The 138,359-nt window shown below is 36.3% G+C and overlaps 13 protein-coding genes, 1 long non-coding RNA gene and 2 pseudogenes across 26 annotated transcripts; 6 read left to right on the forward strand and 10 right to left on the reverse strand.

Moving 5' to 3' along the window:
• Positions 1-311: 311 nt before the first annotated feature.
• Positions 312-25,718, reverse strand: LOC130968220 (receptor-like protein EIX1; annotated as a pseudogene).
• LOC130968219 (protein FAR1-RELATED SEQUENCE 7-like) lies at positions 18,532-20,902 on the reverse strand. Its single transcript, XM_057893387.1, has 3 exons — positions 19,589-20,902; positions 18,849-19,136; positions 18,532-18,751 (listed from the first exon to the last, which is right to left on the reverse strand). The coding sequence occupies exons 1-3, from the start codon at positions 20,861-20,863 to the stop codon at positions 18,689-18,691; spliced, it is 1,626 nt and encodes a 541-aa protein (XP_057749370.1). The 5' UTR covers positions 20,864-20,902; the 3' UTR covers positions 18,532-18,688.
• Positions 20,910-21,684, reverse strand: LOC130965593 (protein FAR1-RELATED SEQUENCE 5-like). Its single transcript, XM_057890362.1, has 2 exons — positions 21,025-21,684; positions 20,910-20,915 (listed from the first exon to the last, which is right to left on the reverse strand). The coding sequence occupies exons 1-2, from the start codon at positions 21,682-21,684 to the stop codon at positions 20,910-20,912; spliced, it is 666 nt and encodes a 221-aa protein (XP_057746345.1).
• Positions 25,719-26,179: 461 nt separating the features above from the next.
• Positions 26,180-30,072, reverse strand: LOC130969755 (uncharacterized GPI-anchored protein At1g61900). 8 transcript variants are annotated; one of them, XR_009081914.1, is made up of 8 exons: positions 29,616-30,072; positions 28,460-29,341; positions 28,028-28,273; positions 27,889-27,915; positions 27,492-27,632; positions 27,344-27,388; positions 26,714-26,839; positions 26,181-26,610 (listed from the first exon to the last, which is right to left on the reverse strand). XR_009081914.1 is itself a non-coding variant. In XM_057895633.1 (7 exons), the coding sequence occupies exons 1-7, from the start codon at positions 29,644-29,646 to the stop codon at positions 26,820-26,822; spliced, it is 1,392 nt and encodes a 463-aa protein (XP_057751616.1). In that variant the 5' UTR covers positions 29,647-30,072; the 3' UTR covers positions 26,180-26,819. The 8 variants fall into 8 exon arrangements, 5 of the variants coding, with proteins under 5 accessions (XP_057751616.1, XP_057751615.1, XP_057751613.1 ...); XR_009081913.1 differs by having other exon boundaries at positions 26,182-26,605; positions 26,714-27,089; XR_009081912.1 differs by having other exon boundaries at positions 26,182-26,610; positions 26,714-27,089.
• Positions 30,073-32,682: 2,610 nt separating this feature from the next.
• Positions 32,683-36,421, reverse strand: LOC130969608 (50S ribosomal protein L1, chloroplastic). The gene is made up of 7 exons (XM_057895412.1): positions 35,984-36,421; positions 35,057-35,236; positions 34,875-34,933; positions 33,932-34,055; positions 33,628-33,711; positions 33,208-33,333; positions 32,683-33,113 (listed from the first exon to the last, which is right to left on the reverse strand). The coding sequence occupies exons 1-7, from the start codon at positions 36,347-36,349 to the stop codon at positions 32,982-32,984; spliced, it is 1,071 nt and encodes a 356-aa protein (XP_057751395.1). The 5' UTR covers positions 36,350-36,421; the 3' UTR covers positions 32,683-32,981.
• A 19,558-nt stretch (positions 36,422-55,979) lies between these two features.
• LOC130967630 (protein RETICULATA-RELATED 4, chloroplastic-like) lies at positions 55,980-59,345 on the forward strand. The gene is made up of 8 exons (XM_057892575.1): positions 55,980-56,629; positions 56,771-56,839; positions 57,354-57,485; positions 57,593-57,646; positions 57,733-57,777; positions 58,281-58,420; positions 58,659-58,784; positions 58,881-59,345. The coding sequence occupies exons 1-8, from the start codon at positions 56,093-56,095 to the stop codon at positions 58,927-58,929; spliced, it is 1,152 nt and encodes a 383-aa protein (XP_057748558.1). The 5' UTR covers positions 55,980-56,092; the 3' UTR covers positions 58,930-59,345.
• Positions 59,346-64,013: 4,668 nt separating this feature from the next.
• LOC130965595 (pentatricopeptide repeat-containing protein At1g34160) lies at positions 64,014-65,815 on the forward strand. The gene has a single exon (XM_057890364.1). The coding sequence runs from the start codon at positions 64,014-64,016 to the stop codon at positions 65,748-65,750; it is 1,737 nt and encodes a 578-aa protein (XP_057746347.1). The 3' UTR covers positions 65,751-65,815.
• Positions 65,816-72,266: 6,451 nt separating this feature from the next.
• LOC130965596 (uncharacterized) lies at positions 72,267-72,749 on the forward strand. The gene has a single exon (XM_057890365.1). The coding sequence runs from the start codon at positions 72,267-72,269 to the stop codon at positions 72,747-72,749; it is 483 nt and encodes a 160-aa protein (XP_057746348.1).
• An 8,769-nt stretch (positions 72,750-81,518) lies between these two features.
• Positions 81,519-83,596, reverse strand: LOC130965597 (CBL-interacting serine/threonine-protein kinase 6-like; annotated as a pseudogene).
• Positions 83,597-84,846: 1,250 nt separating this feature from the next.
• Positions 84,847-87,299, forward strand: LOC130970104 (protein PNS1-like). The gene is made up of 4 exons (XM_057896093.1): positions 84,847-85,204; positions 85,518-86,429; positions 86,604-86,837; positions 87,003-87,299. The coding sequence occupies exons 1-4, from the start codon at positions 84,995-84,997 to the stop codon at positions 87,180-87,182; spliced, it is 1,536 nt and encodes a 511-aa protein (XP_057752076.1). The 5' UTR covers positions 84,847-84,994; the 3' UTR covers positions 87,183-87,299.
• A 2,696-nt stretch (positions 87,300-89,995) lies between these two features.
• Positions 89,996-91,310, reverse strand: LOC130965598 (protein OSB2, chloroplastic-like). Its single transcript, XM_057890367.1, has 6 exons — positions 91,213-91,310; positions 90,896-90,972; positions 90,685-90,788; positions 90,452-90,599; positions 90,239-90,303; positions 89,996-90,151 (listed from the first exon to the last, which is right to left on the reverse strand). Exons 1-6 carry the CDS (start codon positions 91,308-91,310, stop codon positions 90,005-90,007), a joined length of 639 nt encoding a protein of 212 aa, XP_057746350.1. The 3' UTR covers positions 89,996-90,004.
• Positions 91,311-91,625: 315 nt separating this feature from the next.
• LOC130965599 (protein PNS1-like) lies at positions 91,626-93,717 on the forward strand. The gene is given in 6 exon segments (XM_057890368.1): positions 91,626-91,838; positions 92,392-92,886; positions 93,061-93,149; positions 93,151-93,194; positions 93,197-93,267; positions 93,425-93,717. Coding segments are annotated over 6 exon segments (1,092 nt in total). The 3' UTR covers positions 93,605-93,717.
• A 10,673-nt stretch (positions 93,718-104,390) lies between these two features.
• On the forward strand, positions 104,391-110,807 carry LOC130970343 (probable amidase At4g34880). The gene is made up of 5 exons (XM_057896402.1): positions 104,391-104,930; positions 106,562-106,776; positions 108,656-108,904; positions 109,126-109,312; positions 110,199-110,807. The coding sequence occupies exons 1-5, from the start codon at positions 104,400-104,402 to the stop codon at positions 110,592-110,594; spliced, it is 1,578 nt and encodes a 525-aa protein (XP_057752385.1). The 5' UTR covers positions 104,391-104,399; the 3' UTR covers positions 110,595-110,807.
• Positions 110,808-124,973: 14,166 nt separating this feature from the next.
• Positions 124,974-126,119, reverse strand: LOC130970293 (uncharacterized). The gene is made up of 2 exons (XR_009082036.1): positions 125,788-126,119; positions 124,974-125,522 (listed from the first exon to the last, which is right to left on the reverse strand). It is a non-coding gene; the product is annotated as an uncharacterized LOC130970293 (long non-coding RNA).
• Positions 126,120-126,666: 547 nt separating this feature from the next.
• On the reverse strand, positions 126,667-129,467 carry LOC130968108 (70 kDa peptidyl-prolyl isomerase-like). 2 transcript variants are annotated; one of them, XM_057893192.1, is made up of 3 exons: positions 127,788-129,467; positions 127,664-127,692; positions 126,667-126,945 (listed from the first exon to the last, which is right to left on the reverse strand). In XM_057893192.1, the coding sequence occupies exons 1-3, from the start codon at positions 128,008-128,010 to the stop codon at positions 126,925-126,927; spliced, it is 273 nt and encodes a 90-aa protein (XP_057749175.1). In that variant the 5' UTR covers positions 128,011-129,467; the 3' UTR covers positions 126,667-126,924. The 2 variants fall into 2 exon arrangements, 1 of the variants encoding a protein (XP_057749175.1); XR_009081515.1 differs by lacking the exon at positions 127,664-127,692 and having other exon boundaries at positions 126,667-126,955.
• Positions 129,468-130,740: 1,273 nt separating this feature from the next.
• On the reverse strand, positions 130,741-134,099 carry LOC130970277 (E3 ubiquitin-protein ligase UPL3-like). 5 transcript variants are annotated; one of them, XR_009082035.1, is made up of 6 exons: positions 133,565-134,099; positions 132,916-133,168; positions 132,330-132,630; positions 131,584-131,692; positions 131,144-131,266; positions 130,741-131,050 (listed from the first exon to the last, which is right to left on the reverse strand). XR_009082035.1 is itself a non-coding variant. In XM_057896309.1 (6 exons), exons 3-6 carry the CDS (start codon positions 132,357-132,359, stop codon positions 131,006-131,008), a joined length of 468 nt encoding a protein of 155 aa, XP_057752292.1. In that variant the 5' UTR covers positions 132,360-132,566; positions 132,916-133,168; positions 133,565-134,099; the 3' UTR covers positions 130,741-131,005. The 5 variants fall into 5 exon arrangements, 4 of the variants coding, with proteins under 4 accessions (XP_057752292.1, XP_057752291.1, XP_057752289.1 ...); XM_057896309.1 differs by having other exon boundaries at positions 131,584-131,853; positions 132,330-132,566; XM_057896308.1 differs by having other exon boundaries at positions 131,584-131,853; positions 132,330-132,599.
• Positions 134,100-138,359: the final 4,260 nt, after the last annotated feature.

Below are 138,359 nucleotides of genomic sequence, written 5' to 3' on the forward strand. Positions count from 1 at the left end.
CTATATTTTAATTTATATTATATTTTAGTTGAATAATTATATAGAATTATATACAAATTATTAAATAAATATTCTGCAAAATATTTTTAATATAACAATTCAAATTTAATATTAATTTACATATTATCTAATCAATCTCTAAATAATATAACACTAATTAGAATACATTATACAGTATAATTAATTTATCTCTTGGCACATCACCTGGGTCTCACTCTAGTTTAAAATAAAATGAAAAGCACCTGAGGTTCTTTAGGGGCTAAACTGTATATAGCATAAAATTTAAGGATGTTAAAAACAATTATCCCCATTTCGCTTTGCTATTGTATTTTGAGTAAAACCTCACCTACACATAAACAATTTTTTACTATGATTATGCACACAACGCAGTAGCCTAAACCAAATGCCAACTTTACCTTTTACACTATAACTACTACAACACCACCATGCACCATCACTATTACCACCATTGATTTCCACCATTAAGTTACTTTTGGCAACAAAAGAAAAAGTAAAAAAAAAAAAAAAGAGCAAAACAGCAGCCGTTCACAGATTATGATAAAACATAAATTTCAAGCTCCTAAGGTTACATTTGGCTTGCTGTAACTACAAACCAATCAGAGACCTTATACAAAATGAAACTAAAATATATGAGTATACAACGAGAACACAATAAACCATTTAATGGTGTATGAAACAAAAAAGTAAAAACACTGACAGTCTGACACCTGCTACAATGAGGCTACATCTTTTGGACAGAATTTTCACCACCATAGTCTCAATATCTTGTAAACAACTTGATCCACAATTGCAAAATATACACCACCCCATGATCTCTTTATTGAAAAGATTAAATAAGGAATCAGAATTCCTGCTGCAAACCCCAAACCAAGACTCAAGTAAAACCATTTATCAATTAACCTATCATCATTTTCATCCTCATTATTTTGTCCCTTGTTGTAGTCAATTAGTCATGACTAGGATAAACATCGTTTGGACATTTTACAAGAAGGGGAGGACCACACAGACCAGGATTCCCAACATAACAAGATTCATCAAAGGTTGTCATGTGACCTGTATAAGGAATGACACCTGAGAAGTTGTTGTTGGACAAATCTAGGTACCCCAAAAATGATAAAGAAGCCAAGCTAGAGGGAATCATTCCCGAGAGTTGATTATGTGAGAGATGAAGAGATGAAAGTTGATGCAAATTTGACATGCCTTCAGGAATTTGGCCAGTTATATGATTTCTTGACAAGTTGAGAACTACCAAACCAGATAGCTTTGTAATTTCCTTGGGAAGATTTCCAGTGAAATTATTATCTGAGTCTTGGTATACACTAGAGGTTGGCCCTTTGTAGTCACAACCAAGCTTTCTTCATAGTACACTTTGTACACATCCTCAAATCCTCCGTACCTTAAATATTTGTTTTTCTTTCGCTCATCAACTATAGCTTTCAGATGACCTAGGCTAAGTGGAATGTTGCCATCCAAATTATTTCTGGCAAGATCTAGGACTTGTAATGCATTGAGTTTTGAAAGCACAAGTGGCAATCCTCCAGAAAATGCATTAGACCTTAACCTAAGAATTCTAAGGTGTGCAAAACCATCCGTTAGCCAAGGTGGAATACTGCCTGAAAATCCATTGTTTCCAATATCAATGGTTTCCAAATTGGACAAATTTCTAAAAGACAATGGCAAAGTCCCCCAAAAATTGTTATTACTTAGATGCAATGATCTGAGTCTTTGCAGCTGACCCAATGAAACAGGAATTATCCCAAAAAAATTATTGCTCCCAAGGTAGAAAAAATCGAGATTTTACGTGAAATCGGAAAAGTAAATAAAAAACGTAAAACGTAAAATCTTAACAAGATTTAAATCGTAAAATCGTCAGACTCAGTACAAATTTCGTAAAATCGATAAACTCATTTAAAATCGTAATATCGAAAGATTTTAAGAGTTAAATCGAGATTCTAGCTACTATGATTGCTCCCAAGGTCTAATACCTCCAGAGATGAACAATCTCCAAGGCTTGGAGGGACCTTTCCTGTTAAATTGTTGTTTGAAAGATCCAGGACCACAAGTGACTGCACTTTTCCTAAAGACATTGGTATTTGAAGCTGATTATGTGAAAAAGATAAAAATTCTATGCCAAACATGATGTTCCTTGGAATAGTACCATAAAAACGATTGTGTGAAAAATCTAAAAATGAAACTAGCACTGTTGGAAGGTGAATTGGTCCCTCAACTTATTAAAGCTTAGATCAACAGCAGTGAATTGTGCAATAGGTATTGGAGTTGGAAGCTTTCCCTGTAATTCATTATGGGAAATGTTTAAATATGACATATCCCAAAACCAATTTGGCACAAAACCAGAAACGCCAGCATTTGAGAAGTCTAAGTAAATCAACCTTATTTTGTGATTTCAACCAAGCAGGAAAAGAAGGCCCTAGAACACATGAACCCATTTCAAGATCGGTGAGTTGGAATGGTGGGATCCAATGGGAGCTAACAGTCACAAAGAATGAATTGGAAGACAGCAATAAAGTATCAAGCTGACTTAGCTTTGAGAAATGGGCTTCAGAGATCACACCTGTTAACTGATTGTCAATGACACTTAAAATTTGCAACTGAGAAAGTTGTCCTATGCTTTCTGGGAGAGTCCCATTGAGTCTGTTGACTCCAAGGTCCAAAGAGGTAAGCTTTTGCAATGACCCTCTGGAAACTGGAATGGGACCTTCAAGTAGGTTAAAAGAAAAGTAGAGTTCAACAAGATTTTCTAGTTGATTTAACCAGATTGGGATTGTACCAGTGAGTTGATTGAAGGATAGGTCAAAGGTCTTCAAATAAGGAAAAGGTTTTCTTGAATGACAGTTGTCTATTCCTTCAAGATATTCAGGTAGTCTTCCTGTGATTTTGTTATGAGAAAGCCGGAAAAAATTCAAGTTGCAGAGTTTACCGATGGAACCTGGAAGTTCACCCTCAATAGGATTGTCAGAAAGATCAAGGTGAACCAGAGAAGTCAAGTTTCCAAGAGAAGATGGAAGCTTCCCATATATTTGATTAGCTGCCAAATTGAGAACTTGTGTCTTTTCCCATCTTCCCCTGAAGAGTTGAGAGCAGTTTGCTGTCAGATTCTCATTGTCCAATAATTTCAAGGACAATAAATTTGGCATCTCTCCAAAACCAAGTGGTATGCTTCCATACATGTGATTATGGCTTATATCAATATGATGTAGGCTGGTTATATTTACAAGCCAATCAGGTATTTTTGACACAATGTCGTTAGATCTAAGATCCATCACAGCAAGTGAAGTGAAATTCAGAGATGGAAGAATCGGAATATGACCTTGCAGGCTGCAATCAGATAGATGCAACTCAACTAAAGAGGGCAGTGTATTTATTGCACTAACCCAATCAGTTCCTACCATTGAAAGGTCAACTCCACGCAAGGCAAGATGTTCCAAAGAGACAAGACCAGTCACCCATTTCAGGGTTTCAGCATGTAAGCTTAAAACCTCACTGCTTATACCAAGAGACTTCAAATGAGAGAGGTTTCCGAAATTTCGAGGAATTTTTCCACGAAAACCAGCATATGAGAGGTTAAGATATTGCAAATTCTCTAGTGATCCAAGGAATGCAGGTATTGGTATACCATTGAAGGAGTTGAGACTCAAGTCTAAATGCCTTAATGACTTGAGTTTCATCAAGGACGGTCTTACCACACCACTTAGATTAAGCAATCATACCTGTTATAAGAACCTGGGAGATCAATTGCAACAACGGCTCCGTGCGGTTGTCACAGCGTATTCCATGCCATTGACAGCATTTTCTGCCCATCCATGATGAAAGCTGGTTTGCAGGATCATCAAGCCCATCTTTGAAGTCTATTAGAGCTTCTCTATCGGAAGCTAGGCAATCAACCGGTTGAGCATAGCTGTTGGGAGCATAATATGTGTTTGTGAAGCAAAATACTAGTAACAAAAGTGCAACTAAGGTGATATTTCCATGGTTGTTGCTCTCAGGTCTGGCTGCAAACCAATATATTCTTGTCAATTCTTAACCTGTCCTCATTATTAATTTCTGTGTTACATGATAAACTTACTTTAATTCCATGGAAGCCTTCCAAGCTGAGCCATCACGGACGAGACAAGATGGATATATACAAAGTTGATATAAAAATAAATATATGCAAGACAGAATGATTGACCAGAAAAATGCATCAGAAAGAGAAGCAAATGTTTCTGAAAATAACACATTCAAGTCAAGACAATTGCTAATGTTCCATTGTGTCCTGAATCCTATTAAAAAACTCTCCAACACTCCACTGTTCTGATCTCTAGTGACTACTCTGCTACTATTTTACTTCTATTGGTCTCTCTCGATGATTTTAATCTTAGCCTCAATAATTTGTAAAGTAGATCCACAACTTGCTAATCCTTGCATATAGGTGAAATAACTAACTTCAGGTCATAATCAGGGTCAATTTTTCTCTAAACTATAATAATATACAAAATTAGAAAGAAAGCAACCTGCCAATCTTGCGTAGTGCTTGATTTACAAAGGAATGTTGAGAGTAATTTACTCTTTCATTTTGTTCGTCCCTTTGGTGTTTGGTTTGTAGTGGCTATGCCTACTCAGCAGAATATCAATCTTCTACATGATATAAATAGGGGAATTTATAGGGTACAGAGGTGAGCGTACAGATATTCCTCCTGCAATTATCTCGTGCTGACATGTGTCCAAGGGGAGCCGCATGTGAATGTTTGGGGAACGGTGTAACATGACGCCTCCATGTAGCCGAGTAGCTCCTGCTGGGGAAGGGAATTGGCTCCGTTTGGAAAGAATTAGCTGCGGCTGGATGTACAGGAATGGGCCGTGGTTGGATGGACTCCATGTGAGGCCTTGGATATGGGTGGGCTGCGGGGCCATCATGTTTGAAAGGGTGGAATGCGTCAAATGTGTACTGCAAGATTAAGCAAGGCTGTGTATTATGACCGTTGACCCAAAAAAAAAAGGGTGTATGACCCAAATGCACGGGAACAAAATTAATGAAGAGGAAAAAAAATGCGCCTAGGACTAAATTAGCGTGTTTGGTAAATTTCTAATAGTAAAAATAAAAGTATAAAAAAAATTAAAAAAATCTCTTTTGAGAAGCTGTAAATAACATATTTTTTTAAAAGATCTTTTTTCTTCAGAAAAAAATGTTTTTCATGTAATAAATAAACAGAAAAGTACTTTTATATTGTTATACCCAAACATAATTGATAGATAAGAAGATTTTTTTACATGAGACATCGAAACATAAAATTACTTTAACTTTTCTATAAGATCTTTTAAAAAAAGATAAATTGGAAAAAATCATTTATTGAAAGCTCACTCAAACAAGCTCTTAGTGTGTGCTTGAGGTGTAGTTAGTCAAACTGAAATTTGAATAAAAGTGATTTTATAGAATTAAGTTATGGTAGAAGTAAGTTTCGGTTAATATGATTTATGTTTGGCAATTTTTTACTAAAATTGATTTTGACGAAATAAATATTATTTGGATAATATTAGTTAAATCAGTTTTGCTAGATAATTACGTAAAAAGACATGGCGTTAAGTTATGATGTTATTTTTTTATACATGTTTAATTTTCTTTTTTATAGTTTTCGCTTTTATGTTTTTTATGAAATATATTTTTAAGACTTCTAGTACTCTTTTTAAGTACATTATAATACGTAACTATAATTATTATTTATGATTAATTATTTCTGTTTAATTTGTTTTACCAAATAGGATCAATAAATTTTATTATAAAAAGATAATAATAAATATAATACACAAAGATTATAAGTATAGAAATGTATAATGTCAAATAAAAAAATTAATAAAAAATATAAATATTAAATAATAAATAAAGAGTGCATTTAGAGAGAATTAGTGCAATCGAAGCAGAAATTAAAGTAGGGGAAAAAATAAATGCTGGTGTTACGAACAAAATTTGCAATCGAAGAAAATTAGCCGAACAAAAAACATAACAAGAGAATTGGAACAAAAATTGAACAACAATTTCAGAACTTCAAATGAGGAAGAAGATGGAGCATTCAGAAAGTAAAAGGAAAGAAGCGGAGGCGAAGAATTGAAAGCAGGGCCACTAACCAGGGTTCCGTGCTGAGAAGGCAGCGAAAAAGAGAACGACGTGGCGAGATACCTGGGGAAGAGGAAGATGAAAAACATGCCATTGAAGATGAAAACGACATGGGGAAAAGGAAGAAGCGGCAGCGGTGAAGGGCTAGAGGGGAAGAGGGGGGTTGGTTCAGGAGTGGATACCTTTCCCTTTTTTCCCTACAAACTAAAAAACGACGTCGTTTTATCCTAACTGGCAGGCTACGGATTATGCCAAACCGGTCTTTTATCGGCCAGATCGCTGTTTTGTAGCAGTTTTCCGTCAACCGAATATGGGAGGAGAACCTGATCGCTTGCATCGTCGGTATCCGGTTGAATCGATTTGACCGAACGGTCCGATCCGATTTTCGGAACCATGGCTCTTACTCTTTACCTTCAACCCCCCCTTAGCCATTCACCTTTAATGTAGAAGAGTGAAGCTTTCAAGGTTGAATGATGTTCAACCCTAGCACTATCGTGTTCTCCAACATCAAATTAGCGGCAGCTTCATCGGATGAGAGAGTGAGATACCCCGATTCTGTTGCGTGCATCTCTCTCATAATTGTTTCATCCATCTTCTTCAAAGCCTGAGACGCAGAGGCTATCTTCTTGTTGGGCGAACAAAATTGAGCAAGAATTCTGTACCAAGGAAGATATCCTTCCTGGCCGATGCCCGATCCCGTCTTTTCTCGGTAACAACATGTCACTTCCTAATTGCAATTGAAGTCAAATTTTTTCCTCCGAAATGAATAAATTCTGTCCTCTAATCTTCCCTTCTCTATCATTCTCATTCCTTCTACAGGAACACGAGCCTTGAATTGGGTAGCCAGTCACCAAGACATGGGAAGTTAGCGTCTGACCTGGCCGGGCATCTACAGGTTAAAGGATGCGTGCACTGTACAGCCATGTGGAGCCGACCGTAGCGGCCGAAAGCGGTTGTGACTGAGTGCTTCCGGCCCCCCGCCTCTTCTAGGTCACAGTTTTAATATTGGCACCGTTAGTATTGTTCACACCCTCCTGCGCAACTATATCGGACCGGCCTATGATTCGGTTCACCGGTTTTTCAGTCGAACCGGCAGGTCCGGTCCGATTATTACAACACTGCTAATGATAACCGTCAGGTCACCGACATCAATTCTTCGAAGGCGTCTTAGGCTCGCACCTTAATAACAAGGCACGAAATTACCCTCAACGTCCATCCAGTTAATGTCAAGCTATAGCGTTTGTTGCCCTATAAACCTACTTTGACAGTTAAACATGGCACACACCCTAATTATCAAATTTTTTTCTAAAATACTTTATATGGAATGCTTTGTCTTAGTGTTCTAAAAATTGAACCGTACCGACTGGTTAGATGAAAAAATCGGTGAATCAGATTCTAGACCAGTTAAGTTAACTTTTTAGACCGTTTAAAGAAGAGACTTAGTTAAAATCGGTGATGGTCACAAAAAACCGATTACAACCAATGAAACCTGATATCATAGTTGTCAGAACCGGACCGGACCGGCCGGTTCGACCGGAAAACCGGTAAACCGGTCCGGTCCGATATTTAGACCGTGTAAGGTTGAGAACCGGCACAGACCGGTCAAACCCGGTGTGAACCGGTGAAAACCGGTCAAATTCGGTGAAAACCGGACCGGTTCGAGTGATTTAGTCAACGTTGAAGGTGAATCTACAATGGACTAGCGATATGCAATTCCTGCTCTACACCCTCCAGCGCTGCCAAGTGTCGCTTGTGATGATTTTTGGAAAATTTTCCAAAATGCTTCCAATGGGGCTCGAACCCATTCCTCCAGCATAAGGCCAACAAGCTTCTTCCAGCAGGCTAGAGTGATTCTCGTTAAATAATAGACAATTTATAGTACATATAGCATTCTTTCTTTCTACTTCTAGTCAATTTATTTTAATTTCAAAGTCACTCATTCTTAAATCAATTACATTTTATTTAACTATAAATTTTATTAAATATATACAAATTAAAATAAACAAAAAATTTAATAACCACAATTTATTTTTAATATATTTTTATGTTTTATCTTCATGAGGTTGATAGTTGAAAATCGCTAGATGATATTTAGTAAACTAGTCAAACCCACTAACGGTCCTTCAATATCAACTTCACCAAAAAATAATTGCATGTGACTTTTTCACCAATAATATAACAATAGAATAAATAAAAATAATTATAAGTATTAAATTAAAATGGTAATTATTTTTATAAAGAAAAATAACAATACTAATAATAAAGAAATTAAATTTTATAGAATTTTAATTATACCGAGTTAACCGGTTCGACAGTGACCCAACGGTTGAACCAGTGACCCAGTGACTCAGTAACCTCACCGGTTCGATCACCGGTTCGGTTCTGACAACTATGCCTGATATAGACTGGTCTAATCGAACCATTGAATTTTAAGTTCTTAATTATTTTATATATGTTATTTACGTGAGACCGATTTTATCGGTTTAACCAATGGTTTAATATGTTGAACCAATAAACCAATAAACCAACCGCTTGGCGGATTCGATCACGGATTCGGTTCTGAAGCGACTATGCTTTGACTTTAATCCAAATAAACACCGATATCTTGTTTTTTCATATGCTCATTCCTAAGAAATTTATATTAACAGGAAAAAACTTTTTAAAATAGGTATCTGTGACTCATATTAGGGTTTTAAGTGTTAGTGAAAAAAATAACGTCAAAAAAATTTAAATTGTCACATCAAATAGTCGCTAGAATGTATATGTAGCAGTCTTTAGTCCATCTCAGTATCAGGAAAAAACTTTTAAAATAGGTATCTGTGACTCATATTAGGGTTTTAAGTGTTTAGTTGAAAAAAATAACGTCAAAAAAATTTAAATTGTCACATCAAATAGTCGCTAGAATGTATAATGTAGCAGTCTTTAGTCCATCTCAGTATGTCGTTAACGATTATGTGAGACAGTGACAAAAATAATATTAGAAACCAATGTGAGTCATAACTATTAAGTTGGGAGACTCAATTGAGTAAATGGAAATTTATGAAATTAGATTGAAACATAGTTGTTAGAACCGAACCAGTGATCGATCCGGTCAAAGCTATTGGTTCACTGGTTTATTGGTTCAACCGATATCACTGGTTGAACCGATAAATCAGTCTCACGTAAATATAAAATATAAAATAGTTAAAAACTTAAATAAAAATTAGAAACACATATCTTCACTAACATTTTACGAAGAATCAAGACTCAACTTCTAAAATAACTAATATAAAATTAAAAATTTTAATACTACAATAGTATCTTATTTGACACAATAACAAAATGATTAATTCACAAAGCCTATCATCTAACTATAATATCAATAGATTTTAACACTAACATCAAAACAAATAACCTTAATCACATACTAGCAATAACATAGATCAAGTAAATGAATAAATTTTTAGTGAAATTTATATCTATATTAATAACAGTATATAATTAAAATGTAATCAATTTTAAAATAGAAAAACAAAATTAAATTAAATTACATATTGATGTATACTATATAATTAGTATTTGTCAAATATAATATTTAGAAGTGCAATGGCTAAGTAGAAAGTAGGTTGCTTTTGCTCCAAGGTTCTTGGTTCGAGACCTTGTGGAGACATTTTAAAGATTTTTTCAAGCAGACCAGTTCGGTTAGACCAGTTTGCACCGGTTCACATCGGTTTTTTTCTTAAACGGTCTAAGGAGTAAACCGAACCAAACTAGGGTTCAGTTCTAGTCTGGTTCTCTAGATTTCTGTGCGAACCAGCGAATGCAGTTCCGTGTTTACAACTATCGATTGAAGTACGAACATAATTTCAGAGACCAATTATTATCTCTTTGTTGACAGTTTACGTTCTTTTAACGGAAATTAAGATCTAATAATGGTTTATAATAAAAGAAGCATTCCTTTGCAACAATGAACCTATAGTAGTAGTTAGGGGTGTTTATAGAGTAGATCATATCCATATGAATCCACAATGTTTATCCGTATCTGACCTGTAATTTGAGGATATGATCTGATCCTAAGATGATCGGATTGGATCGAATCGGATCGACACTCTAATCAGATAGAATTAAATATGTTTAAAAAAGTAAACAAAAAATTCATTGACCTTTTAGTACGATTTTAATATTTTTATTCATCATAAAATACTTTTATAATTACTCATAGATAAATTTTGATAATAAAATCATTCATTTTAATTTTACTTTTACGTAACCTATATTTTTTAATTTTAAAATAAATTTTAATTGTATTTTTTAGTAATATTAATTTTTACTGTATATTTATTCAATTATTTTTTAATCATATATAAATAAATTACTCTTAATAAGACTTTTTTGTATTATTCAATTATCTTTTTAAAAATTAATTAATTATTAAAATAATTAAACTTGTCACAACAAAAAAATAAAAAATTATAAAAAAAAAATTAACCATCGTGATCATTTTTGTATTTTTATTCATATTTTAACTATAAACTAAATATAATTTAATTATTATTTATGAATTGTGACTATAGATGTAGATAAAATTTAGTTATATTACTTATATAGTTTTATTGTATTGTATTGCTTATAAAGTTAGATTATAAATACAATAGAATTGTTCTTGTATTTTTATATGTGTGACTAATTGATTGTGTTAAAATATTACTCTTAATTATAAACGAGGTATATAATTTAATAATCAAAGACTCAGTTAAAAAGATAAGAAAAAATAAAAAATATTCGAAATTCAATTAAAAATTATTAAAACTTAAACTCAATAAAATTTAATTCATGATTTTCCTATTAAATATTTAATAAACTCTTACAGCATATTGGTTGACATTAGTTTTTATAATGTTATTTTTTAATGACACTTTATTAAAAAAAACCATTTTTTTAGAAGTTTTATAAACTAATTAATATATATATATTTTGTCATATATCACATGTTGTAATTAAAAACTTATTTATTTATAATGCTTATATAAAAATTTATTATTTCTAATTTAGCTTTCTCTTTTTAATAGCGTGATGATTGTAACGCGAAAATTGGAACGTAAAGCCTACCAAATTTGTTATATATTTTATACCTAACCTCTTAAAAGAAGGTGGCTATTGTTCTTAACTCAAATTAAATTTTCAAAACTGATTTCCTGTAATTATGTGTTATATTTCTCCACGAGAATTATTGTTTTCTATTTTACAGCTCGAAAGCCTAGTCCCAATATGGAATCGTGTGGCCGTTCGCTTACGTTTCTTCCATGAAAATAAAGCTCTTATACTTGGGTGAACAAAATTCTCCACACATATTAACGCCAGTACGTCCACAGTCAACAACAACGTCCTGGTATGTGGCTTCGGATGACGTCGTTGCATGCATAACCAGGTCTTTCAAATTAGGCTTCGACCGGGGTTGGCTCGCGGACGGTTGGATCGCGCCATGCATATGCCAATTCTGATGCCTCTCGGTTGCCCGCGGCATATGCTTCCGCTACACTTGCAGGTGCCTCGCATTGGGAAGGCATGCAGCAAGAGATGGAAGTTAGATTTTGACCTGGCCCGGCATGCACACGTTTAAAGGATGTATGCACTGGAGCCCCATGATGAGCCTCCCTTAGCTGTGCCGGTTGTGATGGAAAGCTTCGGGCCCCCCGACCCTTCTAGAACACATTTAATAATGGCACCGTCAGACACGTTATCACCCTCGTGCGTGGGGTAAGTGTTCCTCATCAGCCTTAACGTCCGTGCAACAGTGAGCACGTCCACGGCAAGTTTCATTCTCAGCGATCTCTTGCTCGTTCCATGTAAAGCCGTATAATACGTGTCTATTGTCACGAGCAACACCTTGAACGTAGCGAAAAAATACGTATGAAGCATGTGCGATAGACGAAGAATGACCGGCGAATATCGAGCAGAGGCAACATCCTCACAGTTCAAAAAAGGTCCGACCACGAAAAAATGTTGAGTTCAAACACTACGAAACAAAGGGTCAATGCATCATGGGACACGTACATGCAACCAGTAAGGATTAATAATTTGCACATACATACGGCCACAGCCATGATTCAGCATACAGGAAATAAATTATAAAATTTTTTACCAGCTTAATAGTGAATAATATACTACTAATCACCTATAAAAATAATCGGTGTCAACTCGAGGTATACCAAGATTAAGATAGGCAGCAGTTGCCCTTCTCCAAGATTGCTCCTCGAGATGCCAACTTATAACGGGAGTCGTCAAAGTTGCATTAACTGTCGCTAAACACACTGGTAGAGCGGCAGTCTTGCAACTCACCCCAGCCTTTTTAAATGTGAAATTGGCCGAGGAGCGCACCCGTTAAAAGAACCGAGGTAACTAGGAAGGTAACTGAGTCATGCCTTTGCTCCCAATGCCACCCAATCCGAAGAGAACATGGAAGGTGTTCATGTTGCTTCCAACGGGTTTTTGTAACGTGTTCGGTGTTTGTTTAGTGGGCTGATGCTCTCCCAAGATGGAGTGCCATGGTTTTGGAGGTCGCTAAGATTATTTTCTAGTATAACCTGAAGGGATTGGTGTACTACATTATGGGGTGGTAGTGGTAGGGGATACTTATACTACGAAGTGGTATGGAATGGACATATTTGTCCCCATCATACCAATATGTAGCGGGGCCCAGTAGGTCCTAATAGTCCTTGTTTTGTCCGTTGTGAGTTGCTATAGCAGCTATGATGCGATATCTTGATGGACAACTCAATGTAGCCCGCATGGGGTTGTGATCCCTTTAGAAGGACTACTTTGCCCCCCGCAATTGTGATTTCCCGCCAAGAATGAAGACCTCATGGTCATACTGATTTATCGGGAACGAATGTCTCCAAAATGAAAGGGTATTCTGTCAAAGCGATCCTCATGTAATGACTATGAGGACGGGTAAAGCTCGAGTGGTGCAGGAAGATCACAACACTAAACAAAGGCATTGCACAAACGAAGAAGACGTTGCGCCTGTTAACCTCCTCCACGAAACTCGCCTCCATGCTGGCGCATTCTCTGACTATAATATTCCCTCGGCACTGTTTCTCGGCACGCAAGATTCTTTCCTTGAAGAGGACAAAACAGAGCAGTGTCGCCTCGTTGGGGTCCGTGAATGGAGTCCTGAGTGGTGGACGTTCGTTATCCGTTTGCAGAGACCACATCAAAGATTCGTTCGTAGCTCGAACCCATGTGAGTTGATGCCATCCACACTTAGCTATGTTCTGTTTAAACCGTACCGTTACTATTTCAACACTGTCAGGGTACTCGTGGTCCATTCCCACGTCCTCCATTCACAAGCTACCCGTAGTCACTATCTCCCGGTGTCGGAAAACCTGTTCTTTTGAAAATATCTTTCTGTCACCCTTGTAGCATTAGGGTTCCGTGTAGATATCTTGAATCTAGTTGGCCCCGTATGGTTGGTCGTTTTTGCAGGCCCACGAGTGGGTGGCCGAAACAAAAAGTCATATTCAGACAACAACCTATCTGGGCTGTGGCAAGAAAATGTGTGGCCTTGCGGGTTGTTGTGCACACAACCATGTCCCCTTTATCTAACTGGGCCTGTCAAGGCGATTCCTGGCCCTGAAAAGCTGAAAAGAGAAGGGGGTGCACTGGGGAGCCTTCGACGGAGGTTTTTTTGTATTGCTGCGGCGTTTATGCCCTTGTTGAATGCTAACTGGTGAAATTCGTGGGTTTGGCAGGCGCTCACGTCGATTGTCCTTCGGTGAGAAGTCGATCGGAAATGCTCAGGTCAAATCGCTTCCCGTACCGGAACCGGTGCCTGGTTCGAGTTCGAAATGTTCCTCGTCGTGTGCCAGGAAGAGGTCGTCTCCTGCCAATGGCTGGTAAGAAAGGATATTCTTTTATTTATTTTTGCTACCACATATACAATGCATGGAATATACATGGATAATTTGCTAAAGTGTTATTCTCGCTTGACGTTTACAGGGGCTTTGTAGGAGCAGATGCGGATGAAGTCGCGTCATGTGGAAGTTGCCAATCCTCCCATGCTCCCAAACCCAGGTATGTCTTAGTTGGGTAGTTTTCCTTAGCAGTAAAAATGTCACGTATTTCGAAGTGCATGATTTTGTGATGTGGTACGTGTTGATGCAGGACTGCGAAGCCCTCGCGATGAGCATGGTGACAAGTGTATCCGGGATGCAAACGGAGATGAGAAAACTTTCGGCAACGCTGTCCCGGCATGATGCCCTTGTACAAAAGTGAGGGATGCCATCAAACTACTGCAAAGAGCCAATTCTGCTATTTCCCTGAATCCGGTTTCATTTGGGCACTGCGCCACTTGCCGGTGCTGCACGGGGAGGCCACGCCGACTTCAAAGAAGAGGACCATCGACAGCCACGTTCGAACTCCTGGAGAGGGCAAGGGTCCGTCATCCCGTCCTACTATCGACACAAAGTTCACGGTTGACCATATGCCTTTCAGATCTTCGCGGAAGGAGAAACCCGCAAGAAAGAATGTCCGGCCCCGGAAAAAATCCCAACCAAGCCCCTCGCCGGAAGTGGTTCGGTCTTATAGGATAAAGGGGTTTATTCATATCATGCATATGCTTATTCCATGAAATGTCCGTTCTAGATAGCATAATAAGGCACTTGATTCTTGCAGGTCGATTTGACTACCGAGGATGTCTGGGATAGCCCAAAATGCATGAATACACCTAAAGAAGGCAATAGATGCATTCCTTGGTCCACTAGGAATCATAGCGATTACAATCCCGCTGCGAACGAGGACCTGCTCGATGGTTGGCAGGGGATGGCGATGAAACGCCCGCAAATTCCCCGAGTGAGTTGTTCAATCTGTTTACAAAATACCTATTACAACCTCCACTCTAGCATGCAAAATCAGGTTTGCTGGTAGTTATTCAATCGTGACACTTTGCTTGGATTTCGCAGGCCATGAACCTTGCATTTCAGCCGCAGAACGAGATGAATCTTTCTCCAGTTGAGCTGGCCGTGGCGTCTTATGTCTTCTGCAGGGATCTTTCCCAGAGGTTAGTAACATGCGGTCGTTGTTGCAATAGGTGCTTGGCGGTTGGAATCTTGTACGATAATCCCTGTCTGACATGATCGCATGGTTTCTTGACAGCGAAATACTGGTAGATGTCGGCGACTGCATAGCTAACAGGGCAGCCCTGATGACCCTTGTTCCGAGAGCGGAAGTTGTGGACGATGTACGTCCCTGTAGCGATTATCATTGTTTTTGATGAGCTAAATGGCATGCCTTTATACGAGAACTGAGTATGACACAGAGACCCTGTTCTTCATTAATATCTTTTTTTTCACATTAGGTTCTAAATGTGGTCGTACGGATGCTCACACGGACTTCGAAACAAACTCAATGGTTCCTCCCCACAAGCATCATGGTATGTTAGCTATTTCGTTTTCGAATTTGTTGAAAAGTAATTGACTTGTTCGGAAGACAATGTTGATTTGTTTCCCTTCTTGACGTATCTCAGCAGGCCGCACTCGAAGGCCGAACGCTTACCTCAGGAACTGCCACCTCGGTTCGTAACAACTACATGCGGTGCAAGGTGGACAGGGTCACGAGGGTATGTTAGCTACCTTACCCAATTAATTTCGACATTATGATTTCATTCTACGCCTCAAGTCTGATATCTTGTTCAATTTTTGTGTAGATACATCAACCCATGTGGTGTGATGGTCACTGGTATCTCATGATAATTGATGTACCCCGCATGAAACTCATTTACCTGGACTCCCTTCGAGATCCTGCCCAAGCAGAAGCAAGGAAGATCGGCATGACGCGCGTGGTGAGTATCCGGGTTTAATGCCATACTATTGGATCGTATCACTTTTATTTAAACTGTTGAGGCTGGGTTCGTAATCGTCGTCATATATTCTTCCTCCTTATGTAGGCGTTGTACCTTGAAGGGCTGACGTTGGGACAATCTTGGCTCGCTGGCAACTGTTCCGTTCGACCCAGGTTTTCCACATTTGAATTCGAAGAACCTGAACTGCCCCAGCAGGATCCCAAATCGTGAGCTACTAAGATCCCGTCAACAAGGCTCGCACATGCATGCATGACTCAGCAAACTTAATAGTGTGGCAACTCATGCTAAAAGTGGCATCTCCTTTAGAATGTAAACTCACTTGTTTTTTTTTGGCTGTCCAACAGAATGGACTGCGGCGTGTGGGTGGCACAGTGGATGATTAGGGACCATCTGTGGCAGAATTATAGTGTGCAGGTATTTTATTCCGTCACTTGTTCATGTCATGATAGATATGTGTCTTCTTGACTGGCTATGTTTGTCGGGTTTGGTTTTTCCTGTGTTATAGAACGTCAGCAGCGCAACGCGTATGCGGTTGGCGGTAGATCTGGTGATGAAGTCGCACAACGAAATGGCTAGGGACATCGTTGCCAAAGCCGTTGCTCACTGGCAGGTGGAGGCCGAGTAGCCATCGCCCTTGAAGAAATTCCGGTCCTATACTTTTTGCGAACCCTTTTTTGGTGCATATCCAAGAACCGTGTGGCCATTTTGGAACTACCCGCAGCCCCACGTTAGATTAAACCCTGGGTTGCATACAACACTTTTGGAGTAACACAACCAATTTGTTGTTCACAGCTGTTGAGCTTGCATAGGTAACGTTCTTCCACTTCGGAATTCTATAATGTGTCTTGGCCAATAGCTCATGTGCCTTTGAAAACGTGCAGGACCTACAGCACCATTTGTAGGAAGACGTTCTGCAACTCTAACCATTTTGTATAAGTACCTTATGTAACTGCGACAGTCTTCTTAAGATCATATTGCCCAGGACCAAAGAATGGTCAAGTAATGTTCATATCTATTCTATTAGTAAATACCATACGCATTTTATCGGAACTTTATATGAATAGATGATATACGCTTACACGATGTTTGGTTTGATAGAAAATAAGAAGGGGACAATGGATTACAAGAGAATAGAAGGAAAATGTGTGGAAAAGATTTTCTTTCAATCACAAGCAAGAAATTTTAAACAAAATTGCTATATAGTTCTATGTCCAATACTTTCCTTAGTCATATTATGGATCACAATTATCAAGAAAAGTATTTTGTTTTGGTTCGACCTGTAATTCTATATGAAATTACAAACGGTTTCAATTTAGGGGGATTCTCTTATATAACACAACACATTATGTTTCTTTTGATACAAAATTTCTAAGAAATTAAGTGATGTTTACTAGATCGAGAATTGACCATTTTTGGTGTTAAAAAAAAATTATAGATCCAAATCCAATTAACAGACATTAATATAAATTTAGTGTTAACATGTTATTGGATTAAAAATTTAAATTTAAATATGATACGTATTAGATAATTAAATTTAGTCAAATATATAAATTATAATGTTTATACTATTTATAAAAGCCTATAAAACAGGAATAAATAAAAACATTTGTTTTTTATTTTATGATAAAGGTGTCTTTGTAAAATTATACTAATGTGATTTTATCTCATCTCACTTTTCTTTTCTTCTAAACAAAAGAAAAACTTCCTCTATTATCTTTCCTTTTAGTTTCTATTCATCAAAACAACACACAAAGAACTCAAATTTTGCTTCCATTTACTGTTATCTTATTTTATTTCCTTCCATTTTCTTGCAAAAATCCAAACATACCCTTACGGAAAGAAAAATTATGTAACTCTATAGTTGTTTTTTAAAGAAATGTATACTGAAGTGGACCATGGCTGGATTCACACCAAAAAAAAAATAAATTAAATACGAGTTACTTAATGGGTGCAAGGTTTTTACAGATATTTATTTTGCACAAACAATGCTAACAACGAAGTTAGCCCAGGGGTTGTGACGAGCATTCCTTATTCTGAGATCGCATCCTCGGACCCTTGCTTTGACATTATGGGACCCGCCAAAAAAGCCCCAAAATAAAATGAACCTTATACGTGGCCCATCCGACCTAGCGTTTGCTCATGGCCCGTTTGCAACAGTACATGCTAAATGGATTTGTTCCATGGAAGCCCAAACATTAATACCCAATAATGTCAGCACAAAAAGGACATCGATGCATTTTACCAAAAAAAAAACATCTATGCAACCTACAGCTAAGATATTCCAAATAGCAACACCAAGAAATTCATTCAAGTTCAGAGCCTAAATTTACTCAAACAAGTTCAACTTCAAAGCCTACAGGAACTCAGACAAAGCCTTCAGCAGCCAGTCCTTCTACTAAGCAGATTCTCCATCTTCATCAACGAAGCAAATAACATCATCTGGCCATAATTATGCAGACAATGGGAGCTACGAACATAGTGAGAAACTGAGTATAGGCCAAGCTATTCCGGAGACAAAATTAAACAAACCCAACTAAAACCTCAAATAATGCTTCAATTGTCACCAGCAAGACACTAGAAATGTAGTTACAATAAATCAGAAAAACAGAGCACACACTAGTGAAATCTGCAGCTTCCACTTAGCAAGACAGACCTTACCGAAAATAATAACTTTTTGCAAGACACAAAGTATTCGGTATGTGTTATCCCCCAGCTTAACATCAAGTTCCACGCGTGGGAAATCCCCCCTGCATATTGCTCGACGAGCGACGACCCATCACATTCTGTTCAACATGAAAAGGCACATGGTTTAGTGGACAGGTCCGAGCTGCTAATACATCCAAAGACAAAATTGGAGTACATCTCAGGAGAACCCCGTACCTGGAGCAGCCACCGTTCAAACAAGTCCTCATTCATAGCCCTCATCGGAGTTGACATACTCCCGTGCCCGGCGTGCGGCGGCGGATCGCTTTGGTGCCCGGAGCAAGGTTGGGATGCATAGAATTGGTGGATGTGTTGGCCCCCAAGGAAGAAGTTCCCCCCACTTCCCCCGCCAGAAAACGGAGGACGCCAACATGGACTACCTCTCCGACTCACCATGGAGGATGTATTTGCCGCTGAGGTAGACACGTTATTCAGACCAGCTTCGCCGTGACCCGAGGTTTGATCCTGCAAGCATGTATGCTATTTTAGATTCTGTGAAAAATATAATCCGCTAGGCCCAAAAATAATACATGTAATTAAGTTCAACAAGTAGGATACAGCAAAATCTCCCATTTTCATGTTCACTTAGAACGAGTTAACATTTCTACCTTAATTTCTTTACTTATCTCAAGATATACCACCGTTCCAATCAGGATACATATTACTCAAATGACATGCAATATACTAAAAAATAAGGCAATTCCTACCCACAAATAACATCACAGATGGTCCTTTAACTCAGGGAATAACATGCAATATACTCAAAAATAAGGCATCTACCTAAATATTTCAGTGTAAAACAACACTAAGGTTTGCGGTGTGATCTGATCCAGGAAACTAATTCCACAATTTCACACAGAGGTGAAACCTGAGAAGCAACACATTCATTTGGGCCTAATGATGTTTCCTTATATTACCTCATACGCATGACCGAGCTCGGTCGGAAGAGACGCTGAAGCGGCTGCAGGGCCGTCATGCGAACCGTTGCCATCCGTGGGGGAGACCCCATTACCAATCCCGGACACCCCTCGTGCACAGTACCCGCTGCATGTCCTCTTGGTATGCCCGGGTGTGCCACATTTGGTGCAGCAACGCCTCTTCCCTCGCACGTCGGGTTGACTACATTGGTCGAACTCCTTCTTCCTCTTAGGGGCACCTTTTGTTCTTGCCACAACCGGGTCCTTCATCGCTTTCCACCCCGACATACCTGGCTGACCACCTGCCCTTTCATAAACTCTGTGACGTAGCTTATCTATTAGACTCGCGATGCTCTCCTTAGCGAATTCGAAGTCTTCACGCTCATCCGAACCAAGTGTTGCGACCAAGCTTGTGGCCGAAGAAAGTGCGGCATACCTAAGCATGCGACCTTCATCTCCAGGTCTCATTGTCACCGGCATCCGTCTGGAATCCTTTGCATCCTTGCACCATCTTCTCACAATAAGGCTGTCCGGTATTTGTTCCAAACCCTCGTACTTCATCAGGCAGAATATGTGACTACATGGAATACCCTCACTATTCCACATCGAACAGTCGCACTGAATTTTCTTGTCATCTGGGTCGAATAAAACCTTGTGAATCCTACCAGGCGCGCCCATCCTTGAAAACTTGTAGACAACCGTGGTGCTGATGCTGTCTCTCCCACGAAACAGCAAGGTTGCAACACCCCTGATTTGTTTCTTGACCTCTCTAAAAACTGCTCGAGTGTACAGCTTCGATGCAAAAAGCTCGATAGAGTCAAGCCCGGTTGTTAACACGGGGCTGTAGTACGTAGAATAGAACTGCGCCGTGACTTCGTTGTTTCGATAAACCTTTACAACGCGATCTAAGCTGTGCACCAGCTCCAAAATGCTATCAGTGGATTTCAGGAACCCCTTTATGTATGCATTAATCCCCTCACACCTTGAGGTTGTTCGGTATCCCGCACAGAAAGTGCCCCGGAGATATGCTGTTGCCCAACTTTCTTTAACCTCGTATGTTTGTTGAACCCAACTATTATTTTGTAGGCCAAGTGACTCCACCGCCGTCTTCCAATATTCCTCGAAGTCCTCCACCTCGAAGTTCGCATACATAGCCTTCTTAAAAACCTTTCGGAACTCCGTATCCTTAACCCGTTGAACACAGTTTTTCTCCAAGTGCCACCCACACAGCCGGTGCCTTGCTGCCGGGAACACCTCCGCGATGGCTGCGCGCATCGCTTTGTCCCCATCCGTGACAACAACACACGGAGTCTTCTCTCCATTACATCTACAAGATTTAACAGCAGCCACCGGTAAGTACGAACTTCCTCATCCTCCAGGAGCGCAAATCCAAAAATGGTTGTCTGTTTATGGTGATTTGACCCAGAGAACACTACAAGCGGTTTCTTGTACTTATTAGACCGATACGTCGAATCAAAGGCCATAACATCACCAAATAACTGATAGTCGGTCATCATTTCACCGTCGACCCAGAAAAGGCTCCCCAGCCGATCATCGGCAGTTCGCGTGTAATGTGCTACAGTCGTCATGTCGGCATTCGCCTTGCCCTCCAAGTAACTGATCGTTGCTGCAGCATCGCCATCACTGATTCGGGCCAGCCTTTGACCATGTATATAATTATACAAATCACGCTTTGTAAATCGCAGCATTCCATACCCTCCAGATTGACCAGCCATGTAAGCCATTATCTTCGCAGTTGGTATACCAAATTGCTTCATGCTATCAACTTGTGCTTTGTCACCATCACTCATCGAGCGATGGCTAGGTACGAGGTGTGAAAACATGGCCGGAGCAAGCTCGTGGTTGTGCTCATCGAAGATGCTCCTGACCTTCCACACACTGCGTTGCACATCATAGAAAATCTTCAACTTCGCCTTGCAGTCGGTTCGACTCTCCAACCTCTCCTCCCTAACTCGCTCAGGACGATCATAGTGCTTAGCATGTCTTGTGCCCTGTCGATGGCAGAAAAAGTCTCTCCTGACCAAAACCCCGTCGACACGCCCCACATCGCCCTTGCGGACCCCGAAACCCCTCATTCTAGCAAACTCCTTGTAAGCAAGATAGGCATCCTCCTCCCCGACAAACTCTCTGCCCATAAATCCTCTGCGACAACTGGACGACTTTTCCCATCATCCCCGGCATGACTGGCACCACCTGAGAGGTTACCATTTTCATCTTCTCTGCATCCTGTTGGGTCACCTTCATCCTCGTCCCCTTCTTCGTCACTCGCATAATAACAGCCACGGTCTCCATCGGAGCTGTTGTCATCCGACTCTTCCAATTCAGCTCCAAAAATCCCATTGAAATCCATCGGACTTATCGGTTCACAGTTCTAGCCTGAAAACATGAAAGTGTGCAACAGGTTACAGTCAACCACTCCGCCCATGAAACTTCTTCACAAATTATACTGCAGATTCTAAAAAGCCAAACAACCATGAACACACACCACTGTAACGGACAACACCCTAACGTCTTATGCAAAATCAACTACATCATAAGCCCGGGACATCCGTTTCCCTCACGAATAGATATTCCCTTCAAGAAATGTCCTCAAAGATCTTCCTCTATCATGAGTAACAAATGCGAAAAAAGGAGCTTCAGATTCAAGTTCTCACATATGAATGAAAATTATTTCGATCACGACAAGGAAATCTCATGTTGAGTTCTAATCCTATTATATTTTCCATGAAATATTACAAACACAACACCTCAACCTGAAATACGTTCATAACCCTATCATAACAGCCCTGTTACAGATGAACTTTGCAATTGCACTCCTAATCACTACAGCAGCCAATGATTACTAACACCAATCCGCAAGGGTTACATAGTTTCTCGACTGCTAAATTTTAAGAACATTGCCAATGGCATAACTCGTCTCAAAGTTACAACACAGGATATTCTGTTTCAACATACACACAAGTTTGGGTTTTTAGATGACTTCATATTCTGAAAGTATTTAGGAAAATTCAATAATTTATTGCTGAGTTATGAATCAGTGTGACAGAAAAATCCATTAGCTGCAGAGAATTTCAGAACCTCTTCCGTATAACAATACCACTATCTAACTATAAACAGCCAAGGACATCTTAATGAAAATGTTGATGCATTTAACAGCTTGCACCTACAACAGCTACGGGTTCCCTTAGGGGCTACGAACAATAAAGGGATGGTGGCAGCAATAGAAATAAAAGGGACACCTCCAAAATCCCATCAGTGAAGACGTATGATAGACATAAATTGAAGGGTTTCTTACTTAAATAAATTTTGTAGAACCCAAATTTAATGGGTTCCCCTGAAATGAGATATGCAACGTCATTACCCTCTTCCTATGATTATATAATTCGTCCTAGACTGTGTGGGATTAAATAAAACGTACACCATTTCAGCCTGGAACGATTAATGCATGATCTGGTAAGGGAAAGAAAGGGTAAATCGTGCCAGGGTCCCTAGAGTTAAAAGGAAAACGTAAATCGTCCGGACTGATAGGTTTAACATGTTGTCGGGCTAAACCTCATTGGGCTGCCACGATTTACACACAAATGGACCCTTCTCACCCTGGCACAATTTATGTATAATAGGCTACTTTTACTTTTAATATTTAATTTAAATTAAATCCGGTTAAATATTAACTTAAAAAAAAACTTATAATTTCATTATTAAGATTAAATTATATTAAAAAAAAAGGCATACTAGCAACCTATAATAAAAAGAGTACTAAGTTTTAATGTATACATTTAAGGTTATTTTTTTAAAAATTATGTCAAAAGGTGTTAAAAAATATAATTTAAAATAAAATAAATTCATAATGCTTTGAATAACATAAATTTAAGTTTCTATGAAATTTCTAGTATTCATTGTTGATATGATTTTTTTAATCAATTTTGTTCATACATATTTTTTATAAAATTTTGTTTGTCATTCTGTAAAAACTTTAATTTATGTTACTCAAGTCCACATAAATTTAACTTATGCAAAATTACATTTTTTAACACCCTCTGACATTTTTTTAAAAGAAAAAACTTAAATTTATCTATTAAACTTTAGTGCTCTTTTATTATAATTTATCAGTATTTCTTTTAATTTAATTTAATCTTCTCAGTAAAATCAATCATTGAAATTATAAAAAGTATATTTTTATATCTTAAGTTAAAATTTGAATAAATATAATTAAAATTAAAATATTATAAGTTAAAATACCCTATTATACAACCATCACTCTATAGTAAGAGTGTTAACGAAGCTGCTAAGATGCCTAATTTCTTACGTCTTACCCTAAACTACATATACCCTAACTCATTAAACCCACCGTGGAACAAGGTCTTCTTTCAAAATTATTCTATATTGCATATTAAGCATATACTATATGATCCAACACACTATATGATCTAACATACTAAGGTAGTTAAGTTTGCCATGCAATCAACTCAACAACATTACAAGCATAAATCTTCCCAACCCAGTAAGTCAGTAACACGTGAATCGCGCCAGGGTATGTAGGGTCTCCTTTGTGTGTAAATCGTGGCAGAGCAATGAGGTTTAAGCCAACAACATGTTAGCCTCGAACGATTTACGTTCTCCTTTTAACTCTAGGGACCCTGGCACCATTTACCCTTTGTTTCCCTTCCCAGTTCCAGCCTGAAATGGTTTACGTTTTATTTAATCCTACACAGACTAGGACGATTTATATAATAATAGGAAAAGGGTTATCATGTTGTAGATCTCATTGGATATCAGTGAATTTGGGTTCTATAAAATTTATTTAAGTTAAAAATCCTAAATTGAAAGAATTGCATTGGCGTGGGAGCTTTCTGCAGGTCCCCTGCCAGAGTAGTCATAATCGTGTAGCAAGTAGGATGTTCGGCTTACTCCGGAAAGGAGCAAAGCTTCATTTGATTCCATAGGATGTTTCCCAATCCCCAATCACATGCCTGGAACAATATCCATGTCTAACCCCTATTGGACTATTGGTCCAGTAGACGAAAATCAGACACCTTCAACTATTTTCCGATCCTGATTGGTGAGCCGGATTCATCTAACATCAACACATCACAACGATAGACATTCTACTTATGTATGAACCTATACTATCATTTGTTTTCAATAAAAAATTGATAATCCACGGCGCAGATATCTGTCCCTAGCCTAATACATTTCGAATCTAAATCACAAAATTTAAACTCCTAATTCCCTTTTCGGTGTTCTCTCCATGCGAACATGGCCCCATCTATATCCTTAGGCTACAATTAAAGTACAAAACCCACAGCAGTAAAACCTATCACATTATGCACAAATTTACAAATAAATTCAAATAAAGGAATGAAAATACAACACACCTGACTTTGAACTGTATCAGTGTCCACCAACCGCGAGAACCCAAATCGGGGGAGAAGTGACAATCTTCAGATAAAAACTGAGATCTGACAGGAAATGCGTTGTTTCAGCGGCAGAGTTTTGTTTCCTTGGACCTTCCACAGCCTTCTTTTCCGTGGAACGGCGGCCGGATCTCCGCATCAGACGGCACGTACGGCTCACTGCATCCTTCAGCGTCGGGACCTCGCGCAAGGAAGTCGTCCTACCCCTCGGCCTCAGATCACACGCACCCACGTCCCCCGCTGGACACCACGGCTGCAACACCACCTCAGACCTCCGCTGCGTCCGTGCTACGGCGCCCAGACCTACGCAACTGACGCCGGCAACGAGATTCACGGAAGGAGACGCGAGAGCCCCGTTTGCTACGGCCAAAGTGGGTAGGGCTTTCGTTGCGATCCTAGTGCTGCCAACTTTTTCCTTTTCCCCCCGTAACTCAGAAATATTTTTTTTGGAAATTGACCCGCAAGTGTTTTTTTCAAAGCCCACAGCCACAATGACCCACCATCAAATCCAGTCCTCATTCCATACCTCTTCGACTCGGCTCACCACTAGTAAGCCTTCTGAGCTTACATCAAATCTCACACCCTCAAAGCCTTCTCCGTTATAAATTAAACGTCACACGTGTCCACTTCCAGCCACAAAAAACAAATTCTCTGTACGCTTTTCTCAATTTACATCTGTACACTAGTCTAGTCCTATAACTTTACCAAATTTTCAGTCAAATTCCTATATTTTTTTTTCCTTTTCAATTGAATCCCAACACTGTTTTTAATTTTGTAATGAGATCCTTTCTAGTATAAAAAATATTATTTTACCGAATATTTCGCCACAAATTGAAAATACCTATAATTAAGAACCTAATTAAATCTTTGATCACATATTTTTTGAGAAAAATATTCTGTTAATTTTAACATTTTTGACATAAAAAAAATTTAATTACAAAATTAAAAACAGTATAGAAACCCAGTTAAAAAAGAAAAAAAAAGTATAAAAACCTAATTACAAATTTAATGAAACTATAAGGACCAACAGAATAATTAAATCGGATATATATACTTTTCCTTAGTATTTATTTAATTTATTTTGTGGGGAACAAATAAAATTATTTTGGGAACATAACAGTCAGTTAAACACAATAATGTAACATTTAACGATATAAATATTTAACTGTTAAGAGGAATTATAATGTATTGAAGCTCAGTTTTCTTAATCTCGCTACAGCACGAAATACTTGAATACCAACTTAGTACAGAAACAGAGATATATCCAGTGGCTGATTCTTTTTGTGTATATAACATTTTTCAAATAGAACTCTGGCAGAACTCATTAATATAGTAGTTTGGTTTCTTTCTACAGCTTCCTCGGTTGAGATTTTATAACAACCAACAATAATCCATCCTCCGAATATCCCAATGCATTTAATTATACCACTGTGTACTCTTTTAAATTTGAATCACGTGTTAGTTTCTCAAGTTCACAACTTTTAACTGTCTTTCCTGAAAACAGAACAGGGTGGAGTGACGAAACTCACCATTTAAACTCGATTACTCTGCACGTATTCCGATGTCACCTCATCTTTACAATCTGCCCTGATAATTTAGATGAGTTTCTCATAAGCGCACCAAATTATGTCTTCCATTATGTTATATTTTTTTTCAAGTCACATCCTTCTAATTCTCAAATAAGGCTTACCAGTCGTCGAATTAAGAGCTTCATCTGAAGTGTTATTAAGTTTCAGTTAGTGGCTAATCTGGCATCCGCTTGTCAGCATTTTTCAGCAGAAAAAAAATCGAACCCTTCACAGCACAATTATGGATCCTAAATAAAATGAGCACTATTTCACTAAGGAGCTGCTCAGCACATACAACCAGAAGATGACACGTGGAGAAAAAGAGATGCTATACAATGAGACTATCCAAAAATATACATGCAAAATCAACACCAAGACACATGGAAACGCCCTTCCTGACACTCATCTAAACCCTAAAATCTATTCAGTACAACAGTGTACTGAAGATGAAAAATGAAAAAATAGGCACAAGAAATCCCACTCCACCAGAATTACAACCTGCAAGATGCGCAACTCTCAGAAAGTCAAACTTTTACTCGGGACCAATTGACAAACACCAATAGATAATTTGACAAAAACATAATCCATGCAACCTAATTGTTAAAATTGAGCATGCACAAATCAGAATGCTAAGGAACACAAATGTTTAAAGAAACTATTGTATTAACTATTAAATTTGTTGACAGCATACATAATTTATTCATTGAAAAATTCAAAATGGAACCTGAACTGCAATGAGTGATGATACTAACCAATATTTTTCAGTGCCGAAGTTGGTAATGCAGGTAAGGACATCTCTGCAAAACTCCAAGTAGACATGAGTTAAACAAATGCAAAAAATAATTTTGGAATATCAATATCCAATGGCAAAAGTAAAGTGAAAATCGTTAAGAAAAATACCAGGTGCACAGAGAGACACAGATGTAATGGAAGATGATGAAGGCCAAGGTGCAGCAACATTGTCACTCAAATCACATGTAAAGCTAAATCCTGATGAATTGTCAAATATCACATCTTGAGGCAAGCTTCCAAGCAGACATCCTGCACATAAACCTACATTATTAATCTTAACAGTTCAATCTTTTGCTTTACCAGGAATAGAAAATGGTTCACTTTGATTTAAATGGTTTTCTCCCCCCTAAAACAGTATAACCCAGGATTGTATTATAATTGATCACCCTTCTTAAAAAACTGGGGGATAATAGCATGACTTTGCGCTCAACTGCCCAACTCCACGTTTCAGTTGAACCAGTGTGCAAACATATTATTGAATTAAAAATAATAGCAGCCAACACACCTTGTTGAAGTCCAAAGGCTGCTGCTTCTCAACACCATGCATAGCCACAACAGAGAGAAAAGTTAGGCCAGACAAATTAAGAGAATCACCGTGGACAAAAAATAAGAACATCAATTGACAAAATAGAGTAGGATAATACTTTGTAAGCTGAAATCTTTTAAGTCAACGTCACAGAGCTGATAAACATTTGTCATTATGCCGCCTCTACGTAACATAGATCCAAAAAGTGTTGCACATATTATAGCTTGCTTATTTGTAATTAACATTTGTTGCTGTATTCCGGCGATGTATGTGTTTAATGAACTACAGCACGAAGGGCTAGGGGCAGCAACATTCCGACATGCATTCATTACTTCCGAGGGTTCCTTAAAATTCAAAGGGCATGCTGCACACACATTATGCACCTCATTAGGAGAATTAAACTAAAGCAGAACACAAATTATCATTTGATTTGTGGAAAATAGATAACAATTTCTAGCAGCACAATGATACATTCAACAGCAGATGCATAACCAAATTATCAAACTCAAAAGATATACTACATTAAAGTTAAAAAAATTTAAAAATGTACCTTTGTTAACTTTGCAGGCAGACAGTATTCGGAATGTAGTATTAGCAGCTTCCAATGATAATTTTTTGGAAAGGTATGAATAAACAACGCCTTTGCAGTCATTAAGATAATCAGTGTGATTCATTTCACCAGCCACATTCCCATTGTCATTAAGCATCATCTGCCTTCCAGAAATCTGAAGTGCAGCATCCATTATTGCAGGCTGGCAAACAGGTCTACAACACTCTTTTAGCGGATCAACTGTGCTGCAGGCCTCAAGTAATTTACTTGTGTTAACCGTTTTTTCAAAAGTAGAAACATCCTTCACAGGGCATGACCCACCTGTAAGATTCGATGGTTTTATGGAGCAAAGTGTGGGAAGCATTGTGCCATTTGACCCTTTACTGGATAGAATATTGATGATATCAGTAAAACAATGATCAGAAGCTGCAGTTGGCAAAACCAACTTATCAGATTTGATGTTGAAGAAACCCTGGAAGATGTGGATTAAGCTACTAAATTGTGGACAACATATTACATTCCCTACGAGCGCTGCCAGTGCTCCGGTGCAATCAGATGCTGTTTTATCTATGATATTTGATATATCCGAAACTGAAAAGTTTACAGGGCATTTTCCGGTTAAAACTGGTAGATATCTGTTTGGGGAACTAGGGAAACTAGTGTACATTGGTGACAAAGGCTCAGTGGGATATGGGTATTTTGGCAATACAGCAGGAGAAATTTCTATGGGCTCAAAGAGCCCAGATTCTCCAGAAATAGGTTCCTTAGCTAACTCTACCAGGGTAGAAATTTGTCTAGGGCCAGCATGTGTTTCTCGTGCTGTCACATCTTGGAAAGTAGGAAGCCAGATGAAAAATAGAATTAACTGACAGCACCAAGAACCTGCAAGAATATAAGCACTTAGAACTACAGAACGGTGTTCTCAGCCCTACACAACAATCAACCCTTCTACTATATTAAGAGGTCAACAAAAACCATAACACAAACCAAAAAAGAAAAATCATATTAATGAGGCTTGAAAACAGTAATAACACCGCTGCAGTAATTGATTAAGGGTTCATATACAAAAGATTGCAAATCAGCAACAAATAACAAATAACATAAAAGTAAGAATAGAATGACAAAAGAAGCCTCCAAAAATTACACTAGTGCTTACCCCTATAATTAGCATCCTGAAAGCTAACCATAATTCCCTAGCCTTCAAGTACCATTGATTTTCACACAGCAGAACAAAATGGCCGCTGGTGATAAGTCAAATAACGGCACATTGTAGAAAACTTGGTAAAACCTCAGTACCTTCTGGCTTGAGATCTGGAACTAAGAACTGAGATAGTAGTTTAGTTTGCGTGAGCTTCCACAAAAGGAAACCAGCTCGGAGAAGCGTGGAACGGATATTCTGAGGACTCGCCGGGTTAACTCAGATAGGGATCGGAGAGAGAAAGAATCTTGAGATTGAAATGCATGGACTAAAGTTAGCAGCAGAAGAAGGGGGGAAAAGAGGGGAAAATCGAAACCCTAACTGAGGAAGGAAGACGGTGGAGGAAGGAGGAAGAGGAAGGAGAAGACGACGACGAGCGACAGAGAGAGAAAGAGTGATATCATATGCTCACTCTCTTACATACAGCTGTCAACCGCATTACCAATTTCTATAAAGTCGAAACGCAGCGTTTTGGCCAGTACTAGACATTACAGTATTACACAACAAACAAACATTAGTCTTCACCAGTCAGTGCCGGAGTGTGCATTATCTACGTTGAAATGGGCCCAGTCCTTGCATTCCGGCCCATTTACCCGACAAAACAAATAAATTTTCTTTAACCAATTTAAGTTAGTCGAATCAGCTCACTCATCCATCTAAACAAGTGTTCGAAATTTGAATCTCTAATAATCCATTAGCTAATAAAACTCTAATTCATCGTTGTCCTATCAGATTAAAAAGTACTATAGAGTATAGACAACTAAAAAAAATAATCGCTCTTTTTTTCTTAGAAGCTAACTAATCACCTAAAAGTATTTTTATGTGAAATTTTAAATTTGTAATTAAAAATAGTTAAATAATTTAATATATTTAATATACTGGACTAAACTTCTTGACATAACACTTGTTTACAAATCAAGTATTATATGAAAGTATCTTTATGTGAGTAATCACTTTTTTCTTAATCTGATTCATCATAATAATATTTTTTTATATATTTTTTCATTTAAAAAGTTTCGGCTTAATTAGTTTTTTATTAATCTATTGTTTCGGTGAGTCTAATAAATCTAAACATGATAAATTAAATGTTGACTTTGAGTGATAAAGGTCAATTAAACATTTTGTACAAAAATATATACATTTGTTGTGTGTTAATTCTACTTAAAAACGAAAATGCATTGCATGATCAGATAATATGAAGTTTATATGCGATAAAATCTATTATCATACAAGCCTTTCATATAGTCCTAAAAAATTTTGATCATGAATGATCATAGTAAAATACTAAAATCTGAAATTAACCGAGAGTGGGAATGAGAATTTAATTGACTTTGATTGTGTATATTGTCTAGCACTAGATACATATATTCATAACATAAGTCACCGCTGTAGCACCTGTATTCTCTACAATAAAAAAAAAAAAAGACATAAATCAACTAACTATAAGCAAATTATAATAAAAGAAAATAATATTTTCTTACAGTATACAAGGCAGAATCAATAAAGAAAACGCTTAGTTACCATTAACTACCATCAATTACTATTAAGGCACAAAGCTCTAATAGCCAACAAGTGAGGTTGTATTGTGCCTTTCAAGGAATACAACCTCGTCAATATTGTGCAACACAAGTTACCATAGTTTTTTACTTTAACATATTACAAAAAAGAAGTCTCCACAATTTGGCTAATTTTTTTTGTTATGGAAGTAAAAGTGGTGATATACTTTAACATGGTAATTTTTTGTGTTTTTTAAAATTGTGGAAGTACACAAATCCCTGGTATCGATTTCTGTACTTAAAAATTTTTAATTTTTTTTAACACAAATCCTTGGGACCGATTTGTGTACCTACACAAATCCCTGGCACCGATTTGTGTACCTCTTATAAATCCCTGGCACCGATTTCTACTTCTCTAGTTAAACGATCCCACATTTAAGTATAACACCCCAACAATCCACATTTAAGAAAAACACCACTACTACTCCAATATTAAAAATAAAAAATCCCACAATTTTAGTATTTGCTTTTCCTAACTAATCAATAGACTAAATTGCCTAAAGTGTGTTGATTTTTGGAAGTGTTAGTTGAGGTGAGGGAACTGGTTTGGAGGTTGGTGTCTCGGATCCCTCTAAAACAAGGTACACTCTACACGGATCAAAGTATGCGCAATTATTGTGTCCAAAATGAAACATTAACATGCGCAAATTCTTGTGTACACATGTTGTGACAAGTGCCAACACTACACCAAACTAACAAGGGTTCTTTTGGTCCCCACAATTGAGGGCTCCACTTCCTCCATCATTGAAATCTTTTTCCTGCAAATGCACGCCACAAAAACTAGCATCTAATGCCCTGAATCAACCACGTATACAACCAACTTCTTTACGACTCCTATAAACAATCAATCTAACAAACCTTTCATCCTTGGATGCTGGAGCCATGCCCTCTGAATATTCATTTATGAGGCTTTTTTGTTTGTGCTCATTAGAGGTCATTCATGAGATATTTTTGTTCCAAGTTTAGGTAATCTAACATTAGCACAAGATTGGAATAGATCCTCTCACGTTAAAATTTCATAAAACAATAACATGTATTGAGTTTTACCTATAATAAGATGCTGATATAGACCTGTATTTAATCTGAGAATCTAACCTTCTTGATCAACTTGATCAATAGTCAGAATCACCTTACATTTTACATTGTTTGGAAAATTTCACACAAAAACATGGGACACCCTTTTGCCATCTTTTTTGGTTACTTTTATATTTGGGGAAAAAAACCCTAAAAAACTCGCCTAGAAACATTATCAAGAATAATAATTAATAAACTTATGAAGCAAACATTGATCAAATAGAATAGGATACTCCAAGCCAAACAACAAAAGCATGTCTTGATGCATGAATGATGAATATTTGGAGTGTCAGTGATTATGTACTTGGATTTAACTGGTTTTTAAAAAACATTCAGAAATATTTGTGACTGATATTAGAATATAAAGCTTATATAGCCTGAAACCATATCACCAATTGTAAAAATTGAAAATTTATTGCCAGGAAAAGAAAAATATAATTAAAATATTGGGTGTTAGCTACAAAGTAATACAAGGTAAAAATCCTCAAGAGGTGGTCAAAGACTATGTAGTGTTTCATATACTTTTGGTGCAACGTATTTTTTTTAAAAGCTATAACCACCAAAGTATATCCCCTTGTATGCAACTTCGGTAACATCATTTTTTGGCTAAACCAGTTGGCAAAGATCTGACAAGGGCACCCAGAAAAGCTGACCAAATCAAAACAAGCATTTACACAGGTTGCTCACTATTTCTTCATGCATCTGGTCTGTAATCAAGCATCTCCCTGATGTTTAACCTGATTGAAGGTCCCATTGCTGAACATATGTGGGCACTCTTCCAGTACACACCTTTAGCGCCCGATGGTTTGTTTGTGTCAACTGATTTCTGTGAAATGAATGAGAATGAGTTAAGCGGGGTACTTATCACTTGCGCGAAATGTTATTATGAAAAGAAGCTTGGGAATGACGGAAGAACATACTACTGCAGCAAGCAAGTTTACAAGTAGATCCTCCTCCGAAAAGTCGGCTTTTCCAAAGGGTAAGTGCACAATTCCAGTTTTATCTGCTCTGTATTCAACTTTCCCCTGCTTGAATTCTGCTATGGCCTGAAAAAATGAATTTTGAAGGCTCTCTGGTTAACCAATAGCAGAAGTTTTGCGGAAGAAAAAAAGACTTACAGCCTTGTCAGATGTTGTAGGCAGAAATGTATTCAATTTTTCATGCACTATTCCCACACAATTTTTAGGATAGATAAGGAAAACAGAAAGGAGAAAAATCTTAGAAATACAATACTAGTATATGTATATACATTTTGCACTAAAAGAATGTGTATAACATTTTTCCCCATTGCAAATGAAGGAATGTTTCGAAGGAATAAACAATAAAAGTGGATAGCACACCTGAGGTATATTAGCTGTTACAGTGCCAGCTTTTGGATTTGGCATCAGTCCTCTTGGACCCAGAATCTTCCCTAGGCTAGCCACCTGACAGAATCCGCAATGATAATTAAGGGAGATTCTATCATAAGTAGCAACGCAGAAACTGTCCCTATTAAATTACTGAACTGCAAAGGATAAACATGAACATAGTAATATCTGGACTAATCAGAATGAAAAAGGTGGATTTAAACCTAATCACTTGAATAACATAAAGTTTGGATTAGAGAAAGCCAACTAATCAGAACATAGATCATCAGATCAACACCTTAGGCATCATATCTGGAGAAGCAATCAACTTGTCAAATTCCATGAACCCTCCTTTTATCTGTTCTATCAGATCCTCTCCACCCACCAAATCAGCTCCAGCATTTTTTGCTTCATCAAATTTTCACCTATCAATACAAATTTGATTGCCATTAGGGAACTATTTGAAAAGAAACAAACAGCATGTGCATGTCCATTAACAATTCATAAGGAACAAATGCAGGGACTGAAAATTCCATTGGAAGCAGATATGAGCAAAGCAACAGAGACAGGACATAAAAACATTCATTCTAACAATGGATTTCAGACACCATCAAAGATGTTGCCCACAATGGTTTGACCACCTCATTCTTACTAGAAGATGAGAAATAAACTGTAAATAATACTCAAAGGTTAAGGTTCAAATTCAATATCACTATCAATATCTTTTCTTAAAGTGATAATCCTTTGTCCTCAGACTTACAGCTATTTGCACAAATGGATAACAATAGTACAAGACACAACCAAATCACATACTACATTCCGGCACAACGTAGTTCCATAATTAATCAGATACTAAGAGTAAGCACACAGGTGGAAAAGAACAAGAGATGGGATTTTGCCATTGGGGGAAACAGGTGACACGAGTTTTTTGAGCTAAATTTCGTAAGCATTACCAATTATTAGTCACTTACTGTACAGATTTAGAATTATACGACCTCCCTATGAGTGCAGTGGCATAGAAATTCCTGTATGTCAATATCTTGATGGCAAGACATCAATCAACTAGTGCAATAAAAGGGTTCACTTTATGCTCATCCAGGGAGGCATCCAGATAGAAAAATAATAATGGATAAATTTCCTTTCATCCACATAGTTCTAATAAGAAAATGTATTCTGCATGATCTGAAATCTTTTTAATCAACTAGAAGTCTAAAAGTGAGAGTTAGAATTGAAAAAAACAAGCACCTTGAGTTAGAACAGCCACTTTAACCGGCTTCCCAGTTCCCTTTGGCAGATTTACCTATTAAGAAGAAGTGGATGAAGGACTTAGAATTTATTATTGTAAAACTTAGGGCTCATATGACTCAGGTTTTCAATGTACAGGTATGTAATAAACTAAAATAGGAGATAGTAGGAGACTCACCGTTGCTCTTAACTGCTGATCATTATATTTGGGGTCAATGTTGAGGCGGAAATGGGCTTCTACTGTTTCTACAAACTTGGTTTTAGCCGTTGCTTTGACCAAAGATATTGCTGTCTTCAAGTCGTAGTCTTTCTTACGCTCTCTCAATTGTTGAATTTCCAAGAACCTCTTAGACCTCGTCTGGTGATAAATCATAATAACATTAACCTTATAATAAAAGGAAGGAAACACAATATCAAATACAAAAAATTCAATGAACCGAGCATGGAAAAAGTAAACTATTGCTTGAACATAACGACCGATCAACGAACCAAAAAGATTGAATACAATTTCCTACACTCCAAAACACCTCTGACCATGTACTCAAACAACCTATCATTGAAAATTCAGATAAAATTATTCTATTATGACAGAATATTGAGCCATATAATCATGTTTTCTGTGTAAATGAATATTTATGTTCCAAAACCCTAAACTATTGAATTTATTCATCCCCTTGGTCTCTCCTGGTGATCTCAACTTCATGAAATGCCAAGGTTTTTTTTCTTTTTGTTGATAAATCATTTCCCTACAATGTATTAAAATATGAGAAGCACAAGAAACTTGGATACACCTTCTTCCTGATTGCATATGCTTAAGAGAAAGAGAACTATAAGCTCAAAATGGACAAAAGAAAAAAAGGAAACACTTCTCTAATTGACGGGCAATTTCAACTGAAAAGCAAATAAATTTCCCAAAAATATTGACAAATTCTACACAGAAGCAGCTAAGAATCATCCATAATCTATAACTTGCATCCCACAAGCAAGAATGAAACTATAAGGCACACATTTTCTCTCTATAACACGAAATTGAAAGCCTAACCGAATCGATGAAAAATGAGACGAATGGGAAAAAAATAAAAAATAAAAAGGCGGAGCACATTACCCTGTCCCTCTTGAGAGGCAATGCAGCCTTTCCCTTCTTAGGCTTGATAGTGGTGACCGGTGTGGCGGTGGCAGAGCCATCAGAGGCTTGAGCTCCGTCGACCTCGTCGGTGTCGTCGACGGTCTCCGCTACCTCGACCTCGGCAGCCAAAGCGGCGAGAACAGCGGAGAAAGGCTCCCTGTGGAAGGTAACATGGAGCCACCTTGTAGGAGGCTTGGAAAGAAGAGGGGAGAAGGAAGGGGAAGAAGAAGAAGAGGAGGAGAAGGTTCTAGAAGAAGGCCTAGGAAGGAAGAAGCGGAGAGAAGGAGAAAGGTCTTGAGGGTGGGCGAGCATGAGGGAGGAAGGAGGGGCGCAGGTTGAAGCCATGGATGGTGTTTGATGAAATTGCAGAGAGAAAATAGAGATGATAGCTTTGTGTGTTATCCAATGAAATGAAATTATATGAGGGAGGCACCTCAGATAAGATGTGCCCTATCCTCTACTGACTGCCGCGTGTTATTATTTTTTTTTTTGGGTGCTAGTAATTTTTTCTCAGAAAATGCAAAAATAAAGGTCTAATTTTAAGCTAGTATGATTCACACAAAAATTATAAATTTCAAACTAACTTGGATTCTAATCAATTCACTTGTCACTTAGGTAAATATTAAGTGTTTAAATTATGTATGTACTAATTTTTAGTTATTTACAATATTTTTTAATTCGATAAATTAAGAATTAATCTGTTGAGAATTTGAGTTATTTACTATAAGTTAATAAGTTATTATATTTATAAAATAAAATTTAAATTTTAACACTTGTTTAAACAAATGAATAAATTAATTATTCGACCAAGTTAAATTAGTTTATATATGTAGTAATTTATTTAACTAACTCCTATTGGCCAAACCCAAAAATGACTAAAAATTTTAGAGGTAGTGACCACAAAGAAATCTAAAATGTTTGTTCCAACTCCATTCTTCTTTAAATCTAAAAGCTTTACTTTTACCTCTCTTTATTTAAAGACTCATTTGCATTTACAGTAGTAGTTTGTGACTCGTGTAGATTATCCAAAATAAATAAAATAATATCTGAAATTCTTAAAATATAAAATATATATTTCAACAAACTAATAATTCATTACATATATAAAATATATAATTTGAATTTTCAAACACTTGTTTAAATAGATAGGTAGATTGGTCATTCGATAAATTTTATTTAATTTATATATCTACAAAACTTTTTTATTTGAGAGAGTTTTGTCAATTATTATTTCACCTTATTTATTTATTTATTTATTTATTTATTTGGTCAGATTTTTTTATTTTTTGGTTTTCAATTGTATCTTCTAATTTGATAAGCCAAAAATTAATTTGTTATAATATTGAGTTCTATTTAAGAATTGGTTATTGATCAATCAATTATTGTTTATACAAAATAAAATTTAAATTCTAACATTTACTTAAACAAATTAATAAACTAATGACAATATCAATTCAACTTAGTTTCGGTCAAATTTATTTATTATGAGCTATGAGGACATTTTTATATATATATATATATATATATATACCAAATTTGGTGAATTTACACCGTGTGGATTTTTTTTGTCGATTTTTTTTCCATCCGAAAAACAGGAAATTCAAAAAAAATGAAAAACGGAGCAAAAGTGTGATTTTTGACCTGGATTTTTTTGTGCAGCCTTTAAATAATATTACCAAGGTTTCCTCAAAATTTCAGAAAAATTGCACGAGTCAATTGTGAGATATGAAAATTTGGCTCCTCCGTTGCAACGCTCCGAGTATATATATATATATATATATATATATATATATATATATATATATATATATATTACGATATTTTTTAACCCAATAGATTTTTTTATTTGGTTGGTGAATTGGATAATTTACAATCTTAAGTACTCCAATGAATTAGACAACTCCCAATTTTAGGTACACAACACATACTCACAGACAGGACTCGAACTCAAGACCTTTGAAATAAAAAAAGAACAGTGTGAACTAAGACTCGTTGGCAACGCAATAGGTTAAGAACTCATTTTCTCAGATTAATTTTATACATTTTGATGGGTGGAGTGAAGTTATGAAAGGGAGAAGCAGCCACTGACAACCATTGAAGCCGGCCCAATACTGTGGGAGCCATCATTTTCTTCTTTGGCAGCTGCTAAGCTAAATACGATTACTATGAACTACAAAAATAATAATTAAAAAAACAATTTTATTAATACCAAAAAAAAAAACATTTTTATTTAAGAACCAAACATACACTTAAAACCAGTGAATCCATCATTATCCATGGATATGTGGAAAAAAGAACAAAACAAAACAAAACAGATACTCAATGAAATAATTGAAAATATTCAGTTAGTTTCAATTTTGAATTTTTGAGAATGATAGTCTTTTGAATGGGATCATTTAAGTAATAATTTTTATTTTTAGATTTCATTATTTCTATTTTTATGTATATGAATTTAATTTCTTTGATTTGATTTGCACTTATTTATATTTAACATATTTTATCCTACCAATTTCTTCTGAATATAAAATTTTATTTCATTAATCTTGACCTGTTAAATGTATCTCAATTCTAACGGTTCTATAAATTATTAATGTAATAATTTTATAAAATATATTTTATTCTGTTACGAGATATAATGTATTTAAAGTTGTTAATCATGCTAATAAATTATAATTGAAATGGTATAAATTTTTAGTCCTCATTTAGAGGTTTTGACTTTGAATTAACGTTATGCTTAATTATTAAAAAATATCTTTACACGTATAATACTATCCTATCTTTACAGGTTACTCACACAAGTACAATATTAAAAATTTATCCAATTTATTTAGAAGAATAAAATAATAAATATCAATTCAAATTTTATATTCTTTTATTATAAAAAAATATAATATTATATCATAAAATTATTAATTATATATCTCAAAAGTTTAAATAGTCTGATAAAATCATATGAATCGCCACAAATTTAACAAAATATAGATGATTTATTATTTCCGCTATTACTTTTGTCTTAAGTATAATTATGAGGTATAGAATATAGATCCAACCATTGCTTTGCAAGTTGGTGTATTGGAGCCATAAAAAATTTAGCATATTGTTGCTCTCTAATTATCCTTAAATATATAGTGGTCATGATTTTTTTAATGTTGAAGTTTTTCAACTTAGTACGCTACTATAACCATCCACACAAAACCATTTTCATGAATTCGAAACTTTTTCACGAACAAGGTTTTTGATCTATTTATTAATTAAATGATTTCATGACAATCTTGTTGGCTTGTTCAAACTTTATTGTGTTCTCTCCAAAGATACTTAAGATATTTGGCGATTACTCATATAAAAATTAATATATTTATGTGAATATAATAATTAAAAATTATTAAATAATTTAATATATTTAATTAAATTATTTATTATATAATATAATATGTATTGATATTTTAAATATTATATTTACATAAAAATATTATTTTCATATGAATAACTATCAATATGTTCACTCTCATATAAGTGTATAATAATGGATCTTCTGTCTTTGAGATTTGAGAGTATATTCAATATTATTATGCATGCTTTTATGTATTTGAAAAAACTTGGGAACCGACTATCATATAAGTTAATTCAAACTAATTCTTTGTATTTTTAGTTTATATTTTCATTCAAACTAGTACAGTTTTTTTACGGTTAACTAATTATTCAAAAAAAATCAAATTTTTAAAAATTATATATTTTATATATAAATATATTATCTTATTATATCTAATTCAAATCTAATTGAACATTTGAATGTATAATTGTATCAGTTGAATAACTAGTTCGGTTTTCAAACCTTTAACTTTTTTTAACCTATTATCATAGTTGTATTATTGGAAAAATAATATTTGTATATTTAAATTAGTTTTAATTTTGTACATTTAACTTAATTACAACTATTAATTACATTTGTAGTTGGTGTCCATTACTTTATTTTAGTCACAGTTCCCTAAATTTTAATTATTATTTCGTTAAATAAATATTTAAAAAAAAGGATAGAAAACGAATAGGACATATATATTTGAAGTTTGGCTTTTGTCAAAGAAGCTTAGTTGATGAGTGATGAATATTGTCCACACATTAGTGGTAGTGATGTCGTTTTTGTTTTGCTTTGTCACATGGACTCTGATCTTAGTTCATTCAATTTTATCTACACCATTCAAATATGCAATATTTGAAGCAACACCTTTCAAATGCAAATTTATCAGCCACTGATTAAGTCTCTTTGATTGATCGAATGAAGTTGCCCTTTTCCTTCGACATATAATGGATATATCAACAAACCTGTATATGTGTTAATAATTATAAGATAGTTGTAAGAAATCATCAAGGCTATTAAAGAACGTAATAAATTAAAAATTCTCATTTTTTATTTCCCCGTGAAAATCACAGCTGAAGAGAACTTTGGGTTGTTATTTGCATTTAGAGAAGTTTTGTTCTTGAGAAAAAGTTTTATAATTATACTAGATGTATACTAAATCTAATCACTAAAATTAATCACTAATAATATAAAATATATATTAAATATATTTATATAAATATATTAATAACTAATTTTAATAATTAATTTTAGTGTATAAATAATATTTTTATATTAAAAGTCTTATCATACTTTCAAACTCCGATCCAAAATTAAAAAGGAAAATTTACATATGCCGCTGCTTTTTATTATGGCTTGCTTTATAATAATTCTTCGTATATAGCAAGACTAAGTTAGATTATTTGTGCAAAGACGTAATTGTGAGGTTAATGATCAAAATCTTAAGATTATACGTGCATGGTCTTTGAAAAAGTTAAATATCCCAACTAGTCTTAATTAAAAAATACAATAGTAAATTAAATTGGTGATTTTGTTAGTTATTATTATCATTTAATTTATAAAAAGATCAATTTAATTGAGTTAATTATATAAAATTTTATTTTAACTCTCACGTTTTTAGAAAATTTAGGGATTATAATTCAAAATTAAGGATATAGAATTTAAAATAAAAAATAATTTTAAAAATTAAATGATATTGACCAAAAAAAAATATTGACTCTCTAGTCAAACTTTTCTTTTCACCCCACTAAAAGGCTTTACGTGTTTTTTTATGGATCATGGATGGATTAATAACAAGTATGGTTCTCCCAATCAATACATATACTATATTAATTTTGTTTAGGAGTAATCTAGCATCTCTCTCAAGTCACAATAATGGCTTGATTACGTTCAGACGTTTAAGAGATAATCCATCCCAATAATGGCTTTTTTATATACACATACATCAGCATCACCAGATTGAATTATTGAACACATAGCACTGAGTTGAGCTTATTACTAAAATTCATTACGCTTAGTTAGTTATAACCTTAGATCACACTCAACCTCTAAGTGAGCTTAAATTTTGGACTCGACTAATTAGAATTGAAGTTCATCAAGCTCAAATTAGCTCCTGACCATGCTTTTCATAATTAAGAACATATAATCTTAACATCAATGTAATAACAAGTAACAACAACAAATATTAATAATGAAAAAGTATGAGGAGCCAATGACTTTAATATACAATGTGTATAATAGGGGTCAAATTGAAATTAATATCAAGTTAAGTTAATTAATTTTAAAATTTAAATTTTTTAAAAATACAAAAACCCAAAAGAAAACTGTTTGGCTGTTTACTTAACCCTAAACCCTCTCTCCCAAATCTCTAACGCCGTGCTGCCTTATCCTATTCCTAACAATCCTATGTTCCGTTTCTTCGCGCCGTCACCACACCATTCACGTCCTCATTGCAGACCGCGACAGCCACCGCCGTTGACGTAGGAGACCACCACAGTCTCGCTGCCGGACATCCGCACGCCGCGTGATCTTGTGTGGCATCATACTCGTCTCTGAACGCCGCGTCTTCTTTATGCCACATGTGGTCTGCCGTCAATGAATCCAACACTACCATTTCTTCTGTCTGATCGCAACGCTTATCTTCGTCCTCCGTCAATGTTCACTGTGTTTTCTTGGTTGACTCATCTCTTGCTACTGATACTTCTCACTACAAAGACTCTAAGGCCTTTCACAAGGATGTAACCCTCCTTCCTAGTGAATTTCAAGTTTTTTAACTTTTTGTCTCCCTCTTTATCAAGTTTGTCTTTCTGTCTTTTAATAGAATTCTTTTGTTCTATCACCATTGAGTAATCAAATTGTGATTATTGGCTGCTATATCTTAATTTGGGGTAATGACTTGAAAGATTTAATTATTTCTCATAGAATTGTCTTGCTTATTAACCACATGATACCAGCATTGAACAAAGTTTTCTATTTTATGTTTATTATGATCACAAATTAGGCTCTAATATTTTATTTCAATATACTTGAGACCCTAATTTATGTTAGATGTACAGTTGCACATTATTGTTGTAATATCTCTTGTTTCTATTAATGGATTTGGTGTTTCTTGAAGAATTTATTGTAATTTTTTACTATGCTACTCGCAACTGAATGATATTCATATGCTATTGAACTATTCTTTCTTAAAATTTGTAAAGAGCTTAAGAGATATGGTAGGTACAAGGGTAATTGGATAAGAGATGATATGCTATATTATGAACTTTTCAGTTTACTTTGTGCCCCAAAGACATCTCTCTCACCTGCATTTCTGTTTTTGATGCTTTCTTCCCTTTAAACACATGGTATTTTGGTGTAAGTCTGACATTTGTGATTGAACATTATGTACAAAAAAGATAAAATTGTGTCATAGAATTCCAAAATTTTTTAATGGTTAACCATGATAATTTCATCTAGTGTCATTTTGGTGAGTAATAGAGGATTTATACTGACAATCTAACATGTTGACTCAGCAATAATGGTATGAAAAATAAATATTTTTCATATGATATATAATAAATAGTTAAGTATAACTTTGATCTTGCTTTCTATAGTAGAGTAATTAAGTTTAAACTTGATGCTTTTAACTATAACATTGTACATCCGTTAAGAAACACTTTAAAGCATGCACTCATGATTACATGCATAATATGCACATGTAAACACAACTTTATAATATAATGGATGCAACTAATGTTTTTATCTTATTAGTAAAATCTTTTTTCCTGTCTTTCTTATAGTTATATGACTTTCTTTATTGCAGGGTCATTGACAACAATTGATGTTTCTTCTTCTCCAAGAGATGGATCAAAAGTGCGAGTGACCTATCAGGGTTCAAGTAAAATGTTTACGGAAACACTAAATTTGTTAACCTGTTAATTGCTTGATATGAGGTCTTCCAGGAGCATATAGTGAGGACCCAGTATTAAAAGCATATCCAAAATGTGAGACTATGCCATGTGACGAATTTGAATAATGTGAGAGATTTGAAATATGACGAATTTGAAGAATGTCAGAAATTTGAAATATAATTATTAAATTTTTAGTTGGTTGGATTGGATTCAAATAAATACAATTAAATTATGTCGGATGTTCATTTTATTAAGTATACAGATGATTATTTTTATTGTTAAGTGGATGTTTGGTTGTTAGTATTAGATTCAAATAGATACAATTAAATTATATTGGATGTTTAGCTTAATAGATATGCGAATGGTTATTTTTATTTTCAGGTGTATGGTTTTTTGTATTAATTAATTATTATGTACTTATGTGAATATATAAAAAGTAAAATTTTCGTATATCGTTAAGGAAATTAATTTTGATGCACTGATTGTGTAAAATGTTTTACCTAATCGACCAATTACATCTATTTTTTTAGATAATTATTCACGCAATCAAAGTAAAATAGTAGTAACAATAATTAGATACATTTATTACACAAATTTACACTGATAATGTATTAAAATTAAATTAATCTTAGTTGTTAGAAAGAGTTACTAAAAAATTTTATCATTCTCAATATATATAAATTTTATAGATAGTGGTGTAAATTAAATTATGACAAAGATTAAATAAAAGTGAACTCACCTTTGATTTTAATATTTTTCTAAATTAACTTGCATCTATGTATGTGGTTCATGCATTTGCATTATTCAGATGGTTGTAATCCCATTTAAAGTATAATATATTTGTGTCATCAATGCTTGAAAGGTAACAATAATAAGAAAATGAAGGGTTAAGTAATTAATTTTTACCTTTTAGAACCTAAAGAAATAATAAAATAATAAAATGCATTAAACAAAAAGAATAAGTTAGTTTTGTCACAAAATAGTTATCTTACTATTGCTGGTTAACTGGAGTACTAGTGATAATGGTCAATTCTAAATCATATTTTTAAATTAAAATATGCCGCATATTCATTTTACTAGATATGCGGATGATTATTTTCATTTTTAAGTGGATGTTTAGTTGATTGGATTCAATTTAAGTAGATACAATTAAAATATGTCAGATGTTCAATTCACTAGGTATGCGGATGGTTATTTTTATTCTTAAGTGGATGTTTATTTGATTGGATTGGATTTAAATAAGTACAATTAAAACACGCCGGATATTCAATTCACTAGGTGTGTAGATGATAATTTTTATGTTTAAGTAGACGTTTATTTGATTAGACTGGATCTAACTCAAATTTACCCGATTTTGCAACACCAGAGTCATACAAGTTCAAAAAACAAACAGAACATCTATATGTTTGAGACTAGAAAAACATCACACTGTCTTATGAATAAAACAAACACGCATGCACACATACATATGAGGAGAAACACTTGGTTCTAATAAGATGAATTTCATGACAATGCTAATTTTTAAGAACTGAAACGAGATAAATAAAATGAAATCTAAAATGCTGTAGCGTTTGGAAACAATGGATTCTATGAACTCTTGAAAGGGAGCCAGCTCCTTCTTGTCAATCAAACCAAATTCCTATCAAGAAAAAAAAGATACTCTTAATAATGCTGCATCATGATGACAATGTTAAGATCGTCAAGGCAGTCGTAAGTTAAAGAAGCTTGTCAAGAGCTATCTACTTGTAATCTTTTTCCAACATTTTGACTGCTAGGGATTATACATGTGATCTTTTTTTCTCTTCTTTGCTCTTCCCTTTTATAACCTGTGTGATAGCCTATGTGCATTGGAAAATAGGAGCATAGCTCAATTTTTAGGCATATCAATTACTAGCGTGTAGAAAAAAATGTTTAGAATAAGAAAACCCAACAAATAAATTGACATTTACTTTAAAACAAACATTAAAAAGGCAAATATAAAAAATAAAAATATAAAACACTATGCAAGATAAAAGCACATTTCTTTTTCTAACCAATATGGTCAGCATCGGGCCGGTGCGAGAGAGTGCGACGCCGGGTGCGGAAGTTTGGCGGCCCGGCGACAGCAACCAGGAGCTCCTCTGCCTGGATAAACATAACCCAAATTAAAAAAGTATATAAACAACAGCGGTTAAAAACCAGGAAATCAGCACCAACCATAGAATCTTTCTTCCAAATCAATACAATAAATCAAATATATACACCTCCACGCATATGCAGCTCACCCATTTCAATCAATCATCAACTAAATCCTTTGCATGAACAGCTATTCATGAAATAAACAACCAACAAGCAACTAACCTTTGGTAGCAGCGAGCAGGAGGGGAAAACTACGGCATTGGGGGCGTTCACGCCAAAACAGCGGCGGCGCGAAGAAGCTCCGGCCATCAGCACTGGGTCAAGTGTGATGGTGTGCCATCCCGGATGCGTATGGTTGGCGGCGCGGCAACGGCTACCGGTAGCTCCTCGGCGACGTCAACGTTCGACGGTGGCGTGAGGAAGGCGCGTGGGAAGAAGGGAGCAGTGCACGACCTCCGTGAATGGCCGACCTTGATTCTTGCGGGAGGAGCGTGTGGGTGGCGCCGGATGTCCAGTTTGCAGTGGAGTACCGCTGGAGGCCCTGTTGTAGCGCCGACAGTAGGGGATGTTGGGGTGTGGCTGTTGTATTTTCGAATTTTGGGGGGGGGGGGAGAGGGGGGTTGTGTGGGTGGGTGGGAGTTAGGTTTTGGTGGGTGAAGGGGGTGTTTTTACTCTATTAAACTAATTTTAAAATCCATTGTAGCCATTGTATAGATACTACATTGGTTCCCTAGCGGGACTCATCAATAATAAAGTAATATCAACATAATTAAGAATTTTATTTTTTTAATAAAAATAAACTTAGCTTGTTAAAATATTTTTATATTTTATGAATATATTTGATATACGATTTGATCCGTAAATATGTAAACTGGGTCGGATTCAAACTTAAAACACGTAGATATTAAATCCGATCCGATTCGATAGTTTTAATGCGAATCGAATCAAAATTTTAATTATATCTAATCCACATTCGCAATTAGTTACACAAAATATTAGTAAATCAAAATTAAATATTTATAATTATTTTTTTTCTACAATTTTATTATATCATATTATATTGTTGTCTTTTTAAACATCACAGGTTAATAAGGTAGTTATCACAATAATGGCATGAGCTTAATTAATTCAGATTAAATTGGAATTCAAAAAAAAATCTTCTAAAGTGATAAAGTAAAAAATATTATCAAATTTACTACTTTCACAAAAGCAAGCTATTCATTTAAATTGTTTAGAAATCATAATTACTAAAATACAACGTTTGAATATTGCAAATGCAAATGCAACATTTAGCATTTACATTACTGTAAAAATTACGGGAGGTTATAGTAGTTTTAAGAATGCACGTAAATCGTTACAAAATATAGCAGTTTACGTTGGAACACGTGTGGATAAAGTGTAGCAATTTCTGAAAGAATGCAAATATGCAAAAATGAAAAAATCGCAGTGTCCATATTGCAATTTTTTCTCAAATGACTCATTGCACAAACTGCAGGTGGGTGTAACAGTTTACATGTGCTTATAAATTCGCTACAGGAGGCACTAACGGATTCTTTATTTCAATTGAAATCAAAAGTTTAGAGGGAAAAGTTTATTTAGAGAGAGAGAGAGTTATGGATTGAGAGAAGGAAAAGACTTGGATAGGATTTGGACAGTTGAGATTCCTAGAGGCGCCATTTTTAAGCGGGACCATGGTGGACGAAGGCAGCTGGTACCGACTCAACACCGTTGCTCATGTTGCCGGTGGCATCAATGAAGAGGTAAGTTTGTTTTCTTTGAGTTAAGCCCCACTTTGGTCCCTGAGATTGGCGAGTTGCATTGAATTAGTCCTCGAAATCCCAATTGCACTAAATTAGTCCCCAGATTCGAAAAAATGCACTACATTAGTCCTTCTCCCAATTTTCGTCACCAGAACACTGTCGCCGTCAGTGACGTGGCCAGTTCTTGCCACGCTAGACAGAATGAGACGACGTCATTTCTAATTTGGCGCTAAACACCCCTTTGAACGACACTGTTTGTATGTGATGAGAAATAAAACATTAGGCACCTTTTTTGTTTCTACTCTTCGTCTTCTACTTCTCCATCAGTGTAGAGAAAAAAAATGTTTCTCTTCCATGAGTGACCCAAAGTAGCAACAGGTGGCTGCAATAGGATTTTTCGAGACCATTGGAACACGACGTTTGCTGTGCAGTTGTTGGAAGAGTACATTTGCCACTACAGGGATCTTCTGTGTCGTCACTGAGGTTAGTGAGGATGAAATTTTTTTTTTCAAATTTAATGGAATGCTGTGATGTGTGTTGATCATGGTTAAGTGTTTCGTATATTGTTAGTTCACAAGTTTTAAAGCAGATTTTGTGTTAGGGTTTTGTTTTGATATTTTGTGAGACTGTGTTTATGGGTTTTTTTTTATGCTCTGTTTCAATGGTGGAAGAATCAGCCCCATCGAAGGCAATAAGCCCACTGCCCTGGCTGATAACACTTCACCACCTAACATCACAGAATCAACAAATCCTAATGAAGCTGTCTACGACAAAGAGAGACCAGGAGTTACAGTAAGATATCACTTCAATTCATCTCTACTATAGGAAAAAAAGAAGGTTAAATGTGGTTGTAATGTGATGGTTTCGATTTCAAATTGTTGGAATTTTCAGTGGCCAAAGCAATTGAATGCCCCACTTGAGGTTGTTGATTCTTAGATTGCTGATATAATTGAGCTCGAAAAAGCTAGGCAATGGAAGGTAATTTATTTACATACATGTTATTGGTCATGAGACTCTTCATTTATGCAGCTACAATTGTTGCGTGCTATGTGATTGCAGAGACCATGGAACAACAAAATTATTTCTGTTTTAATCGTGGTTATGTTCAAAATTACCGCACCTAGGGAGAACATTACATAAGGATTGGAACTCATTTTTTTCTTTTTTCAATAGCTTTTACTTATTAGAATGTCTTATCTGAATATCACTTTTTTGGGGGTGAAGGGGCTTGAACTGATACCGTCATAGAATTTCACTTCAATCTTTGTAATGCAAGCTGTTGGCTCAGTCATGACTAACAAGTACAACGAAGGATATCCTGGTGCAAGATATTATGGTGGAAATGAGTATGTCACTCACTTTTCTTCTTTGTGTTTGTTCACTCTTGATAATTCAACAAACACAATAATATACAGTGACTAGCATTTTGGATTTTATTATTGGACTCCTGCTGCTAGTCCAATTAAAAAATTGTTGCCTTTCTTCCTCAAGGTACATTGATATGGTAGAAAGACTATGTCAGAAGCGTGCCCTCGAGGCATTTAGGTTGGATCCAGCTAAATGGGGAGGTAACTGCACAATAACTATATTGGTATACCCTTTTATTTGGCTTTGTTGATTGCACATTATTTCATCTTGTTGGTCATTGGCTTGTTGTTCTAATTGTTCTAAGCTTGCAGGTGGACATGATCTATTCTTTGTGATTACCTTTTTTGTTCCCTTTCTTCTTCTACCACTTGAGGCACACGAGTTTTTGTTCATAATTCAGAAGTAGCATTTAGGTTGAATTCTCTTGTAGACTTTTTGCTGGTTAAATTTCAAAATGAATGCTCATGAGCTTTCTTGATATTCAGTAGATTCTTTTAAACTATTTAGGTGTCAATTTTTCTCATATGTTATTACCCATAAACTGTAGTGAACGTTCAGCCTCTATCTGGGTCTCCTTCAAATTTTCAAGTTTATACTGCATTGCTAAAACCTCATGACAGAATCATGGCACTTGATCTTCCTCATGGTGGACATATTTCTCATGGATACTAGGTATTTTCAATTTCCATCATCCACCATTTCTTGTGATAATGAAATCTATCAAGTTCATGGGTTATTGGTAATTTCTTTTGGCAATTTCTTTAAGGATTAGATAGAAATCACTTTGTAGTTATTCATAAAAATTTAATGCTTTTATTACATATCTATTTATGTATAATTCTTATTAGTTGAGACTTTGTTAGGGTTAGCCTCTGTTGTGGACCACCGGAGAACAGGACGGCACCCACACCCACACCACTCTGGAACACTCGATGCTCTACTGGTTCCTCTGGAGATCCTTCTGTTTGACCGCAGGGAACTCTGGCTCCCACTTGCATTCATGATCCTAAACCCAGAAAGCTGCACAGTGAGGAAGAAGACGAAGAACCAGGAAAAGTGGGTGGAAGAAGAAGAGGAAGAAGTTAGGGCAGAAATCTTGGTTATAAAAGGGGACAAGGACTAAATTAGAGCTAATCAAATTTATTGTCATGTTATCTTACCGTTGCTGGGTCCAGCGTGGCAAGAACTGGCCACGTCACTGACGGCGTCAATGCCTCGGTGACGAAAATCGGAAGAAGGACTAACGTGGTGCATTTTTTCGAATCCGGGAGACTAATTTAGTGCAATTGGGATCTCGAGGACTAATTCAGTACAACTCGCCAATCTCATGGACCAAAATGAGGCTTAACTCGTTTTCTTTTAAGCATTAAAGTTAATAAAAAATATAGTATCTAGGGTGCAGGAATTAGAATAATGAATTTAAGATTTATAGCTTAATATTTGAAATTTAAGATTTAAAATTTTAAATGTAGAAGGTTTGTCCTTTAGTAGTTGAGATTTAGGATTCAAATTTTAAATATAGAGTTTAAGGTTTGTAGGTTAAATTTTAAATATAGTATTTAAAAATTAAGATTTTAAATTTTAAATTTAGATTGTTTGTAGTTTAGTATTTGAAATTTTACATTTAAATCTTAAACTTTCAATTTTAAACTTTAAATTTTAAAATTTAGGACTTATAAATTTAAAAGTTGGAGATGTTTTACTTGTTCTAAAGTACATTAAGATTTATTTTATTTTTTTATGTAAAAGTTTATACGTATTATTTTTCTATTTTAATAAAATTAGTTTTAAAAAAAATGTGAAGCTAAAATTTTAGTTAAGATTGGATAGACAAGACACTCGTAGTTTTTGTATCGGATTATAAATTATGGTTTAGACTTATAAGTATTAGAATTTAATTTGGGTGTGGTTATTTTTCTTACATTATGCAGCCAAGTAGGTGTATTTACAGTATTCGAAGACAACAGAATATGCCTTTGCATAAAAGGATCATACCTTATTTGGAGAGGGTTGGTTTGTACCACTTGACTAGGCTGAACACGTGTTGATTCCGGCTGGATGAGTTCCTGGTCAGTGCATTCATTGAAAGGTGGTACCCTGAGACGCACACCTTTCATATGCCGTTTGGAGAGTGCACCATCATGCTACAGGATGTGGCATATCAGCTAAGGTTGCCCGTCGATGAAAAGGTTGTATCTGGGTGTCTTACAGACTTCGAACAGTTTATGGAGGATGGCAGACCGGCTTGGGAGTGGTTTCAGGAGTTGTTCGGTGAGTTGCCGCCACCGGATAAGGTCAAGCAGTTCACAGTCCACTTCACATGGTTCCATAAGAGGTTTAGGGTGCTACCAGTGGATGCAAGTGAAGATTCTGTACGCATATATATACATGCCTACATTATGATGCTGCTATCTGATGCGTGAGCATCTTTCCTATCTTTTCATAGTGAATTTGCTTTTAAATTGTTGAGTTTAATCAAGAATTAATTATCTCTTAACCACTATGGATGCTACTTTGAGTCTTGTGCAATTCTGTTTATTTTAGGTAGCATTTGGCTGGATTTGATGGAGATGAAGCCTACATAAATAGAAGGAGTACAAGAATTGAAGGAGATAACCAGCGAGGAGCGGCGCGTGCGCGTACCTGACACGTGCGCGTACCTGACGCGTGCGCGTGATTTAAAGGTTTACACAGCGATGCGTACGCGTACCTGACGCCTACGCGTGATGGACGCGTACGCATGACATGCGCCACGTGCAAAAAATACAGAAAATGCTGGGAGCGATTTAGCATTGGTGCCTCACACCAAGTAAAGCGCATCTTTTCACCAAGTTAGGCGTGGATCCTACGAAGCAAGTGGTCCCCATCCATCAATTGAAGACTTGCTGATTGCTATAATTAATTCTGATTTAAATTTAAATTTTATTTTAAAATAGGAAAATATTATTTTAATTTTAGAAAATAGATTTTTAAATTAATTAGGATTAGATATAAAAGAGAAAAGAAATTTCTCTTCTGGGATTATTCCATCTCATCCCAAAAATTCACAGTTTACCAGAATCTTAGTTTTGACTCTGAACCATGAGCAACTAAACCTCCACTGTTAAGGTTAGGAGCTCTGTCTATTTGTATGGATTGATTCTATTATTTTTCTATTTTAATTTATGTATTGATTTATAAATTTAATAATTATTTTCGTTCTTTATCTTATGAATTTGGGTGGAACGGAAGTATGATCCTCTTTCTAATTGAGTTCTTGTATAACTTGGAAAAGCTCTTTACTTGAACAACAGCTTGAAAACATATTCTCCTAAATTTCTAATTAACTGGATTTAACGGAATACGTGCCATATAATCCTCTTATATTTGGATAATTAGAATTTTTGTGGCATAATAACTAGAGTTAAACTTTACCTCTAATTGGAATTAATTGACCAAGGAACTGGCGGTTGATGAATTTTAGAGGAGACTAGAAAGGTCTAAGGAATTAGGGTCTAGTCACATATAGTTTGCCATGAATTAAATCTTGCATGATTAAAATAAATTAATAAGAAAGATCAATCCGAAAAATAGATAACTCTGAAACATTAACTGCCTTCTTCATATTATTTTCCCAACCTATTTATTGCCTGTCTTCTGATATTCTGAATTTATTGTTTAATGCTTTTGAACTCTCAAACCCTATTTTCTCCTTGTCTAACTAAGTAAATTAATCAACCATTGGTGCTTGATCCATCAATCCTCATGGGATCGACCCTCACTCACCTGAGGTATTACTTGGTACGACCCGGTGCACTTGTCGGTTAGTTTGTGGTTGTAAATTTTGCACCACTATTCACTCAGTTGTTTGGTGACAAGAGTGCAGATCAGATAAATATTCGGTGGTTGCCATTTATGGTGAGACTTGATGAGATGGGCACTTATAGCTAGGGTTCAGCTGCGTTGGCATGCCTATATCGATGCATGTGTTGGGTGGCCAGCAGAAATGTGATGAACTTGGTAGGCCCCCTACAGCTATTACAATCTTAGATCTTCTGGTCCCCACTCTTAGGCCGCATAGATTTGACGTTTTTCCTTTTCTGTTGGCATCCAGGTATCGATCGATGCACTTAGGGTTTCATTATTTGTTTCAAGTTATTAACGTTTTAGATCCCGAATTAAACATTCATATCAGATTATTATCTTCCAGGTGGGCCACTTATTTACCCACATCTGACGAAAAGGAGCAAAGAATTATCCAGTTTCGTCTTGTATTAGACCAGTTGGGTAGTCAAGATGTAAGTTGTTTGTGTGCGGTTCGAAGTTTTATTACCTGTTCGCCGACATGTCTGTATATAGTGTTCTAATGGTAGATTCCGTTATGATTTTCAAATTGTGTGGGAGCCTTATGCTACGCTTGACGTACTTGCCATTGTTCATCCGGAGATTCTAGTTGAGGAGCACAGTCGGTTATAGCGGGCAGTCATTAGCGTGATATATTTTGCTGTGATTGAGTGGCATCAAGTTGATAGGGTGGTCCCACATCGCACGTACAATCCCTGAGAAAAAATTGATACGTACCCAACGAGAGGTTACTGGTAGGAGTCATTTCAGCCACAATATACTCAGACTGATGCCTGTCAAACAGAGTAACGGTAAAACGTCTCGATTCTCTCAAGTTGCTATTGCCTTCACTAGAGCCTGGAAAAACTGTTGTCCAGTTCCCAATTGCGCCTCTACCGTCTGTCCTCGAGGCACAAATAGCTCTGCAAGCCTCCAGTATGTGGACTTCACCAATGCAGTGACCAATAGATTTCGTGTGCCTTTCAATACATAATTAACACACTCGAATATGTTCGTCGTCATATGGCCAAACCGTTTGCTGCCATCCTGGTGCTGGGTCCACTTATCGTACTCCATTATGTTCGCCCAATCACACATGACTGAATTTTCAGTCCTCATAATATCAAGCCAATAGTCAAACTCTGCCTCAATATTTGCATAAGCAGCATTTACAAGTAGCCGTCTCTCATCCCGACCCTTGAAACTGAGGGAGAAATTAGCTGCAACGTGACAAATGCAAAACGCTCAATATGCATGAGGTGGTAGTCAACCACTGTTAGGTGCCTCTAGTGCAGCCTTAATGCCATTGTGCCTGTCAGAGATCACCATAATACCTTCTTGCGGAGTCACATGCTATAGCAAATTGGTCAGGAAAAAAGCCCAGGACTTCGCATTTCCCCCTTCTACAAGTGCAAAGGCAATGGGAAAGATATTCGAGTTTTCGTCTTGCGCGATAGCTAGAAACAAAGTACTGCCATACTTCCCATACAAATGAGTACCGTCGATGGTTACCAGTGGCTGGCAATCTCAAAATGCCACAATGTAAGGAGAAAATGTCCAGAAAAGACGATAAAAGTACATGATAAATTCATCAACCTAATCACTGACTTGTACCAGAGAATTCTTCAACTACACCACAGTTCCCTCCATGATGGACTACACACCAAGGATCCAACGAGGCAACTTGGCATACGATTCTTTCCAATCTCCGTAGATCTGTGCAACTGCCTTCTGTTTTACCATCCAAACCTTCCTATAACTAGGCATGAATCTGTAGGTTACTTCAATAGCTTCCTGCAACACCTTTAGCATAATTGCTGCATCGGTTCTAACTAACGGAAAGATCTTTGCACAAATGACATGATAATCAAGTTGTCGGTGATTGCTTGAAATTGATATAGCCAAGCAAGTGTGAGGTCTGTTGTATCTTCTAACCTCCCAAATACTCTTTCGTTGTCAAAGTGTGATGCGAATCAGTCACGTGCAACCTTTACCGAACTCCTTGCATCTCCTATGATATTTGAGATGATCTGACTCTATTACCCTGTATTCAACTCCACGAGACCACGACGGATGCTATAATAACCCTTTACACTCAACATAGCTTCCTCCTTAGTTAAAAAAGATTAGCCAATCTGAAATTTCATGGCAGGATTTCCCTCATGCAATCCCTAACCCTTAAAGGTAGGATCTATGTCTGGTTGCTGGCCGACGGCTTCCAAGTTCAGTGTTGAGAAATGTGGAGGATGTTGCTATGTCCCAGAACTTGATGTCCCCTGATGTGTAGGTGTGGGTTCTTCGATGTATCCTCATCATTGTCCCCCACGATGTGAGCAGGCTCTTCATCCAAATTATCCTCTCGCATCGCATTTTTAGTCCGATCCGGTTACCCTTGCATGAAATATTCGGAATCATATGGAGTGACCTAGCTATCTCAACTGCAACAAATGGAGGATCAACCAACAGACAAGCAAGTACAACGACAGACATGGAGGTAGAAGCACCCCACCATAGTCGACTGAGGATTTAGCACTGATGTCCCAGAACTGTCGACACCATCTTCTAACTTGGCATACAACTCATGTATTCTCACTTCCGGAAACTTCGCCGACAATGAAACAAAACCTGCATATCTTCGTCCGACCCTATCACAAATGTTTCATATTTTACCCCAGTTGACACAACCGCAATAGGAATCTTGTAAAATAATTTCTTTATCCACTTTGTCTCACACACCCCCACCCTTTGCAATATATTCGTTTTAGCTCTTACAACGTATTTGATGATCGGATAAAAATACTTACTTGTTCTCTATCAGTAAACTTAACGTCGTGCCTTTTACATTTTTGAATTTTTCCGGAGCAATGTACTAGAACTAAAAAACTCTTCTCACTATTCATTTGTGAAAATGACAATCTACTACTACATTATTGCCTCCTGCTTGGTATTTATAGGCATTTCTTATATGAAGAAACCACTATACACTCACATGGTTTCTAGGCTAGCTATTTGTAAAGAAACCGCTATAAAGGTTTCACAATTTTTTCATTGTTGCATTTTTTCAAAAATTGCTATAGGGTGTAGCGGTTTTTACGCACGCGGATCCCAACAAAATCGCTATATTCTTTAGCGGTTTATGTGCATTTCTGAAACCACTATACTTTCTTGTAGTTTCTATAGTAATATAAATATTGTAAATGCTTTTATAATTTGCAAAAATTATAATATAGTAATTTTAAACTCCAAACATTTTAATTAAATAACTTGCCATTTTTCACGAGATGTCCGTAATTATTTTAAGGAAAAGTCTAGGGACCATCAATTTTGGTATTTTCTGGCCAACACTTAACTATCAAAACAAAAGTGATATAATCTCACACCATTAAAACATTATTGATAACCAAATGATGGTTACAAACACCAAGATTACTGGTTCTAACATTTCTCTTATTTTAATTTAAAAATAAGTAACTTTTTATTCTCTTCCGTAAAAAAACTTTATTGTCATTTTGTAAAGTTAGATTGAAGTAATGAAGTGTGGAAGAAAGCGCGTGTTTGCACAGAGGCAGAGTGGGAGTGTGGTGGTGTTTACTGTTTAGTGATAGTTTCAACTTTCATAGCGTCAACATGTGTCGTTGCCACCTCACAGTCACAGTCTCTCACTTCACACTTCACTCCCCACCACCCACTCACCAACTCCTTCCCTTCCTTTTTCCCTTTCAACTTTCAACTGACTCCAACTGAATTCAACTCTCTCTCTTTCTCTCAACTGGCCATGGCTGCTGCTGCTTCTTCCTTCTCCACCATCTCCTTCCGCTCTTTCTCTCTCAACAACCGCCCTTCCCTCTCTCTCCCACTCCCAACAACCTTCACTCTCACCTCTTCCCACCGCCATTCCCCTTCCACTCTCTTCACTTCCTTCCTCCCACACACTCCTCTCATCCGCTCTCCCCCAACCCCCATTCTCGCATCCGGAGGAGGAGGAGGAGGCCATGGCGGAGGACACACCGGTGGCGGCGGAGGAGGAGGAGACCACGATGGCGAAGCCGACGACAGGGGCCGCAACAGGGAGGAGGCACTGCTGGTGCTAGCGGAGGCCGGGAGGCCGCTCGAGAAATTGCCGGCGGATTTGGCGGCTGCGATTCAGGCAGGTCGGGTTCCCGGCTCAATCGTGAAGAGGTTCCTTGAGCTCGAGAAATCGGCGGTGTTCCGGTGGTTGTTGAACTTCGGAGGGTTTAAAGAGAGGTTGCTGGCCGATGATTTGTTCCTTGCAAAGGTCGCCATGGAATGCGGTGTTGGCATCTTCACTAAGGTTCCCTCCATTTTTCACTCCCTTCCTCAATTTTCGGTTACAAAGTGCACATTTGTGTCTGCTGTTAATTAATCTTAATTACTCTAAGATTAGGGGCTAAATAGTAATTAATAGTAACTATTTGCATTTGGTGGTTCTCAGACTGCTGCGGAGTTGGAGAAGCGTAAAGAGAATTTCACGAAGGAGCTTGATTTCGTTTGTGCTGATGTGGTATGTATCTCCTTTTTGCTTATATATTGTTTTAGAGAACAATTTGATGTACATTTTATATCACTCAAATCATATACTATTACATGTGAATTTTTAGATTATAAGTTGTAAGAATAAAACATTGTTGCTGATATAGTGATATGACAATATAAAATAGGATAATAGTGTAAAATACTTTTATAATGACAGTGGCACAGTGCATCCGCATCAAAATCAATATTGTTTAGATTAGAGCTTAGATTGTTCATCTTTTGGCATTTGATTGTAATTGGAGTTTTCTGGATATTTGTATGCTGATTTTGCCATATACATACCTTACAAAAGAGAGGCGAAACTTTCATTATTGTTGTAATAATCCTTTGTTTTTTTGTTTTGTTTTGTTTTGTTTTTTTTGGGATAATGTTAATCTCTTTTGAAAACTACGTTTATTAATTATTATGTTTTGTTACGCAGCAGCTTATTCACGGTCTAATTTTTGTATATGTTTGATTTATTCTATTGTTGTTATTAACAGGTAATGGCAATCGTAGCAGATTTTATGCTTGTGTGGCTTCCGGCTCCAACTGTTTCTCTCCGACCTGCACTTGCCGTTAGTGCTGGGCCTATTGCTAAATTCTTCTATGGCTGCCCTGAAAATGCTTTCCAGGTCACCACCTTCCAGATTTTTCCTATATGTTTTATTTCCTTAAATATTATAAGTTATTATTGTGTTTGTATCTTACTTACATTTGTTTGGTTTTGCTTTTTATATAGGTGGCATTAGCTGGAACATCTTATACACTTATACAGAGAATAGGTGCTATTGTGGTATGTGCTGTTCCCTCGAAAATTCAAGCAGTCATTTTGTGGTTATGACAACTTTTAATGTCTCTGTCTCTTACTCTCTTGTACAGCGCAATGGAGCAAAGCTGTTTGCAGTGGGGACTGGTGCATCTCTGGTAATTTGATCCTTACATGCTTTCCCAATACTGAATTTAAATTCTTCTTCATTCTGTTGAAATGACTGAAATCTTTGTGCTTCTGGACTCACTCCTAGCTCTCGCAAGTGCCATACTGTTGTTTTTTGCTATATTCTTTCATATGTCCTCTGGACTCACTCCTAGCTCTCGCAAGTGCCATACTGTTGTTTTTTGCTATATTCTTTCATATGTCCTCAAAGCAAAAGAATTGTTAATATTGAAGAATTTTACATTATTTACTGCCTATGTCTTAGCATAAATTATGTACATGATTTTTCACCATATGACCCTGTCTCTCAAATGAAATGATTGAAGTTATTATAGGCTGAATTTCGTAGCATACGTATATATCTTGTAACTGAATTAAGTGGTTTAAGATCAAATCTCTGTCTCCGCGTCTATCTCACCATGTGATTGGTGTGTAAATTTTAGTCTTGCAATATAAATAGTGTGTGAGGTGACTGATAGAATTGCCTTTTCAGATTGGTACAGGTGTGACAAATGCATTGATCAATGCGCGAAAAGTTGTTGATAAATCTTTTGCTGCTGAGGCTGAGGATGTACCAATTTTATCAACTAGTGTTGCTTACGGTGTTTACATGGCTGTATCTAGCAACTTAAGGTATGGCTTTTATTATTGTTGCTATTATCAATAAAGATTATTACTACAATAACATAATTCTCTTGGATTGAATAATTCTTCGATGCTGGAACTGAGACAATCTCTGGTCATGCATAATATGTCAGTAAATCAATGATAAATGCAACTTTTCTATAAGAACACACCATAACATCGTTGAAATTCTTCTGTTGTTGTATAAGTTGAATGCTTGAATCTGAAGAATTGTCCTTGATACCAGGTACCAAATACTGGCTGGGATTATTGAACAGCGGATTCTCGAACCTCTTCTGCACCAACAAAAGCTATTGCTAAGTATTTTTTGCTTTGCCGTTAGGACTGGCAATACTTTCTTGGGCTCACTATTGTAAGATTCTTTATGAACTCAATGTTTCTACATAGTTTACAAGATTTGATTCTTTTTCAGTTGTTATTGTTCATTACATATATCTTCTATGAACAGGTGGGTGGATTATGCCCGATGGGTCGGAGTCCAGAAAATACGGGAATAAGCACAATTGATTTCAATTTGAGGACTTGTCACCATGGGATCAATTCATTATTGGAGTTATATTTTGTTGATTATTTAAATTTGCTCCCTGTATGTTGTATTTTTTGTTCTAATTTTGTTTGTATTCCTGCTGACAGCATAGTTGTACATTGAGCAATAACAGAGGTCAGCAAACACTGAGTCTTGAGTTTGCTGCCACCATTGAGGGTGGCCAACTGGTCATGGCCAATGCTGGTAAAAAAAATCCTTCTATCATAGCTTGCAGAAAGCTGCAGCATGAGATGAAGTTATGAGTCACATTTTTGTTAGACGAGCATGGCACTGCCTCTTGGCTCTTGATAATGATGCTTCTGTTGTGTTGTAGTGTTTTTTGAAATTATATTGGATAACAACAAATTCATAATTACATTTGCTTCATCATGAGCTTTATATTTTGTTTTTCGGAGTGGATCTAAAACTTGCAAGTCTTTAGTAATGTTTGGTTTTTTATTCGGCTACTTATGTAAGCTATATTGAGCTTCATTAAGGTTACGAACAGACGAACAGTTATCTTAACGGTAGTGGCTCATGAGATGAATAATTTTGGTGGCTGGTAATTATTCTAATCAGGTTTGGATTGAGGAAGCACCAATCCACGCTTGTAAAGTCTAAACTAGTTTTGTTGGAACATTTTAGGCTTGGTTTGATAAAACTTTTTCAAGATGTGTTTGTACTTTTAAAAAGAATAAATACCATAAAATACCTCTATTTGGTAAATTAAAAAGTCCAAATTGTTTGTGCTTGCGATTTTTAAAAGTTAGGGGTTCAAAATTAGCTTGTACTTATTAAATTTTATTTATTTTTTTGCACATATTTTTCGTTATTATATTGCCATTGAAATTCTCATATATTTTTAACTTCTCATCCTAACCTTCACAAATTCTAACACAGTCTTTGTATTTATATATTTTTTATTTTTCAACCTAATCTTCACAAATTTTAACACAAATATATCTCTATCACATGTTAGGTATGAACTTCTATTTATTTATATTATTTTTTTGTGCGTTTTTGTATTTTTTCAGTAGATCTACGATGTTTGTTTGTTTTTAATCTGTTTTTTAAAATGTGAAGAGGTTGACTTGGTTTATGAAAATTAATCATAAAATTTTCTTTACATGAACATTAGTTAAAATTATAATAACATGTGTAAATATAGATATATAATCAAAAGATGTGATCCGTAAAGATGAGCCAATATATAAAATAATTTTTTATTTTAAAATATTATATAAAATTTTAAAAAATTTAAAAAAAAATTATTTTTCATTATAAAATGTTTATTATAATTTTTTAAATCTTAAAAATTATTTTACTAAAGGCTTATACTTATTAAAAATCATTTTTAATTTGATTTTACTAAACATAAGTGCTGCAACTTTTAAAAAGTGGTCTTTTAAAAAACAACTTTTATAAATTACTTTTAAAAAGTAAAAATTTTACCAAATTAAGCCTTAATCCAATGTCCCAAGAAACAAACTCCTCAGCATTCGTTACAAAACCTAGTTTTTATTTCAAGCATTTAAGCATTAAGAAATATGATATAGAGGAAATAAAACAAACCGTCACCGTAGTCATACAATAAATTTGTACATTCCAATATTGTTGACCAAATTGATTAATTAATTAATTAATTAATTAATTCTTAAACTCCAGTACATTCTTTCAATTCATCAACTATCAGTCACAAAAAAGAATTCATCAACTATCAAAAATTATTCTGTGATTAATAATACCACTATATAACAAATTAGACCATATATAATTTATAAAATATAAAATTAACATCAATTATTTGATTTCATACCTTTTCATTTCTCTACTAACCTTGTAGCCGTATTGACAGGGCTTTGGTCAGCTTGGAGTGGGTAGAAAAATTCCCGGAGACTCGATTACGAGGTGGTCCAAGGGGACTGTCAGACCACTGTCCTCTTATAGTGGAAGATAAGAGATTGAGAGATGGCCCTAGACCGTTCAGAAGTCTTGACTCGTGGTTTACACATGAAGGTTTCTTAAGAATGGTAAAGGAAGAATGGAGAGGGTTACAAGAGATGCAATTCACGGATAAGCTGAAGGCTTTGGCAGGTCTTTTGAGAAGATGGCATAAAGACAAGTTTGGAGACATGGACAACAAAATTCTGCTGTTGGAGGAAGAGATTAAGAAGATTGATGACATGGTGGGTGATGGGACTTATGATGAAACGGTGGAGGCAAGAAGGAAAGCGCTTGTGACATGTTGCTCGAAGTGGTATGTTAGAAAAGAGTTACATTGGAAGCAGATGTCGCGATCAAGACATGCCAGGGACATAGATAAAAACACAAGGTACTTCCACAACATAGCTTCGGCGAGAAGGAGAAACAACAGGGTTGATGCATTGGTTATTAATGGAAGATTGATTAGGAATCAAGCTAGAATCAAGATTGCAATAAGGGACTTCTACAAAGACTTGTACCACCAGGAGAAGTCGCCATTGGTGGGGTTTAGAGACGGTCTGGTAGAGAAGATCAGTGAGGCTGATGCTTTGGCTCTGGAGATACAGCCGACCCTTGAGGAGGTTAGAGAAGCAGTGTGGGATTGTGACTCATCAAAGGCTCCTGGTTGTGACGGCTATAACATGAACTTCATAAAGAAGTGCTGGGCTGAAATTGGTTCTGAGTTCACGGAAGCGGTGTTGGACTTCTTCCAGTCCTCCAGGTTACCGGCGGATACTAATCTCACTTGGGTTGCTTTGGCTCCTAAGTTTACTGGAGCAAAGGAAATCAAGGACCTGAGGCCTATCAGTATGGTCGGGTGTGTATACAAAGTAATCTCTAAGATGCTGGTTAGGAGAATGCGAACAATAATGCCACAACTTGTAGGTGAGACACAGAGTGCTTTTGTTAAGGGCAGGAAAATCCATGACGGGGCTCTTATTGCTTGCGAAACTGTTCAATGGCTTAAACTGAGAAGAAAGGAAGCGGTGATAATAAAGTTAGACTTCCAGAAGGCATACGATAGAGTAAAGTGGAGCTTCGTGGATTTTGTTCTACAGAAAATGGGGTTTGGAAGAAGGTGGAGGGGGTGGGTTATGGAGTGCATCAGTACTTGCTCTATGTCAGTCTTGATAAACGGTTCACCTTCCAAGCCGTTTAAGATGGAAAGAGGTCTACGACAAGGTGACCCACTGTCCCCTTTCTTGTTTGTCCTTGTCGTTGATGTGTTACATAGGATGCTTGGGCAGGCGGTTAGAAACAGACGCATATCTCCACTACTGATAGGTAGAGATCAGGTTGAGCTGTCGCATCTTCAGTTCGCAGATGATACCATTTTATTCTGTCCTCCAGAGGAAGAGACAATCAAGAACTACAGGAGGATTCTTCGATGTTTTGAGCTGATGTCGGGGCTAAGCATCAACTTTGATAAATCTAGCTTGATTCCTATTAACTGTGATGCTCAGTGGGTTCAGCGTATGTGTTGCGTGCTGGGTTGCAAGGAAGCCTCCCTTCCAGTAAAATACTTGGGGATCTCGCTAGGAGCTAATCCAAGGTTGGTGAAGACTTGGAAGCCAATCATTGACAAGGTGGAGGAAAAACTCAGCCTTTGGAAAGCCAAAGTCCTTAACAAAGCCGGTAAGTTGGTGCTCATTAAAGCCGTACTAAATAGCCTCCCAGTATATTATTTAAGCCTGTATAAGATGCCGAAGGCTGTTGCGGAGAAACTTATTTCCTTACAAAGAAGGTTTTTATGGAGTAAGGAGGATGGTAGGAATGGTATGGCTCTGGTAAAGTGGGAGGTGGTGCAGGCGCCTAAAAAGCTTGGTGGGTTGGGTGTTGGGGATGCCATGTTGCGAAATACAGCCCTTCTTTTTAAGTGGTGGTGGCGCTTTTCTAAGGAGGATTGTCCGTTGTGGAAGAAGGTGGTTTGTTCGTGTAATAACCTGAACCCAAGTGTGCTGTTGTCCTCTCAGGTTTTACCCACTAAGGGGGGCCCATGGAAGGATATTTGCCAGATACAGTTCAAGAATCAGCAAGTAAGACAAAAGATGATTACTGGGTTAGCTATGGAGGTGGGTGATGGAAGAGGGACTCGATTCTGGGAGGATGTCTGGTTACGTGGTGGAGCTCTGAAAGATCAATTTCCGAGACTTTTCTCAGTTTCAAACCAAAGAGGATCTGTTATAGGGGATTGCGGGTTTTGGGATGGGGCTGAGTGGATATGGAACCTCCAATGGAGGCGAGAGCTATTCCAATGGGAGTTGAATCTAGTGAACCAGTTGCATGATGTATTAAGGCTGGTCAAATTGGATTATGGCAGTGAGGATAGAATTGTATGGAAATTTGATAAACAAGGGGTCTTTTCTACTAACTCTTTTTTGCAGGTACTACAGGAGGACATCATTCCGGAGGACATAACAAGCTACAACTTTACAAAGACAATCTGAAAAGGTTTAGTTCCACCAAGAGTTGAACTATTTGTCTGGTTTGTGTTGACTGGTAGGGTCAATACGAAGGAGAGACTGAGTCGGTTGGGAGTTATCCACCACGAAGATGTTGTATGTGTGCTTTGTAACAAGAACATTGAATATAGTCACCACTTGTTCCTTGGTTGTGATTTTTCTTGGCAGGTTTGGTGTGCTTGGTTATCATTTGTTGGGAGGCTATGGTCTTGCCCGGGGACGTTAAAAGGACATTTCATAAGTTGGACTGAGATATCAGCTAGCAAGGTGGAGCGCAAGAGGTGGTTGATGGGTTTTTGTGCGATTACATGGAACATTTGGCTAGAAAGGAACCGAAGAATTTTTCAGAATAAAGGAAGAGGGGTTGATGAGATCATTCATATGTCCTTCATGAACTATAAGGAGTGGTTAGGTGTAGATCCTTTTTGTTGTTGATGGCAATGCCGGAGATGACAAAGGGATAAGTATTAGTGTTGATAGGAGTTACTTAGATTGCTTTATGATATTCACTGATTCTTATGTTGCTTCGCTCCACTTGTTGTGTTGAGCTTCTCTCTTTCAAAAAAAAAAAGTAGTTAAATTGGGTTGATGTTCCCGCCTAGTGCACTGAATGGCTTCACTGATTCATGTTGAGTCACTGTTGCAGAAATGCAACTCCTTGATTCAAATCAAGCAGTTCCAAGCTCATCTCATCACCACTGGGAAATTCCAATCCCACCCTTCACGGACTAAGCTCATCGAGCTCTGCGCCCTCTCCCCTGCCGCCGGCAACCTCTCCTTCGCCGCCGAAATTTTCCGGCAAGTTAACGCTCCCAAAACCAACGACTGGAATGCCATCCTCCGAGGCCTCGCGCAAAGTCCAAATCCCACGAACGCCATCACGTGGTTCCGCACCATTTCACGCAGCCCCCAAAAGATCGATGCTTTAACGTGTTCCTTCGCACTCAAGGCATGCGCTCGTGCATTGGCACTTTCTGAAGGTACCCAAATACATTCTCAGATTCTGCGTTTTGGGTTTGATGCTGATGTGTTGTTGGTCACCACTTTGTTGGATGTGTATGCTAAAAGTGGCGATCTTGATGCTGCCAAGCAGGTGTTTGATGAAATGTCTATACGAGACATCGCGTCTTGGAACGTGATGATTTCTGGGTTGGCGCAGGGGAGCTGGCCTAATGAAGCTATAGATTTGTTTAATAGGATGAAGGAAGAGGGTTGGAGGCCTGATGAGGTGACTGTTCTTGGAGCGCTCTCGGCTTGTTCCCAATTGGGTGCTGTGAGGCAGGGAGAGATTGTTCACAGGTACATAATGGATGAGAAGTTGGATATGAATGGGATTGTTTGTAATGCAGTCATTGATATGTATGGAAAATGTGGTTTCGTCGATAAAGCTTATTTGGTCTTCAATAAGATGAGTTGCAAGAAGACTTTAATCACTTGGAACACGATGATCATGGCGTTTGCAATGAATGGTGATGGATATAAGGCACTTGATCTGTTGGATCAAATGGTTCTAGAAGGAATGCTTCCTGATGATGTATCATATCTTTCTGCATTATGTGCATGTAACCATGCTGGTTTGGTGGAAGAAGGGGTTAGATTGCTTGATACAATGATTGAGTGTGGGGTGAAGCCTAATGTTAAGCATTATGGGACTGTGGTTGATTTGTTGGGTCGAGCAGGACGGCTCCAAGAAGCCTATGATATTATAAACTCCATGCCTATGATACCTGATATAGTATTTTGGCAAACTTTGCTTGGGGCTAGCAAGACTTATGGGAATGTGGAGATGGCAGAGATTGCGTCGAAGAAACTAGTGGAGATGGGATCTAATGCTAGTGGGGATTTCGTCTTGTTATCGAATGTTTATGCTGCACAGCAGAGGTGGCATGATGTAGGGAGGGTGAGGGAGACCATGAAAAATAGTGATGTAAGGAAGGTACCGGGATTCAGTTACACAGAGATAGATGGCAAGATGCACAAGTTCGTGAACGCTGATCAAAGTCACCCGAATTCAAAAGAGATTTATATGAAGCTGGACGAGATCAGGTTTAAGATTAAAGCCTATGGATATGATGCTGAAACTAATCTTGTCTTGCATGATATCGGAGACGAGGACAAGGAAAATGTTTTGAATTTTCACAGTGAGAAATTGGCTGTGGCATATAGTTTGATTAGTACAAGAGATGGAACACCAATTCATGTAATAAAGAACCTTAGAATATGTGTAGATTGTCATGCTGTGCTAAAAATTATATCCAAAATTTATAGTAGGGAGATCATTGTGCGCGATAGAGCACGATTTCACAGATTTAAAGAGGGTGAATGTTCTTGCAGAGATTATTGGTGAATTAAGAAGTAAACAAATGCTTCTCATATCATTTTGACGTAGTTTCATAGATAAATTGGATACAGCTTTTTATTCTGCTGTACTTATTGTAATTGAAGTGAAATAAATGTCTGTGTAGACAAAGTTAGACTCTGGAAATTGACAATTTTTTGCACTTCTAATATTCTTTTGTTATTATGAGAAAGGAACATGTAAAGTAGCAACTGCAGCACACTCACAAACTCAATTAAGCACTAAAAGCAACGAGAACCATATATGAGAAGTCCATATGTTAAAGCAATTGAAACTAATCCATATATGGAAGAACGACTATCTTGTCAAAAATTGCATCTAAAATTTAGAACAAAGATTCTAAAATAATGCAGCATCACAAGACATATTCAGTTAACTATGAACTATCACTGGCATTCAGGACAATCACCATGAGCAATTTATAGCAGTTCCACCTCCATCTGTATAAGAACTAGGACATCCTTCACTCGTGAGCTAATCTTTTGGGTTGAGTTAGGTATATTCAATTTTAATAGGTGGCTTAATTAGCCACCTTCCATGTTTCTGAATTATGAAAATTTCCTAATCCCCCCAAAACAAAAGAAAATGCTGAACACGAATAAAAGAATTGACAGACAGGAGCATCCATTTCACCCCAACAATAGGTGTCTAGTCCTCCATAACTATAGCTAAACTACTTACAACTTCCAAAAATATGAAAAGGTTTAGTTGCAAGGATACCGTTTGAGCTGTATCATGGACCTATGAAGGGCAATAAAGATACAGATGCTACCATCCATAGCCTGGAAAACAAAAAAGGCATCACATAACAAATAATATAAAATAGAGAAATATATATAAAATACAGATGCATATATGATAAACTTTTTTATGAGTCGGCATTTCCAGAATAGAGACAGACAACTTGCTAAGAATACTACTTCAAGTTCTCTACCAGATGTTTAATCAAGCATCTGACAGAGTAAGCAGCCTAAAATATGTACAAATTATAATAATAACTTTTAAATCAAGGAACTGGATGAATGAATAATATCTGGTGCAAAGGTTAAAAAATATTGCAAGACTACAGGCATAACAGCACGAGTTATTGGTGTCAGTTCTAGTGTACTGATAGAAGGCTCTGTTAAAGAAGAATGTCCTAGTCCTACAAGTTAAAAATCTGATTTTTGGCTTCGGATGCAGCAAATGGCACAAATTACTGTCTGATACTTGAGCCGTGTGATGTTCATGGTAAAATAAACAAGTATAAGCACCTATTTGGTTGGATTTGAATCCTTTAAAGTGCCGGAGTTGTACAGTGATGAATTGAGCAGGTAACCACAAATCCACCATCCATTTGGTGAGTTGAAGGTACATAAAAACATATCTTTAACAAGCAACTATAAGTCTATAAGTTGACAGAATTTTAAACTGGCTTAAATATCATTGGCTATCAAAACTATCAGATCAATTTGCATAAAGCAAACTTCTTGGTGGCAAAAGGAGGTAAATAACATCATCTGACAGTTAATGGAAACATTAGAAAATGTTCAAAGAACTGGATAATAAATAAGCAGAAAGCAGATAACTTCAGTTAAAACCCAAACTTATTGATGACAAAAGATGCACTACGCATTATAGTACTAGCCCATTTAATTAATCTCAAATTCTGAATACACACACGATGAACGCTAGCCAAAGCACCCAACTAATTCATAGAATCATCCCAGGAAGCGAAAAAGGTGATGGTTCAAGAGCTAGGCACACTTGGCACCGCAGGCTAGTGGTGCAGCAGCTTGTGATCCCTCCACTGTTGGGAGCCAGAGGTGTTCGCTGCTCTGTGAAGCCAGCCTGACGCAGTGCCCTCGAGTCTAGGAGCCAGGACACTCGAGCCTTCGCCCAGGCGCCCTAACTCAACTCTCAACTTGGAGTGGGCAAGCCAACATGATGCAGCCACCAGCCCAACCAAACATAGCCAAAACCATGTTCCATCACCTTAGTGCCCCCACTTGGGTTACAAGTTAGTGCTACCTAACTCGGCGATTAAACACTCCTGTCAGAATGCCTATAAACATTGGATTCTGTATTACCTTACTCGATGTGGGACTTGAAAGGTTGCTAATAATTACTCGAGTTGATCCTCCCGACTAATTTGTTTATGCCAATGTGGACGGGATTAAGTTTAAGACTAAGGCCCATGGATATGCAGCTGAAACTAATGGGAGAGGAGAAGGAAAATGCTTTGAATTATTTGTGAGAAATTGACTGTGGCATAAATATAGTTTGATTTATACGAGTGATAGAACACCTTTTCATGTTATAAAGAACCTTGGAATATGTTTACATTGCATTGTGATGCTGTTCTAAAATTATATCGAAGATTTAGGAAGAGGCTAAAAATCAATTTCAGAATAAAAAGAGAGTAGAATAAAAATTTTAGGAGGGCTAGAATAAAGTTTACATAAAATTATGAAAAGAAAAAATTTGGGGGCTCGGCCTCCGGGGATTGAAAGGGAAAGAAATGTCCGGATTAACAAAGTTAGATTCTGGTAAAACTAATTAGATTAGAGGTATTTATGAGGCTTATATCAATGAATCAGAGGGATTAGTTTGACAATACTGGATAACCTATATAGTATTGAAGATAGATGGCATTATCAAAGACTGTTACTGCAGCATCACGAGATCAAGTTTAAGATTAAAGCCTATGCTAAAAATTATATTCAAAATTTATATATTAGGGAGATCACTGTGAGTGTTCTTGTAGAGGTTATTGGTGAATTCAGAAGTAAACAATGCTTTTCTCAATCATTTTGATTTTGGTTTCATGGATAAAAGGTGACGGTTCAAGAGCTAGGCACACCTGGCAATTCGGACTAATGTTGCATCTCCTTAAAAAAGTGATGGTTCAAGAGCTAGGCACACCAGGCATTGTGGGCTAATGGTGCAGCGGCTTGTAATCCCTCCACTGTTATAGAAGCCAGAGGTGATCGCTGCTCTGTGAAGCCAGCCTGACGCGGTGCCCTCTAGTTTAGGAGACAGGACACTCGAGCCTTCGCCCAAGTGCCATGACCCAACTTTCAACTTGGAGTGGGCAAGCCAACATGGTGCAACCACCAGCCCAACCAAGCATAGCCAGAGCCATGTTCCATCACTCTAATGCCCCCACTTAGGTTACAAGTTAGTGTTACCCAACTCGGCGAGCGAATAATCCTGTCAAAGCTCTTATAAACATTGTTATATGTGCGTCGTTCCCCGATGTAAGACTTAGAGCTATTGCGTCAAAAGAATAAACACTACTCATGTATATAACAACATAAGTAAACTGACCATACTTTCAGAAAGACAGACCACAAATAATAACATTAAGAACAGGACAAGAAACAAATTGGAATAACGCAAGTTTTGTGAGATTGAATTATACGAGTTTATCTTTCATGGGCATCTTATGTGAACACTTTTCTTTAAGTCATGCATAAATACATAATAGCTTATCTTTTATATTCTTAGCCTTGTTATGAATTTAATTGATCCATGCATCCATGTATGTGCCACTTCCACAGATTTGAGGGGCAAGCTAAGTTGATAATGTGTTATTATTAAGTGTACCTCTGAGAAAGAAAATCTTATCCAGACCCAAGTAGTATATAATGGGATTATTATCCTAAGTTTATATCAGTTAATTAAGCAGAGTATATCTGTCATGTCTGATGAGTCATGATTTGTAGAGGTTAAATCGTATGTGAAAGTATATTGAATAATAATAAATTTCTATATGAAGTATGTGCCAAATGGAGGACGTTATATTATTTGGGGGGGACCAAGCTCATTAAAAAAATCATTAATAAAATATAAATAATATGACACGATAAAAAAATGCTAAAAATACCTTAAAAAATTGATAATAATATCCTTAAAAGATAAAAGCTGTTACGGCCTGGCCCAGGCCTCTCGCGGGTCGACCCGACACTGTGATGACCCAACCCGAGCGGTCGGGCACGTACTGCTCGCTGTGCGACCCGGACACGCGTCCTTGGCAGCTCTCCACTACAGCTGTGAGGAAGTTTCGAGGAAAGTGGGCCTGGCCTTGTAGGGCCCACCTCTGACACGATATAAATGGGGAAGGACAAGTCCTTCCCCCAAGGTACGTCATACACTGCCTTACTCCCTTTTCGCCTGCACATTCGACTGACTTGAGCGTCGGAGTGTTATTGCAGGTGGCACCCTCTCTCTTTTTCGAGAGCTCGGAACGTCGGTTCCCCATCTCACCCTCACGACCCATTCCAGAACACGTCCCAGCTATCCACCCAAGGAAATGTGATCATCAATGGTGCCATCAACATGGTACGCTCATTGCAATCTCAACTCTCTATCACAACTCCGCACAACTAACCAGCAAGTGCACTGGGTCGTCCAAGTAATAAACCTTACGCGAGTAAGGGTCGATCCCACGGAGATTGTTGGTATGAAGCAAGCTATGGTCACCTTGTAAATCTTAGTCAGGCAGACTCAAATGGGTATAGATGATATATGAATAAAACATAAAGATAAAGATAGAGATACTTATGCAATTCATTGGTAAGAGCTTCAGATAAGCGAATGGAGATGCTTGGTCCCTTCCGTCTCTCTGCTTTCCTACTGTCTTCATCCAATCCTTCTTACTCCTTTCCATGGCAAGCTTATGCAAGGGTTTCACTGTTGTCAGTGGCTACCTCCCATCCTCTCAGTGGAAATGTTCAACGCACCCTGTCACGGCACGGCTATCCATCTGTCGGTTCTCGATTAGGCCGGAATAGAATCCAGTGATTCTTTTGCGTCTGTCACTAACGCCCCGCCCTCAGGAGTTTAAAGCACGTCACAGTCATTCAATCATTGAATCCTACTCAGAATACCACAGACAAGGTAAGACCTTTCGGATTCTCTTGAATGCCGCCATCAGTTCTTGCCTATACCACGAAGACTCTGATCTCACGGAATGGCTGGCTCGGTTGTCAGCGAGCGCTCGGTTGTCAGGCGATCAACCATGCATCGTGTATCAGGAATCCAAGAGATATTCACCCAATCTAAGGTAGAACGGAGGTGGTTGTCAGTCACACGTTCATAGGTGAGAATGATGATGAGTATCACGGATCATCACATTCATCAAGTTGAAGAACAAGTGATATCTTGGAACAAGAACAAGCGGAATTGAATAGAAGAACAATAGTAATTGCATTAATACTCGAGGTACAGCAGAGCTCCACACCTTAATCTATGGTGTGTAGAAACTCCACCGTTGAAAATACATAAGAACAAGGTCTAGGCATGGCCGAATGGCCAGCCTCCCAAAGTGATCAAAAGATCTAAAGATCAAACGATTCCAAAGATCAGAAGATGAAAATACAATAGTAAAAGGTCCTATATAGAGAACTAGTAGCCTAGGGTGTACAGATGAGTAAATGACATAAAATCCACTTCCGGGCCCACTTGGTGTGTGCTTGGGCTGAGCATTGAAGCATTTTCGTGTAGAGACTCTTCTTGGAGTTAAACGCCAGCTTTTGTGCCAGTTTGGGCGTTTAACTCCCACTTTGATGCCAGTTCCGGCGTTTAACGTTGGGAATTCTGAAGGTGACTTTGAACGCCGGTTTAGGCCATCAAATCTTGGGCAAAGTATGGACTATCATATATTTCTGGAAAGCCCAGGATGTCTACTTTCCAACGCCGTTGAGAGCGCGCCAATTGGGCTTCTGTAGCTCCAGAAAATCCACTTCGAGTGAAGGGAGGTCAGAATCCAACAGCATCTGCAGTCCTTTTCAGTCTCTGAATCAGATTTTTGCTCAGGTCCCTCAATTTCAGCCAGAAAATACCTGAAATCACAGAAAAACACACAAACTCATAGTAAAGTCCAGAAAAGTGAATTTTAACTAAAACTAATAAAAAGTATACTAAAAACTAACTAAAACTACTAAAAACATACTAAAAACAATGCCAAAAAGCGTACAAATTATCCGCTCATCACCGACCTACCAAACATTGGCGCCGTCTGTGGGGACGACGAGACTGAATGGAGATTGTGCCAGGTCCAGGGGACCAAGGCCGCCCGGGAGGTCTTGAGGGGGCCGCCTCCGTCGCCTCCCCCCGAGAGCGGTTAAGATCCCCTCCACGACGAACTGAGCCACAACAAAGAGTCCGTGAAAGACGCCCCTTCGGGGGAACGGGCAGCGATAGCGCCAGGATAATGCAAGAGTTGCGCCATAGGGTGCAGAACCTGGAACGCCAATTAGAGGATCAGGAACGTCACCAAGAGGCCTCCGACCCTGACTACTCCCAATCCCCGAAAGTCGAGGCAGAGCCTCCCACCGAAGCAATCTCTCCCGACTCACTCCCGTCTCAGGATTGGAATCGGAAAGCAGTCGGAAGGACCAGGAGCGCCCTAGGAGACGAAACGATACAATCATCTACGCTCGGGGCAAGCGAGCGTGTGTCATGAGACGAGACCGTGAAAACGGAGAAGAGAGGTCCGAGAGAACGTGACGACCCGTCATCATGGGCGCCACCCCATTCCACCATTCTATCCTCGAGGTCCGGTTGCCAAAGCACTTTGACAAACCAACGGACATGAGGTATGACGGGACACAAGACCCACAGGAACACCTCACGGCCTTCGAGGCCCGAATGAACCTAGAGGGAGTGAGAGACGAGGTAAGGTGTCGCGCCTTCCCGGTCACCCTGGCAGGCTTTGCGATACGGTGGTTCAATAGCCTCCCACAGGGTTCCGTGGCTGGTTTCTCGGACATTAGCCGCGCCTTCTTAGCACAATTCACCACTAGAATCGCAAAGACAAAACACCCGATCAATCTACTTGGCGTCACTCAGAAAGCCGACGAGACGACCAAAAAATACCTAGATCGCTTCAATGATGAATGTTTGGAAATAGAGGGGTTAACGGATTCGGTGGCGAGCCTGTGCCTGACCAATAGACTTCTCAACGAGGATTTCAGAAAGCATCTCACCACTAGGCCAGTCTGAACGATGCAAGAGATCCAAACAGTGGCATGCGAATACATTAACGACGAGGAGGTCAGCCGAGTTGTGGCTGCCAACAAGCGGCAACCCTCCTACATTCAGCCCAGGCAACATGGCAACGAAGAACGACAGAAGGAGCACGCCAGAGATGGCGGCCCGAGCAGAACACCTGGACCGGTACCCCGTGTAGGGAAGTTCACCAACTATACACCCATCACTCTCCCCATCATGGAAGTCTACTAACAGATAGCGGAGAAGGGAATCTTGTCGAAGCCCCGTCCACTGAAGGATCGGACTGGCGGTAACAAAAGCCTGTACTGCGATTACCATAAAGGCTACGGACATAAGACGCAGGACTGTTTCGACCTAAAAGATGCGCTTGAACAAGCAATTAGAGATGGGAAACTGGCTGAATTCTCCCATCTCATCAGGGAACCGAGGAGACGAGATCGTGACCAAGACGGGGAAGACAAGTCCCGAACAGCGAAGCGGCGGCAAGAACCAAGGGACGAGGACCAAGGTCTTACCATAGTAAACGTAGTGACCGCGAGGAACACAGCACCAAGATCAAGATCAGCACACAAAAAAGACACGAAAGTCCTGGCGATCTCCTCTTCACCCTCACAAAGTTCTAAAAGGGCCTCGTCCATTTCCTTTGGACCAGAAGATCAATGGTTCGACGAGATCTCGGAAAATCCCCCCATGGTCATTACGGCCCGGGTGGGAACCGGGCTCGTCAAACGGATTCTTATAGATACAGTTGCAGACTCGAACATTATGTTTCGAAACGTTTTTGACGCATTGGGGCTACGAGACGCCGACCTAACGACTCACCAACACGGTGTCGTCGGGCTAGGCGATCACTTCATCAAGCCAGATGGCATAATTTCCCTACTGGTTTCCCTAGGAGGTGAACAAGGACGGAGATCGGTTATGGTCGAGTTCGTAGTTCTACGAGTCTCCACGGCTTACAACATCATCTTAGGGAGGAAGACCATCAACGAGGTCGGCGCAGTGATCAGCACAAAGATACTCATCATGAAGTTTGTCACGGAGAACGGATCTGTAGGGTCCATAAAAGGAGAGTTGGAAACGGCAGTCGCTTGCGACAATGCCAGTCTCTCCCTGAGGAAAAAATCCAAAGAAGCGTCAGGAGTGTTTCTCGCCGACCTGGACGCCCGAATCGACGACAACCCCAGACCTGAACCAAAGGGGGACTTAGAAAAGTTCAGAGTTGAGGACACAGAGGAAAAATTCACATTCATTAACAGAAACCTCCCACGTGAATTGAAAGAACCTTTGGTAGAGATGATCAGAGCCAACGGCGATCTGTTCGCCTGGACGCCGACCAACATGCCAAGCATAGACCCACATCTTATGTCGCACCACCTGGCCGTCAAGCCTGAAGCCCGGCCAGTGGCTCAAAGGAGGAGGAAGATGTCGCAAGAAAGGGCAGAGGGGGTGGCCAGGCAAACGGCTAGCCTCCTAGAAGCAGGTTTTATTCGAGAACTAGACTACTCGACCTGGTTGTCGGATGTAGTCCTAGTAAAAAAACACAATGGGAAATGGAGAATGTGCGTGGATTACTCGAATCTTAACAAGGCGTGTCCCAAGGACAGCTACCCCCTTCCCAACATTGATGTGCTCGTCGACGCGGCGGCGGGATACCGGTACCTTAGCTTCATGGACGCCTATTCCGGCTACAATCAGATACCGATGCACCGGCTTGACGAGGACAAAACAACATTCATAACCCCAAAAGGAATCTATTGTTACACGGTGAAGCCCTTTGGCTTGAAAAATGTGAGAGCTACATATCAGAGATTGATGAATAAGATATTCGACGATTTCATAGGGAAGACGGTAGAGGTATGTGGACGACATTCTCGCAAAGACCACCTGGCCAGATGATCTCCTGGGAGATTTGGGAAATGTATTCGCGTCCCTCCAAAAAAACGGCATGAGGCTCAATCCACTCAAATGTGCCTTCGCTATGGAGGCCGGAAAATTCCTGGGTTTCATGATCACCCAAAGGGGGGTAGAAGCTAACCCCGAAAAATGTCAGGCAATACTACAAATGAAGAGCCCATGCTGTATCAAAGACGTCCAGAGGCTAACAGGGCAGCTCACCGCATTATCTCGCTTCCTCGGGGCATCGGCGGCAAAAGCTCTACCCTTTTTCAATTTGATGAGAAAAGGGATATCATTCGAGTGGACTCCCGCATGTGGGGAAGCGTTCAAACACTTCAAGGAGATCCTAGCGGCACCCCCCGTACTCGGAAAGCCCAGGGTCGGAGAACCACTTTACCTATACTTGGCCATAACGGAGGGAGCACTTGCGGCAGTCTTAGTGCGAGAAGAAGGAAAGGCTCAACAGTCAATCTACTTCGTGAGTAGGGCGCTACAAGGAGCAGAGGCAAGGTACAGTAAACTGGAAAGACTAGCACTAGCACTCCTGACCTCTTCTTGCAGACTGAAACAATACTTCCAGGGCCATCGGATAGTCGTGAGAACGGACCAAGGAATCCGCCAGGTACTCCAAAAACCCGATCTAGCAGGAAGAATGATGACTTGGGCTATTGAAATCTCCCAGTACGACCTACAATATGAACCCCGGCACGCAATCAAGGCACAAGCAATGGCCGACTTCTTGGTAGAGGTAACAGGGGACCCCACCGAGGAGAAGGGCACACGGTGGAGACTTCATGTAGGTGGAGCCTCCAACCAAAAGTCAGGGGGAGCCGGGGTCATCTTGGAAAGTCCTATCGGGGTCGTATACGAGCAGTCGATCAAGTTTGTGTTCCCAGTATCAAACAACCAAGTGGAGTACGAAGCACTTTTGGGAGGTCTGACCCTAGCTCGTGAGGTCGGGGCAACAAGGCTCGAGGTTTGCAGCGACTCATAGGTCGTCACCTTGCAGGTAAATGGGAACTACCAGGCCAGGGATTCACTATTGCAAAAGTACCTGGAGAAAGTCAGAAAATTGAGTGATCACTTCGAGGAGATCACGGTCCAACACGTTCCGAAGGAAAGAAACACACGAGCGGACCTCCTATCCAAGTTGGCAAGCACAAAACTAGGAGTAGGTAACCGATCTCTCATCCAAGGCATGTTAAAGGAACCAACAGTTAGCCTCCATTTGGCCAAGGCGAACCCCTCCTGGTTAGATCTAATCACCGAGTTCATCAAAAACGGCAGACTCCTTGACGACGAGAAAGCAGCTAAAGCGTTGAGAAGGGAGGCAGCCAAGTACACGATCGTACAGGGGCAAATATTCAAAAGGGGACTCAGCCAACCCTTGTTAAAGTGCCTACATCCCGAGCAAACCGATTATGTACTCAGGGAGGTCCATGAAGGATGCTGCGGCCACCATATCGGGGGCAAAGCCCTAGCAAGGAAGCTCATCCAAGCCGGATACTACTGACCATCAATGATGAAAGACTCCTAGGATTTTTTAAAGAAGTGCACCAAGTGTCAAGAGAATGCCAACTTCCAGAGAGCACCAGCTTCCGAGCTAAGCCTACTCACGACATCCCGACCTTTCGCCCAATGGGGAATCGACATCCTCGTCCCTTTTTCGTTGGGCCCGGGACAAGTTAAATACCTCATAGTCACCATCGACTACTACACTAAGTGGATAGAGGCTGAAGCACTAGCCAGCATATCATCAGCCAATTGCAGGAAGTTCATGTAGAGACAATTGATAACTCGGTTCGAGATCCCAGAAGTCGTTATCTCAGACAATGGGACACAATTCACCAACAAGAGGTTCGCAGAATTTCTCAGTGGCTTGGGTATAAAGCAGAAGTTCTCTTCAGTAGAGCACCCCCAAATAAATGGGCAGGTCGAATCTGCGAATAAGGTAATCTTACAGGGCCTCAAAAAGCGACTTGGCGACAAGAAAGGCGCATGGGCCGATGAGCTCGCTTCAATCCTCTAGTCCTACCATACAACTGAGCAGTCTGCCACTGGAAAAACCCCTTTTCGCTTGACATACGGAGTAGACGCCATAATACCCGTGGAAGTTGGCGAACCGAGCCCGTGACTACTTTTAAAAGGAGTAGAAGAAGCAGTGGAGAAAGACCTGATAGATGAGGCAAGGGAGACGGCGCACTTGACAGAAGTAGCGCTAAAGCAAAGAATAGCCCTACGTTATAACACCAAAGTGCTCAGGAGGGAGTTTGAAAAAGATGACTTAGTCTTGCGACGCAACGACATAGGGCTCGCGACCCATGGGGAAGGAAAGCTTGCGGCAACTGGGAAGGACCCTACAGGGTAAGAGAAGTGCTTGGCAAAGGTGCATACAAACTATAGAAGCTGGATGGCAGGGAGATAACGAGAACTTAGAACGCAGGTAACCTGAGAAGATTTTACTCCTAGCTCGAACACACCGACTAGGAGATTTGACGGTTTTTAAGTAATTGAGTTTGGCTTAAACACTTACTATGAATATATCTTTGATTAACTGACGATTAATGTTCACTTAACGTATTTGCTTTTCCATCTTCATTACGCGCCTTACCACGCCCCTCATCAACGAGTGATGAGCGGGGCAATAACACGGCACCCCGGGACTGATCACCCCGGGAGCCAGTCAAGTTAAAAAGGCATGATAAACGACCAGGATAACAATAAAAGCTCAAAATGACCTCGCTCAAGATACCAGCATAACGGTAAACAAATAAACAAACAACGAGCAAGCGGAAACAACATGCTACTGGATAAAATAAAGAGTATATGTCCACAAACCGACCAAACGGTTGAACCGACCAAACGGCTAACAAAATAAAAAGCCTCAAAAAAGTTCTACAACGAACCCACAAAACACAAGGTACAACAAATCACTTCCTCGGCATATCGACAACCTTGCCGTCCTGGATAGTCTTAAAAATGCCAATTGCCGACGTGTCAAAATCAGGAGCAATAATCTTCACCTGAGCCTTGAGAGCATCTTCGGTCATGAAGATCGCGTTTTTTCCTTGCTCTCTCACCTCCTTATGCTTCTTCATAAATTCCTCAGCCTCATCCCGAGCAGTCTTAGCGGCCGCAACGGCTGTATCCCTTTCCTTCTCCAAAATGACCACTCGACCCTGCGCGGCATTTAGCTGGCTCTTCAAAGTCATTTCCTGCTCAGTCAGATAAGACACGGAGGCATCGGCAGTCTTCAACTTCTCTTCTGCTGACGCGGCCTTCTTCTCGGCAGCCTTAAGCTTATCCCCCGCCTCGGCCAGCTGTTCCTGAAGTGTTTCAACTTGAGCCTTGAGCTTATTGTTGCCTGTGGTGGCGGTCTCGAGCTTCCGACGAAGCGACGCCATACCCGACAGCTCGAACTCAGCTTTCCGAGCTATGGCAGCGCCACGAAGAAGGGTCCGATACATCCATCGTGCCTGCCTCGCTAGGTCGTACCATGAAAATGTTCTTCCGTGCCGGGCAATAATTGAAAATCTATGAACGACCCAGCATCGAAATTCCTCTCCATCACAGTAAGGACCCCTTTAGGGCTGGAATGCGATCTTTGCCTCTTTGGGGGTAGGAATAACCCTCAAATCATCGTCCCCAGCCTGGTGAGCAGACGACGAGTGCCCGATACCGGCCACTTCCTCGAGAACGGGGGAATCACGTGCCGGGCTGACTTGCTTATCCGACATGACCACATCTGGGGGCGTGGGCACCGTTTGTTCCCCCTCGTTCCCAGAGGGAGCCACCGGCTGCTCCTCAGCTTTTTCCCCATCGCTTTCCGCAAGGAAAGTCTTGAACAAATTTTCAAGGCCAGTCACTTCGGTAGACATCTCCTCTGCAAACAAGAAATAAACAAGCGAATCAGTAGTCAGCAAACCAAAAGCAAAACAAGCAAGTGTGCAAAAGATAACGTGACATCAAAGACTCACGAATATAATCACGTGCGACCTCCCGGCTACCCATAAGAAGATGGGGATTCACATGATTTCTCCCAAAAATAGCCCACAACACGTCGACAATCTTTCGGTCCGCTGCCGACATCCCCTTATAAGTCACCTTTATGAAGGCGTTAGACCCCGCCCTAAAACTCCAATACGTCGGGATGATGCGTTCTCTTTCCAACAACAGCCAAAAGGGGTGCTGACCCTTAACCGGCCGAACCTTAAAATACTTGTCCTTGAACCCGTGATAGGAGTCCTCGAACAAGCCAAATATCCCCCGCCCTTGGGCAGAGCGGAAGGACATGAACCCTTTCCTTGCTTTCCCCTCCTTGGAAGGGTTCGTAAGGTAAAAAAGAAAAGGAAGACGTCAACGGATATCAGCAGTTCCAAGTACTCGCACACCATCTCGAAACAGCGGATCGAGGCCCAACTGTTCGGATGCAACTGCGACGGCGCCACAGATATCCAACTAAGAAGACCCATCTGGAAGGCAGAGAAGGGGATCCGAACCCCCCACTTGAGTGAACATGGCCTTATAAAACCAGATCCAGTCGGCAACCCGGGGTGCGTGAAAGTTGAGCTCATACAATCGCTCATGAGGGGCAGGAACAAAAGCGTTATAGTTGGCCTCCTCATCGGTACCCCCGCACAAGTACCCGGCTTGACAGAACTCGGTGAGCTCGTCCTCACCCATCTAATTCGGGGAGTCCCTGAGGTCGGAGACCACCCAAGCATACGGGTCGTAACCCCCGGCGGAGGTAGAAGCTCGAGACACGGCACGAGGCATACCTACAGTGGGGGTACCACTCAATTAGTCTAACAGGTCGGGAACTCAAAAAAACCCAGAAACTATGATAAGCATCTTCTACAACCCAAACTAAACATGCCTGAAGTTAGACCCAAACAAAGCCTATCCAAAGATGGTAACCCCCCTAACGCACCTACTTGACAATAGACAGGAATCTATCTTACAAAACCAAACAACGAAACAGCAAGCACATGCAGTAAACATGCAAGAAAACATTGAAACAGAAGAAAGAAGGAATTGATGGTTACCTGGATTGATTGCAAAAACTTGAAAAAAGAAGGAAGAAGGACGCGCAGAAACGTCGGAATAAATCTTTGGATAATGCGGATCGCAGAAGGAATAGATTGGAGAAACAAGAGTGGGAAAGAAAAACCAAGGCAAAACTGTTTAAAACTGCTAGAAAGGGAGCGCGAAAGACATAGGGGCAAAATGGTCTTTGCGCACAGGATTTTCCAACCCATTACGAGCATTTAATGCTCTGCGCGAGGAATGAGACAACGGATGATCGCCCCAACAACGAACAAACACGCGCGCAAGGCGCGCGTTCAACTTACGGGCGACCGACTCGGCGACAACGAACAAGAAGATAACACGCCACCAACAGCCTGTGCGGCTAATTGCCGGCGCGTTGGGGGCACTGTTACGGCCTGGCCCAGGCCTCTCGCGGGTCGACCCGACCATATGATGACCCGACCCGAGCAGTCGGGCATGTACCGCTCGTTGCGCGACCCGGACACGCGTCCTTGGCAGCTCTCCACTACAGCTGTGAGGAAGTTTCGAGGAAAGTGGGTCTGGCCTTGTAGGGCCCACCTCTGACACGATATAAATGGGGAAGGACCAACCCTTGCCCCAATGTACATCATACACTGCCTTACCCCCTTTTCGCCTGCACATTCGACTGACTTGAGCGTCGGAGTGTCATTGCAGGTGGCACCCCCCTCTTTTTTGAGAGCTCGGAATGTCGGTTTTCCATCTCACCCTCACGATCCATTCCAGATCACGCCCCAACTATCCACTCAAGGATCATCCCGAACCGTTCGGTACCCGACCTACCGAATAAAAACGATAAAATATTTTTAAAAGTATGACTATATATTTTGAAAAATGATTTTAAATATCTGATTTGATAAGATTTTTATTTTGAGAATAACAAAAAAATTAAAAATAAAATAAAATCATAGGTCAAATTTTAATTTAGATTTTTATGTATACTTTTATTTTAAATAGTTATTTAAATATTTTATAAAATTTCAAATCAATACACAAAGGATATTTATGAAAGATATTTATCATCATTTATTAAAAAAAGATATTTCTTTTTGTTACTTGTCAATTTTTGAAAATCTTAGAGAGAGAGAGAAAGATATATATATATATATATATATATTCAAAATAGACTTTTGGATTTAAGAAGAGGCATGCAAGTGCAATAAAAGGCATATGCGCGCGGCACAATTATCCGGTGCCCTTTCCAGCAATGAAAACCATGTTAGTGATGATAACAATGAAAAGACAGATGATAATGGATAATGGATAATGGATAACGGTCAACGGTCAAAGCTCAAAGGAAAGTTATTCAAGCTACGCAAATTACAGGAACACAAGTCGTTAATAACATGACATGTCACATTCTTAATTATAAGTACTGGAACTCTCATAATAAATCAAGTTTATTCTCACAAGCTAAGTCATTAGTTAAGCTCACCACCTCATTAATTATTGCCATCAAATTCAGGTGTATTAGTCCAAAGACAAACAAATTTGGAGTTCAAGTAAGAAAACTACATATCACAAGACTAGGTTAGTTGTCACTGATGTGCTATAACTACTCCAAAAAATTATGTTAATTAAAGACAGATACACCATTACTTATTCCAAGAACACACTTTTAATTAACGTTTAATAGTGAGATCCAAAATATATATACTTACTAAGCTGGTTAAAGGAGTAAATTTCTAAAATAATCTTTTAGATTGGTTCGAACACTAATATTGTCCCTCAATTTTCAAATGCTCTAAATGCACCCTCTAATTTAAACTCCGTGGAAAATTTTGGTCCTTCCATTCATTTTCGGTATGACTCAGCAGTCGGAGCACTGAGCTGGCGGTTCCACCTCAGTTTTCCCTTCCTTCCTCTCTGTTGACCCTGCAGCCTCACCTTCGTCTCATTGCTGCTCCTCTTTACATTGAACTTCATCGCCTTTGCCATCTCCTCCAGTCGAGATATCACGCTGCTCGCCATCCCGCCATCGCAAACCTCCTCTCCTTCTTCCCTCTTCTTCTCTTCGAACAACCTCGACAAATCAAATTCTTCGGATAACGATATTATGTGAAACACGTTCATTGTTGATGGCTGCTTCATCTTCTCTTCTATCTCTTTCTCCTTCTCCTCTTCATCTTCCTCCTTCATCCCCGTAGCATGTTCTTAGGAACAGGTTTCTTGAACCACGGTGACTCCATGATTTTCGAAATGGTGATGCAAGAATTCGAATTCGGATCGAGCAGCTTGGTGATGAGCCTCCTTGCATCGCCGGAGAACCACGGCGGACACTTGAAATCTCCTCTATAAATCTTCTTGTACATCGCAACAAGGTTATCGTCCTGAAAAGGCAAGCAACCTGCAAGAAGCACAAACAGGATGACGCCGCAAGATCATATATCGGCCTTGGCGCTGTCGTATCCCTTCCAGCGAGCACCTCTGGCGACACTACAAGGTTTTTAATAATTAATGGAGGTTTTTTAGTGGAAATTTTTAAAACCTACACAAAATATTTTATTTGTGGCAAATTATGAAACTCCCCTGCATAATTATAAAAAATCCCCCCAAGCCCCACTGTTACACATAATTAAAATTCCCAAACCCCCTCCAAACAAACCCTAAAGCCATCACCCGTCGCCGTGTGAGAGTGAAGATCTCGTCAAATCCAAAATGATTATCAAGCTTCAACCCTAAAGCTCACAACCATCGCCGCCTCCATCGCCACCGCCATCACCACCACTATATCCATTCGTGTCCTTGTCGCCACCGCATGCTTTGATAATCTCTTTTTCTGTTGTCTCCTCCGTCGATGCATCGTCTCCTTTGATCGCGACGCGGTAACTTTTGAGATTTCTCTCTCTGTCTCTGTCTTTCTCTGTCTCTCTCTCTTTTCATTCTTCGTAGAATCTTTTCGATTATGGTTTGATTTATTACTTCTCTACTTTTAGATTTGGCTTTTGTTACTTTTGCAATTATTTAGTGAATTTGATGGCGACACAATTAGTCTAGATATTTTTGCATATTGATTTTGCGAGAAAATTTTTGTTTCTATCTACCTATTCAAGGAATCAGTGATTTTCGACAATATTTGAAGTTTGATTTCTATACATATGCGGAGTGCCGCAAGTTATGTGCAACAAGCCGTCCTGGCAGAGATGCTCGGAGAAAGTGCTGAGTCCGAAGTCAGAGACCTTGAGGTTGCCGTTGTGGTCAAGGAGAAGATTCTCTGGCTTGAGATCGCAGTGGTAGACGCCACGGCTATGGCAGAAATCGACGGCGGAGATATGCTGGTGGAAGTAGAGCCTCGCAAGGTCCTCCCTCATGCGTCTCCTTGTGGCAATTTTGTTGAAGAGCTCGCTTCCCCGGATGAGCTCCATGGCGATGTAGATCTTGGATTTGGAGGCCATTACTTCTTGGAGCGCAACGAAATGAGGATGCTTCATCATCTTCATCACCGAGATATCTCTCTTAATCTGCTCCATCATCCCAACCTTTATCATCTTCTCTTTCCCAACTACTTTTATCGCCGTGTGGAGGTGGAACCACCAGCTCAGCGTTTTGGCTGCTGAGTCATGTTGGAATTAGATGGAAGAACTAGAATTTTGCACGGAATTTAAATTGAAATGTGCATTTAGAGCATTTAAAAATCTAAAAGCAAAATTAGTGTACAAACCTAATTTAAAAGACCATTTTAAAAATTTAAAAATAGAGAATTATCAACCTGAAATATAATACAAAGTCAACTAATTTATATAATACATATATATATGACTTCTAAGAACTAATGTAAGGAATATCAAACACTTGTAATAATCTATCGTACAATTAATTAATTATTATATAAAGATGAAGAATTAGCTTTGAGTGGGACCTGAAACTTTCATGTATAGGTGACTAAGTGTTGTATAATTTTTTTGCTTGTCGAACCTAAATTCCAATCTACTTTTTAAAATTTGCATTAGTCTTCTTCATAAATTCTCTCTTTCATTAGCAGAAAATTTTAATTTCAAAAAAAAAATAAAAAACCAACAAAATTTATTATTTTAATTATTATTTTTAGTTAATATTTTTAAATATTAATCAATTATTAATAAAAATAATAAATTCTACTGTCCTCCAATATTATTTTTTTTTAATTGATTCATGTTTCGTTATATTATAATTATAATAAACGTACACTATTTGTTTAACACTACTAATAATAAGAGAGTAGATAATTTGCTGGATAGGTACGATGTACATAAGAACAAAAAATCATCAAACATATATATAAATTAAATTAAGCTATACCTTATGACCTTTACACATGTGAGCTTATGAATAATAACACCTATCACACGTAAGAATTTATCCATTCCTATAGCTACGGTATACATCTATTTCAACGTGATTTTTTTTATTCCTCTTAACTTCTAGTCTTCTATCATCATATGCCATTGTTCGTTGTTCCGCAAGCATTGGCCACTGGGTGCATATAATTAATAGGAAATATATAAATGTATATATAATGTTAGTTGTCGGGGTCGTCAATTTCGTATTACGTTGTTAACTTCATTATATATTAAGATAGTGCGATAGTATTTGATAATATTATATATTAATTCTTCAACATAAAACTATTTTATAAATAGATAAATATGATTAAAGATAGAAAAAAAAAAGAAAAGAAAGGTAAATAAAAAAACTTTTTTTCGTGACTATAAAAAAATATTTTAAACATAAAGATGTGTTAACGCTTTTTTTTCTTCTTCTTATTTATATATATTTTTTCTTATTTAAGATAAAGCCAAAAACAAATTTTAATAATAGATTACGAAGATATATCTAAAATGGCATGCTTATGTTATATTTAAATACTAAAAAATATAACAAAGAAGTCATCTAAACATAAATATCTTTTTTGCTCATCTACTTATTAAATGAAAATAATATTAATATTAAATACATAAAATAATCCAAAGAAAAATAAATATCAACAAAAGATTGAAATAGAAGAAGAATTATAAAGAAAGAAGACTATATCACCTAATAAACATTTTATTCTTATATGACAAAATAGAATAATATCATATATCTAAAATTTTTATATAACTACTTTAATTTCTCTTACATATTATAAAAAGAACATGGTAAATCAATGATTTTCTTACAAACTGTTGCAACATTTATAAAAAGAAATTTCAAATTTCTGCATGGTTGATGGAGATGAGAGCAGTTGAGGGAGCTTCTGAACAAGTGAGAGAACAAAATGCAAAGGAACATTTGACTTGGAGAATGGACAAATGAAGTTTGAAGAGAAAGTGATGAGTGATCATAATAATAATGGTGATAAAGAATTTCAAGCCTCCAAGTTTGAGAGGTTGAATCCCACAAACCCTTTAAGGATTGTGATCAACAATGCCACCAGAGTTGCTTCTCTTTCTCCTGATCATCATCATCAATCTCAACAACCACCACCTTCTCAGCCTCCTTCTACTCCATCAATCCCACAAGTATGTTCTCTTTTCTTGAATTTTGCAGACAAATTGCTGCTTAAATTCAAATACTTCATTGAATAAAGTATTAGATAAATGTAAAAAAAGTAGAGGAACACCCAAAAAAACTATATATGAACGGTTAAAAAGGCCTACATGTATAGAAAATTTTACTGTAGACATGATAAATGATAAAATTCAATAGCATCCGTTAATTTATGTAGTCGACTTCATCTGGTGGGATAAAACTTTGTTGTTGCTGCTGTTGTTCTTTTACATGTTTGTAACAAAAATGTTTCAATGTTATTTTTTTTTTTACTAATTATAACAGCAACCGGTGACACTGAATTCAAGAAGATACACCAACAAGATTACCCTGTTTCTGTTCCTTCTTCACATGTTAATAGCCATAGCATTGGTTGCTTTTCTTATATTCAAGGGAGTTGAAGGACTAATCCAACCCTCATCAGATTCTAAAAGGAGAAAACAAACAAGGGTAGTGAAGTATTTTCTACCTCAAGTAGAAGCAGCTTCAGTTCTAAGCATTGTTCTAGCACTAACATGGCAAACTGCAATAAGAAAATGGCCAAATTTCATGACACATTTCACACTATGGTGTTCTTTTTTCATGTCACTCTCTGCTGGAATTCTCCTTCTCTGCTTCCAAAAGCCTCCAACAGATGGTGTTGGAGTTTCTCTCATTGCATTTTCAATAGGGAATGGTTTATATGCATGTTGGGTTCAGAACAGAATCAAATTTTGCACAAAAATTCTAACACTTTCACTTCAACCTGTTTCCAAGTTCCATGATCTGAACCAGCCAACTTTTTACATGCTTGGTGCTGCATTGTTTTGGATGTCACTCTGGAGTTTAGCAGTGATTGGTGCATTGAATTTCTATTTGCCTTCTTTGGTGATCATTGCTTTGGTTTTGAGCTTGGCTTGGACTTCAGAGATTATGAGGAATGTTGTGAACATTAGTGTTAGCAGAGTTGTTGCTTTGTATTATCTTAGGGGAATGCAATCTAGCACTAAGTTTGGATTCTTAAGGGCATTGACAAGGAACCTTGGGAGTGCTTGTTTGGGATCTCTGTTCGTGCCGGCGATCGAGGCGACAAGGGTTGTTGCTAGGTTTCTGAATTTGGTTGAGGGGGAAGATGAGTTCTTGTTTTGTTGTGCTAGGTGTTGTTTCAGAGTCATGGAATCTATCTTCAGATATGGGAATGGTTGGGCCTATGTTCAGGTACATACAACTACTAAACTATTTGCTTCATCAAAATATTGATAGTGTTAAATAATGTTGGTAAGCAATTTGGGGCTATTAGAATTGAAATTGTTACTTTAACATGTATGGCCTTAGAAATCATAGTAAGACTAAGTAAGACATGGTTTATTTGAATTGATGTTATGTTAACAGATAGCTGCCTATGGTAAAGGTTTTGTAACTGCATCCCAAGACACCTGGTCCCTCTTTAAGAGACTTGAAATGGAACCAATTGTGGACTCAGATATAACTAGCTCAATTTGTTTCCTCTCTGGGGTTAGCATTGCCTCAATCTGTGTCATTGCAGTGTCTGCTTGGACCTCCCAATTGTACCAAAATTTCACTGCCACCCTCTCCCTTCTCACATTCTTCATTGGATACCTTCTGGTTAGTGCTATGTTTCACTCTTTTCCTTTTAAAATTAGTGTATGTCACAGTTATTTTGAAACCTGTGGAGTAATTTATGATGAATCGTTATATTATTATTATTATTATTAATGTTAACATGTATGTTGTGATATTAATGTGATCAACATTTTTATGATGGTGCAGACTAGGATTGCCATGGCACTACCTCAAGCATGTGTGAGTTGTTACTATGTGTGCTATGCAGAAAACCCACACAACAGATTATTTGATACAACAATTAAGGACTCTCTCGACATGGTAAAATCCGGCCGCCATGTTGCCGTGGCTACGCCGCCACTACCACGGCGGTTTCCAAGTGATTAAGTGCCAAATTTAATTTACTTTACAATTTTTTCCCTGAATTTTATTTACAAGATTATAGCTAGTAGTGCAATAGAAACAAATTCATATTGGATAGTGAAGGAAGTTCATATGTTACTTATTTATTTTGCATATTCACACTCATTTTTTTTTATGGGAGGTGTTGGATTTTGTATATGCATTAATAAGATAAGCATTGAGGTATGATAACTTGATAAGCGATACCATTACTGATAAGATAAGAATGAAAATTGCAAAGGAAAACGTCACTAGTTATATTTAAAAAAAAATATTAGAGGACTAATAAAATTTAATGTTTTTTATTAGTAATGAGAAAACAATATTTAAAAATATAAGTTAAAATCTAAAATCCTAAAAAAGTGAACTGATAATTAAAAATTTCGGTCAAAAATAATAAATTTTAGTAATTGTTAAAATTTTTTCTATTAAAAGTGATGGATCCACTCCTTCCAAATTAAGCAAAAAAATTAAGTGTGTTTATTTTGTATTTATTTATTTTAATTTTAATGTTTTTTTTTAAATTTTATTAAGAAAGATGGAAAATAGAAGAAAAGACTAAAAACAAAATCCAGAATTTTATTGTTTTGACCCTTAAGAAATTCTCATAAATAAAAAATAAAATACAAAAAAGTGATGGTTCGAGAACTAAGCCCGGCCCACCTGGCCTAACGCGGACTAATGGTGCAGCGGCTTGTAATCCATCCGCTGTTGGAAGCCCGCAGTTGTTGCTGCTCTGTAAAGCCAGCGAGGCGCAGTGCTCCTGAGTCTAGGAGTCAGGACACCTGAGACTTCAACCCAAGTACCATGACCCAACTCTCAACTTGGAGTGGGCAAGCCAATATAGTGCCACCCCATGAGCCCAACCAAGCAGAAGCAGAGCCACGTTCCACCACCCTATGGCCCCCACTTGGGTTACAAGTTAGCGTGGCCTAACTCGGCAAATTTATTTTCCGAATAGAGCTATTATAAACATTGTTAAATGTGATTCGTCCGTCGATGTGCGACTTACTGTTATAAACATTGTTACAAGCTCTCCTTCTCCCTCCTTCTGCGTGCTCTGCCTCCTGTCTGTGGTCGCCGCTCGTGCTTCGCGCTCAACGCTACAACCCTCACTCTCTCAGACCTTCGAACCTCTGTTCTCAGACAGCCACCGCTCCAGCCTCCACTCTCGCACCTGAGACCACCTCCACCATCGTGACTCGGACTCCAGGTAACAGCTCTCACTCGCGAACAACCGCTCTGCCTCCTGCATGTGGGAGCCTCCGCCGGTCTCCGAACCCGCACCCCCGCCAGCCTCAAACACCGCACCTGAGGCGACCTCCACCCTCTAGATTCGAACAAAAAATCTCTTTTCCCACCCTCAATCAGCGACGTTCGTCTTCTCCCTTTGCAACTAGGAGCTCAGCCCAGCTCCTCATTTTTGGCGTCATTGTCACCGCACCTCCAGCAGTGGCAATAACATAGTACCGCTGCATTCTTTTCCCCTTCCTTTGCTTCAAGAACCCTAGTCATCACCTCAGGTTCTCTCTTTGCTCTGCTTTCCAGTCTATTTTCTTTAATTAGTTAGTTAGTTAGAATTTGCATGTTGTTAGTGGATTTAAGTTGTTAAGATAGGTTAGGATTAGTTTATTAGATCTTTGTTAAGTTGCAAGTGTTGGATTATGGCGGTTATGGATTGAATGCTGCTGAAAATTGATTGATTATGCTGAATTTCTGAATTGCACACCACATGTTTGATTGAATGCCTATGTGATGCTTTGCATTTGATTTATATGTTGTAGCTACTATAAAGATTAAATGGCTTGTTAATTTGTTTGTTACTCATTTTTGTTCATTGTTAATTTGCTTGTTAATTTTTGTGCATCCTCTGCCAGCTTGAATTGTTGTTTTTTTCTTTTTATTTATGCATGCTTTTCCTGTTTCAATATCAATTTCAATAATGTTTAAAAAGTTTAGCTTGTTGAATATGTTGCTCATGAATCTTGATCCGTTGTTTTTGGTTCTTCAGCATTACTCTTGTAAAGTTACATGCATTTCAAGTCTCAAGAAACAAGAGACATTCTCTGGTTTCTCTTATTGTTTTTGGTTATATTTACAAAATTAATCAAACAACAGTGTTTAATATAGTCATTGGCTTCGTTATCAGTATGTTTGTTCACTTCTGTGATCTCCTAACTTTCACGAATTATGTAAAATGCACACTGTAAACAGACATTTCCATTGGTCCTTCGTTCCCAATGTGTTGTATGATAAGACCTTCAAATTCTGAATTCACAACTTTCATCTGTGTTGGCTAATTCCATCTTCAAAGTGAGAATAAAAATATAAAAGCATGATTCCTTCATAAATCATCAGTCATAATAAAAAAAGTTATTAATCCTAAGACATCTATATCTGACTTATTAACACGTAATATGATTTTATCAAACATGTTAGAAAACAGCAGGCCATAGCTTTTTATCGGTTTAATTTTTTACTTAACAAAAATGTATTCTCTTTAGTGCAAACTGCAAGGCAATATTATATGCTTGATGAAAAATGATTGAAATTACCTTAAATCCTGAACTCTACACAGTCAAAATTTCTATGTTAAATTGAGGCATGATTCGCATAGAGTAGTGGATAGAAAGAAGTCTAAAAAAAAAATCTGATGAAAATTGCTTTTGCACATAATAAGAACAGCAAATATATCTGCCTCATCAAAATTACCATTCAACGCGAAGCAGAATAACAGGAACTTTAAAAAAGCATAAAGTAATTAATTACATACAACTAGGTTGAATGAATCTTTTCTGTTTCCAAGCTCATGAAACTAGTTTCTTCCTACCAAATTCTGCGCTTTCTTTTGGCTTCACGGGTGGCAACTTTGATAACACCCAACTAGGAGAATCATTAAGCCAGAGCACTTCACCAGTTTCTTTGTGCTTAAAGTCAGGAGCTTTTGGATTCCTCTGATGATTAAAATAGAAAAAGAAAAACTCGATCAACAATATCTAGTTAAGCCTGGTAAAGAACCTGTGGAAGTAGACTCTACTTACCTTATCTATTCTGTTATCCCACCATTTAGTAGGGTTATTGACCAAATCATTCCAGGGCTCATCACCTAAACCAAGAACACAGGTTCAATCAAACATACGTTTATAAAACAAACAAAATGGAAATGAGGAGGAATCTCAAGTTGGAGAACCCAAAAATCACAAGAATCACAATTCTAAGTATAATGTGTATGAAGGTCTTCATATGTAATATACCTGTAAAGTCCTTTGCTTGTTTTGATTTTACAGCTGGAACATCAAATTTCAGTTCTTCGAGTCTGGATAAAACCCACTTTGGAGCGCTGTTAAGCCATAGGGCACCGTTCCCATCCTTGCGTTTGAAGTCAGGGAACCTAGGATTCACCTGCAAAGTAAGCATAATTATAAGTTCTTCCAATTAAATTAGTCAGCAGGGGAAAAACCAAAAGGTATGAGACAGCAATAACTACCTGCCCATCACGTTTGCTGTCACGGTAATCAGTCCACTGCTTTGGGTCATCCAAAAGATCAGTCCAAGGAGCAAGTGAAGAGTCTCTAACTTTCTTTAAATCATCTATAAGCAAATTAGAATGGAAAACTTTTGGAATGTTTCGGATGAACCACTTAGCAATAACCATGAAATAAAAGTTATATATATATATATACCGCATCAAGACTTACTTGTTGAGTGCTTCAATTCAGGTTTCAAATCAATTGACAAGGAATCCAGTTTATCTTGCAGCCATTTGGGAGTTGAACTATTAATAAAGAGTAATTCACCATCCGTTTTTCTTTCAAATATGTTGTATATGTTTGTTTTCTTTTATAGAAATATTATACGTGGGAACCTCAACACAATGCAAGGATTCGTCAAATTTTTTAGATTAAAGGGAGTGCTCGATTAAGAGGGTTGATGAATCAGGAGAGACTCAATTATTCAAAAGACTCTAACTGTGTACCAAAATATATTCTTGAACTTGTTTGGCATCAACTATTACATTAATGGACTACAGATCCGCATTTTAAGAACTGGAGCAGCAAATACTGTGAATCGAGCATCAAATGCTGGAAGTTCCATGCATACTGGTGATTCCATATCTATGGGTGAACATGCACGCAGATTATCCTGAATTCAAGAAGATACACCAACAAGATTATCCTGTTTCTGTTCCTTCTTCACATGTTAATAGCCATAGCATTGGTTGCTTTTCTTATATTCAAGGGAGTTGAAGGACTAATCCAATCCTCATCAGATTCTAAAAGGAGAAAACAAACAAGGGTAGTGAAGTATTTTCTACCACAAGTAGAAGCAGCTTCAGTTCTAAGCATTGTTCTAGCACTAACGTGGCAAACTGCAATAAGAAAATGGCCAAATTTCATGACACATTTCACACTATGGTGTTCTTTTTTCATGTCACTCTCTGCTGGAATTCTCCTTCTCTGCTTCCAAAAGCCTCCAACAGATGGTGTTGGAGTTTCTCTCATTGCATTTTCAATAGGGAATGGTTTATATGCATGTTGGGTTCAGAACAGAATCAAATTTTGCACCAAAATTCTAACACTTTCACTTCAACCTGTTTCCAATAGGGCTGCACATGGATCGGATAATATCCGCATATCCGCGGTAATTATCCGCATCTGATCCGAATTTTACAGATATTATCCGATCCGCAGAGCCATCGGATCCGATTCGCACTATGGTAGGATCGGATTGCGGATTTGGCAGTGATATCCGCGGATCCGATCCGCAAATCCGCATATCCGCATATCACATATAAATAGCATAGTTTAAGAAAATAAACCTTAATGTGATATGAATTTTAGTGTGTTGTTTTATGAATTTTATGATATCTTATTTTTTATTTTTTATATTGTACTTCGACTTAGAATAATTAGACTTAAATCTTGTGTTATTATTTTTTTTGCTATTCAAGAAAACTTTTATTGATAATATTTTAGAATTAAATATACTTAAACAGGTCAAAAATGAATTTTTTCGGTAAAAACAGCCAAATGGAATTTGAAAACATTTTTTTTTTATATAATTATGCGGATATACCCGATATCCGATCCTATCCGATCCGCATACTTGCAGATCGAATCGGATTGGATCCTGCATGAAAATTTGCGGATATCGTATCCGATTTGATCCGATGAGTGCAGTGCGGATCGGATAGAATTTTTGGCTATATCCAATCCGATCCGATCCGTGTGCAGCCCTAGTTTTCAAGTTCCATGATCTGAACCAGCCAACATTTTACATGCTTGGTGCTGCATTGTTTTGGATGTCACTATGGAGTTTAGCAGTGGTTGGTGCATTGAATTTCTATTTGCCTTCTTTGGTGATCATTGCTTTGGTTTTGAGCTTGGCTTGGACTTCAGAGATTATGAGGAATGTTGTGAACATTAGTGTTAGTAGAGTTGTTGCTTTGTATTATCTTAGGGGAATGCAATCAAGCACAAAGTTTGGATTCTTGAGGGCATTGACAAGGAACCTTGGGAGTGCTTGTTTGGGATCTCTGTTCGTGCCGGCGATCGAGGCAACAAGGGTTGTTGCTAGGTTTCTGAATTTGGTTGAGGGGGAAGATGAGTTCTTGTTTTGTTGTGCTAGGTGTTGTTTCAGAGTCATGGAATCTATCTTCAGATATGGGAATGGTTGGGCCTATGTTCAGGTACATACAACTACTAAACTATTTGCTTCATCAAAATATTGATAGTGTTAAATAATGTTGGTAAGCAATTTGGGGCTATTAGAATTGAAATTGTTACTTTAACATGTATGGCCTTAGAAATCATAGTATGACTAAGTAAGACATGGTTTATTTGAATTCATGTTATGCTAACAGATAGCTGCCTATGGTAAAAGTTTGTTAGCTGCACCCCAAGACACCTGGTCCCTCTTTAAGAGACTTGAAATGGAAGCAATTGTAGACTCATATAACTAGCTCAATTTGCTTGCTCTCTGGGGTTAGCATTGCCTCAAGACCTCCCAATTCTACCAAAATTTCACTGCCACCCTCTCCCTTCTCACATTTTTCATTGGATACCTTTTGGTTAGTACTATGTTTCACTCTTTTCCTTTTAAAATTAATGTATGTCACAATTATTTTGAAACATATAGAGTAATTTATGATGAATCGTTATATTATTATTATTATTATTATTATTATTAATGTTAACATGTATGTTGTATTGTTTATGATAGTGCAGACTAGGATTGCCATTGCACTACCTCAAGCATGTGTGAGTTGTTACTATGTGTGCTATGCAAAGAACTCAGACAACAAATTATTTGATACAACAATTAAGGACTCTCTCGACATGGTAAAATCCGGCCGCCATGTTGCCGTGGCTACGTCACCACTACCACGGCGGTTCGGAAGTGATTAAGTGCCAAATTTAGTTTACTTTACAATTTTTTCCCTTATACAATGTACAAATTGATCCCTGAATTTGATTTACAAGATTATAATAGTGCAATAGAAACAAATTCATATTGGATAGTGAAGGAAGTTCATATGTTCTATGTTCCTCTACATATGTTACTTATTTATTTTGCATATTCACACTCATTTTTTTATGCTGAGGTGTTGGATTTTCTATATGCATTAATAAGATAAGCATTAAGGTGTGATAACTTGATAAGCGATAACATAACTGATAAGATAAGAATGAAAATTGTAAAGGAAAACGTCATTAGTTATATTAAAAATAAAAATATTAGAGGACTAATAGAATTTATTATTTTTTTCAGTAATAAAACAACAATATTTAAAAATATAGGCTAAAATCTAAAAGCTTAAAAAAGTGGATTGATAATTAAAAATGTTGATAAAAAATAATAAATTTTGCTAATTGTTAAACTTTTTTCTACTGAAAATGATGGATCCACTCCTTCTAAATTAAGCACCCTAAAAGTGATTAAATTTACACCATTGAATGCTAGATGGTCACAATTTTATCTAACTAAAATATTTTATTTTATTAAAAATAATATAAAAAAAATTAAAAGTGTGTTTATTTTTTATTTTTTTTATTTTTAATGTTTTCTCTTTTTAAAATTTTATAAAAAAATAGAAAATAGAAGAAAAAACTAGAAACAAAATCCAGAATTTATTGTTTTTATTTTTTTTTTCAGAAAATTCTCATAATAAAAAGTACTAAAATTAAAAATAAAAAATAAAACACAAACCAAATAAATTTTAGGACACTCATTCGTTTTTTTTAACTTTCCAAATAATGCTTTTAATTAAGGTGTTAACGAATTCGAAATGGTTTAGGCAACTAGTTCAATATGTTCTAAATCTTTTTTTTTTTTTAAAGATAATAGGTTATATTTCATTAATTATTAAAAAATAAAATACAAAGATGTCCAAAAGCAGGACAGCATAATAAAAGGTGGGGATATCCCAAAAACACTACACTGAAGGTATTCATCCAACGGTGCGTGGTCGAAAAACGAAGAAAAATCTTAAAGAAGAAATAATGATAAATCAAATTGAATGCACCTAAGAGCTTGTCTCATGGAGATGACGACCTAAACTGGGAGTTCTTTGGATTTCACGGAGCAACTTGACAGAGCTTGCTAGAATGGCAGACGGCATAGAAGTAAAACCTTCAAAAATCAACTGGTTGCGAGCTTTCCAGCAGTTCCAGCAAATGATGGCAAGCAATTGAGGATTACGGTCAGCATTCTTCAACGGGTTAAGTATCTCTGTTGATGCAGTCCACCATGTCCAAAAGTCGTTAAAACTCTGAGACCATACGTCTTTAATTCTAGAGCAATCGATCAAACAATGAGTGACTGTTTCCATTACTTCATGACAGCAAGGGAATATTGGTGATATAGATGGGATGCGGTGATGAATCTGATCAAGCACCGGAAGTCGGCCATGGAGAGCTTTCCAGATAAATAGCTTAATTTTGTGAGGCAAGTTCAACTTCCATAGATCAATCCACGGCTTTTTCTGTTGCATATAATTAGGGCAAAGCTCCAGAGGCGGATTGTAAAATAAATAGCCAATTCTGTAACCTGAAGCTGTATCATATTGCTTGGATTTGTTCAAATCCCATTGCAATTTGTCCCTACTCTGCTGAATTTTAACTGACAAAATCCTGTTTGCAACATCTTGGGGAAATAGTTCTTGAATGAGATTCTGATTCCAATTTCTATCTTCAGTAATTAGATCTTTAACTCTTGGAAACAACTCAGAAATAGCCTGTCTATTTGGCATGTCAGAAATCATTAAAGGATACGGAGGAGGCAGCCAAGGATCCTCAAAGGTTCGGATATCCTCACCAGTACCCACAGCCCAATTAAGACCTTTTTCAACAATCTTTCGGCCTTCCAGTATGCTCCTCCATCCCCAAGAAGGTAAGACTCCAATTTCTGCCGTTATAGCATTACCATTGCTAAAGTATTTACCTCTTAAGATTTTGGATAATAAGGAAGTAGGCTGTGTTACAAGTCGCCAAAACTGTTTGCCTAAAAGCGCCAGATTTTGGATTCTGAGATCTTTAAATCCAAGGCCTCCTTCTTTTTGTGGGCGAGTCATAGTGTCCCAGCTAATCCAAGCCATCCTCCTTTCAGAACCTTTTTGTCCCCACCAGAACTGAGAAAGTAGAGAGTGAATTTCCGAAATTAAACCATCAGGCAACTTGAAGCAAGACAATGTATAAATAGGAATAGCTTCTCCCACTGCCTTAAGCAATACGTGTCTACCACCTGACGAAAGAAGATTGCGCTTGTGTCTACCACCTGACGAAAGAAGATTGCGCTTCCACCCTTGGATTCTTTTCCGAACCTTTTCTTTGATCATACTAAAAGAAGCCTTTTTCAATTTAGAGACTGTAGAAGGCAAACCAAGGTATTTATCCTGAGCCCCAATATGATTAATATTTATAGAGTTAGCCAGTAGTGTACGAGTAGTGGACGGAGTGTTGTGGCTAAAGAATACAGCAGATTTATTAAGATTTACCCTCTGGCCACTGATGCTTTCATAAGAATTCAATAAATGCAGGATATTTGAACATGCTTCAGGATTAGCCTTACAGAATAAAATAGAATCATCAGCAAACAGGAGGTGGTTGACCTTGGGACATCGCCTATGTATCTGAAGACCCTGAATTAGTCTGTTTTGTTCTGCCTTGTGTAGCAAGAAGGAGAGACCTTCTGCACAAAAAAGAAAAAGATAGGGGGATAGAGGATCTCCTTGTCGAATACCTCTATTTGGTTTGAAGAAACCATAAGGTTGTCCTTCCACAATAACAGAATAAGAAACAGTTGTCACTAATTCTCGAATCCACATGATCCACCGAGAGTCAAAACCAAACTTCTCCAATATAAACCAAAGAAAGTGCCATTCCACCCTATCATATGCCTTACTCATATCTAATTTTAGCGCCATTTCATTTTCGAGACCCCTTTTTTTGTTCTTCAAGTAATGCATACACTCGTGAGCAATTAGGATATTATCAGAGATTAATCTGCCTTTAATAAAAGCACTTTGCGTAGGGCTAATTAGTCTATTCATCATACTCTGAAGCCTATGTACAAATACTTTGGAGATAATCTTGTAAAAGACTGAAGATAGGCTTATTGGTCTTACCTGAGTCATATCTTTAGCATCAGAAATCTTGGGAATAAGACAAATCTGAGTGTGGTTAAAACCCTTCAAGATTCTGCCCCCAGAAAAGAAGCTCTTAACTGCTCGAAACACATCACCACTAAGTATGTTCCAGAAGCTTTGAAAAAATTTTGCTGTCATACCATCATCTCCTGGAGCACTTTGAGGATGAATGCTAAATGTTGCGCGTTTCACTTCCTCCATAGTCACTGGTCTTTGAAGCCTACGGTTCATGTGAGCTGTAACCTTAGGTTCAAAATCAGTAAACAGAGGTTCAGGGTTCTCATGACAAGTGGAGGAAAAGATGTCCTTGAAATAAGATTCAGCCACAGAAGCAATACCAGCATTTGAAGTAGCCACTTCACCATCATTGCCAGTTAGTTGCCAAATTCTATTCCTTCGGGTTCGATTTCTAAATTTCTGATGGAAGAAAGCTGTATTCTGATCACCAGATTTGAGCCATTTGACTCTAGACTTATCTTTCCAATAAGATTCCTCATTTTGCAATGCTTTTTCAAGTTTGTCCTCTATTTCTGAAATGATGTCGCCTCCATGAATTCCTGCTAAACGAAGTTCCTCTAATTCCGACTGTAGTAAATCAATCTCCACCTTCGAATTAGATCTGTGTTCTTGCTGCCATTTGACAATCTTATGCCGACAACGCTTTATTTTTTGAGCTAGGATATACATGGCAGAACCATCAATCTGTTCATGCCAAACCTCTCTAACAATCTGCCGTATTTCATCATTGGAACACCATCTTTCTTGGAATTTGAATCGGCGTTTAGATCTCTCAGTTCTCGGATTAGAGTCTAGGAGAAGAGGGGCATGATCCGAGCCTGATTCTGACAGTCTAAGAACCGTTGCATTGGGATAGAGTTGCTGCCAATCAACTCCTACCAGGAATCGGTCCAGTCTTTCCTGTATCAACTCATCACCCCTCCGTCTATTTGATCAAGTGAATGGTCTTCCGACCATACCAATATCAATCAAGGAATTATCATCAATAAAACTATTAAAGGTTTCAATAGAAGAAGGAGATTTAGCACCCCCACCTTCTTTCTCCAATTGATTAGAGATGGCATTAAAATCCCCCATTAACACAACCTTACCATCGAACTGTTGGGTGACTGAAGTTAATTCAGCAAATTGAGCTATTCTATGTTGATCATTTGAACTGAGATAAACACCTAGAACACCATAGGGATCATTAGAACCAGCTGTCAGAACTGATGCCGCAATGAAAAATCTACCATGCTGTAAAATCTGAACAATGCAACCATCCCTCTATGCCATTGCCAAACCCCCTAATACTCCATCCGGATCTACAATAAACCATTCCTTGAAACCACAAGATCTTAGTTTTCCTTCAACTTGTCGAGATTGATTTTTTGTTTCACAGATAAAACCAATCTCGGGAGAGTAGGATTTGCAAATCCCTTTAAGATTGTGGATTGTCAGGGGTCTCCCCAAACTCCGACAATTCCACGAGAACAGTTTCATATTTCTTTGGGTGCCACTTGAAGGCTGGCACCCTCCACCGTCATAGCAATTATATGAGGGTTTTGAGTCTCTAATTTGTTTCTCAATATGTTCTAAATCTTATCCGCTCAAACATAATGAAATTTCATTTGACTTTTCATGTCCCATAGCTATCATGCATTGTGTCTAAAAGGAAAATTCAAGTTTGACTCACTCAAAATGTACACATTGATAAACAAGTTTTTGAACAGGATCAAATTATAGAACATAGACATAATTTTAGAGCTAACAAGTTGAGTTTATTTAAGCTCGAATTCCTCAACTTAACTGAACTTGAACTAGTTTAGAAGATGGCTTGACTCATCACTTACCCTTTCAATGCTCATTGATAAATTTTCTCGTAGCTATTCTTTTTGTTTAAATTTAATAAAATAATTCCACTTACTAAATCTATATTGTTAAAGTATTGTCAGGCTAATTAAGATGATGGTTATTAGGAGAAATAATAATCCACTCCCTTACCTTATAACATCTAAAGTAAACGAGGATATCTATTTCCGAAATTGTCGGCTAAGCACTTTATTTATATTTTTTTTAAATAAATAAATACTGTTTTATATGAAAAAATGCATTATAAAATTGGTTTTGAAAGAAATTTATGCAACACTTTATGACAATTGAGGAGAAACACCTTTAAAAAAAAATTTACACATTGAATAATTGTATATAGAATTATACATGCTTGCACATACGTCCTTTAATTTGCACCACTTGCACCCATTAAATACTTTTCAAGTTAATTTTCTTGGTCACCAATAAATACTTTTCAAGCTAATTTTCTTGGTCACCATTCAATACTTTTCAAGCTCAAATTAATATATTTTCCAAACAAGAATCTGATGTGGTAAGAAAAGAAAAGAAAAGAATCTAAATTGACACGGAATCTATGTTGTCATCTTTTTGCGGTCCCTAGCATTGTTGGCTTCATATATCTGATTGGACAATTTTAAATTAATTATTAAAAATTAAGAAATTATTTTTTAAAAATTTTCCTTTTCCTTTTCTTCCTACAATAGTAACATACGCAACCTCTTATGTCTTATTAATTCTCTGTTTATTAACTAATTATTAAAAAAATAATTCTGTAATAAATCGAATAATTATAATTATAACAAATTTTGAATGATAATAAAAATGAAAAATAACACCGAAATAAAATAAGTGGAACTCACATTTAAATTGTAAAATGAGCATTATCCGTATTATAATGCCACTATCGTATATGGAAGCTCAAGCTGGTGGTAGACCCCAAGATACGTACCGACTTGAAATGCGATACAATATGACAATTGGAAAACGATTGCCGAAAAAAATTAATCAAATTTAGTTGCAATTTATGTGAAAAATAAAGAAAAAGAAACCTGAATACATAAATGGTGCTACAAGGAGAAAAACAAAGATATTTTCCGAGATATTTTTCAAAAAATAAATACTATTTGTTCGGTTGTTCCCAAATATATATATATATATATATATATATATATATATATATATATATATATATATATTAATGACTGATTTTGGTGGTTGATTTTAGTATATATTTAATATAAATAATTTTTTTAAATATTCACTAATACATATAAAATCGCAGGACTCAGGGACTAGTTTTTTTAAATATTGGATGAAAATTGATATAATACATGATCATAATGTGATTGTTTTTTATTGACATATTGGAGACAGTTTTAAATTGAAGAAATCGCTTCCGGCAATATGTACAGAACAGCATAAATTACTGAGGTGGTGCAATTTGATATATGGTGGATCAGAGTCATTTGTGAAGAAAAAAAAAATGTGAACTGATATAAATAACAAGTTAACACCCATCACATGTCAAACCACAAATAGCCAGCAGCACCTGTCAAACCACACCCAGCATTTGAAGATTTTTTTTTTCATATCCAAAGATTACACCACTGTTCATTGTTGCCAGAATTGGATCGATCTGTCCGGTCGAACCAAAAACTCAGCGAATCGATGATAAAATTGATCCGGGTGTATAATCTGATTGGATCGGACAAGAAATTAAACTGGCGTGACCCAATTTGAACTAGTCGGATTTGACTAAAATCAGTGAACTATCGAATTTAAAAAATTTAGATCGGTTCAGACTCTCTTTTTTCTAATCTAAAACGATGTCGTTTTTACCTCTAAAAAAAAAAAAAGAAACCCTAGTTGCTAAGTTGTTTGCACCCACCCAAAGTGTCAAACCCATTCCATTCCATTTCCCAAACGGCTGAGACAGTTCTTGTAAGACCTAACCCCTTCTCAGTCTCACTGTGTTCGCACCACCCGACCACCGGCCAGTGCCACCTCTACCGCATGTTTGCTGCGACATCACTGGCAACTCAGAATCGTCTCGGTGGCCCAGGTGCATCTTGGCTCGTCACCTCCTGTGTCCTGTCCTGTGCGTCTGTCATCATGCGTCCTTATTTTGTTGGTCGTCCCTGTCCTCGTTGACGTTACGTCTCTGGTTGTTCCTATTGTAGTCGTCTCTGGTTGTCTCTGTTGTAGTCTTCGTCGTCGTTGCGTCTTCGTCTGGCGTAGCTCACCGTCGCTTCTGCCTTCCCACCATGCTTGGTCTCCCACTTCTCAGGTATGTTTTCTATTTTTTTTATTTAGTTATTAACTTATTGTCTTATTGGGTTATAATTTGATTAACTGAGCCACTGAAGAACTAGTTAATGATATTGATTAACTGAATTTGTTAAATTTTAATAGTTGTTGATTATATTTGGTTGATTATAATTTGTTGATTAATGTTTATAATGCTAAAAATTTTTGCTTGTGATTATAAATTTGTCTCTGTTTAAAAAAATATCCCCAAATTTATCTTTGTTTTGATGTCTGATATTGAAATGATCATATTTGTGGTAGATTTGAATGCTGCAATGGCCATTGGATATATTATTTTGGAGAGATTAGGATTCAGTGTTTGAAAAATTTGAATTTGAATATTAGAAATGGATGAAGATGAAGATGAATAGTTGAATTCATTGTATATGGGAGAAAGATTTAGTAATATTATGTGTTGGGAATATAATGAGATTTAGAGTTGAATTTATATTATTATTGAGTTGAACTCTAAACTTTTTATTTATTATATTTGATTGATTAAAACTTGAGGCAGATTATTCAATTTTTTATTTTATAGTATAATATATTGTTTAATGTTGTTCTATATTGTTGCTGTTGTGTGCGTGTATATATATATATTGTTATATATATGTTAAAAAATTTTGCTTGTGATTATATATTGTTGTATATACTTGTTTTATATTGACTATTTTATATTTTTATTTACGTGAGACTAGGTTAACCAATTCAATCTGTGACCCAACAATTAAATCAATAATCCAGTGATTCAATAACTTGATCGGTTTAATTACCAGTTTAATTCTGACAACTATACCACTGTTGACCTATTTAAATGCATTACACATTTATGGGACTAATATAGAAAAAAAAGTGACTCAATGCACCATTATTGTTAGGCAATTAATTGGTTGCTTAAGAAATTTTTGGTAAATAACAACTCAAATATTTATGTGGATTAATTCAATTAAATAATGGGTTAAGTACGATTTTGGTCTCTAATGTAGAAGTCGAAAATTTATTTTGTTCCTGGCCTTTTTTTCGCTACAAAATAATTCCAAAGGTTTAATTTAGTTTTAAAATCATCCTTCGGACAAAAATACCCCTCCCTCCCCTCTTCTTCCTCAACATTAACCAGAAGCAGAAGCAGAAGCGCAAACGTAGGAACAGAAGAAGGCAAAAGCAGAAACCAAAAGCAGAATAAAACCAACCAAACAACAACAACAATAACAATGAATAATAAAATCAGAGCGACAATAAAAACAGAACCAGAAGCAAAAGCAAAAACAGAAGCAAGTAGAAGCAAAAACAAAAGCAAGCAGAAGCAGAAGCAACCAAAGTATCAACAACAAAAATAGAATAAAAGGAATAAACAGAAACAATCCGAAGCATCAACAACAATAACAACAATGGAATCCTTTAAATCTGAAAAATTAAAGAAAAAAGAATAAAAAATTAAAACAAAAAGGAAGGGTTGCAGCAGTAGTGGGGTAGGAGGGGCTGCGACAGTAAACGGCGATGCGGTGTTGGCGGACTACAAATCACCACAAGGAGGGCGCTGTGGTGATCGGCGGCGCTGCGGAGGGCTTCGTTCTTCTGATCTCTTTTCTTTCTCTCTCCCTCTGCTCTCTCCTCTCTTGTCATTAGTGCATGTGCTGAGGAAGAAAGGAGCAGCGGCAGCGTCGTAGGCGTGGAGCAGCGACCTTTCCCTTTTCTCCTCTTTCCCCTCTTCCCTGGAAACACCCCCCGTTTCTCTTTCTCCCCCTACGGTCGCTTTCTTTCTTTTTTTTTTAAAATTTTATTTTATTTTATTTTATAACTTTTTTAGTTATGGATAATTTAGTAATAAAAATAAAAAATTTGGTAAAAAGAACGATTTTAAAACAAACTGAAATTTTTGGGACCATTTTGTAGCGAAAAATGTTGGGAATGAAATAAATTTTCGACCTCTACGTTACGGACCAAAATCGTACTTAACCCTTAAATAATTGATATAATAAATTAACTATAATTATTTGACTCAATAAAATAAGTTAAATAAATAAAAATATTTTATAAATATATTATATAAAAAGTATAACATTTTTAAAAATTATTAATTAAAATATATAAAATAAAAAAATTAATACAAATTAAAATAAAATCAATCTATTTATTCCAGTCAAATTAAATAATTAATATAATTAATTAGTTATAATTAATATAGTCAAACAAAATATTAAATAATTTAATATTTATCTCAATAAATCAAATAAATTATTAATCATAACACTTTTAAAAACTAGTAATCAAATTATATATAAGACAAAAAAAATTAACACACATTAAAATAGAATCAATTTATTTATTCAGTTAAATCAAATAATTAATGTCATTGATTAATTATAGTTAATGGAATCAAACAAAATATTAACTAAGTTTTTATGTCAATTAAATTAAATAAATAAATAATTAATTAACACATTTAAATAAATTAAATAAAATAAATTAAAAAATACTTTTAAGAACATATCACATCACCTATATGGCTATATTATTAATTGAAGAAGCCCGATTTTAATAATAGATAATAGATAATAGATATAAAAAGTTTAGTTATATTGTGAAAAGGTTTGATTGTTTTAGTAGTTAATTATAATTTTAATAGAAGATATGTAAAAGAAATTATGTATACAAATACATACAAATATTTAATATAAAGATATTATGGGTATATAAAAAATAATTATTAAATTAACTATAATATATATATATATATTATTTAATTTATTTTTAAAATATATTTTTATATTTTATATAATAATTGATTTAATAACTACTTTTTTGTATAACATAATATTATTGATTTAAGGTAGAGTATTTACATATAATTATTTTTATTTAAAATTAATAATTTATAATTATAAAATAATTTAATATATTTGACTAAATTATCATGTTATAATTTTTAACTACCAACTTTATCATAAAGATAACTTGCATACAAATTTTATCATTTATTTAATACTTTAGCTACGTACATTTATTTAGTCAGTGATAAAAATGAAACTCATAGGGAGAGCTTTTTCTCATAATTCTATCCACTAATTAAATATCATAATCTTTCCGTTTGACTTATTTGAAACCGAGTTTCGTACGCTCTTTGTCTTTTTGTTTATTACAAAACTTCTCCCATTCGTTTTCATTTTCCTTTTTAGGATATGCTTTTACATTTTAAGTAATCTTTTATTAGTAATTTTAGAATAAAAACCAGTAAACATTAAAATAATGAATTAAAAAAGAAAGCAAAGCTAGCAAATTAACAAAAAGCAAAACAAACAAACTGTATTATTGAAAGCCAGCATCTATATATATATAAAGTGCAAATTAAACTACACACTCACTAACTATAGATAGAACCATCTAGAGACCTATAGAATATGTCAATGGCTGCTGCTAGCTCCCGATCTTTCTCCTTCTTCTTCTCATGGCTACTTCTTCATTCACATGTTCATGTTCATGCAATATTTGAGTTCAAAGAAGCAACCGTGAACGAAATCCAAAGCGCTTTCTCGCGAAACGAGATCTCGTCAAAGCAATTAGTGAAGTTGTACAAAGACGAGATTCTTAGAAGAAACCCTATACTCTGTGGCGTAGCGGATCTGAATCCGGACGCAGAATCCGAGGCTGAGAAAGCCGACGAAGAACGTGCGGCGGGGAAAGGAGGGACAAAATTGAGCGGAGTGCCGGTGTTGATAAAGGACAACATTACGTTCAAGAAGAAGCGGATGAGTACGACGGCCGGTTCGTATGCGCTTGCCGGATCGGTGGCGGCGGAGGACGCTTTTGTGGTGAAGAAGTTGAGGGAGGCTGGGGCCATAATTATTGGCAAAGCCACCTTGAAGGAGTGGTCTGGTTTTAGGTCTTCCAATATGCCCGGTGGTTGGTCTGCCTACGGTGGCCAAGCCAAGGTGACTAATAATTTTTTTGGGTTATGCTACGTGTACATTAAAATTAGGCACTAAAGTATGTCAATAATATAAAATACATGCTAGAATATAAATATACTATGAAAATAAATTAAACTACATATATATTTATACACAAATATATTGATGATTGATTTTAGTGACTGATTTTAGTGTACAAATAGCAATTTTTAATTTTTTTTACTGATATATTTATTTTCACATGAATTTTGTGTGACTGAAATTAATAATTAAAAATTATTAAATAAAAATTTAGTTAAATTATTTAAATTATTTAACAACTTTAAATTATTAATTTTATATGAAATTAATTACGTCTGAATTTTTATCAAATTTTTAAAATATTATGATGTCTAAAATTTGATATCTAATTTATTAAAAAAATTATAATTTAATATTTAATTTAAATATTACAAAATTTAACAATTTTAAAATATAAAAATTTACTTAAAAGTTAGATAAATTCGGCATCAAGTTTGTTAGGCAATAAAAAATTGACTTTGTTTTTTATTAAAAGTGTTGGTTTAATCTCTCATTTTTTTTATTAGTGATTTAATCATTAACTAATTGAGGGTTGTTTGGTTGTGTGTTATTATCTTTTAATATTTTGTAAGTTTAGAACTAATTAAAAAAAATATAAATACAAATTAAATGAAAATATATCTATAATCTTGTTTAACTAATATAGTAGGTTTATTCAAAATAAACATATTTAAAGATGTGTAACTAATAATGTTTAATTTTAGAGTGAATATCTAATTCGGTCTCTGACAATTATCTCAAAGGAATTACGAGATTTTTAATAAAAAAATATATTTTTTTCGACTCTTGATTTTTATTTTTATAGGACTGATTAGTCTCTGTGTCAAAAAAATAAAACATTGACTTTTTTTAGCACAAAAATTAATCAGTTCCATAAAAATAAATATTAGAAATCGAAAAAGGTATTTTTTTAAATTTCGTTGTCTTTCGAAATAATTATTAAGAGCTATTTATTAAATGATGATATAGTAGTTTATTTTTTGGGACAAATTAAAATGTTTTAAGGGGAAGAAGTCGTGTAATGAATCAAGAGTTCAAGACATGTCTATTCAAACACGTTAAAGATGAGTATATATAATTTTGTAGTAATACTAAGAAGGTAATAATTTAAAGTTATTTTATTTAATTTAATAACTATAATTGTATGTGTTTATTTTAAAAATAATTTATAAATATAAAATAAAATAATTTTAAATTGATTTAAGTTAATTTCATTATCTTTCAATCATTTCGAATAATTCTAACAGTTAAATAAAGTATAAAATAATTTTTTTTTATTACCAAATATTTCTGAATTGATAATATCTTATCTCTTAAATAATAAATACGCAAAAATGAAACATTTTATGAGTATATAATATATTTATGAATCATTTTATTCTTTTAATATTTACTAAAATTTTATTATTTTATGCTAATGAAAATATGAATCCCAATAACTACTACACAACAAATAAATGATAGAATATATTATTTTTCATTTTACAAAGCCTAGTTTATTGATGACTTGTGTCTTGTGATATTAATTATTGCCTCAAAGTTAACGATGTGGATGCATGGATGGCATGCAGAACCCTTATAACTTGAGCAATGAAGTGTGTGGATCAAGCAGTGGATCAGCAATATCGGTGGCAGCAAACTTTGCAACGGTGTCATTAGGGACTGAAACCGATGGCTCAATAATTTGTCCTTCATCTTACAACTCAGTCGTTGGAATCAAACCCACCGTTAACCTCACTAGCAGATCTGCCGTGGTCCCTGTTTCTCTAAGACAAGATTCCGTTGGGTATATTCTCTCTCTATATATATCATAACGAAAATATTTGATAAAAAAATTAACTAAAAACTGTTAAAATTTATCTTATTTAATATTTATTAATAAATAATATTATTTAACTAGTAAATAATTACTATATTTTACTAACATTTAATTAGTAATAATTTATATTTATATTTACAGATATTTTATACATAATAAACATATATTTTATACTTATATTTATTAAAATTTTGTACATATAAATTAATATAATTTATATTTATTTTTTAAAATTTATATATATAAATTAATAAAATTTATTTATTAAAAATAATTTAATATTTTTGTTAATTAAATAATAATAAAAATATTAAAAATAGTTCATTTTTACAATTTTTTTTGTATTACTGATATGATAATGCATCTCACTTTTTTTAAAAAATTATATATATTGCATCATATGAAAAACAATTGTTGCACAAAAATATGCATGCCAATCAAAACCACATGCATGACGGCTATACGTCATCACTTCCGTATCAAGACTTAAGAGAAGTAATTTTCGTACATCAAATTTTATTATTTTTATAGAAAAAGAAGATAAACATCATAGTTCTGAATGAGGCCAAGTGGACCATTTCATCGGTCCTAATTGCCACCAAATAGCTAGGTCTATTATATTGCACTAATTCGAATTTTTACCGATTAAACGGTTTAAATTAATAAAAATTTTATTCTTTTTAAATATATTATTTTATATATATATATTATTTAATTATATCTATTATATTAAAAATATTATTTATACATTAAAAATTAATTATTATATATTTATATATAAAAATATATAATTTAATTTATTTTTAATATATATTTTATATTTTAATATATATTTTATACTAATGACTAATTTAGATAATTATATTTGGTGTTTACACAATATGATTGTTATAAAAGAGATATAAAAATAGTGTAGTGTCCAAATTATGTTTCCAAAAATATTTTTTATTACATATAATTTATAAAACAAAATATTTTATTACTTACTATATTGACTAATTTCAAATTTATTATTATCATATTTATATAATAGATTAATAAATTTGTTAATACTTATTAATACGCTAGTTTGTTTAATTAGGTTAAATCGATGTTAAATCTTTAAATTTTTTAACTTATTTTACATTTTTTTTTTGGTTTTCATAAATTTGATAAATATATATATACACAAATACATTGTAACTAATTAAATAATTTATTTTTAGTGATCTAATCTTTTCTATATATTTAATTTGAATATATTTTAGTTCTTAATATAACCTTTTAAAAAAATTGTAATCATTCTCAATTAATAATATATCCTTAGATTATACTTTAAAATACTACTATTTGTATTTTCTAGAATACTTTAAGCTACATACTTTATAGTTTTAACTATTTTTTTTCTATTAAATTTTTTGAAACTTTGGAAGAATAAAGAAATACCCATTCATCAAGCCGTATATATACTGGTTTAATTTCACTCGTATCGTTATTTTTTATTAATTTTACACAATTAGATCCACTTATTCACTTATGACGAAAAAAGAGACTAAGAGAAGAATAATAGTAGAAAACTAACATTATAATAATCAATTTTAATCAACACTATATAGCAAAATACTAAACAAACTCATTATGAAACACATTAAAAATGAATTTTTATTGAGTTTGAAGTTCAAATAATATTTTGTCTGGCTAATTAAATTTTAGATGATCTTATTTTTAAAAGTTTTAAATTTTTTTATTAAATACTAGCTGCAATAATAATGTTGAGTGTGTTAATGTTAGTTTCAAATAATTTTTTCTTAAGAGAAATACCATTATTTTTTATGACTTAAACATTTTTTTTTTTTTGGATGAACAGGCCTATAGCTAGAACGGTGGAAGATGCAGTTTATGTTCTTGACGTAATTGTAGGGAAAGACGAGAAAGATGAAGGAACTGTGAATGCATCTACACACATTCCAGAGGGTGGCTACGCTCAATATTTGAATCCTCATGGCCTACAAGGAAAAAGACTTGGAATCTTGAGATACCCTGATTCTTTTAATATTATTTTTCCTGAAAATTCTATGGAGAATGCGACATATCAACAACTCTTCCAAGTAATGAGGTGCTGCTTGCTACATCACCACTTTACAATATGTCATTCATTCGCATCTATCACATTTATACATTTTTTTAAAAAAATTAATTCAGAATTCACTATATATAATTTGTATTATAGCTAATTAATATGAAAAAATTAGACGAGTATCTAGTTATTATATATTTCATATAAAGGAAGATTGATTGGATGAAACATTATTAAGTTCTCGTTGATTAATAATCCAGGGATGAAGGTGCGACACTTGTGGATGACATAGTAATTGAGAAGAGTGAAGAAATTTATGAGAATGCAATGATAGCATTGTTAGCTGAGCTCAAGAGAGACTTGAATTCTTATCTGCAAAATCTCGTCTCTTCACCTGTGCGATCCTTGGCAGATCTCATAACCTTCAACCATCAACACAACATGCTAGTAAGTATATATTCTTGCAATTATGCTAAATGTATATTAAAATTAGTCATTAAAATTAACTATTGTTATAAAATATTTGTTAGAATATAAATAAATATTAAAAATAAATTAAACTATATATATATTTATAATATATTAGTGACTGATTTTAGTGATTAATTTTAATATATGAATAACATTTTTAATATTTATGTAACCCTCAGTTCAATTAATTTTAATTCCCTTCTATATTTGGATGAACTTTTTTAAAAAGGGATTTGATTCATTTTTAAATTATATTTTAATTTATTTTTTTTAAACAATAAAAAAATAAATATGTAAAATACACGTTTTGCCTTCAGATTTTTTTAAAAATTAAAAAATATTTTTAATATTTAAGTTGTTTTAATTTTATTCTTAATTTTTTAAACATATTTTATTCTATCTTTCTGATAGAATTTTTGTCAGTCAAAATATTTTGTTAATATTATTATTATTCTTTGTATATACGCTAGCTACTAGATCATCGTGATCATAATTTTCATGTGTGTTTTTTTCTCAAAATAAGAATTCAACACAATAAAGTAGAATATTCAACCATACAACAAAAGACCATTAAACAATACAGTACCTAATTATATATGTTTCACATATTATATTATTTTAAAAGAGTAATTTATCACTAAAATAATGAAACTTAACATAGTAAAATAATAATGAAACTATTTTATAACGGTATAACAAAACATTTTCGTAAACACCAAATACTAAAAAGGTGTTGTATGTTTAACTTTTTTTTCTAAACAAGAGATAATAATGACACACAAATTAGCAAGATTAACTAACACTTTTAACTTATGAACTGTGTTGAATAATTTGTTATTATTATCTTATAATTTTGGTACAGGAGAAAATAGTTGACTATCCACAAGACATGTTTATAAAAGCAAACATGAACAATGGAATAAGCAAAGAAGTTGAAGAAGCAATATCAAATCTAGAAACACTTTCCAAAAATGGGTTTGAGAAGGTGATGAAGGAGAAGAAGCTTGATGCATTGATATATGTGGGACAAAAATTGGTTCCATTTTTAGCGGTTGGTGGTTACCCAGCAATAACAGTGCCGGGTGGATACAACAATGAGAACATGCCATTGGGTGTCTCCTTTGGAGGATTAAAGTATTCAGAACCAACTCTTATTGAAATTGCTTATTCTTTTGAACAAGCTACCAAGAAACGTAGGCCTCCTCCTAATGATTTAATAGTAACGCAAGTAGCACAGAAAAGTATTAGCAGCTTATAATTAATTTAATAAATTTGGATGAATTGAAATGGTGAATTACTAATTAAAATTAATGTTTAATATATACTGGTACTCACGCATTAGGTGATGAGTACAAAATTGGAGAAGTCGTATCACTTTGTCATCTTCATTATGAGATGAAAGCAGTTAAATAAATAATATAGGGGTATTAGTGTTGTCAATGTGAATATGTAAGTTTAGTTAAATGATTGTTTGAAGAAGCTATTGGATGTAAGTAAATGATTTATATATGTAATAATAAGAATGTAAATATTGATTGTGTTGTTTTCAATTTGAGTTGGAGAATAATAAATAACAAAATAATATTAAATATATATGGGACCTAGGGACAACGGAATTAAGGAATCCATGTTAGTTAGGTATATAACAAGAGATCTTGAATCTTAGCTTGAATCTTGAATCTTTTGTTGTTGTAGTGACGTGTTGGTATATGTTATTCACATGTTATGTATGAAAAAAGTAGTTAGGGTCTCAGCATCGTGTTCCTTCTATTATTAATCATGACATTACCATCTAGACCCACATACACATGAAAAATATCATAATATAGCTAGCATTGGAGCCTTGGATTTATATTATATTATTATATATATTATTATAAACTCGTCAAGGATAACATCGGTTATACTTCAAGAATTATATATGATTTTACGGTTCATATAAGTTTAATTAGTTTGCGATGATGATTTGATGATTAGATTAAAAGTTATATACATTCATAATAAAATAGAATTATATATGTGAATTCACTGCACCACATCCGGTATATGTAGCAGTGGTTTTTAATCGCTGTAGAACAGATAGCAGTTATTGTCAACCTGTTGAAAGATAGCATGCGGCTAAATTTTTAGTAGCTGTTAATAATACTCATTGTTATATAGTATTTTTAATAATATAATCAATTCTTTAATTTTCTATACATTCTTCCACTATATAAGTTGTTTTAATTTATTAAAACAATCAACAACCAATCAAACTAAAATGCATAAAATAAAACAAAAATATATATATAAAAAAGTCAATCATTATAATAATAATTTGTCTTTAGTGTATCAATGTCTGTAAACTAGAAGTAAATAACTCAAAAGTTATTAGAACAGTAAACAATTAAAAAATGTTTAAATTCAAATGTATTTATTTATGTTGATTTAATTCTATGATTTATCATTTAAATTATTAGTGCTAGAATATCATCTTGCATGAGATAAGTGCACTTAGTAAAGATTATGACTATAAAAAAATGTTTGATTATAACATGAGTTTTGTTTTAGGTTTGTGTTTGATTATAGCATTATCGAGTGGGATAATGAAGAGATATTCCAGTGTATGGTTTGTTTGGAAGACAATGAACTTGTCTAGGCATCAAGAAGGAATCGGATTTTAATGTTGTCATTGTTTAATAATTTTCTTTTACTCTTTTGATCGCTGATTATTGTAGCTCTTCTGTTTCTATTTTAAAAATTGTATCTAAATTCTTGTTCGATTAGTCCTAAATTTTTTAAAAATATAACTGTACTGTATTTCTAATATATCGACAAAACTGAGTTATTTTTTGATAGGGCCAAACAGATTTAAAATAATTGATCTTTTATCATAACAAATTTTTCTTCCAAAATCTCGCACTTAGTCAGTCACAAATATTTTGACTAACAAACCGACGAATAATTCAGCTATAGCCACTATAAATCAAAAGACTGAGCTGGGGTAAGAAGGCAGAAGATCAACAATACAATAGCCGATATTATACTCGCTTTCTTAAAGATTTTTCATTGACTTAAGTGTTAGAGTCCTTTTTACAAGTATCATACCTAGATCCGAATATACGGAGATACTTCACTTCTGAGTCAAAAGCTGCTAGAGTTTCTAAAGGACAATATGAAACCGATCTATAGCATATATAGAAGAGTAACCTTGCCAGAACAATAGCTACTAAGAATATATGTGATGTAAATCAAAATTTTTTTGAACAAAATTAAAATAAAATAAAATTTATAGATATTTTTAAATTTTTTAATAAATTTTAAAAATAAAAAATATATTTTATTTTTAATTAATTATTTAAAGTTATTGTTATGTAAGCAAATTATTTATGTCAAAAATTCTTAAAATTGTGTTATTTTTCACTTCGAGTTGGAGGCTAATTATCATAAAATTATTAATCTAAAAAAATTAAAATATCGAATAGAAGCATCTAAATAAGTATATATTTAGTAAATAAATAAATAATATTAAATAAAGAGGGACAATGACAAGGAATCCAATTCGTTAGGTATAGGGTGCTATGTCAACCAAGGATAACATCCTTTGGATACTTCAAAATTTATATATGATTTTTCAATTTTGCCTAAGTTACTCAATGGAACAAAGTAACTAATAAATCTTGATGGATCATATATAAATTTTGAAGTAGGAACTCCTATAATTGACGAGTGCTATCTAAGCTGTTATAAACTCTGTTCTTGCTTGCGAAATAGATCGGCCTTTGATGATGGATGACTGTCGAGCTGTCACTTCGGAAGTTGAACGTCCAATTCTTGATTCTGAGCTTATCTTTCCGATGTGCTTTGAGAGCGTGAGCAATGGAGAGAGGGGAGAGTGTACCTACAAAGGCACTCCGAAACTTAAGTCAGTATAGTGTATTGTTCGATCTATCTCTAAGAAAATATTTTACCTTGCTTTTATATGATGGGTTTCTCGTCCGTTATGTTCCGAGCATTAACGTCGGGTTTAAAATGATTTGATAACCGTAACTGACTGTTATCCGTTTGGACGTCGGTTATGACGGGAACATTTATTGGCCGAGTTATAGCTTATAAAAGCCGAGTTATAACGTGAGATGCCGAGTTTATAACTCGTATTGATGACGGCCATATCACAGCCCCCAAGCTTAGCCTGAGGAGAATTTTTAATAAAGCAGGTTGAGCTTCTTGATGAGTTATAACTTGGTTGGGAAGGTTACTGAGTGAGCCCCCAGTTCAACATACTTCATTAAAAAATTAATATTGTTGTGACGTGGGAGGTCGTGTCCCTGTTTTTACTGGGGAGAGAGAAATATTGATGAGTGCATTAAAGACTTGTTGTCTTTCCAAAGTTGGCAGCGTCGTTTGATGTGACTGAGGCAGCAGTTTCCTCATTTGAAACGTTTGTGGGGTTAATTGGTTTTATTGTTTTCCTACTTGAAGTTATACCCAGGTATCACTTGACGTTTGGTTTTTGCTTCTTTGGGAAACAGAATGAGTAAGAGAGGTATGTATTCTCTGTCTTCTTGCTTCTGATTTACTTCTTCATTCTTCTCCTCTTCGTGTTTGTTTGCTGTTTTTTGTTAATGGAGTTTGAGAATGAGAAAAATGGTGAGATTGATTGGTCGTACGACTGGGTTAGTGAGGATGTGAAGTCCCGAATGTCCTTATTTCGTGATAAGTCTGCTGTGAAGGAGGTGAATGTGGCCAAGGTTGTAAGGCCTAGTTCTGGGGTTCAAGTTGAGTTGTTGCCATGTAATAGTGATGATAGGGTGTATCATCATGGGCAGGGATTTGAGTTTTTTTACATGCACAACTGTGTTCTAGAAGAACTGAGGGTGAAATTGCCATTTACGGAGTTTGAGTGTCAAGTGTTGAAACAGTTGAACTGTGCTGCGTCTCAGCTTCATCCTAATGGCTGGGCGTTCTTGAGTTCCTTTGAAATTCTAATGGAATTTCTTGAGGAGACGCCATCTGTGGATTTGTTCTTTTCTTTATTTCAAGCAAAGGGGGTATGGAAAGGAGGTTAGATAAATTTCAATAGCACCCCTGGATTTGGTATATTCAAGTTATATAAATCCTCTTTTAAGGATTTTAAGGAAATGTATCTTAAGGTGAGGAACCTGGAAAAAGACTTTCCCTTTTATGTTGATGAAAATCTGGCCGAGAGGTTTCCTTTGTGGTGGTGCTCGGAACCGCAAAATATACTCGGTCCCGAGGTTATATCGCCGAGAAATGTATGTTTGATTGAGTTCTTGGTTGAGAATATTGATCGTAAGGATCTGATATCCATGTAGGAGTTACTCAAGTGAGAAGAAGATAAAGATGCTGTCTTAGAGTACCTGGGTGAGTTTGAGGTTTTGTTTTGTTTGTATGTTATTCTCCTAGGAGTTTCTAATAGATGGAGTATTTGTTTCGCAGGTGGTAAATACCCAGGGGTTTCAGTTGCATCCCTGAGGTCTCGTTTTAAAAGTAAGAATTTGGAAAAGGAAGTGTCGTCCTCAAATCGTGAAAAAGAGGTTGTTGCTGGAGAGGTTAGTCAGCCCCATCAGGGGCGTAGAAAAGTGATTCTGAAGAAGAAGAAGTCGTACGTGGCGGATTTATCCGAAGATTCTAGTGGGAAGGATCAAGGAGTTTTGTTAGAAGAGATTCAGGCTTTTGTTGGAAATTAGACAAAACTTCATGAGATGTCTGAACAGAGTGAAGGTGTGTCTGTGTGGGGGAAGGAGTATCCCTATATGGCTGTCGCCGACAAGTATTGTTAGTCTTCAGCTAATGTATTTCTGGCGAATGAGGTCGGATAAATGGCCATTGGGCAGTTTATGCAGGTAAGTTCTGAGTTTGTTTATATTGTGATTCTATTTTTGTGAGTATGCTGTTTTATATAATTTGTAGTTATCATGATTTGTAGGTTGTTGGTTTGAAGTTAGCCAGTTTAGAGCGTAGCCAGGAGTTGAGGCATAAGAAAGTGGCAGTGAAAAAAGATGAATTTTTATTGTTGAAAGAGGAATTGAGTAAGAGCAAAGGTACTGTGGCCGAGCTTCAGAATAAGTTGACTGATACTAAGAAGCAGTTGAAAGGAAGCAAAAGATAACTATGCTAAGGATGTTGAGGATTTAAAGAAAAAGGAAGCTGATTTGGCGAGCACAGAAACTCGGCTAATTGGGGTAACTGCTCAGCTTAAAGAAATGGAGAAAAAAAAAGGTGATGAAATTTTGGACTCGTTTGTTGAGGGGTTTGAGAGAGCGTCTTTACAGGCGAAGTTCCTTGCACTAGAAGCTGACTTGTCTGGAATGGTTCCTGGGAAGATCCTCCGGGATGGAAAAATGGTTGAAGATGAAGCGGAGAATGTTTAGTGCCGTTTCGTAATGTTCTGTTTTGTAGAACTTTTATGTTTTGAATAGGTGGAAGGAGTGTTCAAGAATGTAGCCATCATCGGCCTCAAGACGGATACCCGCACCACAGCCTTCATTGTTTGATGAGCCATCTACGTATAAAGTCCATTGTTTTGTATGGTCCTCCTCTGAAGGCATCGTAAGCTCGGCAATAAAGTCGGCCAAAAATTGTGACTTAATCGGTCCTCTTGATTGGAACCTGATGTCGAACTCGAACAATTCGATTGACCACTTAATAAGTCTGCCTGCAATTTCTGGTTTGTGTAGTACTTGGCGTAACGGGTGATTGGTCCTGACATGGATGACATGGCTCTGGAAATAAGGTCGGAGTCTTCTTGCTGATAATATTAATGCTAAAGCCAGCTTTTCTATCCTCAGATAGTTGAGTTCGGCGTGTTGGAGAGTTTTACTGACGAAGTACACTGGATGTTGAGTTATGTCCCTTTTTGTAACAAGAGCAGAGCTTATCGCCTAATCAGTAACTGATAAATACAGGAATAAATCCTCCCCTTGTAAGGGTTTTTGTAAAATCGGCAGTTGTGAGAGAGTTGTTTTTAGTTCAGTAAAAGCTCTCTCACAATCGTCATTCCACTAAAATTTGTTTTTATTTTTTGTTGTTTGAAAAAAGGGAATAGATTTTGAAGCTAAACATGAGACAAATCTGGATAGTGCGGCAAGTCTTCCTGTGAGGCATTGGACTTCTTTTATTGTTGTAGGCTTGTCATTTCTATAACTACTCTGCATTTATTAGGATTCGCCTCTATGCCCCTGCTTGTTAATGTAACACCCTAACTACCAAAGCTCACGCTTCCGGCTGCGCGACTCTGATAGCTCGGACATTACGACGACACTTATACTATTTATTACTAAAATATGAGCCTGTTTAAAACTTTTTACCACAATATCGTTCTCAAGATACTTCATTCGATAACATACATCCATAGATATCATACAACTTACAAAAACTGATAAAGAGTACATCCATATATATACATACATATATAAAAATAATATTACAAACATTAACCAATACAATCCCTATCCCTCCTACAAAATATATCAAGATAAAGGCGAGGGTACAATAAATAATAATCTAAGGCATACAGAACATTTCAACAACAACTAAATAAACTCTTCGTGACTTCTGCGTCCTTATCTTGAAAGGGGAAAAATATAGGGGGTGAGAACATCATCCTCGAAAGGGTTCTCAGTAGAGGGTTTTTGGGAATTACTGTAATAGGATACGTGAAGATAACCGCACCAGTGATTAATAACCGTCTTATGCCTCTTTTCAAAAACAACGGTTTTCAATAAAAATAAAGTCGGAAATCTTTTCTAAAAGAGGAACCGTTCAATTCTCAAAACATCAAAGCCTTTCAAAAAGGTTTATCTAAATTGAACCAAAATAGCCTTTCATATTTTATTCCAACCCAAAAACACAAAACCGAAATCAACCATCGGTTCATCTCATTCCAACCACGGCCCTAGGCCCAAGCAATCCAACCATCAATCAAATCACCACAATCCAACAGAGTCCCAGTTGCAAACATAGATAGGGAGTTCAAGCACAAACAAACAGTTACAGCAAGTAGAACAATTAGCAGTTAATCACAAAGGCAAACCAAGTACAATATGCACACCCAAACAATGTCACATAGATGCATATGATGCATGCCTGTCCCTAGTGGCTGATGATATCATCTGTCGGTTATATAGCCAATCCGACACATCCTGGTAGCTAACCATGGACAGAAACACCCATCGCGGAGCAAGTAGGTTTGAGCTACAACCCCATTGCTACTACCTGCTCAACCTGGAGCAAGTGGAATCACCACTACTATCGCTACTACCCAGGCATCACAGTCTCTGACCTGGAGCAAGTGGGACGAACCACAACCCTTGCTACTACCCAGGTATCTCAAGCATATATTCATTCAGTCCCAGCCATGGATCAACATCCATCTCAGCCATCTGGCTTAAATTCGTAATTCATAGTCAGCCATATGGCCCATAATTCATTCGGCAATCAGCCATAAATCAATATCATACACAGCCATTCTGGCTCACGGTTCAATCCAAAACCAGCCAATATTCGTAATCATACACAGCCATTCCGGCCCATAACAAAACAGCACTTCCACCATTCAACATCATCAAATTCATAAAACCGGCATTTAAGCCATAATTTCATTTTTCTCAAGCTATTTCACTTTGAAATCAAATTTCAACTTGTTTCAGCCTTGGCTTTAAACATCTCGTTTCTCAAATCATCTCAGGCTCATAAGCCAAACTTACTCAAAGTGAGTTCCCTTTTTAAAACAAAGCCACTCTCGGCATTCTCTTTCCAAAGTATTCAAAATCACCCATCCAACAATGGGATTTTATAACCAAAAGTTTTCCGGCAGAGTCCCAAGTCTTTAGGGGAGAATAACATAACTCATTCCGCCAAATTCATTTAAAATCATTAAAACCTTAGCTTTCTGATTTGAGTAATAAAATAGGATCTAAGCCAAACCGAGTCACGTAATCATTCACTTCTTTCAAATCCGTTTCCTTTACTTAGGCAAAACTAACTTCAACCCCCATGATAAATTCTAGGATGTTTCAACTGTTCAAAATTGTTTTAGTCTTACAAAAATTCAAAATTCAAAGAGTACTTAAAACGTTTCTCAAAACATTTCAAAATGAAACTTGTCAATAGACATTCAGGTTCTTTCAAAGTCATTAAAACTCCTCTAATTGGAACCCTCAAGTCAAATTCAAAGGTGTTGCCCTTGTCACATTTAAAACAGCTTTAAAACATAAGTTTCATCAAAATAACTTTCTCCTGAAAGAGATACAATGCCTTTCTTAAGAAGCAAGACTAAATCACAATTTCCTCTTTAATAATTCATTTCAAAAGCATGAATCATCCTTTTCTTGATAATTCAAATAAAAGAGTAGAAGTCTTTAACTCATCATTTTTCCAAACAACATTTCAATAAAGACTCGGGTTTTATAGAAATTTCGGCAGCATCTCCCCTAAAACTTGGACTTTTGCCACCCGGTTCGGGTCCCAACTATACCATTCCTCATTCCTTTTCAACAGCTCAAAACCAGAAATTAATTCAAAAGCAAGCTAAATGCCTCAGTGGCATATCTTAAGGAAACCATTCCAAAATCAACTCAATATCAACCGATTTAACTCATTTCCAAAGCTTTAAAGAATCGGTTCAGCAATAAATCATTTGTCCAAAACCAAGTCAATTAAAGTAAACCAGGCTGAATTCAAAAGTGCATTCGACTTTTCAAATCATCAAAACAATTAACTCAAACCAAATCAATCCTCAGTGGATTAAACTCAGATTTCAAATCTTTAAAGAATCAACTTCAAAATATTACATTTCACAAGCCGCACAACAATTCAGCCAAATCAACATCCATAATCATTCGAGTCAATCAAATAATACATAAGGCAGATACAATCACCAAATACACAATATCTCACATCAGTATCCATATATAATAATTCCAATACATAAAACATAGTGTTTGGAAAGCGCCCCTACCTCGACAAATTGAAACTATAACCCAAGCTTGTTAACTGATTCCTTTTTGCTCAGCCCGCATTCACCGGCAATCAGAACCTCGGCTCTGCTTGCTCCCTCGAAAGCAGAAACAGCTACAAGCGGCATAAACAAACCAGATTCTAACTCCTAAAACTATTAACATCATAAATACTTTATTGTGCAGAACAGAACACTAACGCCGAGTCTTCGAAAACAGATATACTCACCGAATTAACAAAACGGAACAGCTGCAATTTCGAACCGGCCCGACAACAGCTCCGGCGGCGGTCAGAAGCTCCGGTGGGTCATCTATAAAAATCGCGCAGCATCAAAACCTTTTCGAAACTCAAAATGACCGAAACCACAAATTTGAAACCCTTACCAGCAGAATTCTCCGGCGACGGCAGCGAAGTTTTGGGCGGTAGGAGCGGCGGCTTGAATGGCACCCAGGAGCTGACAGCAGCGGCAATAGCTCCCTGCCGGCTCTTCCGATCGCATCTCCTCTCCCTCAGATCGGACCGGTGGCAGACCCCCCAGCAGTGGCGGTGCTGCATCTTCAGAAGATGAGCAACAGCAGCGGCGCTGCGGCAAGGAGCACAGCGGCGGCGTGTTTGGGCGCGGCGGTTCCAATGGAGGCGACGCCGGCAACACGAACAGCAGCTGGGCGCGGTGGTCAGACTCCCAGTTCGCCTCAGCTCTCTCTCTCTGCCTCTCCTATTCGGTGTGACTGGGCGGCCTTCTTCCTCGACGCGTCAGCGGTGCAACGGAGGCTGTGGAACGCAGCTCGTGGTGAGGTGCGGTGAGGACGATTGGCGGCGCGGTGAACACCCTTCCCCCTCCACGCCGGCGAACCCTTCTTCCCTCTCCCTCAATCTTATTTTTTCTGCTTCTGTTTATTCTCTTTTCATGGAAAGAGAGGAAGAAAACCGTGTGTGTGTGTTGTGGCTGCGCAGAGAAGGCAGTGAGGAAAGGGGTTGGGCTGCACAGCTGCTGGGTTGTGGGTGAAACGGGTCGGGTTAGGGTTTTCAGGGTTAGGGTTTCATTTTCAAAAATTAGGGTTGGGGCATTTTAGTAATTTCACTCAAAAATAGGGATAATATAGTAATTTTAACCCAAATTAAATCCAACACTAATTGTATATAGAAAATACTATTTGCTTCTCATTTTTACAAAGTATTTTCAATAAAATGTCCACATCCAAAAATCTAGAAATAATATAGTTAATTTCTCTATTTTCCAAAATAGGAGTATTAATATTTAAAATATTACTTATCTAATCCAAATCATATAAAATCCTTATTATTTCCTAACTATCAAATTTATAATCTAAATATAGAAAATAATCCAGTAATTATAAAATTGGATAATAATCATAACTTATCTCAAATTCAATAAATCAAAACTTGCCTTAATTATCTTTAATAAAATAATTTCTGAAATTAAGGCTATAAATAACTATATGATTTAAGACTTAATCATAATAAGACTTTTCAAAAGTTCTGGGTCTTACAGTTAATAAAAAACCTAAGAAATTACCACCTTGAACAGCGAAGGTGCACTTCTTCGGGTTTAGACGCATGTTGTAGTGGCGTATTTGGCCGAAGATTTCTCTTAAGTCGTCGATATGGATTTTGCCGATTTTTGTCTTGGCGACCATGTCATCGACATACACCTCTATATTCCTACCGATTTGTTTGGCAAAGACTTTGTCCATAAAACGCTGGTAAGTTGCTCTTGCATTCTTTAGCCCAAAGGGCATAACTTTATAACAGTAGTTACCAAATTCGGATATAAATGCCGTTTTATTTTTATCAGAAGGGTGCATAAGGATTTGATTATAACCCGAATAGGCATCCATAAAACTTAAGGTAGCATAACCGGAAGCGTTATCTACCAAAGAGTCTATGGATGGTAAAGGATAGGAATCCTTCGGGCATACCTTGTTTAAGTCAATAAAGTTGATGCACATGCGCCACTTACCGTTTTGTTTCCATACCATTATCACGTTGGCCAGCCAGGTAGTAAATCTGATTTCTTTAATGAATTCTGCATTAATCAGCTTTTGAGTTTCTTCTAATGACGCTCTTCTCTTTTCATCGCCGAGCTTTCGTTTCTTCTGCTGCACTGGTCGTGTGGATGGGTGTACAGCCAATTTGTGGCTGATGATTTGTAGGTCGATGCCAGGCATGTCAGAAGGCGTCCATGCAAAGAGGTCGGCTTGCTCTTGTAGAAAGGTGGTTATTGCATGCAGTTCTCCCATGCTTATTGACGTACCTACATAAGTAAATTTGTTAGGGTCAGTATTAAAATATACTTTTTGTAATTCTCCAGATGGTGTAGGCCGCTCAAGGAAGTCGGCTCTTGGATCTAGGTTGGCTAATGCCGAGCTGTTAATGGCAAGGTGGACATTGTTGACTTGTGGTTTTGAATGATCCGGGAGTTTCATGCTGATGTTGTAACATTGGTGTGCCTCTTTATGATCTCCATGAATTGTTATAACCTGATCGTCCTGCAGAGGAAACTTAACACACAGGTGAACTATAGATACGATTGCGCCAAACTTGTTTAAGAAAGGTCGACCAAGTATAAGATTATATGGACTGAAGCAGTCTACTACTAAATATTGAATATCACATGTTTTTGAAAGATGATGCTCACCCAGTGTGGTTTTTAACCACACTGACTTTAATACCGGAACTCGCTCACCCGAGAAACCGACAAGGTATCCTCCTGTTGTCTGGAGGATGTTGTCACTCAGCTTCATTTTTTGGAATATTGAATAGAACATAACGTCGGCGCTGCTGCCTAGATCTAGAAGTACTTTCCTTACTAACAGATCTCCCAATTGAAGAGTGATAACCACGGGGTCATCTAGGTTTTGTATGCTGGAATCGAAGTCTGCGTGCGTAAATGTCACTTTTGGGAGTTGTGTCGTGTGTTGAGCTTCACGCTGTGGTCCATTTACCGAGCATATAGCCGGAACGATCTCTTCCTTACTGGTGTATCCCCCTGAAATACAATTAATTATACCTCGGGCTTTTCATATTGGCTTGAGGATGCCTTTTCTTTTCCTCGGTGTTGTTGTTCGGTCGACTCATTGGGTGTGGAAGGTGTTGGACGTCGTTGGATATGACCTCCGATGTACTTGTCAAGGTGGCCTTGCCGAGCTAGCCGTTCCAAGAGATCTTTTGCCACTACACAGTCGTTAGTAGTGTGGCCGTACTTCTGGTGAAAAGCGCAATATTTAGACTTGTCTACGTTCTTAGTATCTTGATAGGTACCGGGCTTCCTTGGTGGCTTGATCAGTTTTGAATTCAGGATCTCTTTGATTATGTCCTTTCACTTAGTGTTGAACTGCGTATAAGAATCAAATCGAGGGGTTAGCTTAAAGCTATTTTTACTGTTTGGTGCTTTATCTTCATCTCTGTAATATGTTTTGTCAGACTTCCAAGCTTGTCTAAGCTCTTCGATATCAATTTGTCCTTTAGCTTTCTCACGGAACTCAGCAAAGGTCTTCGACTTGGCTACCGCGATGGTTTCTTGGAACTTTCTAGGTCGAAGTCCGCTTTTGATAGCGTGCAGGTGGACTTCAAGGTGGAGGTCGGATATGATGATAGCGACTTTCATGAAGCGAGTCATGTAGTCCTTCAAACTCTCATTTTGTTCCTACTTGATTGTATTCAGGTAATCTGAGTCATGCAGATAAATTGCAGATCAAGCAAAGTGGTCTTCAAATAGCTTGGCTAGCTGTTAAAATCGTGAGATAGAACCTGCAAGCAAAGCACAAAGCCAATCAAGTGCAGAACCGTCTAAATAATTCGAAAAACAACAATATAAAACAATATCTGATGCACTGTTAACGATCATTATTGATCGAAATTTTTTGAGAAACTTTTTCGGATCTCCGAGGCCATCATAAGGTGTGAGAGTCAGTGGTAGGGTGAATCTTCGTGGTAGTTCGAAGTTCATCACTTTTGGCGTGAATGGTCCCACGGATTCATCGGGCTCTTCATCCTCGTCTTCAGGCTGGGCTCCCTCAACTCGGATGGTCTCCGAGACATGGGAGGGGTCGGAATGATGTTCGTTGTCTTCCGGTTGTTGGTGATGAGTGTTGTTATTTTCTATCCGAGCATTGTTCAGCTCGGTGATTTGGGCAGCCATTCTTTGATTCTCCTCAGCCATACGCTGATTAGCTTGTTGTAGCTCGGTTACCATCCGAAGTAGTTCGGATGGGGAAGGAGGTGGTACATCAGCCATGGATGCGAGTGAAGGTGATGGGACTACGAAGAAAAAGATCTAGTTTTTCGTGCCCCACGGTAGGCGCCAATTGTTCTTGCCTGCGAAATAGATCGGCCTTTGATGATGGATGACTGCCGAGCTATCACTGTGGAGGCTGAACGTCCAATCCCTGATTCCGAGCTTATCTTTCCGATGTGCTTTGAGAGCGTGAGCAATGGAGAGAGGGGGAGTGTACCTGCAAAAGCACTCTGAAGTTTAAGTCAGTATAGTGTATTGTTCGAGCTATCTCTAAGAAAATATTTCACCTTGCTTTTATATGATAGGTTTCTCGTCCGTTATGTTCCAAGCATTAACGTCGGGTTTAAAATGATTTGATAACCGTAACTGATTGTTATCCGTTTGGACGTCGGTTATGACGGAAATATTTACTGGCCGAGTTATAGCTCATAAAAGCCGAATTATAGCGTGAGATGCCGAGTTTATAACTCGTATTGATGACGGCCATATCAAACTCCTTTCATAATTTATCTATGGAAAATTTTTTTTATGGTATTTCTCAGCTTGTGAAGTCAAAATTAATTCATCCGGTGTTTCGTTCAAAATTTGATTAATTAATTGTTACATATAAATTTAATTTTTTGTTAGTTTGTACTAAAATATATATCATATTAAAAGTCTAATGACTAATATCTTGAATTCTGTAGAGATACAAAATGAGCAACTCTTTTAAACAAGCAAGTTTCATTTCCATTTTCTAGTAGTGTTCATATGGATCGGATTCGATCTGCGTATCTACGGTGTTTATCCGAATTCAATCAAAAAATTGCGGATATGGATCCGATCTGCAAGGCTATTGGATCAGATTGGATTACGAATTTTGTATAAGTATTCGCATATCCGTGTTTCGCAAAAATAAAGAAATAAATAAGTAAATATTTTGTTTATGTTTTATTTCGACTAATAATTGTCATATAGATGGTATTATTTTAATTTATTATTTAAGAAAAATATGTTTAAATTTATTTTAAGAGTAAACATATTTAAAAGAATAGAAAAATAAATTTTATTAATATTTTTTTAATAAAAATAAGCTTTTAAAGATATTTTTGCGTTTTGCGGATATATCCGATCCGCAAATGTGCGGATCGGATCCAAGTTAAAAAAAACTGTGGATATTGGATCCGATCCGATTATTTTAGTACGGATCGGATCGAAAATTTGGTCATATCCGATCCGTGTTCACCCCTATTTTTTAGGAAGAATCGAACCTAAACAAAATGGTTAAGGGACATAGTGTGTTGGTAGATTTGAATTTTCAATACTTATTTAATTAGATAAGTTAACAAAACTACTCAACCAATCAAAGTTGGTTAAAATTTTTTTTGTAATAATATCTCTCAGTCCGACTTAACAAAGATAATCTGTCACGGATCTGAACTCCATTTAAGGGACAACGAGCTGCTGCATACAATGTAGGTTAGGTTAAATTTTTTTTTTGTTTAAAAAAAATGTTTTTAATTCCGGCCGAACTGTATTATGGGTCAAGTTATTAAATCGGGCCAGAAAAGCACTAAAGGCCATATCAAGCAGATCCAATTCGGCCCGTTTGATAGTTGAAGAAGAAGAATCCAAACCGAAAAAAACACTGAATGAACAAGCTCCTTTGATGAACACAAAGGTTGTTGACTGAAGAACCCCATGAAGAATGCGAACTCAACCACAACCCAGATCATCTTCATCTTCGCATTCCGTTTAGAAAGAAGCAAAAGTCAAACCACAATTGAACAGATCCATGTCGAAAAAGGAAGGAGCTTTGCTTCAATTCGCTCCGATGCAAAGTTCCGTCGATGAAGGCTTCTGGCACAGATTCTCTTCCTTGAAGCTCAACAAGCTCGGCGTTGATGATTCTCCATTACCCATCATTGGTTCTTCCCCTTTTCTTGATTCTCTACCAACTACCATGCTTTTCCTTACCAAATTTACTCCCTTTAACAAAAGGGCAACATCAAAATTATAGTCTTTATTTCTTTTTTCTTGTAATTTATTCTGATACATGCATAAGCATAACCCTATTGGAGCTGAAATGTAAACTAATTTTTTTATGATCCTTTTAGATATCTCTAAGATGAATGTGTATGTATTTTCTTAATCCCTTTGTTCTATAAAAATGTAAACCATTCATCAGGTTTTATAGAAAAATCGAAACAAAGGAATGGAGTTCATACTCCAAGCAATTAATCATCCCACGTACCTGGAGGATCTCACTGGACTAACAGAGTTGATGAAATCCGCCACCGCTTTCTCATTGGATTGGGACAAAGATGATGATGATGATGATGACCTGACGATGAGGACTGTTGAAATCTAAGAATTTCACTCAGTTGTACATAGATAAAACTTGTCTTTGTAACTTGTATGATTCTTTTGTTCCTGTGTTAACTATACTCGCGAATAGTCAAATATACAAAAAACTAAACAGAGTTTTGGTAATTAAATTCTGCTGCATAAATAAATAAATCTTTGAAGGCAACCTTGTTCATTTCATTAATTAGTCTTAGCATTTATGTCTTACAGGATGCATAAATGTATATAAGCAATCTTAGAGGCTAAAAGTATTTCTATTACATAATAGTATTTATATTAAAATAAAATTTATAAATATAATTATTTTTTAAATTTGTTATTAACATGATAGCAAATAAATAATTACACAAATACAACTTATAAAACATTTTATAATGATCACTACAAGAAAATAGCTCTATTACCTAGTTTTTAAAGCGTGGCGAAAAGATAAAAAAGCGTCGCAATAACTTTTTGCCACACTTTTTTAACTACCAGTACATTTTTGAAAGTATCACATCTGCAAAGGTGCCAATTGCTCTATTGCAATACTTTTGGTGACATATCACCACGTTTTAATTTTTGCCACGTTTTTGGTGACCTATCACCACGCTTTTACAAATCGTCACGCTTAAAAGTGTAGCCATATAAATACTCTAGCTACGCTTAAAAATGGACATATAACCACGCTTTTAAAGTGTGGCAAAAAATAGACATACAACCATACTTTAAAAGCGTGGCCTAATCGTTTTCAAATAAAAAAAAAATAGAAATATTAAAAGTTAACTTTTAAAAAAAATACTAAAACATTAATCTTCCATTGATTTATAAAAATTATGTACATCATTAAATATGAATAAAACGTTTAAAAAAAATAAATTCAACTTCTAAAATAAATATTTAAAAAGTTACAATTCTATATTAGAAAGAAACTAATCTAATTCTTAAACAACATCCGGACTTTTCAGCAAGTAGTCTTTGCCTCATTTTATCCATATTAGCGTTGCAACCTTTGTTGTAAATAAATAGTCTTTACTTCATTTTTCTATGGTCTCCAGCTATATATCTGAATGAAACTAAAAGACATAAATATTAGTGTCTAATAACCACAAAATAGAAAAAGAAATACTTCAATTAAGGAATGGAACTTTTCACTCTGGAAGAATATTCAAACTTAGCTGCCATATATGCATTTAACTCCTAAAATTAGATGGAACATTTAAATTAAAAACAAATTAGATGGAAGAACTTTTCATCACCGTTACATATCACCAAATCTCACGCAATATTCAAAGCAAACCACCAAATCCACATCAAAAATAGGAAAATCATTGAAGATTAATGAGATTAATACTACATTGATCTACTAATGTGATTAATGCTACATTGATCATCGACAAAAACTCTGCGTTAAACGAAATTCACAAAATCTAAGTGGCCAACCAAAAATTATTGGAGCTTGTAATTTCATTATTACAGTAAATAAACTTCCAACAAGATTTAAACTGAATGGAAATGTTAATGTTGTTGAATAGAAGACAATGCCATATTTTATTCAACCAAAAATGTCAGCAGCAAAATTTGGATTGCTAGAGAAGGCAAGCATAAACGTAGAAACTAATAACCAAGCATAAAACAGATAAGTACAATTAAGGATACATATAATTAAGGGTTCATTTATCAAATTGAAATGTGAATTTTCAATTATACAATTAAAAAGATGTCAAATTGTGAAATTTGAATTCTGAAACACAATAATGACCAAAGTTTAGTTCTGTAATTACCTGTGAATCTCTGATAGAAATCTCAACAACTTTTGAATGAGAAAAGAACAAAATATCTTGTTAGGAGAAAAATAAATTGATACAAAGAATTCAGAAAATAAAAAGAATTAATAAAAATTCATACTTAGAACTTCATTAGGATCTTTAGGGTTCTCCCATTTCTCTCCCTCAACAAGTATCTTCTTAAACAAGCCACCATCCTTACATATGTCCTTCACACTAGTCCAAGACAACAGCTGAACATCAAATTGAAGAGTTGCTTTGGACGGAATTGTTGGAGGAGAACCGGATTCAGCATAAGCTAGTTCAAGTGGGATGGTGAAAAGACCATTTTCACCTTTATTCATGTTTCTAATACCTTCATCCCATCTTTTAATTACTTGTCCTGCATATTTAAAAGTGTCACTTAGAAATATATTAAATGATGACTAGAGGTGCATCTCATAAATGTGCATCTATTTGGTGCACTTTAGTATCAGCTACACAAAGTTGATTTCAAATTAACAATCAAAACAATACAAAATCCATCAGACAATCATGCATTTCTAACAGCTAAATCAGTTCATAAACCAATTAAGCAGTCACTCTTCCAAATTCCAAAGCTTTCATGGGTACAACGTTAGTTTTCTTGTTTGATGGGTATTTTTGTCAGTGTTCGCAAAATTTATGGGTACAAATGGTAGTTTTTCCTAAATAAATAAACCAAACAACAATGCTAAGTAAATTTCATTAACACAATACTATTATTATTTGTTCCGGCGTAAGAGAGATATCCGAGGTATAGCTCATTCTGTTTATGCTTGAACTTCTTTTTGTTGAAGCAGGAAGGAGGAACGTCGTCTTCTTCTTGGAAAGGTGGTGTTTGGTACCTGCAAAGGGACTCCAACACTCAGGTAAGTAATTATGTGGGAGTATTCAAATTAGAGTGGAATAAATTGCGTACCTATGACTAAATGAGTCACTTGTATATATTGAATTACTTTCAGGCCGTTATTCGTATTTCTGTTACTGGTTTTGACGTGGTCTTTTGTTGGTGGTCTGTCATTTGGGGATTTAGTAGTTTGAGTGTGGAGAGATTTGAGGGAAAGTTATTGTATCCTGCTGATTCTGATCCCGAGGTTGTAGGTATAAGCCGATTTTTGGGTAATGGATCTTTATTATTATTATTTCAAAAATGAATTTGATGTTCACTCAAGAAAAGAATGTAACTGAGAACAAATCCAATCGAAGCAAGTCACCAAAAAAAATAAAAAATAAAAATCGAAGCAAACAAAAAAGGAAGAAAGTGAAAGAGGTAGATATTTATATCTTGGACTTCATCACCGGCTTCATGATTCTCTCATCCTTTACTTTCTTGCCGGATCCTGCCGCCGATTCGATCGGAAGCTTCGAGAATCAAGAGGTCGTGGATGCTGTTCTCAGCTACCAACTTTGTGGGGTTCTTGGCGATGGAGAGGGCTGTTTGTTGACAACGACGAAAAGGTGCTTGGTGATGGCGCGGTCTTCTTGGCAACGGAGAAGAGCGCCGTGGTAGGGACTCGCGACTTGGCGATGTAGAATGCACCACCGCTGCGGATTGCGTGAGAAGGATGGCGGGGCAGGAGAAGGGCGTCGTGGATGGAGGAGAGAGGAAGGGACATGCCACGGTCTACGACTCTATAGATTGAGGGAGGGAGGCGCTATGGAGGAGAATGGAGATTCTGAGAATAGGGGTTAGGGATTGAGGGAGAGACTGAGGAAGGTGCTACGTGAGTGGGTGTCACTTAGGGTTAGGGGTTTTGTTATTAGGTTATTAGAAGTGTTAGGGATTTGATAAAAGAACCAAAGTTTTTTTTCATATCTGAACGAAAGTTTGTTTTTATGGAACCTTTTGGGCGCCACGCTTTTGAAGCACGCCAAAAGAGTTATAGGAAACGACCACGTTTTTAAAATGTCACTATAACAAAAGCATATCGCCACGCTTTAAAAGCGTGCCTGTTTCTCTCAAAAGCGTGGCAAAAAAGCATGGCTAAATTTCTAATCAGTTGCCATTCTCATAAGAGCATAGCTATTGACCCCTTTTGTCATACTTTCGAAACGTGGCAAAAAAAATGTGGCCGAATCTCTAATCAATCGCGAAGCCACCCACATAAAAGTATGGCCATTGACTATTTTTGGCCACGCTTTTAAAGCGTAACATGAAAAAAACGTGACCACATGCCTATTTTCTTATAGTGGATATTCTTCAGATTTTGAGTGACTTAAAATATTTAATAATTAAATTAGAAATAAACATTTCAATAATATCTTAATGTTTTTATTTAACATAAAAAGTTAAAAAATAAATAAACTATAAAATAACGCTGAACTAAAGGAATGAAAAATACTTAATTTCACTTTGCACTAACCTTCCGTCTTCTCTTTTTCTTCTCCCAATAAAATTTCAATTTTTTATCTTTGCGGGAGCTACGTTAGTGCCACTACAAGAAAATAAGCTTTCTGCCACCTTTTAAAGCATGCCAAAAATGCAAAAAAGCGTGCCGATAGCGTTTCTCCACGCTTTTTGAGCTATCGGCACGCTTTTGAAAGGGTCACATCCGCCAGCGTGCCGGTTGCTCTATGACCACGCTTTTGAAGATCTATCGACACGCTTTTTTTGTTGGCACGCTTTCATCCCTTGTCACGCTTAATGCGTGGCCATAGGTCTTAACCTATAGGTACGCTTGAGAAGCGTACCAATAAGTGTACATATCGCCACGCTTTTGGAAGCATGCCCAATGGGTAGTTTTGGATACACTTTAAAAGTGTACCAATAAGGAAAGATATGGGTACGCTTTTTAAGTGTGGCAATAGGAGAAAATATGGCTACGCTTGATAAGCGTGGCTGTTAATGATTACGAGAAGATATGACTATGCTTAAAAAGCGTGCCAATAACAAAAAAATATGACTATTTAGATCAAAATACTTATGACTATACTTGTTTATGAATTTTCCTAATTAAACATTGCAAAATTAATATATAATTTTGAATCATAATTTAAATGACTAATTTCAACAATGGAAAATTTTTTATATAATTTTAAATTAACACATCCAACATACATGAACTTTCATCACATTTGTCAAAAAAAAAAATTTATTAGTTGAAAAATACAACATACACTAATCGCTAAAATGAGCCCCGCGAATCCCTTTACACCTTGAAAATGTGCCAATCCGATTCAGCTTCCATTATTTGAGATGAGAAGAAGGGAAGTACATGCAACCAAAAATTAATTCACTCTCAAAAGCCCTGATTCATCATATTAACATTCAGGGACAGCTTAGTTAGTTCCTGAGACTCGTGATAAATCAAAGGATTCCTAGCCCTCATTGATTGCATAGAGTAGCTTATTGGACATAATTTTCTGCCAAGAAAATGTGGGGTATTGTAAATCAGTACCAAAAGAAACCTCAATGAGCATGATAATGAATCATTAAATCTATATGATGAATTATACCTTGGTAGAATAAGGAGGAAGTATCAGGTAATTAGCACATGTCATCACACTTGGCAAGTCATCATCTGCTAATTCCGAAGGCCCATTCCCATTAGATGAAGCATTGGCTGCAGTTGACGAAAGCTGCACCCAGACATGTAATCATATGTTAAAAATGTACTCAGTTATTAAAAGAGAAGATCATCTTAGCATATTTAGGCCACCCATTAAACTAAAGATGTAATGAGTTATTAGAGCAAAGAATCCACTAGACTTTTATCACAATAAAGTCAGTTAATTTCTAGCCACTACTATTTTGACAGGCAGGCAGGCAGTCAACCCAGACACCACATTACAAAGAATTTTCCAATAATTTCAAGTAATTGAAAATAGCATCAATACCAAACAATAATCTAATCAAAATTAAAACTCCTTTCTATTGATGAAGACCAGTATCTAACCTGGTTGAATCCTGCTTTAAATGCTTCCATTTGACGTGTGATCCTAGTCTTGATAGTTGCATCAACTACTAAAGATATATACTCCTCCAAATTATTAATGTATGTCAACCTGAAAATTGGTAGAAGGTTAAACTCAATTTGAAAAATACAGTATAACAGAAGCCAAAATCTTTTACTAAGAATCAGATAATTTTCTAAGAGATAAGATAAGATGCCTCTCCGCAGATAAATGCCCGAAAAGAAACTATGTTCCTCTCCACAGATAAATGTCTGAAAAGATAAGATAAAGTGAGTGATAATTATATTATTATCAAGAAAGAAAGAAAGAAAATGGAGGAAACTGCTAACTTGTTTAATTATAAAGCTGCCCTATATTTCTTTTAGATTAAAAATAAAGAAATTATAAAGAACAACAAAAACAAGCAACAATGGTGACATAATTCCTTCAAGTAACTGACATTCTCCTAAAAATCAAAGCAGAAAACGGGGTTTGTTTGTACAGTGAAGGAGCAAACAAGAGGTTCGACAACTTACTTACAAGTACTAAGAAGTTGAGATACAATTAATGTAAAATGAAAATAAATTCAAGTTGAGATGAATGCTATATCATTGAACTTAACTTTTAAAACATTTTAATATTCATGAAGGCAGCAAAACAGCCACCGGGAACACGATAATCAGCCAAGGCTAGATTATTACAAGAAAAGTCTTTATAAGGGAAGTTTTAGGACAAAACAAGGACCTACCGGTTCACTGCGTGTACCAACAGATCTCATTAGTATATTTGATGTTCCATCATCTAATAAGATGCGGACTTGAATAGAAGCTGAGGAAGCTGCAGCAGCAGTAGCAGCTGTTGCTTGTGCTGCAGCTGCCTCTCTTGCTCTTTTTGATGAACTACCCTTGGGAAGAATAGGAAGTCTTGGGGAATTGCTGATTCCAATATAGCAAATCTGTCACGACATGTATCCCAAGCAAGAAGCCTTGCAATTCCAGAGTCAACAATTGACCAATCACTAGCCATGTATATAGAGAAGTAAGGAATATCTGGCCAAACAATTGCAACATACCTTCACATATTTGTGCATTCAGAAAACAACCACAGTACTGATATTTAACAAACAAAATGCTTTTGCTTAACCATATTAAGATAAAAAGCATATAAAATAAACCATAAAACATTATAAATACATTTTGAATCACAATAGTAACAGTTTTATGTGTTGTATATTCTATAAAGAAAAACGAAACCATATGTTACATTTAAGAATTAAAAACATTAGTTAATTCGATTGAATTATGGAAATAAATTAAAAGTAAGAAAGAACTTACTTCTCAGAACTGCTCACAGAAAAAATAGAGTATGAATCATGTGGAACAGGTGTACTAATGTGCTTCTTCCCCTGCTTCACAGGCAATGATTCAAAAAGATCTCCCTTTGATCTTCCAGTTTCTGACAAGGAGCTATTATTTCGAAGAGATGGATTTGCTGAGTTGTTTAACTGGAAATTTAATAGCTTTAATTCCCTTTTAACTACAAATACAGTAGAATGTTCTCTGCTGTCTGATGGGGTTGGTAGCGGAGCTACAGGTGGAAGAGATCTAGGGTCAAACTCGCAGATAATAACACCAATATTGAATTTAATAGATGACACTAATTGAATGTATATATTTAATAGATGTCCTAGCAGCTCTACAACAGCTGGTGGATTCAATAGAACCATTCAGTTAAAGAGAGAGCAGAGAACAAATTAAAACAGCAGCACAGCAAGAGCTCATCACTAATCAATAAAACAGCAGAAAACATTCAATAATCATCTATTTTACAAATTAAAATAGCAGCACAGCAAGAGCTAATCACTAATCAATTCAATAAAAAGTTAACAGCAGAAAACATTCCATTAATCATCCAATTTTCTTGATTGATTTTTAAATGGAGCATTTTAAAAAAAACGAAGATGAAGCACAACTAAGCACTAACCTTTGAGCAGCACGGCGAGCAGAACCGCGATAGAGAAGCGAGCAGAACCGCGAGCGAGAGAGAGAGAGAGAGAGAGAGAGAGACGAGCAGCACGACGACCAGAACAGTGAGAGGGACGACAAGCAAAACAACAAGAGGAATGGCGAGCTGGCTAACAACGAACCTAGTTGTGATCTTGAGCGCGAAGAGTGGCGACAGTGAGATAGATGGCGGCGTGATGGAGGTTAGGGTTTTCTGAACCTTTCAAGGAAAAGCCACTCAAAACCCTTTCAAAGCAGCGTCGAGGAAGACAACGACCACTGACGGTGACGGCGACGGCAAGCTCGAGGAAGACCACCGTAATGAACGATGAAGGTGACGATGAAGGCGATGAAGGCGATGAAGGCTGGGTGCGATGAAGGGCAGTGATGAAGATGGTTTGAGAAGATGAAGCTGGCTGGGTTCGAGAAGATGAAGTTGAACGATGAAGATGGATGAACGACGAAGGCTGGGTTCGAGAAGATGAAGCTGAGCGATGAAGATGGATGAAGATGACGACGCCTTTTAGGGTTTGAAAGTGAATTTTAGGGTTAAAAGTGAATTTAGTAACAATGTAAAGTTAGTGTGTTGTTATCATTTTTATGGTTAAATTTGATAACTTAGAAAAAAAAGGTTAAGTGTGGAAAAAAAATAGGTGGGAAACTAAATTTTAGGGGAGGAAACTCTAACGCCACGTTTGTTTACGAGGCCAAAATAAACACGGTATAGCCACGTTTTTTAAGCGTGTTGGTTTTTCTTTATGGCCACGTTTTTTCAAGCGTGCAAAAAAAAGATGGCCAAAATTTTAATCAGTGGCCACCTTCGTAAAAGCGTGCCGATTTTTTTCTATTGCCACGCTTTAAAAAGCGTGACCAAATTTTAAATAAGTGGGGACCTTCGTAAAAGCGTGCCCATTTTTCTTTATGGCCTCACTTTTCAAGCGTGGCAAAAAAAAGCGTGGCCAAATCACAAATCAGTGGCCACCCTCGCAAAAGCATGGCTATAGATCACTTTTGGGTACGTTTTAAAAGCGTGACAAGAAAAAAAATGTGCCGACAGACCTTTTTTCTTGTAGTGTGCCTCTCGTTTTCTTTTTTAGGTTGATTTTAAATTTCAATTTGATTTTTTAGGTTTGTTAGTAGTGAACTAGGCTTCAATTAGTTGTTAATTATCAATTTATTTTGTTTGTGTGTTAGAAGCCTATTATAATGAGACTAGACTTTTATTTTCGTTATATGTCAGAAATCCATTTCAATTTTCAGTTATAAGTTTATAACAAAAAAAAATATAATTTTGATGCACGTTTTACACAATCATATAATTATAATTTTTTTTTATTATTCACGTAATTAATATAAAAAATAATTATTTTTATTAATATGACGTTATATAATTAGATACACATTTAAAATAATTTTATACTAATAATATATTAGAATGAAATTCTATAAAAAAAAATTAAACAAATATTGAGAGTGAGAATTAATTACAGTTTTATTAAATTGAGGATAGAAGAATTTAACCCATTGAACTAACTTTATTTTATAAAGAAATAATTTCTAACTTTTTTTATAAAAAATTGGGAGAGATCGTGACCTTACTGTCAAAGAGAATATCTACCACTAACTGCATAGTTCCCAATAAAGAAAGAATTATTGACATTTGCATGGTGTGCTTTTTGAACATCTTTCCTTTTTTTATTTTGGACGTGGAACATCTTTCCTATTGTTATATGCATGCACATGACTCTCACTGCATGGATCAGTCACAATCCACAAAACAACACAAAGTAAAAGAAGCCATTAATTCAAAGTTTTCTTAATTCATCTTAACTATATATTGTATTTTCTTAATTAAAAAAATATTTAAATGACTGATCATTTGTATCGTATGTATATCAGACCAACTTATATTTTATCAACATTAGAAAAAAATATGAGTCAGTTTAATGTACAATGCAGAACAAATACTCTTAATAATTATTACTCTTAATAAAGTTATTTAAAAAGATAATTAAAGATTAAAAAATAATAATATTTAAAAAAAATAAAAAAATTAATTTAAATAATTTAAAATTATTTTATTTAATATTAATTAATTATTATTAAAATAATTATATAATTTTATATATAATAATTATATAAGTATAAATATTATGTTATATAAGATAACTTTAAATATCATTTTTCTAATATTACCATAAAAAATAAAATGAGGAATGAAATTTAAAGCTTACAGAAGGTTTCTTAAATAAGCAGTGAGATTATCATCGCACTCACTTGTGGTTTTTGAGGATGAGAAATCACAAAATTTTTTAATGTCATATGCTGCTTGGTCGGAGATGTTTGCATTGGTAGCAAGAAAATAATCCATTTCTTTATTGTCAGTGTCATCATATTAATCACTGCATCCCCAATCTGCATAATATAAAAAAATTACAAACATTCATCTTTGTTAGCTTAGTCACATTTAAGAGTGCTTTTTTGTAATAATTAAATTGCATTTTTTAAATATCTCTAGATCTTATTTTTTATATTCTGTCAAAAATATAGCTAAGTCCAAAATAAATAAAAATCTAATTAAGAGATCTAACTTTATCTACATCTATCTGATCTCATAGAGGTCGGATGTGGCGATAATAATATAACCATACTTATTTAAACAAATAACTAACTCTTAAGATATTTCTTATTTATTTAAAAAGGAGATCTCAACAACTTTCCTAAAAAAAAAAGAACAGCTACCCACCGATAAAAATGAAACAACTTCCCTAAAAAAAAAAGAACAGCTACCCACCGATAAAAATGAAACTACTCTAAAATGTAGTTATCTATTCTATTATAAATATACTGATACTCTCATATATATCAATCTACTAAAAAACATGCTTAAAACCCTTCTAATTTAAGTACCACCCTCACCTCCTTATGAGAAACTCGGGCAGCAGCACATTGGCAACAAAGAAGTCGGACATTGCCCCCAAAAGAGCTTAGACTTCACGTTCAGACCCAAAAGCAATCCCGTTTTAAGTAACCCCTAGAACACTTATCTATTAAAGTTTCATACTATTGTATAAATTTAATTGTATCCAAATAATTAAAATATCTTTTAATTACTCTATCGATCTTTGTATTTTCACTGAATTTTTAATTAAATTTTTATATATTTTTTTCTTTTCAATTAGGTTCCTATATCATATTAGATTTTATAACTAATAAGTTTCTATGGTAATAATTAAAAATGTTGGAATTAACGAAATATTCTGTTAAACAAAATGGAATATTCAATAAAGTATTACTTATATTTATTTTGTTTAACAAACTATTTCATTAATTCTAATATTTTTGTCATGGTAAGGTTTTAATTATAAAATTTAATATGATATAAAGATTTAATTAAAAAATATAGAGACCTAATTAAAAATTCAATAAAACTATTAGGTTTGTATTTTTTTTTCTGGAATTGGAATTAAAACTGAGTATTGTATTTGGTGATCAGAAATTAAAATTAAAATTTTAGTCCTTTTAATATTTCTAAAAAGTGAAGTCACAGAAAATTAAAATTTTTAGAGACAAATACTAAAATTTTAATAATAATTTTTTTAAATACTCTTATTGAATTTTTAAAATTCTAAATCTGTTCCCCACTTTCTATATTCATCTTAAACCACATATGATATTAAGAAATAACTTTAGTTCAATATATTTTATATCAAATATAATATAAAAACTTAATTTAATTTTTATTTCTTAATCTTTATCTCTAAATTTTTTTTTTCTAAACGCAATATAAAGAGTTAAAGATAATTAAATTTTAAAATATATATATAAAAAGGTGCCATTGTTGGCACAAGTGTGCACAAAAGGCACCAAAAATGGCTTGGTCCTTATGCAGCTTCATACCACCCAACATGGAAAGTATATATATAAAGGTGGCATTATTGGCACAAGCGGCCACAAAAGGCACCAAAAATGGTTTGGTCCATATGCAGCTTCCTACCACCGAATATGGAAAGTTACCAAATGGGTTAAAGCCTTAGAGGACCACTTATCATAACACGTCCTAAGTCCAATAAAACAGGTCTTTTTTATATTCGAGAATCTCATCCATTTGGATATGTATCACCATTACCCAAAAAGGGGATTATATCAGCATAGGAAAAACATGCCAATTCTATGAACACACAAAAGGAAAAAAAAAACATGCCAATCATGAGTCCCAATTAACACAACAACTTGTGATATACGTACTCATGTTAACTAAGAGTTCTAAGTATTTCAAAAATATTAGCATTTTAGTAATTTTAATTGTTGACCTCTATATATATAATATTTTGAGATTAACGACTAAATTTACTAAAATACTAGTATTATTATTGTATCATTTGAAATTTTTCCTAATGTATTAGCATTAAGAATGCACTATAAACAAATTACACTTATTCTATATAAGATAAAGATATAGTATTAACTTATTCTTTATTTATTGCTGAATGAAATTTGAACTTTATTAAGTCTATTTAAATAATAACCGATCCGTCACCTTATAATTCGGTCTTTACTGTGCATTATGAGTTATAACTCGGCGTTAATTATTATTAATTCTTTGCTTGTAACTGACATCTTTATTACCAACTTAATGACCATCATTTCAATCTTAATGACCAAACGGTCATAACATAAATATCATTCATCAATTCTATGCCTATAAAAGGAATCTTCTATATCTAATCTCAGGAAGTAACATGATAAGTTCCATATCATGTTTTACATTCTAT

Source organism: Arachis stenosperma, chromosome 3 (assembly GCF_014773155.1).
Source record: "Arachis stenosperma cultivar V10309 chromosome 3, arast.V10309.gnm1.PFL2, whole genome shotgun sequence".
Classification (NCBI taxonomy): Eukaryota; Viridiplantae; Streptophyta; class Magnoliopsida; order Fabales; family Fabaceae; genus Arachis; species Arachis stenosperma.

Coding starts and splice junctions, on each gene's coding strand:
- LOC130965596 (XM_057890365.1), top strand. CDS start 72,267: ATGGGCGCCACCCCATTCCACCATTCTATCCTCGAGGTCCGGTTGCCA.
- LOC130970104 (XM_057896093.1), top strand. CDS start 84,995: ATGAAGTTTGAAGAGAAAGTGATGAGTGATCATAATAATAATGGTGAT. Junction 86,430..86,603: donor ATGGTTGGGCCTATGTTCAG/GTACATACAACT, acceptor TTATGTTAACAG/ATAGCTGCCTATGGTAAAGG. Junction 86,838..87,002: donor TCTTCATTGGATACCTTCTG/GTTAGTGCTATG, acceptor ATGATGGTGCAG/ACTAGGATTGCCATGGCACT.
- LOC130967630 (XM_057892575.1), top strand. CDS start 56,093: ATGGCTGCTGCTGCTTCTTCCTTCTCCACCATCTCCTTCCGCTCTTTC. Junction 57,486..57,592: donor GCCCTGAAAATGCTTTCCAG/GTCACCACCTTC, acceptor CTTTTTATATAG/GTGGCATTAGCTGGAACATC. Junction 57,647..57,732: donor AGAGAATAGGTGCTATTGTG/GTATGTGCTGTT, acceptor TCTCTTGTACAG/CGCAATGGAGCAAAGCTGTT.
- LOC130965595 (XM_057890364.1), top strand. CDS start 64,014: ATGGCTTCACTGATTCATGTTGAGTCACTGTTGCAGAAATGCAACTCC.
- LOC130970277 (XM_057896309.1), bottom strand. CDS start 132,359: ATGAGATCTGTTGGTACACGCAGTGAACCG. Junction 131,854..132,329: donor TTGGTACACGCAGTGAACCG/GTAGGTCCTTGT, acceptor TTATCTTTTCAG/ACATTTATCTGTGGAGAGGA. Junction 131,267..131,583: donor TTAAAGCAGGATTCAACCAG/GTTAGATACTGG, acceptor GTCTGGGTGCAG/CTTTCGTCAACTGCAGCCAA.
- LOC130970343 (XM_057896402.1), top strand. CDS start 104,400: ATGTCAATGGCTGCTGCTAGCTCCCGATCTTTCTCCTTCTTCTTCTCA. Junction 108,905..109,125: donor CAACTCTTCCAAGTAATGAG/GTGCTGCTTGCT, acceptor TTAATAATCCAG/GGATGAAGGTGCGACACTTG. Junction 109,313..110,198: donor ACCATCAACACAACATGCTA/GTAAGTATATAT, acceptor ATTTTGGTACAG/GAGAAAATAGTTGACTATCC.
- LOC130968219 (XM_057893387.1), bottom strand. CDS start 20,863: ATGCGCGCAGCCATCGCGGAGGTGTTCCCGGCAGCAAGGCACCGGCTG. Junction 19,137..19,588: donor AGCTCGGTCATGCGTATGAG/GTAATATAAGGA, acceptor ACATGCTTGCAG/GATCAAACCTCGGGTCACGG. Junction 18,752..18,848: donor TTGAACGGTGGCTGCTCCAG/GTACGGGGTTCT, acceptor CATGTTGAACAG/AATGTGATGGGTCGTCGCTC.
- LOC130965598 (XM_057890367.1), bottom strand. CDS start 91,310: ATGGAATCACCAGTATGCATGGAACTTCCAGCATTTGATGCTCGATTC. Junction 90,973..91,212: donor CGGATCTGTAGTCCATTAAT/GTAATAGTTGAT, acceptor CTTTATTAATAG/TTCAACTCCCAAATGGCTGC. Junction 90,152..90,238: donor GGGATAACAGAATAGATAAG/GTAAGTAGAGTC, acceptor TTTAATCATCAG/AGGAATCCAAAAGCTCCTGA.
- LOC130965593 (XM_057890362.1), bottom strand. CDS start 21,684: ATGAGGGGTTTCGGGGTCCGCAAGGGCGATGTGGGGCGTGTCGACGGG.
- LOC130969755 (XM_057895628.1), bottom strand. CDS start 29,646: ATGGTTAGCTTTCAGGATGCTAATTATAGGG. Junction 27,916..28,027: donor AAAAGATTTCAGCTTACAAA/GTATTATCCTAC, acceptor CATGGTGTTGAG/AAGCAGCAGCCTTTGGACTT. Junction 27,389..27,491: donor TGTGTCTCTCTGTGCACCTG/GTATTTTTCTTA, acceptor GGAGTTTTGCAG/AGATGTCCTTACCTGCATTA.
- LOC130968108 (XM_057893192.1), bottom strand. CDS start 128,010: ATGAATAAAGGTGAAAATGGTCTTTTCACCATCCCACTTGAACTAGCT. Junction 127,693..127,787: donor AGATCCTAATGAAGTTCTAA/GTATGAATTTTT, acceptor CTCATTCAAAAG/TTGTTGAGATTTCTATCAGA. Junction 126,946..127,663: donor TTTCTATCAGAGATTCACAG/GTAATTACAGAA, acceptor AGTTTCATTCAG/ATATATAGCTGGAGACCATA.
- LOC130969608 (XM_057895412.1), bottom strand. CDS start 36,349: ATGGCTTCAACCTGCGCCCCTCCTTCCTCCCTCATGCTCGCCCACCCT. Junction 34,934..35,056: donor ATCAGCAGTTAAGAGCAACG/GTGAGTCTCCTA, acceptor TCTTCTTAATAG/GTAAATCTGCCAAAGGGAAC. Junction 33,334..33,627: donor TAACAGCTAATATACCTCAG/GTGTGCTATCCA, acceptor TCATTTTTTCAG/GCCATAGCAGAATTCAAGCA.